Below are 142159 nucleotides of genomic sequence, written 5' to 3' on the forward strand. Positions count from 1 at the left end.
GTTATAGTAACGATATACTCGAGACATGTAAGTAACTTGTCGGAAAAAATAATAATAATAATAATAATTAAAAATAAATAAATAAAACAAGGGAAAGATTAAAAATTGGAGAGATTGGTAGTTAAATATAGATAGGCTACCCCATCCTTCACCGAATCATAAGCTAACTCAACCAACCAATGAAGAGATGGGAAGGGAGGGAGGGAGGGGCTTACGTGTGAAAAGCTAAGCCCCCAAAAGTCAACAAAAAAAGTTAGCATGCAGAATCAGCATGTTCTCCTCCAAAAGCTTTTGGCTTTTATTGCATGCTGTACTTGTCTTGCATTTCTTGTAGTTCTTCACTCCCACTTTACACTCATATTATGCCACTTTTCGTGGGGGGAACTGTGTTATTGTTTGGGAGAAATTCTGGGTTCCGGATGACGGGACCACGTGGCCGTCCAGTTGAAAACATATCCGGTGGAGCCAATCTTGGATGGTTGGGTCGGGTTAGGTTGGGATAAGAGAGCGATACGAGTCTCACCCGTGCTTAGCGAACTTAGATGCGTTTTGGACTGAAACACGAATTTTGAACCGAGTTTGCAGTGCTCAAAGCGTACTCCGCCCCAAGGAAGCCACGAGCGTAATCCGATGATGTCGAAGGCTAAGCAGCACCAAATGGGTGCTATATGCTTGCCGGACATTTTTAAGAACCCCAAGTTATACAATGCATGGTCCAGAACCCCACAATTGAGAGGCATAGCACAAAACAATGAAACAGAAGTTGCTTTGGTGGGCGGGTGTATGTGTGTGCATATATATATATATATATATATATGGGGCATTTTGATATAAGTGCCTTAGTTTTCAACTCTATAGACTAAACATTTGTTGGTTTTTGAGATTTAATTAAAAATTTTTCCTACAAATTTGGAGTTTCATCTATCATAACTATCATTTATTTGTACCAAAATTACAGATTTTACCACTGCCTAAATTCTTCACGTCAGGAAAAAAGTGCAAAGATTTTAAAACAAATTTCCTACAATCTAGCTCCTTTGATTCCCTCTAAAGATAATTATACAAAAAAAAAAAATGATTATCTACAATTTATAAAGGATTAAAAAACCCTGCCGTTTGATATTTTTTTTTCCCTTTCAAAGAAGAAATAAAATACTATTTAAGATATTTGTAGTAATCCATATATAAATTTTTGTAGTAATTCATATAACAAAATAACATCGAGAATAATACAAACGTACCAATAAAAAATATGTATGAAAACAAACCTACTAAAACCGGAAATAAACGTACTAGTAAACAACGTTGAAGAACAAAAGTAAATGTACCAATCTACGATATGTATAATATTAATCGTACCCATATGATACCAAACGGTACAATCTATAATGTATATATACAAAAACAATCGTAACAAAATCATGAAAAAAACCTATCAATCAACGAGAACAAAACTAAATGTACCCTTTAAGGGAAGGGATCCCCATTTTTCAAAAAAAATGGAGACACCCTCTTGACCATTAGATTTGACTTTAATGAAATTATATGGCTGAGATTAAATCACAGGCCACAGAATCTCAACCACAGGATTTCATTAAAGTCAAATCTAATGGTTAAGATGATGTCCCCATTGTTTTTTGAAAAATGGGGATCCCTTCCCTTAAAAGCTTCCTATATATATATATATATATATATATATATATATATATATATATGTATATGTATGTGTATATGTGTATGTATGTATGTATGTATGTATGCATGCCCTTTAAGGGAGTTTTCAAAAAAAATGGGAATACCCCTCTTGACCGTTAGATTTGACTTTAATGAAATTCTATGGTTGAGATTAAATCATAGGCCACATAATCTCAACTACAATATTTCATTAAAGTCAAATCTAATGGTCAAGAGGATGTCCCTATTTTTTTTGAAAAATAGGGATCCCTTCCCTTAAAGGCTTCATGTATGTATGTATGTATGTAAAGCTAGGACTCCATTTCTGTTTGATTTTGGTGGTTGTGATACTGAACAATCATGCATTATGTAGCTTTAATGAAATGGGTCCAAGGATCAAACATTTGGCCTCCGTAAACATCTATGGATAACCAACACCCTATAGATACTACACATTAGTACAAGCACGAGTCCAGCTTTAACTTGACGCAATGTCAGTTGGCCATCTACTTAATTTCTCTCAACGGATCCTCCGCGTGCTGGGCGTACCTCTTCTTTGTGTCATTCTCGTGAGGGAACAGAACAACAAGTAAAGACCCAACTAGCCTGCCCAGGGCTCCAGGGCGAGGTTTATTTCAGAGAGAATGGTAAAGTGAGTCGAAAGGCTTCCGCTTCCATTCTTTGTTGGGGGTTTTCGGGCTTCCATTCTTTGTTGGGGGTTTTCGGGCTCCCATTCTTGGTTGGGGGATTTCGGACTCCTCGAGGATACGTGCTAGTTCATTTTACGTTAGTCAGTAAAGAAAATAAAATTTTAATGAAAAACTCACGGTACTATTCACTTTAACGAAAAATCATATTTTAACATTAAAAAATCAATCCTGATACTATTTACTTTACCCTTTATTTTGTTCTTATCATTAAAACTCAACTCACGGTACTATTCACTTTAACGAAAAATCATATTTTTACATTAAAAAATCAATCCTGATACTATTTACTTTACCCTTTATTTTGTTCTTATCATTAAAACTCAAAATTTTCAAACTCTTTTCATGAGTTTTCCTGCTTGCAGCAAAAGTCCGCACAGAAAAAGAGATGTCATGAAAAGTAAAAGTCAAAACGAATTACCCAACTCTCAAAGTTTCGACTTAATTACAGCATCTTGAAATGCAAAGTGTTCTCATTTAAGCAATCAATTTGTGCCAGCCATTGGACAGAATGGTTCACTTAAGATAGGCATATGCAACATAAAAGGTGCCGTATTAAGAAATCGCACAGGGCAAATTTTAGAACTACTACTCAGTTACCAAAATGTTGTAGCGAAGTGGCCACGTTGAGCAAATATAAGACAAGGAACACGGAATACTTCATCGAAGCAACATCTCCAAATACTAATTATCATCTTGAAAGTTGACCGCAAGATCCCAGTAATGAGCAACGCCAGCATCAGCATAAACCTTCCGGGCAGCAGCTTCAGTCATGCATTCATGAACAGAAAACCTATTGAAGCTCCGTCTTGCAACACTTCCTTGCCATACTAACACGCACTTGTTAGGAGGCTTGTCATCGTCAGCATCATCGTCTTCTTCCTCTTCTTTTACTGCCTCAGCCCAGTTTATGCGCCTAAGCATAACCTTTGCATACCTCTTGATAGACTTGCTTCCACCTTCAACAACCACAACATTAATACCATCTGATATCACACAAGATCCAGTCAGCCGGTTCTCTCGCGCATTAACATCTATCTTGAAGCGGGCCTTTGGATGTGACAGCTCGTTGATCCGGTAAACTGAGACGATGGTCTCCACGTTATTAGGGTCATCAAAAAGCTTCCTTTCTTTCTTCTCACGACGCTCGGCAGGAGTGAGCTTCCGTGCTATATTCCTGTCTACATGAGCTTGTTCACGTTCAGCAGCTGCACTCCGGATCTCCTTTTCAAGCCTGGTTGGATCTTGGGTTGCTTCAGAGCCAAGAACCTTCATCAAATTACTCATTTTAACTTTTGGCTTTGGGGGCTCAAGCAGGCCTTGTCTAATCATCTCCTGCCTATCTTTCTCTCTGGCCAGACGTTTCTGTGTTCGTAGTTTTTTCTGTTCCTTCTTGGTCAGCTTCAGTGGTTGAGGCGGTGGAGGAGCTGGCTCAGTAGGGGGCTCAATAGGTTGAGGATGCTCAATATAGATTGTGATTTTCTCCATCTTTAATTTATCTTCAGCTACTGTACCATCAACAACTTCCTTATAAGTACCAGAGTGCAACAGTGGCACATCCCTGACAAAATTAACAAGCATAGTTAGGGAACAAAAAGAATCATTCAGCTAACCACAGCAAATGAACAGGCAATCTACTTACCACCACTCAATTTCAGGAATTGGATCCTTTGGTTTTTCTTTGGTGATAACTCTCTCCCCTACTTCTATCAAATTTGGATTAATATCTGGCGCTGCCTTTGCCTTTGCAAACTGTTGCTGCTTTGCTCTTTGCTCTTTGGCTTGTGCTTCTCCAAATTTACTCTGTACAGAGGTGGGAACTTTTTTTTACAAAAAGACAGGTACATAACTCAAAAAATGATCAATGAGTTAAAGAGGCATCAATAAATACCTTTAATTTTATAAGCTCAGCATCTCTTGTCCATTTTCCTTCCTCTACAAACGCGAAACCCATCCTCTTTGGCCTCAAAAATTTTTTACTGATGCCCACGTCCGGATCAAAATGAGGATTCTCTTCAGGATCCACATCCAATTCAGGTTTTAGAATCTGGAATGCTTCTTTCTTCTGTTTGTTAATGTTGACCTGAAAAAGTAAGAAACATCAGACTAAATATCTAACAAAAAAAGTCCATATAAAATAAGGCAACTGTGACAGGTAATAGCTACTACACCTTTAGGGTACTGAGGTTGTTTGGTTTCGTCACATTCACTAAGTTTCCATGTTCATCTATTTCCCTTCCAAGAGCATCAAGACGAAGAACAGGGGCCTTAGTAGGCTTCTGCGGGGCAGCAACATCAGTAGCCACCTGTCCTGGAAATGAGTTTATGAGAGGAGAAAAATCAGGGTCCTGACGGAACCCCATCTGAGCAGCAAGTGCTTGTGCACGTTTTACAGCTTCAAAGTTGGGAACGGCTGCTGCAGATATGGGTAGGGCAGACGAGTCAAATGTTGCCACAGAAGCAGCTGTAGTAACAGCTGTTGATGGGGTCGGTGCGTGTAGCAACCCAGCAGTAGTAGCTGGTGGTTTCAGTCCCTCCTTCAATTCCAAGTTCTGGCTAGCATCTTTGCTTAAATTGCCTTCCTTCTTCAACTGTATGATAAGAGTAGTGGTAGTGCGTTTGTCCAAAGAAATATACGTAATTAAGATATAACCCTGAAATTTGTTGCACACAAGCATCATACATTAAAAAAAATTATGTGGATATATTACCTGGTTAAGCTTCTTCAGCTTCTCAGTCAATTCCTTCTGCTTCTGTAAAGTTCTCTTGATTTTTTCAACATCACCAAGAGACAGATTCGCACTTTTCCCAGCAGTTGAAGATGTTCCATCTGTACTAGATTTTCCATGAACCTCATGAGATCTGGTAATACTAACTCCCTTATTTTCATTTGTTGTAGGAATTGAAGATACCTTGGTAGGAAGGGGATGAATGGGAGCGAAAGAGGTCTCAGGCACAATCCTAGATGTCATAGTAGGTTCCATAGCAGCGCCCTGTAAGTGTTAAAATTAAACGAAGTTACTATGCATACCCTGAAAGATCTTGCTCATGGTGGAGAAAAACACAAATATGAAGAATCAAACAAAATGAAGGGATACATTTCACACAGATGGCCTCAGTCCTCAGCTAATGGAGATGACCTACAAAGGATATAAAGCATATAGGAAACTGAGCTATTTTCTAACAGTATTAAAGTAACAGCAGGTAGTTTGACCAACACATTCTGTTTATCTCTTACTCGAAAAATATAGTTTACTTCAACCTAAGTTGTTATAGAGAGCCGTATGGCTTCGAGTACGAGGGAGAAAAACAGACTGTACAGACCTATACTGGCACTATAACATACAATCACATGAAGCAATGGCGTAAGAAGGCACAATCCTTCTACAACATCAATTCCATAACTCAAACTATGATATCGAGCTGGGTTGGAAATTCTAGTTTCAAAAATTGAATCTTCAGATTCTTCATAGCAGTTTCATTAGTGATTAAGAGAATAACCTACACTATAACCTAAATGTGGAATATTTTCACAGGTTTTCGCAATTTCAGCATCAAAGTAACGCAATTATCAAAAGCAACTAAGAGTAAAACAAATAGTAAGCTAACATAAAACTTACATTACCCACCCGACCAATCCCATTTGGGGTGGCGGCCACGCTCTGGAAATTGCCAATATGATCATCCCCAACTTCTTCTTTCTTAACATTAACCTCGCTCGCATTCACATTCAATTCAGTTCTCCGTTCAACAACTTCGCCATTCTCTCTGCCCTCTTCCTCCTTTACTCGGCGGTCACCAAACCTCCTACTCTTTTTCTGACCACCATTCACTTCGTGACCATCTTCCTCGAATCGCTTCCTCTCTTTCCTCTCCCCCTCCGAAACCCTAGACCTCTTCTTATCTTCTAAATCATCACCCTCGCCATCTCGACCCTCACTCCTCTCCCTTTCTTTCCTCTTACGCTTCGATTCTTCTCGCTCCTCTGACCTCTCGCGCTTCGCTTCCCGATGCCTGGACCTCTCTCTGCTCCCTTCCCTCTCGTCCCTTGGCTCGCAGGACCGCTCACGGTGGTCGCGCGAGACATCCCGGCCGTCGTCGCGCGGCTCGCGCGACCGTTCGCGGCGAGATTTGTGGTCGCGGGGCTCGCGAGAGCGCTCGCGCTTGGAATCGCGGTCCGATCGGTGGTGGTGGTGGCGGTAATTGGAGTCCTTTGACGATCGCTTTTCGTCGGCATCACGGCTGCGATGTTTGTCGTAGTCTCTGTCTCGATCTCTGCGGTCGCGTTTGCTCGACTTGTCTTTCTCCATAGCTAGGGTTTCCAAGTTTCTCACTCTTATCTCTCCCTCCAGATCGGGTTCAGGAGGATGAATTGGGCAGAATGCAACGGATACGATTTATATGTTAACAAAAAAACTCGATATTATTAGAATTATATCTTTATACTAAAAAAATTAATTATGTTACTATTTGTTTTACATTTTATTTTGCCATTTTCGTTAAAATTCAAAGTTTTCAAATTTTTTTTCATTATTGTTTTTTTTTGCAATAAAAAAAACTTTATTATAATCCACCTGATAATATACTTTTAATGGTTGGATTATTTGTTCAAATCATTAAAAGAGTAATTTAATTATCAACGATTACACTTAGTACAACAGTTTTAATAGTATTCATCTTTGTATAAGTGAGAAGCGTTTAAGTTTGATTCTCATCAAATGTGAATTTGAATCCAATTATTAGTAACCTATTGTGAGGCTAAGCTCACCCCTCCCTCTCATTGGCGTAGATAATTAAAAAAATGGTAAATTACACTTTATCACCTCAGATTTAGGATCGATTTCAATTCCTTACAACATCTTTAAAACATTTCACTTTCATACCTTAAGTACTATTTTATTTCAATATAATACATCCGTTCCATTTTTCATCCATTGATCCGTTAAGTGCTAATGTGGCAGCCACATTTATGCCACGTGGCTACCAAATGTTTGCCACATGGCAAAAAAAAAAATTTAACTTTAAAAAAAAAAAAAAACCTTAATCTTCTAAATTTAAAAAAAAAAAAAAAAAGGTTAGAAAATCCAGATCCCATCACCCCCCCCCCCCCGGGTCGAAGCATCATCATCTTCCATTCGTCCGCACCCATCCTCCACCACCTCCTCCGCACCCATCCTTCACCTCCTCCGAACACCCATCTTCCCCCATCCCCAACGCAAGCCCAACCTGCAACCCAGAAAGAAAGAAAAAACCCAACACACCCACCCTCGCACGCATCATCTTCCCTCCTCTACACACCCCACTCCTTATTGGGGAAAACAGAATCTGGGTTGCAGGGAAAGGGAGATGGGTTTTTTTTTTTCTTTTGTTTTCTGGGTTACAGGTAGTGGGTGCGGAGGAGGAGGTGAAAGATGGGTGCACGATGGATTTGGGGAAGACGGGAGGGGGAAGAAAGGGGTGGGTTGCAAGGAAGGGGAGTCGGGGGAAGATGAAGATGTGTTTTTTTTTCTTTCTTTTCCTCTCCTCTTCTTCTTCTTCTGGGTTACAGGTTGGGTGGGTAGGGATTGCGGGTTCAGCTTTTGTTTTTTGTTTTTTTATTTTTATTTTTTTTAATTATTTTTTTTATTTAGAAGATTAAGGTTTTTATAAAAAAAAAATTAAATTTTTTTTTGCCACATGGCATAAATGTAGTGGTCACGTCAGCACTTAACAGATCAATAGATGGAAAATGTAACGGAGGTATTATATTGAAAAAAAATAGTACTTGATGTATGAAATTGAAATGTTTTAAAGATATTGTAAGAAATTGAAATCGACCCCAAACCTAAGGCGGTAAAGTGTAATTTACCCATTAAAAAAAGTAAAAAATTATCGATTGTGATATTATGTGATTTTTAGTATATAGTATAAAGTATCATCTTTAGCATTTTTTATTAATTTGATATTGAAAAATAAACTTTTCTTAATTCTTTATTTTTATTACACTTTAAATTGACTTGAAATTGACCAATTTAATTTTAACCAAAAAAAAAAAACATTTAGCACCTCAAAATATTTAATTAGCTCGCAACTCCTAACACTTATTATAGTCTTTGTAAATACTAATTATTTATTATATGAGTAATGCTAAGCAAACCAATTATTTAGATTAAATTTTGTAAAGGGTAATGCTAGGGGGACTAAATTTGTTTAAAAAATTATATAAACTAAATGACATGTAAGTTAGCATTTCTCATTATACTAAACTTACTAACTCTCTTTTTCTCTCCCTGGTGTGAGAGTGTTTGCTCCCTCGTGAGTTCCGCCTCTGTGCGCGTGGTTTCAGGTTTGTGTTCGAATCTTGTGTTTTGTGCTTCTTGGGTTAAGCTCTTGGGGTTTGGTCTGTTGGGTGGTGGGTATTCTGTAACTCTGAGAAGAAGGAGGTTTTGTGTTGGTAGGGACTAGGGTTCGGAAAGGGATTGGGGCTTTTCAAATTAGGTTAGTTTTTTCCTTGTGGGCTGCAGGGGTGTTGCCTTGACCTGTTTGGGAGCTTTTTTCTGTTAATTTGGGGCTGTGGGTCTGTTGCGTCTCGTGGGTTCAGAGATTGTGTTAATTTCTGTGGGGGGTGGGTAACTGTCTTTCTGGAAAATAGATGGGGGTGTGATGTAAGGGCAGGGTACGGCAAGGGGTGGGGTTCTCAAGTTAGGTTGACTTTCTCGCCGAAGGGTGTTGGGGTGAATGCTTTGAAGTGGCTGGGGGTAAAAATTTCAGTCAATTTGAGTTTGCGTGGGCAGGGTTGAGGTGTTGGCAAGGGGTGGGGCTTCTCTATTTTGACTGCTATTCTGTTCAAGGGTTGTTGGGATTGCTGGTGGGGCTTTTGAGGGGGTATTAAATTCGTTTCATTTAGGCTGGGGGTGGGGGTTTGCAGCGGCTGAGAGGAGTTTTGGTGGGTGGGGAGTTATGGGGAAACTGCCAAGGGGGCATCTTGGAAATAAATACAAGGTAGATCGGAACATTGAAGCGAGGCACATAAGGGGTCTTTCCCAACAAGTTTGATGTACCAGAATTAAATTTGGCCGGTTGGATGCATTTATGAGGATTTTAGTGATGAGGTGTATATTTGACCAAATCGAAGAAAAGAATCAGTTGGTAAACTGGGTGGGTTTTATGTACGGTCTAAGGGCGATTTCAGAAAGTCAAGGGTTCTCTACGTATCAAACTGGGCGAGTGTGGCAGCAGTGTTACAAGGAGATGGCGAATAGTGGGGTGGATGAGCTGGTGGTACAACTGAACCAGACACTGGAGTTATCGACTATGGAGCAGGGAGTTAAATTGGTTGGGAAAGTCTTTACGCATAAAACATTGAACAAGTGGGGAGTCAGGAATATCCTCAGAGCGGCTTGGAAAGAGTTGGGTGAGGTGGAAATAAAATGGGTAAGGGAGAATGTCTTTATTATATCGGTCAAAGATGAAAGTGTAGCCTCAAGAATCATTGAGCAGGTTCCCTGGGCAGTGATGAAGAAGGTGTTCTCTGTTGTGAAATGGCCTCCGGAGCTCGCTCTGGAGGAACTGGTGTTGGATGATGTACCTTTTTGGGTTCAAATTCGGGGAATACCACTGGGTTTAGCTTCTCTAGAGAACATTCAGCGTGTAACCAAAGAGGCTGGGAAATTTTTAGCCATGGAGGATCCCGGTTACGCCAGAGGATTTGTGCGAATAAGATTATTAGTGGATACGGAGAAGCCGTTATTCAAGGGATGCTGGATTATGAGGGATTCAAATAAGGAAACCTGGGTGGAATTTCGGTATAAACGGCTCCAAGATTTCTGCTACAAGTGTGGGCGGATAGGACATATCAATACTGAATGCTCAGCGGAGATGTCTGGAGAAGGGGTGGTGGCGTATGGAGAGTGGATTAAGGCGCCGCTGGTAAGGGATGTGGCGATATCTACGAGAGCGGAGCCTGTGGGCAGGGGGAACGCCGGCAGGCCGGTGCGGTGCGCAGACCTGGCATCACGTCTGCTCTGAATCATGGCAGTCTACGGGCTTCGATTATGCAAGGAAAGGAGAGTACTCAAACCATGGAGATTGGGGGAGCATCTAAGAGTCACGGCACAGGTCAAAAGAAATGGCGTAGAAGAATGCGGGTGGAGGGAGAGGAGACGTCGTCATGCTCTGTTATGGAAAGCTTAAAAACAACGGGGGATGGACTGTCGGGCGAGTTCCAGGGGGTCGACGACAATCTGTCCGACTTGGGTGTTGACCCACTATGGGGCAGTAAAAGAAGTGGGGAATCGCAGGATATGGTGTTAATTCAAGCTCCACTGAAGAAACTCAAGGGCCCGGACACGGAGGAGAACTGCCAAGACAGGGTGGCAGAGTTATAGAGGAGATTAAACTTTAAGGAAGGGTGCCTAACTGTGGAACGGGCGGTCTTTAAGGCGGGTGCAAATAAGGAAGACATAAGTGAGAGTCATGGAAGATAGGCAGTAATGGAAGGGGGGTCGGACAGTGCTACAGGAAGGATGGTGACAAGGAAGACGGGTTCGATGGCTCGGGGCGGTGGCGGCTGGCCTTCAACAACCGCAGGCCAGCCATGAGTTATATCTTCTGGAACTGTCGTGGGCTGGGGTCGGACACGACAGTTAGGGCTCTCCATGGGCTCATTCGAAAAAAGAGACCCTCTATGATCTTTTTATCCGAGACTAAGATGAAAGATCATAGAATTATTGGGGTAAGGAGGCGTCTGGGGTATGCTCATGGCTTTGATGTTGCGCCAATTGGAAATTCTGGTGGGTTGAGCTTGTGGTGGGAGGATAATTTGGAGGTTAGTATTATCCTTTCGTCCAAACATATCATTGATGCTGTGATGAGAGTTAAAGGGCAAACGCAATGGTGTCGGTTTACGGGTGTTTACGGGACTTCGTATAGAGCTGAGAAAAGTATGTACTGGGAATGGATGGTTAACCACTTTACCCCCACGGACATTCCTTGGATTTGCGGCGGGGACTTAAACGAATTCATGTGGGATCATGAGAAGTCTGGAGGAGTTGAGGTTTTGTACAACAGGCCTAGGTTTCTAGAAGAGTTTATGTCTTCCTCTCTGTTGATGGACTTGGGCTTCCAAGGGCCGACCTTTACGTGGAGAGGGTTGAGAATAGGGGAATGGGTGGAGGAGCGGTTAGACAGGGTCCTGGCGAATGAGCAGTGGCAGCAACTTTGGCCGAACTCCCTTGTTATGCACGGTACGGCTATTGCTTCGGATCACTGCCCAATTATTCTCAATTCTAATCTTGAAGGGCCGAGAGGAAGGAAGATGTTCAGGTTTGAGGCGTTTTGGGTGGCGGAGGAAGAGTGTAAGAATTTAGTGGAGAATTGCTGGGAATGTCGGCATAATGGCAGGTGTGTGGATAGATGGGTGAGATCTTTAAACGACTGCCGTAATCGTTTAAGTAGGTGGAATCGCACTAAATTTAAGGGGCGGGGCTGCAGGATCCAAGATCTTCTTTCCCAGTTAGATTCTCTCCAACGAGACTGGGGTCCAAACTTTGATGAGATAAGGGAGATATCTAGGCAGATTGATGAGTTAAGACTCCAAGAGGAGAGTTATTGGTGCCAGAGGTCGAGGGTAAAATGGTTGAGAGAGGGGGATGCTAACACTCAGTTTTTTCACTCTTCAACCCTTCAGAGGCGGAGGAGAAATAAGATTGTGAAGCTTAGGGCTGAGAATGGGAACTGGGTGGATCGTCCGTCTTAGGTGCGCCAATTGGTGGATAATCACTTCATTTCAGTCTTTAGCTCGGCCGGGAGTCGTACCTGGGGTTCGCTGCTAGATTGCATTATTCCCTCGGTCTATGTAGAAATGAATGAGGCGCTAACTGCGCCGGTCACGGATGAAGAAATAATGGAGGCTGCTGTGCAAATGGGAGGTCTCAAGGCTCCTGGCCCTGATGGTTTCCAGGGCGTCTTCTATCAGAGTTATTGGGAGATTGTGAGGGCAGATGTTTCGGATCTGGTCAGAGAGTTGTTTCTGGACTCTGCGGGTACAGGTTTGATAAATCAGACTCACATTGTGCTGATTCCCAAAGTCCCTAATTCGGAATTTGTGTCGCAATTCAGGCCTATCAGCTTATGCAACTACCCGTACAAAATTCTGTCAAAGATTCTTGCTAACCGGTTGAAGGTATTTTTACCAAATATCATCTCTCCTACCCAAAATGCGTTTGTGGCGGGTAGACAAATTCAGGATTGCATTGGCATAGCCCATGAGATGTTTCATTATCTGAAGGGAAGGAAAGCAAGGAATCGATACGAAATGGGTATTAAACTTGATATGCAGAAGGCGTATGATCGGGTTGAATGGGACTTTCTGGATGCTGTTATGGAAAAAATGGGGTTCAGTAGCAGATGGAGATCGATAATTAATGGATGTATTTCGTCTGTGAAGTTCAATGTTCTCCTAAATGGGCAGGCAGGGAAGACGTTTGCGCCCACACGGGGTCTCCGTCAGGGGGATCCTCTTTCTCCTTATTTATTTATTTTGGTGGGGGAGGTTCTTTCCAAACTTATTCAGAGTGCGGTGGACAATGGTAGGTTGGAGGGTGTCAAGATGGGCGGCTTTGGACCCATGATTTCTCACTTCTTCTTTGCTGATGATACCCTTTTGTTTTTACGGGCTGATATGAAAAACTGCCGGAATCTGAGGAATTTGCTGGACAATTTTTGTGAGGCATCTGGGCAGAAGGTTAATTTGGTGAAATCCAGTGTTTTCTTTGGGGCAAATGTTCAGAAGGTGAATGTTGATCAGATGGGGAGTGCTCTTGGTATGGCGGTGGTAATCAATCCGGGGACATATTTGGGGGTTCCTGCTATATGGGGTCGTTCGAAACAGCGTGGTCTTGCTTATGTGAAAGGGAGAATAATGGAAAAGCTTCAAGGATGGAAGCAAAGTACTCTATCCCGTGCTGGCAAGGAGGTTTTAATTAAGGCTGTTATTCAAGCTATTCCGGCGTACCCCATGAGCATTTTCAAATTCCCAGCCGCTGTTTGTCAGGAATTGGATGCGCTGGTGGCTGGATTTTGGTGGGGTTGCAAGGAGGGAGCCCACAAGATTCATTGGGTATCAAATGAGGTTTTGGGTTTGCCCAAAGACTTGGGAGGTTTAGGCTTCAGAAATTTTCAAGAATTTAATGATGCTCTGCTTGCTAAACAGTGTTGGCGGTTAATGACTGAACCGGACTCGTTGTGGGCTCAAGTGATTAAGGCTCGTTATTTTCCCCACTGCTCGATCTGAGATGCGAAGAAGGGGGGTCATGCCTCTTGGGCGTGGGGCAGCCTCTTAAGTGGCAGGGACTTAATCAGGGAGGGTTCTCATTGGCAGATTTTGGGTGGTCAGGAGGTGCGGGTGTGGCAGGATAGATGGCTTCCTTCCTTACCCCTTGGTCACCCGGTGCCGGTTGGACAGGTTGCGGTTACTCCAAGTTTACGGGTCAGCGCGCTTATCTGTCCGGAATTGGGGCGGTGAAATCTTAGCTTTCTACAGCTGTTCATTACAGGGGAGGCTATGCAGGCTATTGAGGAGACGCCTCTTGGGGATTTAAGTCGTAATGATAGGCTTATCTGGGATCTGAGTAAGAATGGGTGTTATTCGGTCAAGTCAGGCTACAGATGGTTGCAAAGAAGATCGATGGCTGTGAGGGATAAGCGGCAGCTTTCTGTTCGAGAGGTTCCCAAGGCGTTATGGAAGGGGATTTGGAAGCTGGAGGTGCCCCCCAAGTTGCGACATTTCTTGTTGCTTACTATGCATAATTGTCTTCCTACTCGGGATGCCCTTTTCCGACGGAGGTCCTCTCAGGTCTCTACTTGTCCTATTTGCTGCTGCCATGATGAAACTATTGAGCACATTTTTCTTTCTTGCTCTTAGGTCGCACCAATTTGGTTTGGTGGGGCATTGGGTTATAAAGTGGATCGTCTGTCTCTCCCTGATTGGTTGGAATGGATTCTGGCGGTCTTCTCTCCGAATTTTTGCATCTCTGGTGATTCCAAATGGAGGCGATCTTATATTGTCTTTACTTGTTGGTGTATTTGGAAGGCTCGCTGTGATTTTGTGTTCAACGGGGTGTCCATTAATCCTTCTAAAGTCTTGGCTGCTATCTCTGCGGCTGTGAGCTCGTTTTTTGGTGCAAGGGCTATGGATGGGGCTAGAAGAGGGGGCGTCAGCATGAGGGTTTCCTCGGATGCGCGGTGGTGTGCTCCGGCCTTTCCTTTTGTGAAGATAAATGTGGATGCTAGCTGGTCTAAGGCCTCTAAGAAGGGTTTTGTCGGGATGATTGTGCGGGACATGGAGAGCAAGTTTGTGGCTGCAGCGCAGTATGCTATCAAAGCTCCGTCTGCGGCTGCTGCGGAGGCTTCTACGCTGTTGCATGGGTGCCAATTCGTAGCAGATTTGGGTGTAAGGTATGTCATTCTGGAATCGGACTCCCTTGAAGAGATAAATTGTCTCTCTAGCTCGCTGTCCATGGGTAGTTGGGAGGCTTTCCCCGTGCTGGCTCGGGTTAAGCAGTTAGGGGGAAAGTTCCTTGATTGCCGATGGTCTTGGGTGCCTATAACTGCTAATGGCGTGGCTCACGAGATTGCGTCGTTTGGTTTTACGGAGATGTGTGATGTTGTGTGGGTCGATAGGCCCCCATCTTCGTTGGTCTATGTGTTGAATAATGACGGACTCCCTTGTCCTCATTAAGTTGGGCGTGGTGGTGCTGGGGGTGACGCCTCTTCTAGGTGGAGGGGTCCTTGTGTTTTATCCCTTGTCACTACTTGTTATTGTATTAGTGATTGCCTCTCTGTAGGCCTTTTATGAAATGGGTTCTGGGCGTTCAAAAAAAAAATGACATGTAAGTTAATGAATGGTTAGTACTTAAACGTTGAAAAACGTGTTTAATCTTATTGGTGGCATATCATTTAGTTTGCACATTTTGTCTACAAATTTAGTTTCCCTAACATTATCCTTTTGTAAATCATATAACGTGTTTGTTGACAGTTGGATTATAACTTAAACATTGATTAACGTGTTTGTTTTATATTAGAGAAATGTCACATGATTGAAAATTTTGATTTGAAAATTTAGTTTGACACACCCCAATCGAAGTCAGGGCATGTTGGCCATCACGTGAGAATGACGTAACCATGTGCACAATGCGGAAGCTAAGAATAATAATAAAGGTACGAATAAATAAAAACCAAGTTATACACTAAGTAGATAATAAACAAGTGCAAGCGTAAGTGTGAAAAACAATATTCAGAGCACAAAAGACCTAGTGCAGTACAGAGGAACAAACACTAAATAAACACACCCAGAGGTGGTCCTACACTGGTGATAATCTGTTAAATATGCCGTGAATTCCTCAAGAGCCACCAAAAGAGCTATCCAAACTAAAACCTGGAGGGGCGCAAAACAGAAAGTTTGAGTGAGTAAAAACAAAGCTTTTCAAAATCATTTCATTATCAAAAGTTCTAACCCCTCGCCGTAAAACCTATATAGGTTCCCAGAAAATAGAATATACCCATATATAGAAAACATGCTCAGAAATATGCCATGTCGAATGCCTCTACATCAAATGTAAGTACGCAGGTAATGTCAATCAATGTCATGTAATCTGTCAGCCGGAGTCATCTAACATGACATGTACGGCTGAATTTAGAGCTCAAATCTCTAACTCACTAACTATACATGCACACGAGTCGGAACCACTTAAAGTGGTCTGTACAACAGGACTGGGTGTAAATAAATACGCTCAAGTGCTACGATCACGTGAAGACTGGGCGAATAATCGCGGATCACATACGAGTCGAAACCACCTATAGTGGTCTGTACGACAGGACTATGCACCTAACTTAGATCCAAGATGAGCGTGTGGTGCGGAAGGTGAACATCACGTGAAGGATTGTGCCCTACTCTGGGCGGGAGCACTAACACCGAGGGTACATGCTATGAGCTCACTATGCATCTCAACTCACTACTAAACACAACATAAACCATAACTTACATGTGCGTCCGCAACACCAAACATATATATATATATATATATATATATGCAACTACTAATGCATAATTAAATAGGCAAACGCAAAACATGGCATTTAAAACATATAAACGTTTCATTTCATTTTCTGGGAAAATCACAAGTATATAGGTATATACAGAAAACCAAAAGCCCACTCACTGGTATGTAAAATGGTCGTAACCCCCTTGCCTCGAGTGACTGCGCCCGTCCTCGGGATAGGTCACACCTATATGCGAAACAACTATTAAAACGTTAATTTAATGCACATAACCCAAACTAGGTAATAACTTCTCATACAATGCTCAAATAGAGTGTGTGAATACACCAACGTGATCTACTCAACCTCACGAACATCCCCATATTTTTAAAATAATTTTTCGACGCCGCACGCACCCTCATGCGCCGGCCAAGGCACAACCACACGCACCGCCCACGCTCAAGCACGAGCCTGGCACACTTATGGCAGCAGTTAACGCCCTCAGGAATATTCCGTTAACTCTAACAAGTTCCGTTAAAGTTAACCTAACGCCGTTAGGAATATTTCGTCGTCTTCTCCGGCCAACCTCCGGCACCATCGCCGTCGCCGGAAAGCCGGGAAATTTTCTAAACTTAATTTCTCACTCATTTTTCACCCAAATTTCACGAAATTGGTACCAAAATGAAGCTTACAACTAGAGGAACAAAACCTTACCACTTTCAAGCACTAAAACCAACGGAATCTTGCAGGAAAAACTTCACCAAATCCGGCCAAACTTGCAACTCACGATCCCGACGTCCAAAACCTTCAAACTAACCACCCCGAGCTTCCAAAGGACCTCACCAAGCTTCCTACAACCCTAAAATTCCCAAAAACACATGATTTTACGTGTGCATGAACAGTACCCTGAATTGAACATCTCGAGTTCGACGGGAAAACGTAGGATTCCTTACCTGAAATGGGTATGGTTGAACTCGTATGAAGCTCATGAACACAAAGGTATGATTTTCTTCATTGATCTACAACGTTTTCAAGTGTTTTGGTCTTGTCCGTACACAAGTGTAGAAGAAGAGAGACAAAGAGAGAGAGAGGCTTCGGGATAGAGAGAGTCAACAGGAGAGGGTGATGGAAATGAAGATGGATGTGTGGGTAAGATGAAACCAACCAAGCACCCAAAACAACCACACAAACAACAATTATCCACTAGGGGCAAAACCGTCATTTTACCCCTACGGTGCAAAAAATCTGAGACAGGCTGTCACATAGTCTACATAACATCACCTTTATTATACAATTTTAACATGGAAAAATTAGTATCCGGTCTCTAGTTACTAATGTTCATTGACTGAAACATTATTAGTTATCAGTTACATAATTTTTAAAATAAAGGTTAACAATTGATTTAGGATTTTAATACTCACACAATTATTAAACTCTTAACTAATTTTCAATTCAAAACATCTCTAAAATAAAATAAAAAATAGAATAAGTTTCTACCCATTAGTTTTTATAAAAAGATTTTCAATTTTTTAATCATATATGTACCCATTAGTTTTTATAAAAATAGAATAAATAAACCTTTCTCAGCAGACAAATTCTTCACGTTACAGTTGGAAATGGGTTCACCAAGGATCCTGGCAATACAAATTATAAACAGAGAATACAAAACAATTACTTACCATCAAAGCCAATAGCAAGCAAATAAAATAAAACAATCTTAAAGAACTTACCCATCACAGGTCTTGAACAATGCACAAACATAGAAAGAAAGTTAGGGGCTGCCATTAGATTGGAGAGGAGATGATCATAGAAAGAAAGTTAGGCGCTGCAGAGACTGAAAAACAGTTGAAAGGGGGTTAGGTTTCTCCTTTTCTTTTGACTGAAAAACAGATGCTCTCTCTCTCCTCTCCCAGGCTGCGTCCCCCCACCCCATCTGATTGTGTTAGGTTTGGAGAAATTCAATTCACTTGCTTGCTGCAGCAGCAGCAGGAGAACTGCTATAAAGCATTGACGGGGGGTCGTAGGTTTGGAGAAATTCAATCCACTTAACTACAGAAATACTACAAAGTGTCTTACCATAAGGTTTATTTGTTCAAGCCGGCCAAATTAAAGTTTTTTTTTTTTTTTTTTTTTTTAGTACATTGATATTTTTACACAAGGGAATGGGGAGTTTGGCCAAGTCACATAATGACCAGGATATCGAATTCATCATCCACGATATTTGTACCTAAAGCCTCTCACTTCTAAATGAATAGAAATACCATCATACCATAATATTGAGTGGCGCCAACCAAATTAAAGTTGTCTTGGCAGGAATCACTCCACTCCAAGCTAATCTTCAAAGAAACTTACTTTTCACTAGCACGTATCACCATTGATACATTAATTAATCGTTTTACAGAGTTGGATATTTTCAACGTTAATTATGCATGAATCAGGATTCTCGCCGAATCCTCTTTGTGAAGATCCGGAGAATTCGTATCTCGTGTCTGTTTATCGTACATCGTGCGGTCAAAAATCATACAGTACTTGACAAAAACTGATCGCACAATGTACGATGAACGGACATGATTCACGAATCTCCAAGATTCTCACCAAAAAGATCCGACAAGGATCCTGTTGGATTATGCATGGCTAAGGATTGAGTCATGGCTTTCTCTCGGATGGAGAGGGAGACTAAGAAGGACAGAGATAATGATGGGACAGTGACCATGTATATCTTGCTTAAGAAAAATATCCTGTTAAGCAGCAAAGTTATGCAGGTAAAATTTATTAATCAGATGATTGAGATAACTATCTTCCTCTCCTCTCCTCAACTCAATGTTAAATAAGTTCAGGACAATATTTTTTAAAGAATAGAAAAAATATTACTTATATAGAGTGTTGAGAAGTATAAAAATAATATGCAACTCAATAATAGGTAGTTGAATTGAAACAATATATTTGCAATTCTAAATATTCTAACGTGTGGTTTCTCAGCTTCAAACAATAAGGAAATCATTTTATATTCTCAGATTTTATATTCTCTTACAAAAGGGAAATCATTTTTCTTCTTTAAAATACACAGTAATATATTTACAGTACAAATTAAAAAAATTAAGCTAATTCACATTATGGACCAATCATAAGAAATTAGTATCGAACATTTTATACAAGAGAGTTGAATCTGAGGCCTCTGCAAGCTAAAAACCTTTTTTTAAACAAATCTAATTGAACAAGTTGAAATTAAATAAAACTTCTAACCTCATATCTAATTTAATCTCATCCCGCCTACCCCTTTAACTATCTAGTTCGTAAACCTACGTAAACGGTAAGTTAACAATCCTAAATTGAGTGTTGTGGCGACACAGAATTCAATTATAATATATAATCAGTCGTGAAAGATTAAAGCAACGGGCAGAGGATTTGATAAGTGGCGAACAGCTGGGCCCCAATTGGTGAGGGGCAGCAGCCGCAAAACGATAACTTTTTGGGGGATTGCGAGCCGTTCGATTTCTAGGACGTTGGTGTTCAAGGATCCAGATTAAACCCCTTTTTTTGGCAATCTTTATTAGATTTTGAGATAACTGTTCATGTATATATTTTTTTCTCAAACCCAACGGTAAAAAAAATCCAAAGGCTAAAATTTGAATCCAACAATCAAAATAATAAAATAAATTTTTTAGAACAGATTATATTAATCCCGCAAACTTAATATATCGACATTAAGAAAAGTACATAATTTGGTTGGTATGAGTACTGAAGTTTGGTTGGTTGGTTTATATATTAAAACTTAGTTGGTGTGTATTGAAGTTTGATTAGTCGAGTGGTTAGTCGTTGTGATTTGTACGGTTTTGAAAATTTTTTGGGAATGTAATTTTTTTTTTTCAGGTTAAAACATTCATAAAATCAAATTAATATAACATAACTCAAAGTTACAAAAAAAAAAAAAAACAGATAATGTTAAGGAGACCAAAATTTTAAACTAAATTTTGTAAATCAAATTATTTGGTTGTTGATGATTGGATTGTTACTTAAGTGTTGATTAACATGTTTATTATTTCCTATTGGTAACATATCATTTGGTTTACAAATTTAGTTTGAAAATTTGATCTCCTTAGCACTATCCAAAAAAATTAGAGTTAAAACTATTCCACAATAGTTAATACATTTTAGGTCACGAAATTAAAGGCTTGAGGGTTGAGTGACATTCATTGTTCACGCAAATTATGACTTTTAGTGGAGCTAAATGACATATTTAAGTTCGTGTACATGAGTTGGAATTGGTGTTAGTGAACTAGCATCCATCAGGCTTCTCTGTCACTTAGTGTTTAGTGAGAATCTCTTCGTTTCGTACAGAATACGGAGATATCAAGCACCATAGATCATCAGCACAGCTGGCAGGCAGCAGAAATTAGGAAGATCAATCGAACTGTGAAATGGCAGGATTGTTTGACAAGCAAGCAGATCTGTACTTGGATTCCAGGCCAACTTATCCGACGGAATGGTATTCCAAGCTAGCAGATCTCACCCCTCACCACACTCTCGCTTGGGATGTCGGAACCGGCAACGGCCAAGCCGCTGTCAGCGTTAGTATTACAATTCTCCCCTCACTCACCATTTGTCAATTTGTGGGATTTCTTAGACTTGAATTTTTCCTCACACTAGAGTTGGAATTCCCGTAAATTTGAGTAATTTAGAATATTATTTGATCGTATTTCTGAGTATAGTCAATTGGAAGAGAGAGCCCATGATTCTTTAAAATATTATTCATCATTTTTCTTTCTAATGTGAGATTTATGCTTTTAAAATATGCGATGAATGTTTCTTTCTCTGCATTTAAGTTCAAATCCCTCACCTTTTCCGTAAATTAGAGCATATTAAAATATTGCTTTGTCAAAACAAAAGAAAATTTGGTATTTCACATGTACAATGGTTGCATATATATATATGGTTTGTTTTGTTATACAGGTTGCTGAGCACTATGAACAAGTAATTGGAACCGATGCGAGTGAATCACAGTTGCAGCGTGGAATGCCACATCCTCGTGTTCGATATGCCCACACACCGTTAACCATTACAGACGACGAATTAATACCATTGATCGGGGGCGAAAATTCAGTCGACCTGGTGACTGTGGCTCAAGCTGTGCACTGGTTCGACCTGCCAAAGTTTTACAATCTTGTTTCGCGGCTTCTGAGAAAGCCAGGAGGTGTGTTGGCCGTTTGGTGCTACAATGACATTGAAGTTTGTCCGGAATTTGATCCTATTATGAAGCGATTTCATGACACAACCCTGCCCTTTTGGGACCGTAACATCCAGTACATCTTTGATGGTTACAAGACGCTTCCATTTCCTTTTCAGAGTGTTGGTTTCGGATGCGAGGGGAGTCCATTGCCGCTGGACATTCCAAAGAAGCTGTCGTTCCAAGGGTTTTTGAACATGGTAGGGTCATGGTCTGCAGTCGTTACAGCCAAACACCAAGGCGTGGATTTGTTACCGGAAAAGCTGGTTAAAGAGTTTTCGGGTGCTTGGGGTGGCTCTGAATTGGTCAGGTCGGTCACCTACAAGGCTTTTATGCTTGCCGGAAGAGTTTAAGGTGTAACCTTGTTAGGAGTAAGTACGTATGTGTGGTCATCAGTACTAGACTACTTACATCCTATGATTGTATCGATACTGAATGCATAAGTCTGGAATCTTGTTGCTCTTGAAGTTAAATTGAGTATAAGGTTGAGACTTGCACTATCATTCTTGCATTTCTGCATAAAAAGGACACAACCGATCCTACTAGAAATGAGATGTTAATTCGTTTTCTGCAAAGGAATCATCCATCAGGACATTTTCGTTTGCTTTCTCCGACTCAGGAAAGGAAAAACTCATAACACGAGTGTAGCGTAAAAGCCTTTATTGCTAGAGTTCCAAGCCTTAGAAACAACATCAAACATTTTACAAATAGTGTATATTTATAGACTTGTGAGAACTGACTTGAATCTCACATGGTTCCGTATATTACTCACTCATTCAGGATTTTCACTATCCAAATATTACATGAGAAAAACATAGGAAAAAATAAAACCGAAATTTTTTAGCTTCAGCAGTTTACCTCATGTCCTCTTTCACCATTTGGGCGAAAACCTTGCTCATCGAGAAGCCAGCAAGGTCCCCTGCACTTCCCATGCTAAATTCTGCAACAGATACACTGGTCTCCAGGGGTTTGACATGATCAGCTTGCGAAGATAGCCTGCCGTTACTTCCTTCACTTCCTTCAAGTTGAAGCACAGATTCCAGGTTCCATAGCACATCTCCCACCGTAGGTCGATCAACACCATGTTCCGCCAAGCATTTTGCAATTATTTCTCCGAACTTCCTCAATGACTCCGGCTTTACTTGACCTGCAAGGCAAGGATCTACAATCTCCTCCAACTGCCCTTTATTATGCAACTTCATTGCCCATTCAACCAGATTCACCTTTTCCCTCGGGAGGGAGGGATCAATAACAGGTCTCCCACAAAGGACTTCAAACATCACAACCCCAAATGAGTACACATCCGACTTCTCCGTAAGTTGTTGCCTTGTTAAGTACTGTGGATCAAGATACCCAAAGCTTCCTTTAACCACGGTACTGACATGTGTCTGATCAATCTCAGGGCCGGTTTTTGAAAGCCCGAAATCAGCAACCTTTGCCATAAGATTCTCATCTAGTAGTATATTTGCAGTCTTAACATCACGGTGAATGATCGCCTTTGTAGAGCCAGTATGAAGATAGTGAAGTCCTTTGGCAGCTCCAACACATATTCCAAGCCTTTGCCTCCAACTCAAGCTCGGAAAGTCTGAACCGTAAAGGTAGTCCTTCAGGCTCCCATTTCTCATGTACTCATAAATAATGATCATCTCATTCTGCTCGTCACAGTATCCAATTAATGACACCAGATGACGGTGGCGGAACTGAGACAACATTTCAATTTCTGTCCTGAATTCGGCAAGACCCTGCCTTGATTGAGGAGCTCCTCTCTTGACTGCCACTTTTGTATTGTCCCTTAAAACTCCTTTGTAAACCTTCCCAAAACCACCAACTCCAATAACCAGGTTCTCGCTGAAATTATCTGTGGCCTCCCGAATTGCCACAAAAGGGAAGCGATACCCAATTTTTGAAACAGAAAACATTGCTGTACTGTCGGTGATTTTACTTTCCGTTTCATTCACCACTCCATCTTCTGTATTCGAATGGATGGCGCGCGCTAGTCTTCTTCTTCTTCTGCAAAGCAAGAACAAGACTGCAGCCAACACGATGGCAGAAAATAGTCCAACAGCCAAGCCAGCTATAACAGCAACTTTCATCTTAGAGCTGGCTTTTGAAGAAGAATCCAAGACATCGAGGCTGCTCTTAGGATTACTTATTTTCATGATCTCCAGCCCGTTGAGAAAGACGATAGGATACACAATGTCGGCCCTAGAGGGACCAACACTAACGTTTAGCTTCTCGCTATCAGTTGCCCTAATGACGACATCCATATAATATGGGGCGCCTAAGATATTCGATGTCAGACTTCTAAGATCAAGATTATCAGAAACAGACAACGAATTGATATAAACTTTGAGGATGGAACTTTGAGTATTGTTACTGACTATGTCACAGAAATGAAACCGAACCAGATACTCAAAACCAGGATCAACATCGAAATGCCATGTTAAATTGGCATTAAACAAAGCATCGGTTTTAGTATTATCCAACTTAGTTGCCGTGCCATAGACAGAAGAAGGAGCAACATCTTCTGTTGGCCAGCTCGTGTAATGGACAGCGCTTTCATTTGACACAAATTCTGGAAGACCATTGTGCATCAAGTACAAATCATCAGAAACCCAATGCCTCCGCAAGGTATCATTGAGAGGAGATACTGTTTGATTACCCATGTTCACCCTCACAACTGTCTCTAATGCTTGCCTCCTCAAACTTTGGCGATTTTCCTTTGAACCAATGGTTCTAGCATCCTCAGGAATGATCTTATCCGGTATCGAAACAACTTCCAAGGCATTTACAAAAGCAAATGAGTTGGAGGCAGGAGTAAAAGTGAGAACAAGAGTTTCAGAAGTTACGTTCAAAGAGTATTCCATAACAAAGGAATCGCTCTCCATTCGTAACTCCTTGACAAGGGTGAAAGTTTGAGCAGAGACAGAGAATTTCGCTGTGCTCGAATTGTAGCTCCCATGAACAAAAGGAGAGAAATAGAGGCGAATCCAGTGCCGCCCTTGTTTTGTAATCGGAAATGTGTAAAGGGAGGTTTTGTCAAATATTCGTGCACTTTGGTACAAAACTGAATCAAAGGAGGAAGAGTTGGATTTTGAAATTGCATTGGCTGAAATAGTTTGTGGAGCTGAAAGGAGATTTGATGCAGACTCATCAGATACAAATACACGACCACCAACTGTTACACTGCTCGAAGATCCACAGTTTATCAGATAACTATCTTCAGGATTAAACCCCAATGAAACACAAATCGAAAACAAAATCGAAGTAACCCCTATGAACAATCTGATAGTCCCACCAGCCATCAAAACTAGGATTTAAGTAAAAGAAAAATATGGGATCTTTGGAAACAAAGCTGAGGGTCTTAAAAGCAGAAATTTGGAAAACTGAGATTATAAAACCAAAATTTGCAACTTGCAAGTGGAAAAGTCAGATTACAGAAAGGAAACAGCTTCTCACTAGTGACAGGGGCTCAGATTATAATATGAAATTGATAAAAACTCCTCTCCCATCTCTTTCATGATTTCATCACAACACCAATACAATAAGAACCCAACAAATTAGCCAAAGTGGACCTGAGTTTAGCCACGTTAGCTGGAGCGGTGTGCTCCACCCACCCTTTGTATCCAAGTTCGAATCCCCCCACTGCAGTTTGGATGAACTTAGTGTAATTATCCTATCATTTATCAAAAAACAAAACAAAACAAAATTAGCAATAAAGTAAGCAATAATCAAAAGGGTAAAGCTTTAAACCACCAAATTAAGCAAAAACACCGAAAGGGTAAGCTTGAATCACCTGAAAATATCAAACTTGAAGAAGCAAATCAAGGTTCTTGAATCTGATTAAAACCCAAGTGAGAGAATCAGAAATCAGAAGAGCTCAGTGCTGCCTCACTGCAATGAGCTGCTGAATTATGCTGGTAAAAATAAGTGTGAACACGATAACAACAATGTGGACCAAAACAAAAAACGTGATGCGACCACCATTGACCGGAACAGCCAAACACAGTCGTGTTTTTTTTATCGTTTTTGCTCTACGTGTAGTTTGACAAATTCATGAGATCGGAAGCAAGATCCACGAAATCAGAGTAGGAGAACAAGATGGTGGATAGAGACAAGTCAAGAATGTCTGAACAGAACGTAATTTGATGACAGCTATTATGGGTGGCTCACGTTGTTGGATTACTATATACTGTTGGTCCCATGAGAGAGAGAGAGAGAGAGAGAGAGGGGGGGGGGGGGGGGGGGTGGCGGCCGGGGGAGTTTCGTGAGATGGTTCCTTCTGAGTGGGAATATTGAGTGTCGGGTTTGTTCAAAAGGGAAGATTGATGGGGTCTTGTCGTTGTCAGCTGTTTGTTAATTACGCGTTTTCCACAACCACTTTTGTATCACTGTTTGAGATTGATACAGGATTTTGGTGGGATTCGGACTTGGCGCTGGGCATTGTGAATCTCTGATTGATTGAAGGGCCCAAATGACACTTGGAATGTAAAATATTAGGCTGAAAATCTTGAGTTTGATTCTTCTAAATTTGAACAAGCTCGTACAGTGAGTCGAAATTTTTTTTTATTAATGTAAGTGAGTTTAATTGTTGAGTGTAACATAAAATCTTGTGAGTTTGATTCGTATAGGACAGCTGGTGATTTTTTGTAGTTGGGGAGTCAGATCCTCCCCCCCCCACTCTATGGCTTGATTTTCAATGTTATGTGGTCCTTCTCAACTGTTTAGTGGTGGCTCCACCTTTCCCTGGCGGCCTTGGCTCGTGGGTGTAGCGGACTTGCACTAATTGTAGGTGGTGATGGGTCAATGGATTGGTTTTAATTATTTTAGTTTAGTCCTGGTCTTCTTACAAAATTGCTCTCTAGGGTTCCTAGGTCTTCTTAGGTTTCACTAGGAGAAGCGACTGCTTCGTCTACGGCGATGGCGCCAAGTTACCTTGATTCTGTGTTCGTAGTTTTGCGGGCATAGGTCTCCTACTGATACTATGTGGATGTTGGTCCAACTAATCCAATTTGTTGGAGACATTTTCTGTCAGTGGTTTAAACTGAGTTGCAGCGTGTGGAAATGACTATGGAAGAAATGGTCGAAAGCTTTGCCGCACGGTTGGCGCTCACTGCATGAAATTGTCGAAAGCTTTGTAACCAATCAATTTAGTGGGTTGAAGACCCCCTAGTTGCATATTTTGCCGCATGGTTGACATTTGAGGATAGGTCTTTTATGTTGTGCGGGACACCCTTTTCCCTTCAACCGGAGTGAAATTCCCAGCAAGAGGTTTTATCGAGGCCCAGTATGCACAATATCCTCATTTTGTTTGTATTCTGGATTTGCTTGCAATGAATTATCGTACTTCTCTCAAAGAAAGAAAAAAAAAAAAAAAAATAGTGAACCACAATTTATTAAACTTGCATTACTATAACAACATACATGCAACTAACCAAGGGGCCTTTTTATGTATGTGATAATTAAAATCACCTCTATCTCATTGTTATAGGGTGAAGTTTGTGTTTCACCTCTTATTTTCCATATCGATTTTTTATTTTTCGGATATTTCACGTAAAATATCGACAATTTCATAAATATTTTAAACACTACTTACATGGGACATACTGTAATTCTCAACCATTGATGCATGCAACTTGTTAAATACATGCAATATATATCATTGGTTAGTAATCGTTTACGTGTGCGATTTTCCTCAATAACACTTAATTTGTTTTCTAGTGTTTGTTCTCAAAGAGTTGGCAAAAACCTCAACAAGTCATGCATCTACAGCCCCAAAGGGCAAAAACTTGAACGAAATCCGATTAAGTTTTGGCAAGGTTGTATGATGTTTTGTGATTTATACTTTGAATATTACATAGTAAACAATGGCATGCATTTGTTAAATAGTTTTGCATCGTTAAGTGTTACGTGTTCACAACTAATTCTTGATTCCAAAATCAATATAAAGTTTGGTAAAAGACATGTTGCTCTTATTATAATCCTCTATGTAGATGTGGAAAATAAATATATTGTTCTTTATAAACATTGTTTACTATATATTCTTCGTGTACCATATGAGTTTGTAACAATGTTCTAAGTTGTTAGAATATGTAAACTTTATTATAGAATTCATATAAATTAACGGTTGATATTTGTTTATATAGACATAAACAATTGACATTCGTGTTTAATTTTTATTAAATGAAAAGACTGATGTAAATGTAGAAGACGATTAAAAATAAAGTCCTTTACACGGACATTATTCCAATATTTCAAGTTACGAATAGAAGAAACAAAAAAAATACAGGAAATCAAATTAACGTATGCATAAGAGAGCTTCCCTTGTGTGTCAAATAAGGGAGTGGAAGAGGGAGGAGAACTTTTCGAATCGGCCTCAACTCTTGTGAACAGGTCTGTGGAACACATGAATGAATTCGGATTCTCGCTGGATCCTCTTGTGAAGATCCTGAAGATCCGTAAATCATGTTATTTCATCGTACATCATGCGATCAGAAATTATTTTAAATATTTTTATTTAAAATTAAACACAAACAATACCTGATAAAAACAAACCGCACAATGTACAATTCATAGATTCTCAGGATTCTCACCCAAATGATCTGGAGAGGATCTTGTTGGCACAGGATTCACCTTGTATTTACCGAAATTAGGTGTTACCGTAGACTATTTTTGACAGTTGATATAGATGTCGATGATCCTGGTGTAGTTTGGTCCGTGCAATGTTATTGGTAAAGTAGAGCAAAATGTAAGTCAATTGTTGAGTCGTTTTGGGGAGATCGACGGACATGATGATTGGATTGGCAGGGCTCACTCATTGAATGGAGCCCAGTAGCACCGGATTAGCAGGATTTTTTTGGGGGAGAGGGATTGCTACGGTAGGGACTTGGACGCGGTTTGGTGGGGTTGTTCGGGTGTTCCTTTTCGTTTGCACCTTTCCTCGGTCAATACTTCTGTGTACCAACATAAACTTCCAACTCACTCACACTTTGGGTATGCGAGTGGGCCTGTACAGCGTCATTCGTCCACGAAAGACGCTCAAAACGTATTATTTGCATTCATATCCATTAAAATCGGCTCATGTAGGACACTAATACATAGAGCTTTTTTTGTATTTATCTTGGGTGGACAAGTGACTTGACACGATTTTCTCTCCACAAGAATTTGTCTGATGCTAAAATATATTGTATACACCATCGTAATATAAGCGAATTTTGATTGTTGATCATTATAAATTTCCTATGAATTAATAGTACACACACGAGATTTTGTATCTAATATCTTAGTCAAAATTTAATGAATATATTAGGGTAAGGGCATAAACAACTATTGCATGACCTATATATACTATTTGACCTATCTCTCAACGATTTTTTTTTCTTTTCATAAGATAAATTTTATTATAATCGAATAAAAAGGTTTACATCTTGCGCCAAAATATTAAATAGGAACTCAGGGCCAATACAGTCTCATACAAAGGAACGATCCTCTTTAAACATAAACTTTGTCATCGAGTGAGCAGCACAATTACCCTCTCTAGACACAAAGTCAAACATCACTGACCTCATACTTCGCGCTAGAGTCTCAATGTCACCAAGGATGCATTCAAGGCTGTAGTCATGAGCCAATTCCTTTATCATCATTTGAAAATCACCTTTGCATCAGATTCGATAATCACGTTATCAACTCCATGTTCAATGCAAAACTCCAAAGCTTCACGGATTGCTGAAATGATTATGTGAGGCTCATTTTTATTACATGGTTAAGCTCATATAAATTTTTTGAAACTCATATGAATTTTAATTTTATTGAGTTGTGTAAGATTCTAATAACAATTTGTAATGCATGCAATCCGTCATATCTCTCTTATGTCTATGTTCATTCTATTACAATCTGACACAATGCAACATACGAAAATCAATAATCACTTATTTTGTGTGACAAAGATTCAAAGAACAAAAATGGTTAACTGACATAGGACGTTTGAGCAAATTGTGGATATTAACATGTTGCAGACATTGCTCAGTAGTTTAGCGACCGTTAGAGAGATTAAGAAGTTGAAAATGAATATTGGCTTCGCTAGCCACGAACGATTGAGCAAAGTGTTATTGAAAGCAATTCGACATGTGTCAAATCCAATGGTGAGAGGAAGAAGAGGCTCCAAAATCTCACTAGTAATACAACTTACAACCATTTGAGTCCAAGTAGCTAGCATAGGCAAGATTTGGAATTTGAGGACTAGGTTCACCTTCTTTGGCTTTGTGGTTAGGGTCGGGAATAAGAGGAGAAGGTGTTGAAGATCAACACCAGCCCAATTGGTGTTTGGATTCTAGAAAAGTCTAGCAAATACAAGCAGCAAGCTTGGAAGGTAGAAGCTTCTAGAAGACTTTGTCCAACTGCAAATGAACTAGACCATTCTAGTTCAAATTTGCATGTTAAAGTCGGTGGGCATGCATAATAAGCTAGATAATTCTAGCAAGTTGTAATATTATATGGCTATTAGCCATATGTCGGTGGCATGCATGATTAGTAGCTAGAATGATCTAGCAATGTTTAAAGTCAGCAAACATGCCCTATAAATATGGGTGTGGTGCTAAGTAAGCTTGTAATCAACCAACCAAGTAAGCTTGTAATCAAGCAAGCAAGTGAGAGTGAGAAGAAAGAATAGTCTTGTAAGAGTGTGAGTGCTCTAGAGTTTGTCTCTAGAAAGTGAGTGAGTGTCAGAGCTTCTCAAGAGTGTCTTTGATAGTTTGTGTTGTAATATTTTGTTTGTGTAATACAAGTAATTTGTTTACTTGTATTGTCTTTCCAACACTTGTGTTAGAGTTGAGTACTCTAAGTTTTTCCCCAACAATTGGTATCAGAGCGGTACGATTAGGGACCGTCTCTATTAAAGCTTTTGAGAATCGTGAGAAGTTTAGTACTTTGCAAGATTATTCATTAATCTTGTTCGGCTTATCGAAGCTCTGCCGACACGATGGGAGATCTTCAAGTTGTTGGAGTAATCAGAAGTTGAACAACAAAAATTACAACACGTGGGCGACGTGTATGAAGTCTTACCTACAAGGCCAAGATCTTTAGGATGTCGTCGGCGGTAATGAAGTTACGCAACTAGAAGAAGACACCAGCGACGCTTTGAGGAAGTGGAAGATCAAGGCAGGTAAGGCCATGTTTACCTTAAAAACTACAGTTGAAGATGACATGTTGGAGCACATACGGAAGGCCAAGACACCGAAAGAAGCGTAGGACACCTTTGCCACACTCTTTTCAAAGAGGAACGATATAAGACTGCAGCTTCTCGAGAACGAGCTATTATCAGTGGCCCAAAGGGACATGACAATTGCGCAGTATTTCCACAACGTAAAGTCTATTTGCCATGAAATTTCTGAATTAGATCCTAGTGCTGCCATTGCAGAATCCAAGATAAAAAGAATAATTATCCATGGATTGAGACCTGAATATCGAGGCTTCGTTGCCGTTGTACAGGGATGGCCGACCCAACCATCACTTGTTGAGTTCGAGAATTTGCTTGCCGATCAAGAAGCTTTGGCAAAGCAAATGGGAGGGTTCGCGTTAAGAGGTGAGGAGGAAGAGCTCTACACCAAAAGTAAAGGCAGCTTTAAGCAGCGTGCTGGTGGTGGATCTAAAAGAAATGGTGACAAGGGAAAAGGTCATCAAGGAGGATGGAGTTCTCGGCCAGAGGGAGCTCCGAAGTATCACGGCAACCATGGTCAGTCCCAGAATAATAAAAGATTTGAGGGCAAGTGTTACAATTGTGGAAAGAATGGCCATATGGCGAATGATTGCTGGTTCAAAAGGCCTGTAGAAAGTAACGTCGCCAACTCAGAGAAGAAAATTGAAGATGATTGGGATGTCGTTGCGTCTCTAGCTATGGAGGAAGAATGAGACGCAAAAGCATCTTCTTGCTGGTCCTCAGAAAAGGAGGTGTTGCCTGATTCAAGAGAGATAGAAGATAAGTTACAGCAAAAGATGGGGGAGCAAATTGTTCGAATCTAGTCGAGACCAGATGAGTATGAGGATTCGCTTGATGGTGATGATGTTGAGCAAGCAGTGCCCCAAAACCCTTGGCAAGCTGACATATATCAACAACCAGAAGAAGATAGACTTAGTGAAGTGGAAGTATTAACTCCACAATCACAACTAAGGAGATCAACAAGAATCAGGAAGCAAAATCCTAAATACGCAAACGCAGCTATAGAAAAAGAAACAGTTGAACCTGAGTGCTTCAAAGTTGGGAGAAGAGGTCACTGCAGTAGAGCTAAATCAAGCTTGGAATCTAGTGCCAAAACGAATAGATGTGAAACCCATATCATGCAACTGGGTGTGTAAGACAAAGCTTCGTCGTCAACTCGACATGAAGGAAAGAATGAGCTGGTGTTGAGGGGGAGTGTTGAAGATCAACACCAGCCCAATTGGTGTTTGGATTCTAGAAAAGTCTAGCAAATACAAGCAGCAAGCTTGGAAGGTAGAAGCTTCTAGAAGACTTTGTCCAGCTGCAAATGAACTAGACCATTCTAGTTCAAATTTGCATGTTAAAGTCGGTGGGCATGCATAATAAGCTAGATAATTCTAGCAAGTTGTAATATTATATGGCTATTAGCCATATGTCGGGTGGCATGCATGATTAGTAGCTAGAATGATCTCGCAATGTTTAAAGTTGGCAAACATGCCCTATAAATATGGGTGTGGTGCTAAGTAAGCTTGTAATCAACCAACCAAGTAAGCTTGTAATCAAGCAAGCAAGTGAGAGTGAGAAGAAAGAATAGTCTTGTAAGAGTGTGAGTGCTCTAGAGTTTGTCTCTAGAAAGTGAGTGAGTGTTATAGCTTCTCAAGAGTGTCTTTGATAGTTTGTGTTGTAATATTTTGTTTGTGTAATACAAGTAATTTGTTTACTTGTATTGTCTTTCTAACACTTGTGTTAGAGTTGAGTACTCTAAGTTTTTCCCCAACAGAAGGAAGGGTGAGAGCCATCAATAAATTTCCAGAGAGCATGGCGAACAAGGTAGGAGTTTTTCTGGCGAAGCCGGGGAAGGTAATTGGTTTCAGTGAGTTTGACGAAGTGAGAAGTTTGAGGACCGTGAAGAGAGTGGACGCCATGGAAGAGAAGACGCAGGTAAAACTACGAGTCGTTTTTTTTGAATTTTTGGTTAGACCCGGCGAACTGGTGTGACAATAAGAAAGATATAACAAAACAATACTGTTATTTCTCATAAAAACATGATCGTTCTCTTTAAATCAAACAAGACATAGCACTTTCCTCTAGCTTCATAGATTGTATGTAAATAACTCACTAAATAAAGAACGGTAATCACTCCCAAGTTTTATTTCTCCTCTCTCAGTTTTCATGCCTCCACTGCAACCACCTTTACCTTGATTTCCAATTTTTCATTTCCGGCTTCCGTATCATTTACACCCGTTCAACAGTTCGGATAACCTCGCGGCCAAACTTCGCTTTGCTGCAGGGGAAACACCGTGCTTTCCCACGATCGACTCTAGAACTGCCTCGGAAAGTAGTTTGTTTTCTATCACCGCATTTGCAGCTTCTGGCACGGATGCATCTTTGGAGAAGCAAATCTGTGGTGAAAGAGAAGCAAAGAGGTCAAAACTCCGATGTAAACTACACGGTTAACCATTGAGAAGTAGGATTACTAACCGTGAGTGATCCTTTCGGAGATTGTGTGAAGAGAATAGAGGCGCCCGGTGGGAAGTTTTGATCTTTGAAGACCTCAATGAACTTTTCAATGGCTTTGCCTTCTGCATCAGTGTAAATTCCCACCGACTTCCAAAAGGCAACGCAATTCTCCGAAACTTTCTCAGAGTATTGCTGGCCCGTCAGTGGCAGTATCATTGTCACCTGAATGAACTTCTCAAACGGACCTACAAAGGGATAGCGAAGATCATAATCCGTGCTATAAAACTTTAGTCATATCTACAGTATCATCATATCTGGAAAATAGCACTAAACCTTCAGCGATTCATTTATTCTAAGTGGCATACACAAATTTATGAAATTAGAATGTAATTTATATTGGTATCTGAGAGAACGGCGAGGTATAGGATTGCCTAGGTTTGGCATGACTACCGATTCACCGAATACCGATTATTGTAAAACGGCTCCGCCATAAGATGCAGGGCATGAGTACTATGTATTTTCATGCCTAGTAAAGAGGATTTTCACACTTTCAATAGACTAAAAAAGATATACGGAACTATGTTATCGACATACTAAAAAATCTCTCATAACTATAAGGTCGAACATTAATAAATTTTGCTCCAAAAAAGTCAAAGAATGTTATTTGATTCAAGTCATATTCTCAATCAATCTAGAATCTTCGATAGACCGAAAAAGTTAAGGGTTAAAAGTTAAATTAAACTCTAAATTTTACTTAATCGCATATATTCAAAAGTCAAAAGGTTTTGACTTTGTGTCTTTGTATGACTCTAAAACTAAAGTGGGACCCACGCATCCTTAACGGTCAACGATTTCAAAAAAAAAAAAAAAAAGAATTCAGTTTTCGGGTTCACCAAAGCATGCAATTCAATTTCTTTGCTAATTATAACACGAGAAGGTAACAAACTTTGCAACGGTAACTAGAATTTACTGTCAAATTCGAACAGTAGTCAAACAGCTAAGAAACCCGTTTACCTGTAACGATGTCCCTGAAGAACTCAACGGACTCCGACAACTCCTCGGCGGTCTTACCCTTCCACTTAACGGCTAGCAGAGGCACGGCGTTATCCTCCAAGTACACTCCGATCGCCGTGAACTTCACGAAGGTGCCCTGAATCTCCAGCCCCCTCACCCCTGTGCACGTACGTTAACAAGCAAACACAGCCAAATAAAAACCAAAAGCAACAAACAATGAGAATCACGGATGTATATTTTGCATTGCGCCAGAAGTGCCAAGTTTACAAACCTGCGCCGCCGAGGAACAAAGTGTTGGAGGAGCCCGGAGGGTTGACGGACGGTGGAAACGCAGTGGCCTCGACCTGGAGTCCAGCGAGCGATGGTGGTGGAGCCATTTGATAATTTATATATTGTGCAGAGAGAGAGATGGGGTTAGCTGTCGGGAACGGTGGGTTTAAATAGAGGTGGTAATTGGTCGGTCCACTGAGTAATGGGAGGAGGTTTGATGAGTAAGAAGAGGCAGGTGGGAGTGTTAAAAAACGTGGAGGGTGTTTCACCGGCCCCTCAAGGGAAGGCGGGGGAGTGTCGACGAGCTGGTATTCTGGTACCAACTACCCTTAGGTTGTTTTTCCCGGAAAAAAAAAAAGAGGAGGAAAAAGTCAACAGAAGACAAAATATGACCATAAAATATTTAACAAAGTGGAGAAATAAACCCGTTTACATATGCATCGCAAGTATTTGACTTGAAGGATTCGAATTCTCCGGAGAATGACGTATAATTACAATACTTGTAAAATAAGGAATCCCATTAGGGTTTAATTTAATCAAAAGAAGATAGAAAGATTGATCAAATCCAAAAGAACAACCTAACAGACAGAGTCTTGATCAAGACCCAAAACAAATAAATAAGATGATAAGTACAAGTTTTTCAATAATCCGAACAATACAAGTATTTTAAATTTTCTTTTAAAGGTCATTCGTTAAGAGACTGATACATAATTTTCTAATTAAACTTCTTTATGGATGATTTGGAATTAAGACTCTATAGATTGATAGTTCGAGCTATAACGCTTCACATTTGTTGAAATAAAATATGGCCATTTATACACTACTGGAAAACCTATCTTTAATTAATCCCAGTAGTTAATAGCATATTCTCTTAAAAATGCTATGAAATACTCCTTTATAACATTTAATACTATAATTTTTTTTTTTTGACAAACAAAATTATTTACACTAAAGGATGAAAAATTGGACTAAACCTCAAAATGGGCTAGCAATTAATTCCATAAGAATATAATGTTATTAAAAAGGGAGAATAAATGAAATAAACACGCTACATTAATAAATGAAATTGGTTCAATTTTGTTTAAAACAAACATCATATTTATATAACAAGGAAAAAAAAATAAAGTCGATTGAAAAAAAAACAAAAACTATCATATTTTTATAAGAAGGAAAAAATAAAGTCAATTAAAAACCAAAAGCTCCTCGCGTAGAATTCGATCATCACATATGCGGCTCTCACTCTCTTATCGAGCTATGAAATGGCAGATTCTTCGAGTCTTGATTCCATAATATTCTTTATCGACGATACTATGACCTTGATTCCACATACCACAATCTGCATCTCCAATTGGTTATACATTCCACAATTTGCATCTCCGATTCTTCAAGCTTGATTCCGCAATCGGCATTCCCGATCCTTCGAGCTTGATTTCACAGTCTGCATCTTGATTCTTCGAGCTTGACTTCAAAATCTCCATCTCCTATGAATGCAATTCATGTAGGATCTTAAAACAATCATATGGTTGTGGCTGTGGAGTAGTTCGATTCCTAATTCTCAAGTATGACTGCAAGTTTGACCACTATTTTGCTTGATGTTGCAAATGCAGTGATGGTTTGCTTTGTTCATATGACATTGTCCGTTTCATGATGTCTTAATCAATATGATTGTATGTGATGTGATGAATTTATAGGATAATTAAACTTTCTTCCTTTTAAGGCTGATCTACTTATTAGTACTCCATGTAGGTACTAAATATCATATTTATGACGAATCGTTGATTTAATTAAGTATATTTAAATGATTAAACAATCACCTATTCAAATATTTTTCTGCATGAATAATCTCCAAATGAAGATTAAAAGACTGAATGATTCGATTATAAATTTTTTACAGTGAAGATACATTATTACAAATGGGAGAATTAACGCATCCCCAAATGGAGAATGCAATCATTTAGCTAACACACCCATAAAAAATTTATTTATTACATTAAACAAAACAAACCATGACATGATAACAAACAAGAAACAACTTTTCTGATTTTGAGGGGACATAACATAGCTAGTGAGAGCCATTTTTTCATTTCTCTTCTCTCTGATCAGTTGCCCCAACCTCAACTTGGTTTGTGGCCTTTCCAACCCCCAACAGTTCAGGCTTCTCAGTCAACAAATCCGATAACCTCTCGGCCAAGCTTTGCCTTGCCGCTGGCGAAACACCGTGCTTTCCGATGATCGACTCCAGAATTGCCTCTCCGAGTAGTTTATTCTCCATCACCTTGTTCCCCACTTGTGGGATGGATCCATCTTTCGAGAAGCTAATCTGTAGCAGTACGTACAGTGAAGACTATTATACATGAACCCTTATTGCTAATTAATTAAGGAAATTTTTATTAGCACTCCAAAAATCTCGTTCTACATTCCAAACTTTCTATATTTGGAAAGAAAAATACACTTGTGAAGAGTGTAGAATGAGATTTTTGAAGTGTCAATAACACTTCCCTTAATTAATCAAGATTATATATGCACACTCAGGGATTCTTAGCTTGGTTAGTTAAGAGCATTCGTTTCAGCACTCGAGGTTTCAAATTCGATCTCACACTTCTGTTGTATAATAAAATATATAAAGATAAAAAAAGAATATATATGCGTACGTAAGTTCTAGTTACTGTTAATGAGTCATGTGGTGGTGATTGAACGAAAGAGACAGAGGAGCCAGGAGGAAAGGTTTGATCTTTGAAGACCTCTAGGAACGTTTCAATGGCTTTGGCTTCTTCGCCGCTGTAAAATCCGGCTGATTTCCAAGAGGCAATGCAATTCTCTGCAACTTTCTCTGAGTACTGCCGGCCAGTTAAGTGCTGTATGAACGTCACCTGTGTGAATTTCTCAAATGGACCTACGTAAAAGATGGTGCAGATCACATATTAAATTGCAACTAGATAATATATATTATGCTCAAGGCCAAATACATGGATATTTTAATACCCTTATGTTATCTATTAATTATACTACATTATGGAGTTCCAAATCCAATACCAGAATTTTTTTTTTTCTTCCGAAATTTGGGTCAGATTGCAGATTCTCTGTGGAACTTGGGACTGATCAGACACTTCAAATCAATCTTATTTATATTTAATTTTGATCTCATCTGTTTGCGTTCTCATCCAAAGTATTAAACAAATCATGTCAATAAATGAAATTAAAAAATAAATAAATAAAAGATTTTTCTGACACACATTATTCGAACGCAGCGTCTAGAAAAGAATTCTTGTTTGGACAAAAAACTTTAAGATCATAAAAATTTGAAAATAACGGAGTTTTATTTTTTATAATTTATAAATTTTCTTGTTTGGATTAACATAAAAGAACAATATAAGTTGAATATGGAATTTGTTATTTTTAAACTCTTACTCAAAGAAATTTGGAATTGACACCTATTTACATACAGTTTTTTAGCTAAAATGGTCCCTCAGATTTGCATAACAAATCATTTTGGTCCCCGAGATTGAAAATAAATATAAATTGTCTTTGAGATTGTCCACCATCCATTATTTTGGTCATTCCGTTAAAAACTGTTAAGTGTCCCGGAGCTCTTGGCCAGAAGTTTAGGCAATTTTTAAATCTTCATAACTCAATCGTTTCTTAACCAAATTCGACTCATAATATATCAAAATGAAGATAGGAAAGTATAGAACAAGATTATACCTATTTGGAAGCCCAATGGTTGCCGGAGATGGCCAGAAAATAGCCGGTGATTAGTCCACGGAAAAACTGGAAAACTCGCCGGAAACTGGGTAAATTTTAAATGTTCATAACTTCTTCAATCCTCAACGAAATCGAGTGATTCAAAAACAAAAATCATACTTCTTGACGAGACAAAGAGAATGGTACCTTTTTTTGATGGCTAACTCGCCGTGGTTTAGTCGGAAAATGGCTCGAAAGTGGCTAACTCAACAACCAAGCAGCCACTTTCGAGCCATTTTCCGGCCAAACCACGGTGAGTTAGCTTTTGAAAAAGGTACCATTCTCTTCATCTAGTCAAGAAGTATTATTTTTATTTTTGAATCACTCGATTTCATTGAGTATTGAAGAAGTTATGAATGTTTAAAGTTTATTTAGTTTCTGGCGAGTATTCCAATTTTCCCACTGATCAATCACCTTTCAGGTTATTTTCCGACCATATCCGGCAACCATTGTGCCTCCAAATAGGTATAATCTTGTTCTACACTTTCCTATCTTTATTTTGATATATTATGAGTCGAATTTGGTTAAGAAACGATTGAGTTACAAAGCTTTGAAAATTACCCAAACTTCCGGCCAAAAGCTCCGGAACCTTTAACGAAGTTTTTAACGGAATGACCAAAATAATGGATGGTGGACAATCTCAGGGATCATTTCTATTGATTTTCAATCTCAGGGACCAAAATGATGTGTTATGCAAATCTCAGGGACCATTTTGGATAAAAAGCCTTTACATAATATTTAAACTTGGGAAGTGAATGTCCAAAATTTCAAGTTTTTATTTTTTTTATTTTTTATTTTCCTTCTGCACGCAGAAATTCTAAATTTCTATGTTTATGAATCCAAACAAGAGAATTGATGCATATCAATTTATAAATGTTAACTTTTATTAAAATTCTAAGTTTATTTCTCTTATCCAAACATAGTGTTAGAAAGTAATCCACAATTTTTTTTTAACAACATATATTGGGTATTTCTATTCACATACTTATTTTTACTTCTCACACACTCATCTCAATTTTCGACCGTTAAATCGAATGAATTGAAGAAGATCAATAGTAAAAATTAAAAAGAAGTGTGAGAGATAGAAAGAGTGTCAATAGCATTTTCCTACATATTTATGCCACCGTAGGGTACTGCTAAACCTTTGTTCTAAGCTAGACTAGCTAGTCATATATTTACCTGTGACGACGTCCTTGAAGAACTTGACGGAGTTCGCCAGCTCTTGGGCCGTCTTGCCCTTCCACTTGACAGCAAGGACAGGCACGGCGTTGTCCTCTAAGTACACCCCGATCACTGTGAACTTCACCAACTTGCCCTCGATCGGCAGACCCCTCACCCCTGCGCACGTTAGCACATGCAAAGTACAGTACCTTTAATGTATACTCAAAAGCATGCAAACCCAATAAACTATCATTAGTTCCTTTATCATCAAATTAATCGAACAGTTAATTAAGAACCTGTGCCGCCAAGGAAGAGGATGTTGGCGGAGCCGGGAGGCTTGGTGGTCGACAGAAACGTCGTCGTTTCAACCTGAACTGGGGTGACTGAGGGTAGTGAGGTCATTGAATACTGGTTTTCTTCTTTTGGCAAACCTTAAAATGTTTAATTTCGTTTCGATGGTGAGTGTTTAAACGGTAGGAACGAGGTGTGTGTTTTTATAGAGCCTGAAGGGCGTGATTAACGTGAGTCCGCCCTTTACAGTTTGTACTGCATCGATAACGCTAAGCTTAATTATTAATTAGAATTTAAAACTCCATGACGACCATGAGAGGTGTGTGCAGGTGTACTGGCTCCATAATCCGTGCATGAGTCACAGGTGTTGAGCAGAAGCTACATCTAACGGCCACCTTAAATTATCAAGATGACAGTGTTTCGATATTTCAAATCAAACACAATAAAATCATGTGAACACGTAAAACTATAACTCTTTCTAGCGCACTATTTAATAATGTGAGTTTTACCATTGTTTGTGAGGAACACTTATATTAAAGAACATGTCAGAACACACATATCAGTTTTTTTTTTTGTCAAACAACTAAATTTCATTAAAGATAAAACACACTAATACAAAGTGAGATTAGTTCAAAGATAGTCCACAACACAGTAAAAGTGCAATCCATTACAAAGGTAAAGGAAACAAGTTGAGCCCAAGACAAAGCCTAAACTAAAAACCCTAGATCTGGAAACGAGAAACAGCCGCTTCCACCAAAACAGCCGCACCACCATCGCCAAGTTGCCACTATTGGTAAGAAGAACCAACGAACTAAAAGAAAAAACGAAAAATGGGCGTGGGCAAGCTAAGGCACGCCTCCAACCGAAGTCCATAAATGAAGAGCATAAGGAGCCGAATAGTTGAACCAAGTGGGCAGGAGCTTGCGATTGGGAACAACAATTTGGGAAGGAAAAAGCCTGAAACTCAAATCTGCAACAAGATTGCCAAATATTGAGACAAAACTCAAAGAAATTGTGACAAAGCTTAACGAAAATGAGACAAGCGCAAAGCAAAACAACCAGAAAACAGGGCCCAAAGAAAAAGAAAAGGAAGAAGATGGGGCTTAGGGAAGAAGGAAAAGAGGAAAAAGGAAGGAGGATATGAGGTTGCTACTGACCCCACTCAAGAGGAAGGGCCGGTAGCATAAGGTAGGCTTGATTTGGAGGATCTAGGTTTAGGAAGGGGGAGCAGCACCTCTAGGGTTTTTTTTTTTGGAGAGAAGGGGGAACTAGAACACACATATTAGTTATAAAAAAAAAATTATTAGACCGTAATACTAAATAACAAATAACATTAATATTTGGAAATTATATTTGATATCGGTGTTGTGGTGATTTGGGCGTCCAACGTATGTTGCTAGGTGTCCAAAGCATATGGCAACTTCAATCCTACTTTTGGGCCTTTTTCTGTGTACCACATAGTATAATTCTGTATGTAAGATGTTTGTATCAGCATCCAATCCTACTTTTAGGCCCACGGATATTGCTACCCTTTTCATGCGCATTATTTATCAGCATCCACTGAAAAATAGCCCCATGAAATATATAGTTAGGCAATTTTCAACCGAAGGAGTTACGTTTAGCCTCCGTCTAGATTATAGTCTTGTAAGAAATTATTTTTTTAATGAACAGTACCAGATTATATCTATGTACAATCTTCAACCAAAGGGGGCTATTTTTTTAGTCCCTTCAATAATTTATTATTTTAAGTTTGTTCTTTAATTTTATTGGTTAAATGAATTAAACTACCATATTAAAATAAGGTTTTCAAACATATTTTGAGGGCCACTTGTCGCTAAATGTTGTTTAAGTTTCATGTTATTAAATATTTTAATCTTATTTGCATATTAACAACTTGGACATTAAAATGAGGTAAGATAATATGAAAGGTAAAAATGATGTGAGAAATGGTGTAGAAATGACTTAGGTATTTATAAAAAAAATAATAATATTAAAAAAAAAGCTACATGAAATCAGCTAGCAGCATAGCTAGGCACAACTTTCAAGACTGGTGGCTATGTTTGGCCAGCCTTTGGCCATTTGGCTATATTATGGTCTAGTGGGTCCCAAATTTTTTTGGCCCAGCCCTCCATTGGAGATGGGTTATGTGTCAAAACGGGCTATGTTTTACCTTATAGTCCCTTGGGCGGCTCGCTTGAAGATGACCTTACCTTGCATATGACACTGTATATGTATTGTAGTCTTTTCAAGTGATTTTTTATTTATTTTATGTTTGTTTAAATTGATATAAACAGGCTTTATGTGACATCCCACATCGCCCAGAAGAGTGATCCTTATATGTATATTCTCATCCCTACTTAGCATGAGGCTTTTTGAGAGCTCACTGGCTTCGGGTTCCATGGGAACTCCGAAGTTAAGCGAGTAGCGCATGAGAGCACTCCTAGGATGAGTGACCCATTGGGAAGTTCTCGTGTGAGTTCTCAGAAAAAAAATCGTGAATGCGTGGTCGGGGCTCAAAGCGGATAATATCGTACTACGGTGATGGAGCGGGCCCGGGAAGTAGTCCCCCCGGGCTAGGATGTGACATTTATAAGGGAAGGGATCTCTATTTTTTTTTCTTTCAAAAAATTGAGATTAGTTGTGGAACTTATTCCACATTGAACTCCAACAATCTGGACTGTCTATTTTGTAAGTATTGATTCATAGATAATCTATGCAAAAATTCAATTTCATCAGAAACTATTTGCTCATTTAATTGTCCCGATGAAATTTTAATGTTTATTAGAACATAATGTTCATCAATTTATTTGAACTGCATTAAATGCCTTAAAAACTTTCGATTTAGCTAATATTTGCAAAGATGATCTATAAGATGTTACTTGAAAAATAAACAGTTCAGATGAGTTTAGGTGATTAAAATTCAATGAGGGTGGACCCACAACTAACCCCCATTTTTTAACAAATGAGAATATTTCTTTAAGGGGAAATGATGCTTTCCGGATCCTTTCTATCAAGTCCACTAAGGTATATAATTCGGACCTTTGAAATTTGATTTAATGATTAAAATTATTATAAATTTTAAAGTAGGTTCCTATTTGTAATTGTTGAATCAAATTTTAAAGATCCAAATTGTATGACTTGATAGACATGGTGGAAAGTATCCTTCTCTAAGTAGCTTTCTTACCAAAAAAAAAGAAGGAGAATCATCAGTTAAACTAGAAGTGGACTGGTAGTTTGTCTGGAGCAAGGACACATCAACCCAAAACCCCCCAAAACGACGACGCTTAAGTCCAAAAACGTGGCAAACAAAACGCTGACTTGTTCATCCACTCTTCTTCCTTCCCTCCGTCTCAATTGGCAATGGTTCCCCAAAAAATCCCCAAATCCTTCCCCCATTTCCCCTAAACCCCAAACCCCAAACCTCTCGCCTCCTCGATCCCTCTCCCAAAACATCAAAATCCCAAAAAAATTTAGCTTTTTAGTCAAAATTTCTGAATAATTTCAACAGCTGGAGAGCAAAAACTCGGAGAAAATGTCGTGGCTGAGATCGGCGGTGAGCAAGGCGGTGGAGGTTGGGAACAAGAACAACCTCACCCGCACCGTCAAGAACTACGCCGACTCCGTCGTCCAGCACGCCGGCCAAGCCGTCGCCGAGGGCACCAAACGGTTCCAGGACCGAATGGTAATTTCACATTTTCCGTCAATTTTCTTTGTGCACATTTTCCTCCATTTTTTGACACTCGCATTTGTTTACAGGGAGGTCGGAGCTTTAGGAGTGTGAAGAAGAGTATACAGCGATTGGAGGAAGCGGCTGTATCCTGCAGGGGCCCCGAAAGACTTGAGATACTGAGGAGGTGGGTGCTGCTGCTGAAAGAGGTTGAGAGGCTAAAGCTTTCTCAGGGTTCTGCGGAAAAGAAGGAGAATGCGCCGGAGCAGCCTGCTGTGGCCAATGACCCAAACGAGATTCGAAAAAGAATCTCTCTGGTTCGATTTTATTTTGTTTTTGAACTTTTATTTCATTTCATTCGGTTTTAGTGGTTTCGTTGGAGTATAGTGGAAGCTTATGATTTTCGGTCATGTGATTAGGTTTTGTATTATGATTCTGATATTGGTGGTGAACCGATGAATTTCCGCGAAGTTTTTCTTCAAAGTCAGGCTTTGGAGGGCATAACACTGTCCATGGTATGAATTCGAGAAAGGAATGCTGCAATAATCAATGCCATTTAAGTATTTAGACATTTTTATGAAAGAAGTGTGCTTTTTTGTTTTATTCTTTTAACTAATGATTTCAGAAATAGTTCAGCGAAACTGGTGAGTGGTATGATGGATGAAAGAATGTGGTACATGAAGAGATTGCTTATTTCATTAGTTAAGGGAAGAACTTAATGGAGGCATGGGGGAAAATGGTTTGAGTCGGGATGGTCTTGTTGAACAGGTTGCTGTTTGTTTTTTTCTCAAGCATTACGACATATGCTCTTGGTTTGTGAAGCACATGGAGTTTTCTTCTGTAATCAGAACCTGTAGCTTTTTCTTAATTAAGGAAAAAAGGGGGATTAGGAAACTTATCTTTTTCATCAAATGCCTAAAACCTCTAAAACTGGAATTATCCTAAATGATCTTATATTTTTTTTGAAATTGCTGATTCTGGAAGTTAACTGATGGTGAACTCTTTTCTATGTCTCAGATTCTTGAAGCTCCAAACGATGAAGAGGTTGCCCTGCTCATGGAGATGTTTAGGTGAGAACCAGGACTGTCCACTAGTGTGTAATGCAGTTCATGGTTTGTTAAGTGCCAGTTTTATTTATCCAGGTTAGCAAAAATAAGGCCTGAATATATGAAACTGCAGGCTCTGTCTAACTGGAGGAACAGAAGTTCATCATGCAGTAGTGAGCAGTATACAGGACCTGGCAACAGCTTTTTCAAGCTACAAAGATGAAGTATTGGTAAAGATATAAAACTAAGAGTGCACTTCAAGATTATATCAACAAATATGAATTGTGGAAAAGCTTGATATATGCATATTATCTGTAAAGTTTATATAGATATAACTCACGCAAGTCTTGTACTTCTTTCTGCTTAAGTGAAGCATACTGGCTCATATTCTCATGCATTCAGGTAAAACGGGAGGAATTGCTCCAATTTGCACAAGGTGCAATTACGGGGTTAAAGATAAATGCTGATGTCGTAAGGTGTGCACAAGATAACAGAACTCTCTCTCTCTCTCTCTCTCTCTCTTCACTTGATATAGCAATTTCATGAGTAACTTCTTATGTTTGCATAACCCTAGTTTTATTTACCACACGCATTCACACCCAAAACATGATTGTGAACGAATTATCACCTTGTAAGTTGATGATTGATCATTAGCAGATCTGATCTTAATACATATTAATCTCTTTTGGCTTTTTCTTTTTTGAGAATAGGCAGTGGGATTTTGTTCTTGTATGGATATGGACTAGTCCTGCCACTCAATAGATGTATGGTTATGCAAATAAATTTGTTTATTTTTATTTTTTAGAAACTTTTACAGATTTGTTGTCTGGGATGGTGACCTTGGGCATTTAATTATCATACTGTTTGGATAGAGCGTAAAAGGATGAGACTAGACCTCAATGGGCTAAAGTGGTGAGATGCGGCTGATAAACATTTTCTTACCTGTGTTTTTATATATGTGTCCTGCTACAGAATAGATGAAGAAGCCTCTAGTCTAAAGAGGAAGCTTGATGCAACAAAACCACCTCTGAAGCCCTCAAATGAAGGTCATGACAAACCATCAGAAGAAACAAAATTGGAAACAATAGAGGTGAGCACAATTGCCATTATTGATTTTTGTGGTTCTAGTGTGTCATTACTTTTATGTAATTAATCATAAGTTACAAAGACATGTCAAATATTATCAAGTGGAAGACTAGTGGCTTAATGATGCATTTTTAGTCATGGGCGACCCAATAGATAGCTGCTACCATGTGTGCAATTTAAACTTCTGACATTCTGAATATAATAATAATTATAATATTATTTATATGGGAGGCTTCCATGTAAAAGGTGTCCATTGAAGCTGTAACAAATAAAAATTCAAAGTTTACAACATACAGTAAAAGAAGCCATTTAAGAATTCTGTGTCTAGGAAAAAAGACAACTGGCTGCTTATTGGGGATTGAGTAAAATATCATGCAGAAGGTGCAAATGAACTGTTACAATGTCTACGGGGTGCATTCTGTACGTGCCTAAGTTCTGCTTTTGTTCCTTCTTTATAAGGTCCAATTTGATGGATTTCTGAAAGCTTTTTATTGACCAGTTTTGAGTGAAAATTAAGAAAATAATGGATATGACCGTCCTATGTTTCTTGTAGGCATTAAAAGAAGCACTTACACAAATTCGAGCATGTTCCAGAGTAGAAGGGATTTTACTGAAGAAGAAATTGTTGAACAATGGAGATTCTCCAGAGATCCATGCTCAAAAAGTATGTCTTTTGTCGTCCTGCTTCATCATTTATTGGTTACATATCTGAAAGCATGGTTTCAAACTTGTTGGCAGCATCTTGCCTTTATTTCTATAGTTTATGAATTTAGTGCAGCTCGATCCTTTGATTGTTACTTTTGCACCAAGAAATTGCCAATTTTCTTTCAAGGTTATAAACTCCTATTACCAACATTATTTTGGTTGTACACTCAGGTTGATAAACTGAAGGTACTATCAGAATCTCTTGCTAGCTCCTCTTCAAAAGCTGAAAATCGTATTTCAGATCACAGGTATAACAACACTTTAGGAACCATTTGTGCTCATGTTGCTCTTCTATAGTGTTGAATCATGTTGTTACAATTGCTATTTTTTCTTATAATACATGTGTGTTCATTATATACTCCCTGTTGTCTTGGTTTCAAGTCAAATGTTAAGCTATTGACTAATAAACATTAACTCAAAAGTCAAAACTTTATATGACTTGGCTTGATGTATTGTATCCATATAGAGATTAGTGAACCTTGAGTTTGTAACTGTAATTCGGCGAAGAATTATTGATTTGATTAACAGTAATGGCAAGTCTGTGCTTCTTTTATTATTGTATTAGATGCACGGAATAGGGAAAACAAAATCACTTTCTTTGTTCTTTCTAAATGACAGACTTCAAAAAGAGGAGGCAATAAAGGTTCGTGTAGCCAGAGCAAGTGAAGTGACTGAAAGAGAGAAGGTAACGTCCTTCAACCGTACTTAATAACAACATGAAGTTTGTACTAAATCTAGACACATTTATGTAGAGAGGTTTTTATTGGGCAATTGCACTGTTACCTATCAAGTTTAAAACGTGTGGATATTTTATTTTTAGCATCTTTATTCTTGTGGGAAGTATTATTTGAACTCCAAAAGAAGCTTCGTGCAATCCATATGTGAGTGCATGGTGGAGTCTCAAAAGCTAATTTTGAAGTTCATAAACCATTCCCTTCGTTTTTTTCTCCCAAGGGTAAAACCTTCATTTTTGGTTTATGCTAAGGCCTGTTTATAGATGTGGTAGAGATGAAATGCTTCTGTACAAGCACACCACAGGTTTTGGAGAGGGAATTTGAGTTTGTCTTGTGACCATTTTCAGGAAATAACAGCTGAGATTTCAGAGATTGAAAAAGAAAGGGATGATCTTGAGGCAAAACTGAAAAAGGTGTTTCTGCTTTGATTTTTCCCCTTATCTATTAAATCAATTTGCTCTCCATTGATTGCGAATTTCTAAACACAAACCTTCTGTAGGTTAATATCTCCTTGGCTGCAGCTAATGCTCGCCTTCGCAATACCAGGGAAGAGAGAGAACAATTTGAGGAAGCTAACAATAAGATTGTTTCTCACTGCGAAACAAAGGTTTTGATTATTTTCGAAGTTGTTCTGCCCACAATGGGAATGGGCCAGGGTTCTTTTTTACTATGCTGCTCACCTTCTGGAATATTTCAGGTTCAGTGTGTTACACCTTTTGGCCGTTTGCATCATTCAAATCTTTGTTTTGTTCACAGGAAGATGAGCTCTCAAAATCTATTGCATCATGTAAGGTAGAGGCTGATATTCTAAAGACATGGGTTAATTTTCTCGAAGATACTTGGGTTCTCCAGCGCTCATTTGCAGATATGAAGGAGAAGCAGGTCAAGTATGTTATTCAACTCCATGCATTTGGATTCTTTTCTCTCTTCAAATCTATGCATGGTTATTTAAATAACTCTTGTTTTTCTGCATTTTCAAGCGATGAATTGGAGAAACATGAGGACTATTTTTTGAACTTGGCCATTGACCATCTCTCTGCTTACAAGGTATTGACTCTGTCTCTGTCTCTGTCTCTCTCTCTCTCTCTCTCTCTCTCTCATATTTATATATATGATATCTCCTTCAATGTTCTTGACGCGCGCCTTTTATCTTCTGCAGAAGGAGTTGGGGCCTTCTATCAGCCATATTGGGACATTTGTAGAGAACCTAAAGAAATTGAGTGAGGGGTATTGTTTCTTAAACTGTGATGGTTGCACCTTCATTGTGTTTGAGCTGTTTTTAATGTAAATTGACCTGATGAGACAGATCAAAGATGGCATCTAGTGCAGAGAATGAGGATTCCAAAGTATTAAATCCAATAAATAATCTTGAGAAGGAATATTTGGACCACGAAACCAAGGTAAAAATATGTTGTTATATTATCGTATCAGGAATTATGTCAGTCTTATTTGTCTATATCATCTATCATCCCAAATTCCTCTTGCCAGTAGTCTTTTATAGTAACACGTTTGGAATGCTTCAAAGATGCGTCTAAGGTTTATCGGTTCCATAATTTACCTAATTCTATGTGTTGTGCAAAATTTATCTACTAAAAAACACAACATTGATATTGTCCTTTTGTTTCAGATTATTACCACCTTCAGTGTAGTAGATAACATCAAAGAGCAGTTTTATGGCCAAAGAGCCGAAGTTTCAAGGTATGAACTTGTGGGGGTGTATGAACTTGTTTTGTTTTCCTTTGTACACTTATGTTTGGAGATATTCACCAAAGCCCCTGAATAAGATGTACTTGGCTTGCGTATTCCAGGAAAAATGACCCGAGGGTTAAGGAGCTGTTTATTGATATTGAAAAATTAAGAGAGCAATTCGATGCTATTGAGAGACCAAACCTACAACTGGAGAATCCAGCCCCAAAAGCAGAAACTTCATCTAGTGAAATGCTGCAGAGTGATCCATCTCACGTCCCAACAGAAAGCACAGGAGCACAGAAAGCAGGGACAAATAAGCAGTCTGGGTCAGGTGCAGTCAGGGCAGAGCAAACGCTTGACACAGAAGCGGAACTAGCTAAGCTGGAATCTGAGTTTGGCAAGGTTGGTCAAGACTACTCAGCAGAGGAGATTAATGACTGGGAATTCGATGAACTTGAAAGGGAATTCCGTTCTGGTGATTCATCAGCCAAATAGCCCAATGCTTATGCTGGCTAGGCGATCGTCACCTGTGTATTATAAGCATGATATAAGACTGTACCTGACCTCCGAAAACTTGCACATACTTCAATTTGTAACTTCATTGTAACAAGTGACGCATTATCAATTTGTTAATTCTTCCTTAAATTCTCGAACCATTATGTTGTATTCTGGAATTACAAATGAATGAATGGTGTAATTTGGATGTAGCCGGTGACCACAACGCTCTTTTCGACAATTTAGCTTCTCCACACCGTGTCTCGTAGAACCGTTCGATACCAATGAGAATGTGGCTACAATTGTCCTTCTTTTCCTGGAGTGGCGGATGCTGGATGTCTACCGGATGTTTATGCCGGCCTTTCAGACCCACAAATGGAGGAATCCAGAGAAGAATGTGGGGCTTTCAAGCTCTTTTGTTTATGTGGACTTGAAAAGGTTTCCGGTTATAGAAGTATAATTTTTGTTTTATGTTTCAAGAGCACCATAATTACGCAGGGCCTCCTATGTTTTTAGCACAAAGGGAACAGAAGCTAGTGGCCTGGACATTAAACATTTCTCCACCCAAAAGTCCTTTCTACAAAAGCAGCTTCTAAAACGACTTCCCAAAGAAGTTAGTTTCAAGCTATTGTTTCATTTCTTTCTTTTGTGTGATGCCCGGCAAAGGGTGCCCCAATTAATCAATCCATAGAGGCTCTACATGTCAATCCTTGAACCAATCAGATAGCTCAAGCATCCTGGATTTTAGGGTTGTGGGTCATTTTTTTAATATAATTTGGTTACGATATTTGTCATTGCATATAATGTTAGAGTTGTGCTAGGAATAGTCATCACGGGAGCAGTGATTATCAACCATTGATGCGTTATGGAATTGATCTAATCAACAACTAACAATTACTCATACGCGTGAGTGATTATTAGTAACATTTTCATAAAGCTAAATGTAATACGTATTGGTTGTTTGATCCTCATTATATAGGAGAAATTCTTGTGTCCAGACGTCTGTATAAGGCACCAGACACAAATGAGTGAGACCTACAAAGGTGGGTAAAACCAAAATACAAAAGAGTGAGATATTTTATGTGTGGTTGGACAACCTCGTGATCTGGACGTCTGCAACTAAGAAATTCTCCTTATTCGGGGATGCAAGAGTTAAAAGCACGAGAAGGTATTGACATGGTAAAGTTTGATGGAGGAGATGATATTGTGGAGTAGGGTTTGGGGCAAGTCATGTCCAAGTGGGGTGTTTTGTGACTACTCAAGCCCTTAAAATCTAAGCTGGGATTCTATTTAAATGTACAGTTTGGAGCCTGGACCCAAGCTAAAGAAAACACATTTATGAATGCTTGCTGTAAGAGGACAATAGTGCCTACTACTTAGTGCCGTTTGTCTCAAGAAAATCAGAGAGAGAACAAAACAATCCAACTTTGATGCCAACATATGGATATTTTAGAAAGTGGGAGAGGCCACAGATATAAACCTTGTGTGATATGGCATACTGACGTCAGCATGCGACCCCTTTCACAGAAAGATAGACCTTCACATGTAAATTCGATTTAGGGTTACTTTTAGTGTGAGGCGCCGCATACTAATGCATATATGCAAAATTTCTCCACTACAAGTCTACAATATGCGTACTATTATCAATACCTAAACCCTGAATTCTAAACTCGAAACTTAGTACGTGCGTTATAATTTGAGTGAATTCAGATATGCAACATAATCATAATCAGCTGACCAAAACATATGATCAACTTTAGTAGCTAGTGAGTGGTGAGGTAGTATGAGGAACGGAATAGGCTATCAGAAGAGCCATGGCCAACCATTTGGTTTGGGTTTTGAAAAAGGAGGGAATCCCATTACTGTTTTTTAGTGGTTAAAATTTGAGAAGAAGAAAATAAAACACAGAAAAAGATGGAACGCAAAGATGGGGAGTGTGTTGGGAGGGAGAAGACAAACGGAAGGCATTCCTTCCGGAAATATCCCTTTCCCACCACCAACTGTCGTCTGTCGGCTTCTGTCTTGGCCATGTTTGAGGTTGACAATTTTCTCATTTTCTAGAAACTAAAAAGAAACTCTTGTTTCAGAAATTTGATAATTTTTCGAGAATAATATTGTTTGGCTCTTTTATACGTGAAATATTATCTAATACGAGGAAAACTTATGTGTGAGTGTTCGACCACATCATCCATATTATATTTGTTATAAAAGTATAAGACTCATTGTATTATGATCCAGATCAACGTCACGTTGGAATAAACTGGTAAGAACTAGTCAAACATCCCCACCAAAGGGTCCCTTATTTATACTACGTATTAAGAAAATCGTCTTAGTCGACCAATGAATGTAAAATTAGTATTGTGTCTTAGTACTATAAATCAATTTAAATATAACTTTAATAACTAAGGAGTGATGTAGCGATTTTGATTTATCATTCGTCACTGCACACTCAACTTTTTACTCCTCGTCTCTCTACTCTTATACATAACTCATATATATAACATGTGCCGTCAATTCTAGTACGATACACATATGCAAAGATAACTCGTTAAAATTGCAAAAGGATAAATGTCAAGCTTTAATTTGTGTGCGAAATGAAATATGACGCATAAGCATCAAAGATATGTGTGCATGCACGTAAAAATATGAAATAAAAGTGAAGAACAAACCCAGGAATCCAGTAAAAGTAGCAGATGATCAGTTGAAGAATATAAAGTGATTATTTAGTTCTAATTACTACTCTATTGGATTACAAGAGCTTTTTCAACCTTTAGCTCCAAGCATTACTCCACTGATTAGAAAAGCTTTTCAAGTTTTGTTTTCATAGAGAGAGAGAGAGAGAGAGAGAGAGAGAGAGAGAGAGAGAGAGAGAGAGGGAGAGAGAGCACTGATTAGAAAAGCTTTTCAAGTTTTGTTTTCGTAGAGAGAGAGAGTTATTTAAACTCTTCGACTGCAGAAAAAAGCCAGGTTTTGAGACGTGGGGTTGGTCTCGAATTTGAATTTTACCACAAAGATGGTGAGTTTGAGAAGTACTTAAAGAAATACTTATTTTCTTGTGCATGCGCCTAATTTTTGGGTTATTAAACTCACTAATTGAATAGGTGGCATTGGTTTGCTTGACTGCTAGTCTACTGCAGTCGCCCATGTCGATTATTTTATATGCTTTCAAACAAAGATTTACATTAAACATAGATGTCAATCTAGTAGTATCTCAAACCAATCATGTAACGTTGTGTAAAATTTTAAAAATGTGACATCGTATTTTTGGTTCGAAATATTATTGGGACGTCCCAAGGGATATATTCCTCATGCCTTCGAGTTTCGATCGAAAGTAGCATTTTTAATTTACATATTCTACATCAAAATATTCAACTGTTAGGGGAGGGCACTATAACGTCTTTTTTTTTAAGTTCAATTTTTTAAATGTTTCTGATTAACATTATCAGTTCTTGACTAGACTATTTAAGTATTTGTTATGGTAACTTTCAACGATTCAAGCATTGTTTAAGTTTGAGATGTTGAAATCTAAACAAGTAAAAATTCAAACAATTTTGTGTCTAACAAAGACCAAGTCACTGAACAATAGCCGGCCTAGGCCAAGTTGATGATTGTAATTAAGGGTTAAAGTAAATCATCAATAAATATTAATCCTTTAATCATGGTTCTTGCTTAATTAAGCATTTTTAGATATTATGGACCACAATATTCGTCTTTTTTCACAACTTAGGAACCTTAAGGTTGATTGGAAAATGCATATGGCCCCAAATTAAAGTTTTAAACTTAATGATGCTAACTACAACACTTTTCAAAGAGTCTTGTATACAGGCAGATCGTTGAAATACATTATGAAGTGGTCTCCACAAAACGTGTCAAACATTGTGTAAAAAAATCAGTGTAACAAATCCGTCCCCACACACACACACACACATACATATTCCTTTTTTCCAATATATAAACAATGAGAGAAACATAAACAAAGAAATAGACAACCACAGATTTATAAATGATAGAGAAAAAGAGAACATTTAGAAATGAGCCAACAGAAAAAGGTCCACATCTAATTTTATATTTGGAATTTGGCAGCACTAAAAAAATATTCGAAAAACAGTTTATTTTTTACTATAAGTTAGCACCATCGACAATCTCTAAAGGTTGCATAACAACTTTCAAAAACTTCACAAAGCTCGTCTTCAAGCACCACAGAAGCCATGGCTGTAGACCACCTATCCTGTGACCATGCAGACGACGACTACATCGACATGGATGTCGGTTCATACTCTGCCTTCCTCAACCATTCCATGAGCTCTCCTCCACACCCCAGAGAGTTTGAGTTTCAAATGTCATCCACTTCTTTGGAGAGAGAACCCCCAACAACTTCTCCAGCTGATGAGCTCTTTTACAAAGGGAAGCTCCTTCCCCTCCACCTCCCCCCGCGCTTACAAATGGTCGAGAAACTACTGCAGAACTCCTATTCTAGTTTTGATCACCAAAAAGATATGTTTGAAGAATTCTATAGCACTCCATTGGCCACCACTGCCCCAACTCCAACCACAACCAGCACCCCATTTGAGTCCTGCAATATTTCGCCTTCGGAGTCTTGCCAGGTTAGTAGGGAGCTGAACCCCGAGGAGTATATTTTGGAGTACTCAACTGAAGCAAGCGGCTTCATAAATGAAAACCCGAAAAAGTCTTGGACCAAAAAGTTCAGGCAGTCATTGCTTGGTTCAAAGCTGAAGTCTTCCCGGGCTTACCTCAAGTCTCTGTTTGGCAAATACAGTTGTTCCAATGAGTCCAGTGCAGCTGCTGCCAGGAATGCAGATGGAGGAATGGCTTTCAAATCTGAGGATTTAAGTAAATATATGAAGACATCCAAGAGCCCATTTGGACAAACTCAGAGGGAGAAATACCAAATGTCTGCTTCTGGTGCGAGGAGCTTCAGCAAAGACAAGATCATTGAGGATGGTGCTGCTCTCCACAGGAGATCATTCTCACTGGCCATCAAACGGAATCCAACAAAGATCTCGACATCCTCTTCATCATCTTCGGGGTCTTCATCTTCGTCTTCATCATCTTCAAATCATTCAAGTGGGACTCAGGAGCTGCAGTTTCTGAAGAGATGCAACAGTGCAAGTTCAGAAATTGAGAGTTCAATTCAGGGGGCAATTGCACATTGCAAGCAGTCGCAGCAACGTTTCCGTTCAAGAAAGACAGTAAGTGAAGTTGGGTTCTACACCTTGTCAGCTTCCAGGATAGCAGCTTGCGAGAATCAAGAAAGACCGGAGCTTTGCAGGGGCTGAAGGGGATCTCAGTGAGTGAGAGGGAGGGATGGCAAAGTACAAACTTTTGACTTGTGTTAGTGATGTGCTCTTTCTTTCCTTCTTTCACAAATTTGATAAATGGATATGCTTTGATTCAGTGCAAGGCTGTCAGAAACTCTGTCATGGCCAGATATCCTAAGGAAGTTTTGATTAAGTTAAATTGAGCACAAACAAATAAGGATTAACCAACACAAATTTCGAACCTTCAAATCAGCAAGCATTCAACAATTTTGATTTACTGATGTCTTTTAAATCACCTGATACTTTCTAGTAAACATTTTCTTAGACAGGACGTCATGTTTTTCCCTATTCCTGACAACTGTTTCACTTCCAGCAAATTCCGTAGCTCTAGACTTCAACTAGCTAAGTTTTGAATCTACGATAGCTATCTTTTAAGATGTCATAAACCAGTGAATTGGGAAAGAAAAGTTCGGGATAGTATCCGCGTCAACAGTCTTCATCAACCCTGATTTTATTCAAGGAGTCACCCAATGGACTATGAATCAATGAACATAAATAAATAAATAAATCTTCTCATCATCATATATGGATAGCTAATTTTATTCAACACCCATCAATTCAATGAGCCGACACCATTCCCCGATGAATATTTAAGTGCAAAGTACCTTCGATTAGGCAAAGATCAACATCATTATGTCCCAGCCAATCATCAAACCCCGAATTTCGAAAAGCCCACCTCTCTGCCCCTCAAGAGTAGCCAGAAGACACCAGCCTCCATTGTATGTATTAACAGAAGAAAATGATTCTTGGATCAACAATGAAAACATATTCACTCATTCTTACTGCATCAAACAAGGTAATCCTAAGGCACAGTATAGGTGAAACAAATTACTAAGTTGACAAAAGGAAGTAAACGTGCAACAATTTAATACAAGAGGAAATCTTCAAGTGCAAGTAAAAGAAAACAGCCTTTACTTTGGCTTTTGTTCCTTCCCCTTTTCTTTTCCCAGATACTCCCTAGTGGGAAATATAAACCTTAAATTAAGTGAGCATGTCAGCTAAAGATTTGATAGGATTAGAGCAAAAAAGAGCAATTAAAAGGTCTAATTGATGTTGTTGAGCACTATGGGTTAGCAGATACACATCTAACCACAAACCTTTTTCCCCACCCAAATTTTAATGTTAACTGGGAAAAAGAAGGAAATGGTAGGGCTTGCAGACCAGCTGGATTGCTAGTTAGATCAGCACAAAAGCCACAAAGTTAGCATAAAAACTGAGGTATAGCATCCACAACCATTTTTGCCCAACAGAGATCAGTATGTAACAACATTTGTTCTACCTCATTCTCGACTATCTTCCTCTTTAGGTAGAAGTTTTGATTTTCCGTTTGGTATCCACGGACACGGGCTTATATCATATTCAGAATTCAATGTCAATAGCATAAACTAAACTCTATCCTTGGTCGCGTAAGATTACATTTGTTCTTGGCTAAAATAGTTTAAGGGTCAACTGAGGCGGAAAATTATGGGTTATTTAGTTTGTTATTTTTTCGGCTTAATCTAAGAACGGGCTTTTGGAAGTTTTAGGATTTATCACTAGGCTATCCCTATAACCTGGAAAATTTGGATGTAGCTTAAGCTCATCGTAGAAGCCAATATTGGACATTTTCTCCTTTCGATCCTTGCATATCTTTTCTTGTGATAGCATAACAATTATACCATAAACATATGATATCCGCAAACAAGCAGATAAGACAGTTGCTACTCTTCATCTAACTACACAAACATCGTAATAAATCCAAAACTCTGTATAATCAACAGAAAATTTCCACTACGAAACAAAGGTAAACTAAGCCCGCCATGTATGACCATTACAGCTGACTATAATCTGTACTTAAAGGCAATGATTTTGTCAATGCATCACAAACAAACATCTTTATCATTCTTTCTGGTATGCACATCCTACTGAAAACCAAAACATAACACACAAACCCGATGAGGAAGAATTTACATGTACTGCAGAGCTGTAACTTGTTCGAAAATCAAGTGCCTTAGTGCCTTGATTCATCGGCATCCATCTTTATGGGCAGCTGCGTTCATCCAGATGGATCTTGCCATTTCCTGAACATGAACAAATTCAATCATCCACATGAACACAAATATTCGTCCACACAATCAAAACACGTACACACGCGTACACAAACATGTACTAGACAAATATCAATATACGACTATACGTTATGTATGGAAGAATTAAGTCGACACATTCGCCACTTACCGGTAATTATGCAGGACACGAGTCACTTGACTGCAGCTTGATAACAATCTGCCACAAAATATATTCCAACTACCAAGCTATATCTCTCCCACAAAACATCAAAAGCTTACTCCTATATGCGTCTCTACAACTAAAAAGTTCAGAACTTCGCTTTCAGTAACATGTTGAAATCAATTGCAGTCCATACAAATAATGCATCAAATTAATCACCTTATTTCGCTTTCAGTAACATGTTGAAATCAATTGCAATATAATCACCTTACTTCGCTTTCAGAATTAACCATAGAAATAAAAAAAAACTAACCAAAAGTTCAAAAAAACTTCTCTTTTAATGAAAATTCATTTTTAAAGGTATAATGAATAGTACCAGGAAAAAGTATAAATATGATTTTTCCTTAAAAATGAACAGTACCGGGAGTGTTTTATTAAACTTTCCAAATAATAATGCATCAAATTAATCACCTTAGTTCTCTCATTGCTTCCAATGCCCAACAAAGCCGACTAGAATCCTCCCAGCCAAATTCAATGCCTGAAAATTCTCACATTGCAATCAAACTCAAAACTTCCTAATCGCAAAACACAATTCAAAAACGCAGAAAACAAAAACAGGGTTACCTGCCGACAGTTTCTGAAACGCATAATCCGAGCTGAGCTCCCTCTCCAACTCCAAAGCTGGTCCTGTTTTCAAAAACCCAGAATTTATCAGTGCGTTTTCGTTTTTAAGTTCAAATTAAACGGTTTTTCACCTTGGAAGCGTAGGATTTGGCTTCGGACAGAGCACTGAGGAGAGAAGCAGCTGCATTAGTAATAAAACCAGTGAGTGATTAGGAGATTAAGAATTAAGATTTGAATTAATGCGTTTTAAGCAAAATATTAGGGTTTTTTGGGTTTTGCTTGATGTTTGAACCTTTTGCGTCGCCATGGAGGAGTTCCAGACGAGGTTCGAGCTCGAGAACCAGGCGGTCGACCATGGTTTGGAGATGGGAAATTCGGGATATTTCGGGGGCAATTTGGTCAATTGAAGAAATGCTAGCGCAGTCATAGGCTATGACTCATAGCCGAACTCCTTCTGGTCACAGCCTCGCCGTGCTTCGCGTGGATTCGAACCATTTCCGGCTGAGTTTGGAGGGAAGGAGCGATCAACCTTGAAACGACGCCGTAAAGCTGGCCTCTTTCTTCCGTTTACTGCACTGTTAACTTGAGGTAAAAAATCTGTATTTCCGTTTGACTGTTAATTTTTTCTCTCTTTATTTAGTTGAGAGATTGGTTGTTATAGGATAATTACAAACTCGTTACTCATTTGACTAAAATAGGAGAAAAATTATCATAATAGTACGGAACATAACGCATAAAATGTTTCAAATGTCTCGACTGTTCTATATTTATCACTTAAAATTCATCCAATCGACAAACTTCAATTCAATTTCCTCCTCCAATTACAAAATTCGAATTGTCAATCGTGTTGTTTAACATGACAGATATACAAAAAATTTAAGATATTTAACGTGTTATGCTTCATAGCAATCGTGTCAGTTTTTCTGAATTTTCCTGTTTCAGCAAAAGAAATTTAGAATTATACCTGTCACAGGTGTTCCTTCGTAGTTTTTTTAATACATGCATCAATATTGTTGAAAGTGCATAACATGTTCCGTTGGCAATAATAATAACGACACATCACGAATGACGTATCAACAATAAAAACGGGCTACGTAACAAAAACTAGTACTTGCCACTCGTGAAAAGTAAAAAAAAACATAAAAGTTACTCGTCTAGACAAATATACATACAAGACAAACGCAGTTTTTCCAAGTAAAAACCAAGCAGAGTATAAACTGAGGGCAGATAAATATATTGCTGTTATTCAACTCCAGGATCTTTCCTGGAGGTCACGGATATACCTAAACACCTCTGCACCAACTCAACATCCATTTTCGTAGTGTTTTTAGTCTCTACAATTCCTCTACGATGGTGCAAATTCTGTGCAAATTCAGATCAAAGGGCATAAATTCGGTCGATTTCCGAATCGGAATAGTCAGAGGGCATCCATGAGTTGGAACCGCTCCTCCTCGTGTGCTTCTCCCTCTTCCTCATGGACCGTGTCCGCTTTGACTTCACCACGTAGTATGTCATGGTGCCGAGAACAGCCGCCATTATCATTCCCCCAACCACTGTTACAAGAATGGCGGCCCATCTGTGGTGCCGGCCAACAACTATGTAAGAGGAGGCTATGAATGCCACCGAAGTGCAGACTGAAGCCAGCCACATCAACTTGTTGATTATCACCACCACCCGTTTCTCTGCCTTTGTCTCGCCTCTGACCAAGGTAATTTGAACTACCACAACAGCCAAAGACGTAAAGAGGGCAATGGCGTTGAAAATGAAGAAGATTTTGAAAGGAAGGCCCTTCACTACCACGGCAGTCCCGTCATCAAGATCACCGCCGGGCACAGTAAAGATAGCGGCAAAGGCAACTGTTGCGAATAGAACAGCGACCACAGTGACTGAGTTAGTGGCGTTGTTGATTCCTTCCCTGTGGAGCTTTCTAAGTTCTTTGGAAATATTGTGAACGTTTTTATTGGTTTTCTTTGTTTGTTCAAGCTGGATATGGACATCGTTCTTGATCTGAGTCACAGTCTTTCTCAGTTCATCCCTTGGTTGGTTCAGTTCATTAGCCTTGACAGCACCATAGCGATAAAGGCAACCCCTTATTTCCGAGGCTTCTTCGGAAAGTGGAAGTGCATCAGCAATGTCAAGAGCCGTTTTTGTGTCTCTGTTCAGTGCATTAACATTGCTGTCTGGGAGGAGTAACAACTCATTCACTATCTGCAAAGAAAGATACAATAATCAGTAATATAAATCTATAGCGGAGATATACAATCATGAAATAAAGAATCATGGCTACACTAGTTCAGCTCGAGCCAAAGATAAAACTAGTGCAGCAAAATGCAACAAAGGTCCCTAGAAACTGATGGGGGGTTTTTAGCCAACTTGATTTTTTTTTGTTCACACCACACTAGAAAATAAGAACTCATAGTTCATTGCAACTATTTTTTACTGTGCAAATTAACTTAGATCAGAAAAGGAAATTGCTAAAGAAGAATAGTTCGTATCATAGCAACCATGTGCACGGATCAGATGTCCGGAGCAAGGATTTCTAAAATGGCAAAAGAATAAATCTATAACATTACATACTGGGAGGATAAATAAATTTTCATTACCTAGTGCATACTAAAAGAAAATTACTCAAGGCATTGACTCACGATATTTGAGGGACTAAATCCGCCGTTACTATATCAAAAGAATTTGAATTCACAGCCATATATCAAACATCAGTAAAGACAAAGGTAAAGTGAGAACCCAGACATACCTCTGCTCGCTTTTTCCTGGTGGCAATATGTAATGCTGTGTTCCCAAATTTGTCTGGAAGCATTACAATTGCGGGGTCTGCCCCTAGAAGCAATTTCACCACCTCACAGTTTGTCCCCTTTACAGCCATATGCAATGCAGTTTGCCCTTTCTTGTCAGTTCTTCGTGCCAATTGTGGATCCTTTGTAAGCAATGCCCTTACAATCTCCGCATGCCCCTGTCTTGCAGCTAGATGCAATGCATTCTTCCCATTTGATCTAGAAATTTCCAACAAGGTAGAATCCTTCGACAGCAGTTCATCAACTACCGCTACGTGCCCTTTATGAGCTGCGGATATAAGTGGGGTTGAATTTGCCGGGCCAATTGTTTTGCTTAGCCCAGGATCATGATCTAGGAGTACCTGGACAATGGCTGCAAGAAAAGTAGAGTATGAATGTAATGTCCAATGGCACAGAAGCATTCAAAACGAGTAAGCTGTAACTTTCATTTTACTCAGATAACAATCGGAAATCATTATTTCAGGATTGCCAAGGGACCAGGAAACAAGTGACTAGTAGAGGCATCAGCCGTTTTAGGAAATCCTCTGCATTAAATTCCTTGATCAACAGAAAAAAAGTATGGCAGTAAATGCAAGTCCTGATTAAGCAGAAAGCTTCAAAATACGACTAATTATTCATGATTTGTTTCACAACATGAGGCAATTCCTCTCACATAACTATCCATTTAATATTACCAGTGCAGCTTAACTAATACCATCAAAATCCCGAATGCTTCACTCTCTAAGAATCAATATCTCAAAAAACAGACAGCCTTCTGGTTAACGAGAAAATACTGAAAGCAGACAACACTTTTATGCAGCACATAATTGGACACACAATCAACCAAAATGAATCAGTCTCTCAAATCATAAATCAAGAAGATCGAATACATTTTATTTCTTAGTTCGCATTATTAACAATTGAAAGAACAAGAGAAATGACATAGCCAGATCCCAACATCTCAAAGATGCAAACTTTTATCCTAAAATCCTCTTTCCATCTTATACCAAACCACCCAAATTCACAAACCACACAACTAAAATTAAAATTAGACTAAGAGATTCAAAATCCAAATTAGCACAAATTAGCACAAATGCTGAAGATCATTACCATGGTGTCCTTGACTTGCAGCAGCATGCAAGGGGTCGAACCCGGACCTGTTCTTCTTCGTAACGGTCTCCTTATTCGAATACTTCAACAGCTCCTTAACCACATCAAGGTGCCCTTTATCCGCCGCCGTGAACAAAGCCGTCTCTCCCAGCTCATTCACCTCATTCACCACCGCCGCGCGGACCTCAGCCACCTCCGTATCAAACTCCGCACCGCTTACGGTCCCCACCATCTGCGAATCGATATCGCCGAGAATCTTCTTTACGGCGGCTAGATCCGCGCGCTGAGCCGCCAAGTGAAGCTCCGTGTCGTTGTGCCGCCCCGTCACCTGCTTCACGTACTTCTTCTTCCCCGCCTGGTCAATCCTCTTTCCTGAGTTGGAAAGCACCAAAGCCGGCGCCGACGCCGTGGAAGACGGAGACGGCGAGGGCGAGTTGGAAAGCACCAAAGCCGGCGCTGATGCCGTGGAAGACGGAGACGACGACGGCGATGGCTTCGCCAGAGGGTTTTGGCTCGGCTGTGCAGTCATCAGACCCTTCTCTAAATCCGTATCACCTCCTACAAGTTCGATCATAATCACAAATAATAGACAAATGATCAGAAAAAATCAGAAACAAAACCTGTTTGGTTCAGAGGAAAGTGAAGGAGGCAACTTTCCGGGAAAATAAAAGATGGGTTTAATCAGAAATGATGAGATCAATTAAGCATGCGACGAAGGTAAGAAACAACTGACAAGTTGTTGATTGATGATGTTATTCTACTGGAGTATATTAATTTCTTTGTTTATTCAATTATTTTCAGAGCTGGTAGCTACAGAGAATCTTGTTTTCTTTTTCTGAGGTATATTTTCCCGGAATATAATCAAATCAGAGGAATTCAAAAGTAAAAATTTTAGAGAGAGAAAGTGTACCTTGCTCAATTGGGGACGCCATGAGAGAGAAAGAGAGAGTCTGAAAGTGGAGGTTGCTGGGTTGCAGAGGAGGAAAATTGGGGGAGTGAAAAGACGGAAAGGGGAAAGGATAGGAAGACTAAAAGATGAGGAGGACTGGGAAGGAAGGAGGGAGGAAATGGGAGTCGCGATTAGTGGTGGCTGTTTTGGAATTTTGCTTCCCGTAGTTTGCTACTCTCTCTCTCTCTCACTTTCCATGTCATCGCCCGAACAAACGAAATTCACCAACTTTCACTCTGACTTGCATTTGCCGCGAAAAATTACTTCTCTTTTTCTTTTAATCTTTGGACACCCTCTTCTTTTTTTTTTTTCTTTTTTTTAGGAGAGAAAGGTAATTTCATAACAACATTTTTTTTTAAGAGAGAAAAGTAATTTCATAACAGCACAAGATAATTACAAGAAAAGAGGCCCATCAACAATATGCATAGTCAAAATATGGCCCACCAAAGGAAACAAAAAGAAAGCCCAAAAATAGACTTTTGAGCCCAACATAGAAAAAACATTGGAAGAACCTAGCAGCTTTTAACCAACACCGCCTTCGGACAGTTGCTTTCTAGCCATTTGAAACCAGAGTCTCCTGCAATCAATAGAAATCAAAACGTGCAGAGCCCCAAAAAAGGCTGAAAGGAAGACTCCAAACTCCTTCAACTAGCACCACATTGTTTACCACCGCACATTGAAAGAAACCAGTCAGGGAAGGAGGTAGTGTAAACACCTGAGCTGAAGCTCTACACACTTTCCTGAAGAACCGTGAAAAATCGCGTTTTAACTACAAGAAATCACAATGAAGAAAAGCGGGTAACAAACAAGATTGCAAGATCGATGTAGGATGGAATCAATTGCTAAGGAAAGATAGTGGATTAGAGGTGGAAGGAAGTGGATAATGGAAGTAGGGGCTAAGCACAGTAAAAGCAGATGCAGAAGAGGTTGGAGGAAAGGGACGATTGAACCAAAAGACAGGGGAAAAAAAAGCTGCAAGAGAAGAAAAGAAAAAGGAAAAAGAAAAAGAAAGAGAAGAGCATTGCCACCAACCCTAGCCATAGCTAGGGCCGGCAACAAGGAAGAGAAAGACAAGAAGGGAGGGCACTCACACAATGGTGGGAAGACTCTCACAACGAGAGAAACACTCTCACCAAACAGAGAGAAAATGAAAAAAAACGTAGAAATGGTCTCTCTCAACTTTAACGTAATTGGAACAATGAGTTTTCAACTAAAAATTCATGATTATTGGTCCCTTAACTCATCAAAACGTGTATCTATGATCATTTTTATCAACCCCATCAGAATTCCATCAAAATGAGTCACGTTGAAAGGATTATTGCAACAATTGGGTTAAAGTTGAGGGATCTTTGATTCTATTGGGTTAAAATTGAGGGACCATTTCTCTATTTGGGTTAAAGTTGAAGGACCATTGCTACAATTTTTCTCATTTGTTTTTTCATATTTGCCTCTTGATTCAGCCTTACATACATGTCACATGACTTATTTTGATGGACGTTCTAATAGAGTTGAGGAAAAAGACCATAGTTGCACGTTTTGATGAGTTAAGGGACCAATGATTACAGATTTTTAGTCTAGGGACCATTATTTCAATTGGGTTAAAATTGAGGGACAATTGTCTTTCACTTTTTACTTACTTGCAAAATTATAGTCGGCTACATGTACAAAAATAACTTAATTAATGCTCGTATCAAACAACGATCGTCTGCGAGCATAATGACTTCTTACATACAAAGAATAAAGCTTTTTTTTTTTTTTTTAATTTTTTTTTTACAAGATTGAATTTTCTTTTGGTTTAAATTTTAAAGAAACACTAGTCGCTTGGTATCTTCGATTAAAGAGAGGTTTTATCATGACACATGGTTAGGATAACGAACTCTTTATGCACAAAAATTCAAATCTACTTTCTCGTGGATAAGAATAGTAAATAATATTGTATTGTTACAAACAAAAAGAATGTTAATATTTAAATTTTATCTATGTAGTATGAGTAAAGTTGTACAATAATTCATGTAATTCAAGTTGTCATGATGTAACTACTTGTAACATCCCACATCGTCCAGGGGAGTGATCCTTATATGTATATTTCCATCTTTATCTAGCACGAGGCCTTCTGGGAGCTCACTGGCTTCGGGTTTTGTAGGAACTTCGAAGTTAAGCGAGAAGGGGGCTAGAGCAATCCCATGATGGGTGACCCACTGGGAAGTTGCTCGTGAGTTCCCAAAAACAAAATCGTGAGGAAATGGTAAGCCCAAAACGGACAATATCGTGCTACGGTGGTGGAGCGAGCCCGGGAAGTGATCCGCCCTGGGCCGGGATGTGACACTACTAGCCTTCATGCACGTGCGTGAGCGCATGCAAAAGACATTTTTTTAAATCATGGCATGCTACACGTGACTTAACACTTTTTAAATGTATTTATATGCTTAAATTAAAAAAAGGAAAGGCAAATATTTGAAGGAAATGAATAATCTTAGATCATACTAGAAGAAATCTCTCATAAACCAATTAAAACAGCTGAATCCACATAATAAAATCGACTTCTATTGAATATATATTAAAAATAAAGAAAATAATATTTAATAAACAACTGATTGAATCACATTATTCTAGCTCATTGTGAGGCTAAGCCCACCCTCTCCTCCTTAATATAGATAATATCGTTTGTTCAAAAAAAAAAAAATCATTTGACAACTAATTTAATCACATTATTATCCGCTTGCGAAAAACCTTTTTTATAACCAGCATTACACGCCTCTTAAGATGTTTTGAACGTGTTTAAAAATAGAGAAAATAATATTTAATGAACAACTAATTGAATCACATTTTTTATAGTCTATTGTGAGGTACTAATTATTAAAAAAAAAAAATTGTACAAAAAAAAATTAATTATTAAAAAAACTATTAAAATGATGAAAATACCCTTGCCACATTTGATGCATTATTTTGAATTGCTTTTGAAGTTTTTTGTTTGAGAGGAATTTTTGTCTAATTTTTTTGGTGAAGCTTGTGACACCAAAAAACACTGTTCATTGAACCTTGGCTTTATATAGAGAGATAGTAGCTTATTAGTTACCAATTCAAAGATACTGTGTCAATGATTGACTTAATTCAATACTTTTTACATAGAACAAGCATGTGAGGCACATTTGAAAGTCTAAATCTTTTCTTCCCCAAAAGAAAAAGTCTAAATCTTTTTTCATATAAGTCGCTCATGTGCGGTTTTGTCTCGAAAAGTTAACAAATTATTGTGTACGAATTGCAACAAATAGTAAAGTGTGATGATAAATCATGAACACCGAAATATTAAGATAAAAAATCCTAGTTTGTAATTTTATTTTTGTACTAAGTAGTTTGAAAAATCAACAGCTAGATTCATATAAAAATTTAATGAACTTTACAACAGTTAAATCTTATATAAAACTCAAAGTAATGTTACGCTTACTATATATTTGTATCATCTATGTAATAGAAGTAGGATCCACAACACATTATGATCTCATATCTATTAGAGGGATAATATAAATATATAATAAGAGTAGCATTTTTGAAGCTCATATCACTAATTAAGATGTAGCACTATAACTGGACCAAAAATTCTACTTTTACTACATATTTGCATCATCATTTCAATTATCTCTAATAGAGATGGGAGCTACATGTGTTAGTAAACTCTACCTTATAAAGATAGTAAAAATGATGATACAAATATATTGTAAGTGTAACATTACTCTAACTGGACCTATGGTTTGACCTGAAGCTAATAATGGGTTATGAATGGCAAGGGCTATAGATGCTTAACGCACTTGCAGAGTGGCGAATGTGTATGAGTCCATGACTTAAGAGGATAAGTGAATTTATTTCACACAAAGCAAAAAGTTAAAATATTTACCACTTAATACTACGGTTTAGTAGTATTCCTCTTCATTTGTAAGTGAGATGTCTTAGGTTCGATTTTCGTCAAAGATAAATTTGAATCTCATTATTGTTAGCCTATTACGAGGCGAAATCTATTTTCTTTTAATGTAGATAATATCGTTTATTAAAAAAAAAATAGAATATTTGGATACTCATATTTGAAGTGACTAAGGAAGCTTCACAGGCATTAGTAATAGTTGAGTTTGATTAATCAGTTTTGGCTTTTGCTAGACATTTTTCCATGGAATTTTTGGGTTTGTGGGTCTTTCATTTCCACACTTGTCTATTGCTTGTACGAGAGGCTCCTTTCTCGAACTTTTATGCATACTTTAATTTTTCTGCAATAGTTCAAATTATATGTCCTGACGAAAAATGAGCAGTCATGATTAAAACGAGGATTTTTATTTTTTTATTTTTTTATTAATCTAATAAATAAAAAGCCAAACTACTAGATTATTGAAGATAAACACCATCCGCTTGTGAAAGCTCTTCAAGAGGTCATTTTACAATGTACTGGTACATCATTATGGTAGTATTATGTGTCAATGAAATTTTTGTCCATGTGTCCTTATTTTATTGGCATATGATACTATGTGGCGGTCTTGTGCTATGTAAGTTGTTCTTCAACAATGATATTTTAAGAAAATTTTATTATGTTTAAGTATATCTTATGTACTAGAAGTTTTGACAATATAACTTATACATAGAAAGCTTAATAAAAAGTTTGATGACTAAAAATTTCGATGTATAAAGAATCCAAAAGTATACTAGAATTAGAAATCTTGACTGCTTAGGTGCGCTGCATTTTAACACCGTTCGATCAACCATGGACGCTTGAGATTAGATTGAGAGAGAAAAAATTTCACGTAGAAACGGGTTAAATGATACCATGACTTTTAGGTTTAAAAAAAATCAAAGGGAAATATAGTGTTGCAATTTGATGCATTTCTACTTCCATATGGATTTTTGTCAAATGTGGTGCGTGACAAGCAAAAATTCTCGACATTTTACTCCACTAGGATGAGAGTGTTGAGCTTTTTGAGATAAACAAGAAGCTGCACAAACGTATGTAGTTTTGTTGGTAATAGTGTATGTTGATAGAATAATTGTTTTTAAGTACTCTAGTCGCAATAGATGACTAGAGTACATTATAAAAAGGGCTAGTGAATTTTGGTGGTGCCAATTTGCGACATAACATGCTGTTTCAGAGGGTTATTTATATTAAATTCAAGAGTTTTGGCATTATTTGAGCAATTTTCCCAAAACCAAAATTAGGGTGTAAGTCACAAAGTCTTAAGTGTCTTTAAAATCCTAAAAGAACACAAACCAAAAGAATATTCATTTAGAAATGATGATGTTGAAGATTTCTTCACATCTTTATTAGAGGATTGGTTGATCGAGCTTCCTAAACCTCAGAGACCGGATGAGCTTCCTAAACTTCAGAGACCGGATGAGGGGGCTCAAGTAAGTGAGAGCATTCATCCCGCTGTGTGCAAGTCAAGTGCTGTGGAAACAGCTAAAGTAACGGAGTTGCATCACTCTCGTGCAAAATAAGAATTTACATCTCAATCAATTAGATAAACAACAGAAAATTCCACAATTTGTTAACTGAAATTTTAGGGTCACCCACAAAGGTGCAACCCTTCAAAAATAAGCGTATGCCACTTGTGGCGACAAGCACACGGTATTCTTTAGTAAAAGGCGAAAGAATAGTTCGCTTTGTATTCGACGCATGGCTCCGTGGGTTTGACATCCGGATGCTGCTATCTTTTATACCCCTGGGCTAGCTGTTTCTTTTCCACTAGGCGGTGTGGGACTTACCAAAACCCATACCAGCGTTTCAGCCCCTACTCTTTGATGCCCAATGGCACCAAACCATCTTCCATGAGCAGATGACTTGTGCGATGACATACTTTAGATTTCTACTCTTTTGAACAATTTCCTACATCTTTCAAGCAACTAAAGCTCCATGAGTAAATTTCCAATTCCACCATGAAGAACCCATATTCCCAACCGAAACTCTTAATGGTTGAAGAAACCAATTTCAAGATTTTTTTACTGTATTCTGGAGTTTTGAATCCTTAAATCCTTAGTTAAAGATACAACTACAAAATCTAAACGGTTAAAAACTATCGAATATATGATACTCCAGAGTACTGTAGAATTTTCGACCATTTCCAATTCTCGACCATGACCATAACTCTTAGTTTGGTAGTTACCTTTGTCAATGTCTTGCCTTATATGAAATTAGCCTTTGGCTTCTTATGAGAACAGTGTCATTCCCCGATGTTCACAAACTATGTGTTCTACTAGTAGGTGTCATCAATTTTAGATCTCAGTTCTCCAAAGCTTGTTAATCATATAGTGGCTCTTTGCTTTTACGTTTTTTTTTTGTTTTTAATCCATAACATGTTTGTACAAAAAATTTATGACACATGAAGTCGCATTAATATATATATATATATATATTTTTTTTTGGAGAGAAAAGTAATTTCATACCAACACAAGATAATTACAAGAGAAGAGGCGCAACAACAATATGCATAGTCAAAATATGGCCCACCAAAGGAAACAAAAAGAAAAGCCCAAAAACAGACTTTTGAGCCCAACACAGAAAAAACATTGGAAGAACCTAGCAGCTTGTAACCAGTGCCACCTCCGGACCGTTGCTTTCTAGCCATTTGAAACCAGAGTCTCCTGCAATCAATAGAAATCAAAACATGCAGAGCCCCAAAAAAGGCTGAAAGGAAGACTCCGAACTCCTTCGATGAGCACCACATCATTTACCACCGCACATTGAAAGAAACCAATCAGGGAAGGAGGTAGTGTAAACACCTGAGTTGAAGCTCTACACACTTTCCCGAAGAACCATGAAAAATCGCTTTTTAACTACAAGAAATCGCAATGAAGAAAAGCGGGTAACAAACAAGATTGCGAGATCGATGTAGGATGGAATCGATTGCTAAGGAAAGGGAGTGGATTAGAGGTGGAAGAAAGTGGATAATGGAAGTAGGGGCTAAGCACAATAAAAGCATATGCAGAATAGGTTGGAGGAAAGGGACGATTAAACCAAAAGACAAGGGAAAAAGAAGCTGCAAGAGAAGAAAAGAAAAAGGAAAAAGAAAAAGAAAGAGAAAAGGATTGCCACCAACCCTAGCCATAGCTAGGGCCTGCAACAAGGAGGAGAAAAACAAGAAGGGAGGATTTTCACAATGAGAGACGTTCTAATAGAGTTGAGGAACGTGTATTTATGATCATTTTCGTCAATCCCTTAACTCATCAAAACGTGTATTTATGATCATTTTCGTCAATCCCATCAAAATTTCATCAAAATGAGTCATGTTGGAAGGATTATTGCAACAATTGGGTTAAAGTTGAGGGATCTTTGATCTTATTGGGTTAAAATTGAAGGATCATTTCTCTATTTGGGTTAAAGTTGAGGGACCATTGCTACAATTTTTTTCATTTGGTTTTTCATATTTGCCTCTTGATTCAGCCTTACATGCATGACACATGATTTATTTTGATAGACGTTCTAATAGAGTTGAGGAAAAAGACCATAGTTGCGCGTTTTAACGAGTTAAGGGACCAATGGTTACAGATTTTTAGTCTAGGAACCATTATTTCAATTGGGTTAAAATTGAGGGACAATTGCTACAATTTTTTTTCACTTTTTACTTGCAAAATTATAGTCAACTACATGTACAAAAATAACTTAATTAATACTAGTATCAAACAACGATCGTCTGCGAGAACAATGACTTCTTACATACAAAGAATCAAGTTTTTTTATTTTATTTTTTAAAGATTGAATTTTCTTTTGGTTTAAATTTTAAAGAAACACTAGTCACTTGGTATCTCCGATTAAAGAGAGGTTTTATCATGACACTTGGTTAGGATAACGAACTCTTTATGCACAAAAATTCAAATCTGCTTTCTCGTGAATAAGAATAGTAAATAATATTGCATTGTTACAAACAAAAAGAATGTTAATATTTAAATTTTAGGGTAAAAGACTGTTTACTACTCTCATGTTTCGTGGTTTTCAACATTTAGTGCATCAAGTTTTTTTCGTCCCAGAGTCATACCTAAAGTGTAAATTTTGGGACAATCTTAATACATCCGTTAGTCAAACTGTTAAGTCTCTCGTTAACTGTGACGTGACGCCCATGTGAACAATGAATGGACACCACGTGTCATCCACGTGGAAATTAAAAATAAATTATTTATAAAATAAAAAATATATATATAATAAAATAAAATAAAATAAAAAATAAATAAATTAAAAAACCTTCATCTACCCCAAATCCCACCCAATCCCACCCGTGCCCACCCTCCCATCACCTACCTCTTCGTCTTCCCCGCACCTTCTCCCTCCCTTCCCTATTCTGCAACCCCACTCCTTCCCTCCCTTCTTTCTTCTACACCTGCACCACCACCCTCCCTTCTCTACTCTGCAACCCATACCCACCCTCCCTCCACACCCAACCCTTCTCCCCCCGTGCCCTCAACCCAGAACAAGAACCTAGAAGAAGAAGAAGGAAAAAAAAAAACCCAGTTCGTCATTTCTAGATTAATGGAGATCTACCACAGAATCAGTCCAAAAATAATCTCAAACTCAAACTCCCCATCTCAAAGTATTTTCGAAATTCACCCACACTGAAAATCCCAAAATATATGGAGTTCATGGTTTGGGTTTGCGTTCGCGGTAGCAGGGCGGGGGAGGGGACGAATTGGGTTTGGGCTGTTTTTTTTTTTTTTTCTTCTTCTTCCTTCATTCTTCTTCTTCTTTTGTAGATTCGGTTTTTCTCTTTTTTTTTTCTTCTTTTTCTCCTGGGTTGGGGACCGCCGGCGGAGGGGAAGGCTTCTTCCTCCTTCTTTTTCTTCTTCTGGGTTGCAGATTCGGTTTTTCTTCTTCTTCTTCGGTTTTTTTTTTCTTCCTCCTTCTTCGGTTTTTCCTTTTTTTTTTTTTTTTTTTTTTTTTTTTTTTTTTTTGGGTTCTTCTCCTCCTCCTCCTCCTTCTTCTTCTTCTTCTTCTTCTTCTTAGGGTTTTTTTTTTTAATTTTTAATTTTTTATGTTCTTCCTTCTTCTTTGGTTTTTTTTTATTTTTATTCTTCCTCCGTCTTCTTCTTCATCTTCAGTGGGTTGGGGGCGGGGAGAGAAGGGAAGGGTTTTTTTATTTTTATTTTTTTTTAATTTAATTAATTATTTTAATATTTTTAATGACACGTGGTGCCCAGTCATTGTCCACATGGGAGCCATGTCATCACTTAACGGGAGAATTAACAGTTTGACTAATGGATGTATAAGACTGTCCCAAAATTAATACTTTAGGTATGACTCTGGGACGAAAAAAACTTGATGTACTAAATGTTGAAAACCACGAAATATGAGGGTAGTAAACAGTCATTTACCCTAAATTTTATCTATGTAGTTTGAGTAAAGTTGTACAATAATTCATGTAATTCAAGTTGTCATGATGTAACTACTAGCCTTCTTGCACGCATGTGAGCGCATGCAGAAGATATTTTTTTGAATCATGGCATGCTACACGTGACTTACACTTTTTAAATGTATTTATATGCTTAAATTGACAAAAAGAAAGACAAATATTTGAAGGAAATGAATAATCTTAGATCATACTAGAAGAAACCCCTCATAAACCAATTAAAGCAGTTGAATCCACATAATAAAATCGACCTCTATTGAATTTATATTAAGAATAAAGAAAATAATATTTAATAAACAACTGATTGAATCACATTATTCTAGCTCATTGTGAGGCTAAACTCACCTCCTTCCCCTTAGTGTAGATAATATCGTTTGTTCAAAAGAAAAAAAAACAATCATTTAACAACTAATTTAATCACATTATTATCAGAATGTGAAAAACTTTTTTTATAACCGGCATTACACACCTCTTAAGATGTTTTGAACGTGTTTAAAAATAGAGAAAATAATATTTAATGAACAACTGATTGATTCACATTATTTCTAGTCTATTGTGAGGTACTAATTATTAAAAAAAATTGTACAAAAAAATTAATTATTAAAAAAACACTATTAAAATGATGAAAATACCTCTGTCACATTTGATGCATTATTTTGGATTGCTTTTGAAGTTTTTTGTTTGAAAGGTGTTTTTGTCTAATTTTTTTGATGAAGTTTGTGACACCAAAAAACACTGTTTATTGGACCTTGGCTTTATATAGAAAGATAGTAGCTTATTAGTTACCAATTCAAAGATACTGTCAATGATTGACTTAATTCAATACTTTTTACATAGAACGAGCATGTGAGGCACATTTGAAATTCTAAATCTTTTCTTCCCCAAAAGAAAAAGTCTAAATCTTTTTTCATATAAGTCGCTCATGTGCGGTTTTGTCTCGAAAAGTTAACAAACTATTGTGTACGAATTGCAACAAATAGTAAAGTGTGATGATAAATCATGAACACCGAAATATTAAGATGAAAAATCCTAGTTTGTAATTTTATTTTGGTACTAAGTAATCTGAAAAATCAACAGCTAGATTCATATAAAAATTTAATGAATCTTTACAACAATTAAATCTTATATAAAACTCAAAAGTCACTACGCTTACTGTATATTTGTATTATCTATGTAATAGAAGTATGATTCACCAACACATTACGATCTCATATCTATTAGAGGGATGATATAAATATATAATAAGAGTAGCATTTTTGAATCTCATATCATTGATTAAGATGTAGCACTATAACCGGACCAAAAATTCTACTTTTACTACAAATTTGCACCATCATTTCAATTATCTCTAATAGAGATGGGAGCCACATGTGTTAGTGAGCTCTACCTTATAATGATAATAAAAATGATGATACAAATATATTGTAAGTGCAACATTACTCTAACTGGACCTATGGTTTGATCTGAAGCTAATAATGGGTTATGAATGGCAAAGGGCTTTAGATGCTTAACGCACTTGCAGAGTGGCAAATGTGTATGGGTCCATGACTTAAGAGGATATGTGAATTTATTTCACACAAAGCAAAAAGTTAAAATATTTACCACTTAATACTACGGTTTAGTAGTATTCTTTTTCACTTGCAAGTAAGAGGTCTTAGGTTCGATTTTCGTGAAAGATAAATTTGAACCACATTATTACTAGTCCATTATGAAGCGAAGTTCATTCTCCTTTAACATAGATAATATCATTTATTAAAAACAAATTAGAATATTTGGATGTTAATATTTGAAGTGACTAAGGAAGCTTCACAGGCATTAGTAATAGTTGAGTTTGATTAATAGTTTGGACAAGGATTGTCCGCCCTTCCACATCCGGTGCCCTTCCGTGCCCTCCTGTTTGTGTGGTTACGGTTAAACCACGTCAACATTTTATATTACTATTCATTTTTGTCTTATTATCTCTATAAAAAAAATAATATAAAATGTTGACGTGGCTTAACCGTGACCACACAAAACAGGAGGGCACGGGAGGTCACCGAAAGTAGGAGGGCAGACAATCATTGTCCAATCAATTTTTTGGCTTTTGCTAGACATTTTTTCATGGAATTTTTGGTTTGTGGGTCTTTCATTTCCACACTTGTCTATTGCTTGTACGAGAGGCTCCTTTCTCGAACTTATATGCATACTTTAATTTTTCTACAATAGTTCAAATTATATGTTCTTACAAAAAATGAGCAGTCATGATTAAAATGAGGAAATATTATTTTCTTTTTTTTATTAATACAATAAATAAAAAGCCAAACTACTAGATTATTGAAGATAAACCCTATCCGCTTGTGAAAGCTCTTCAAGAGGTAATTTTACAATGTACTGGTACACCACTATGGTAGTGTTATGTGTCAATGAAATTTGTGTCCATGTGTTCTTATTTCATTGGCCCATGACACTATGTGGCGGTCCTGTGCTATGCAAGTTGTTCTTCAACGATGATATTTTATGAAAATTTTATTATGTTTAAGTATATCTTATGTACTGGAAGTTTTGACAATATAACTTATTCATAGAAAGATTAATAAAAAGTTTGACGACTAAAAATCTCAATGTATAAAGAATCCAAAAGTATACTAGAATTAGAAATCTTGACTACTTAGGTGCGCTGCGTTTTAACACCGTTCGATCAACCATGGACGCTTGAGATTAGATTGAGAAAGAAAAAATTTCACATAGAAACGGGTTAAATGATACTATGACTTTTAGGTTTAAAAAAAAATCAAAGGGAAATATAGTGTTGCAATTGGACGCATTTCAACTTCCATATGGATTTTTGTCAAATGTGGTGCTAGACAAGCAAAAATTCTCGACATTTTACTCTACTAGGATGAGAGTGTTGAGCTTTTTGAGATAAACAAGAAGCTGCACAAACATATGTAGTTTTGTTGGTAATAGTGTATGTCGATAGAAGAATTGTTTTTGAGTACTCTAGTCGCAATAGATGACTAGAGTACATTATAAAAAGGGCTAGTGAATTTTGGTGGTGCCAATTTGCGACATAACATGATGTTTCAGATGATTATTTATATTAAATTCAAGAGTTTTGGCATTATTTGAGCAATTTTCCCAAAACCAAAATTAGGGTGTAAGTCACAAAGTCTTAAGTGTCTTTAAAACCTAAAAGAACACAAACCAAAAGAATATTCATTTAGAAATGATGATGTTGAAGATTTCTTCAAATCTTTATTAGAGGAAGGGTTGATCGAGCTTCCTAAACCTCAGAGACCGGATGAGGTGGGACGAGTATGGGGCTCAAGTAAGTGAGAGCATTCATCCCGCTGAGTGTAAGTCAAGTGTCGTGGAGACAGCTAAAGTAACGGAGTTTCATCACTCTCGTGCAAAATAAGAATTTACATATCAATCAATTAGATAAAACAATAGAAAATTCCACAATTTGTTAACTGAAATTTTAGGGTCACCCACAAAGGTGCAACCCTTCAAAAATAAGCGTATGCCACTTGTGACGACGAGCACACGGTATTCTTTAGTAAAAGGCGAAAGAATAGTTCGCTTTGTGCTCGACGAATGGCTCCGTGGTTTTGACATCCGGATGCTGCTGTCTTTTATACCCCCGGGCTAGCTGTTTCTTTTCCACTAGGCGGTGTGGGACTTACCAAAACCCATACCAGCGTTTCAGGCCCCACTCTTTGATGCCCAATGGCACCAAACCATCTTCCACGAGCAGATGACTTGTGCGATGACATTCTTTAGATTTCGACTCTTTTGAACAATTTCCAACATCTTTCAAGCAACTAAAGCTCCATGAGTAAATTTCCAATTCCACCATGAAGAACCCATATTCCCCACCGAAACTCTTAATGGTTGAAGAAACCAATTTCAAGATTTTTTACTGTATTCTGGAGTTTTGAATCTTTAAGTCCTTAGTTAAAAATACAACTACAAAATCTAAATGGTTAAAAACTATCGAATATACAATACTCCAAAGTACTGTAGAATTTTCGACCATTTCCAATTCCCGACCAGGACCATAACTCTTAGTTTGGTAGTTACCTTTGTCAATGTCTTACCTTATATGAAATTAGCCTTTGGCTTCTTATGAGAACAGTGTCATTCCCCGATGTTCACAAACTGTGTGTTCTACTAGTAGGTGTCATCAATTTCAGATCTCAGTTCTCCTTGTTAATCATATAGTGGCTCATTGCTTTTACGTTTTTTTTTGTTTTTAATCCATAACATGTTTGTGCAAAAATTTTACAACACATGAAGTCGCATTAAATTTTTTCTTTTTATACAAGCGATAGTGTGGAAAGTTGCATCATATGCTTGGGTTATTTCTTCTTACAATTTCTCTCAATTTTATGTGTCTTACAATATCTCTCATCGGAATTTAGTTTTTTACTTTTCTTAGCTTTTCGGGACTATAATTTATTTTTTTCAATCTACGAAAGTAAAAAAATTTCCTCAACTTATATGATTTATTCTTCAACTTACGTAATTTATGTGACTGATTCTTTCTAGGGATATCATCTGAGCCAATCAAAGTCAACGGGATTAAAATTTTTTTTATTTATTAACAAACGATATTATCCACACTAAGGGATGAGAGAGTGGGCTAAGCCTCACAATGAGCTAGCAATAATGTGGTTCAAATTCGTTTTTGGCGAGAATCGAACCTAAAATCTCTCACTTGAAGAGGAATACCACTAAACCATAGTACGTGGCAATCAACAAATTTTAACCTTAGCCACACATGGCACTACGCATTTTAGGGCATCTCTACTGAGAGACGCAAAATCCTTTACAATGAAAATTGTACATTTAAGGTTAGCCAGTTAGTTCTATATATAAAATCTCATCTTGACCGGAAAATATAAACAAAATTGCAGTTTTGCATTTATTTTTAATCTTTGGATGTGAGCCCCTCCAAACAAAAAGATAAAATTAAATGGATCCCGAGTTTACATCTCCATGCCAGTTGGTGTACTTATACGTCTTAGGAAAATGTAAAAAGTTTCTTTACATTTCAGATTTGCTTCTCTCTATTAAAAATACTCATACATTATTATTTAGGAGTATCGAATAAAAAGAATCTATACTACAATTTTAAAGGCACCAAAAAGAGAGAGAGCATCGTCGCTGGATCCTATTTGTGAGAATACTGTGGATCTCCTACATCGTACAGTTAGTTTTTGTCAGATAATATTTATATTTAATTTTAAATAAAAATGTTTACAATGATTTCTGACCGCATAATATACGATAAATTAATGTAATTTGAGAATCTCCAAAATCCTTACAAAGAGAATCCAACGAAGATCCTCACTTCCCAAAAAAGTAGTACTCTCATGCCACTTTTTAGTGCAACAAGACAAACATTTATCGGTCAATGGATGATGCAATTTATTTATTTATTTTTTATTTTTAGACCCATGCCAGACTACACATTAGGCCGAAAGAGCTCCGGTGGTAAAAATTATGACACATTGGGCCAAAAGTAATGACATATTGGGCCAAAATACGGCCGAAAGAGCTTCGCTGGTTAAAATTATGACACATTGGGCCAAAATTATGACATATTGGGCAAAATACAGCCGCATGTGAATATAATGACAAATTGGGCCTAAAGAGCGTTGCCGCTTAAAATTATGACACTCGTTGACTTTGCAGCGGCAAAGAAAAGATGATGCAATGGCAGCCTTGATTGACTTTTAAAGTCACAAAAATAATGATTTCAAACTAAAATTGTAAGGGACCTCCACAGAAGTACACCCCTTCAAAAATAAACGTATGCCACTTAAAATGATAAGTACACGATATTCTTTAGTAAAAAGCGAAAAAATAGTTCGTTTTGTGCTCAACGCATGGCTCTGTGAGTTTGGAAGAGGGACGCTGCGTTGGTTGTATACTAGCTACACTGGCTAGAGCTGCTGTTGCTGTCGGTGTGGGACGCCGAGCGTTACCGCACTTTTTTATGACTAATAGGTTCAGTCCAATCCAGCAGTCAACATACAAAAACTTGGACCTCCATTTGATATTGTTGTAGACTTATGAGAATCATACTGTACTTCCAGGTTCAGCTCCTACTTTAGTACCAAACAAAGCCTCAGCCGATTTTCAGATATACTCTCTATTTTACCCCTTTATATTGAGAGACAATTTCCAACTTTTCCGATTCGGTGTCGACAAATTTGCATGTGGCACAATATCTCAATTTGATAGTGTTGAGTTTCAATTCATATCTCTCAGGTTCAAAATTCTCGTTTCCAATTAATTACTATTATAATTTGAAACTCTTCCCTTCACCTTAATAATAATAAAATTAATAATAAAATTAATAATAAAAAAAAAACTTATATGCAATACTTAATTTTATTTAAGTTTTCATTTTTTTTTTTTTTGTCAAAAGTACGACATAGCTCCATGATTAAAATTGCAAGTCCCGAGCCAAGTTTTCATGAAGAAGACATATCCCATGCATTGTTCAATCCCTTAATTTGTTAAAAAAAATGATAAGAAAAATACCTTGTTCAATGAAAAAAAGACGACTAGTCCACACAATATTCGAGTGGAGAAAGCTTCCACACGACAACTTGTATATGAGACATTTTTCAGTGCCGGAACAGGGTTCGGTAATTATTATTAGTGGTTGGCCAAACTGCTACCTAACTATACATCTTAATGAGGCCTACTATATTATACTCCAGCTCTCTTAAACATCTATTTATAAGAGAAAGATATCGTTAAAGCTGCATACATGCAACTGATCATTTGACACTTCCCAATTCTAAACTCTCTCTCTCTCTCTCTCTCTCTCATGGGGATCTTGATGGCAACGTGTTTGCTGGCTCTTTTCTATGGTTTCTCCTGCCTCTGCAAGTTACTTCTCAGAAGGAGAGACCAGGCATGCTATCTGCTGGCCTACGAGTGCCATATGCCACCAGACGACATGAAGCTCAGCGCTGATTCATGCGTGAAAATCGTATCGCGGAACAGGAATCTGGGACTGGAAGAATTCAGGTTTCTCTTGAAAACTATTACCCATTCGGGCATTGGCGAGGAAACTTACTGCGCAAGAAACATCATCCAAGGCCGAGAAGAAACTGCAACCCGAGAAGATGAACTTGCGGAGATGGATGGCATCATCTTTGACGCACTGGATAAGCTTTTCGCTCGGGCTACCTCAATTTCTCCGTCGCAAATCGACATTCTTGTCGTCAATGTGTCGATGTTCTCCCCTGCACCCTCCCTATCTTCACGTATAGTGAATCGTTACAAGATGAGGGACGACATCAAGAGCTTCAACCTCTCGGGAATGGGCTGCAGTGCGAGCCTCATTGCCATTGACGTTGTACAAAACTTGTTCAAGTCACACAAGAATGCGAATGCCATCGTTGTAAGCACGGAATCGTTGGCTCCTCATTGGTATTGCGGGGTAGAAAAATCCATGATGCTCACAAACTGTCTCTTCCGCTCGGGAGGGTGCGCGATGCTGCTCACGAACAACCGAAGCCTAAAGCACCAAGCCAAGCTGAAATTAAATCATTTGGTACGAATGCACACCGGCTCGAACGACGAAGCATATAACTGTTGCATACAGGTAGAAGATGAGAGTGGCAATCGAGGTTTCCGCCTTACCAAATACCTAGTAAAAGCAGCAACTCAGGGTTTTACAAAGAACCTCCAAGTTCTAGCACCAAAAATACTTCCACTAAGAGAAATACTTAGGTATCTGGTGGCCTCTAGGTTTAACAATATTAGAACTAGTATTATAAGCCAAAAGCCAAAAGCAGATGGGGGACTACGGTTGAATCTCAAGACAGGAATAGAGCACTTCTGTATTCACCCTGGTGGAAGAGCAATCATAGATGGGATTGGGAAGAGCTTAGGGCTAAGTGATTATGATGTTGAGCCGTCAAGAATGGCACTTCACCGGTTCGGAAACACATCGGGGGCCGGATTTTGGTACGCTTTGGGATACATGGAGGCAAAGAAGAGGCTTAAGAAGGGGAACAGGATTCTGATGAGTGGATTTGGAGCTGGTTTTAAGTGCAACAATATTGTGTGGGAAGTGATGAAGGACTTGGATGATGTCAATGTGTGGAAAGACTGCATAGATAGTTACCCTAGGGATCTAAACCAAGTCAGTCCGTTCATGGAGAAGTATGGCTGGATACATGATGATGATCTAGGCTTTGTTAGGTTTGACATGTCCCTATTAGTTATTGAGTAATGCTACACTTACAACATTTTTCATATTACATTTGTATCATTTCTCTAATAGAAGTAGGACCCACCAACTCATATGGGTCTCATCTCTTTTAGAAAAATGGTAAAATATTTGGTATGAAAAATGCGGTAAGAATAACATTTTGTTAGTTGTTTGATTTTTCAGCACTTAATAAGTTTGCGTTTTTCTTTTACCTTGTGGAGAAGTGTGGTTGTTTGAAGTTTGTATGAAGTATTTCAAGCCCTGTAGTCTGGATGTATCTCATAAATAAACCCTGATCGATCAGGTGTTCCAGGGCTTTTTTTTTTTTTTTTTTTAAATAAAAATAAGAGTTCATTAATTTTCTAGATGTGAGGCCATGATCTATATCAGTATTTCCTTTGCTAGCAAACTCTCTTTTTGATATATTTGTATTCCCTTTGCTAGTACTACATTTACCACAAGTAGTACATTACTCTCATAGTTAGAGAAAACCGCCACTGGAAACACCACTTCATGTCCGCCTTGCATGTGTTAAGCATGCCGCCAGCGTTCATTGACGTGGCGGTATACACCCAGCTCCACAGCAAAGCAAGCCATTGACTACCGGTTTCTTTCCTCCAGAATATCACTTGTAATAAAAATAAGAAAACACTACATATTCCAACCTCAGCAGCAGCACACCTCGTTTTCCTCCACTTTAACAAGTGATATTTGGCTTGTATGACCTATGGAGATTACTCTAAATTTTCAAGGACAAGACAACTGTTTAGTTCCAGGGCATAAAGGGTAACAGCTAAGGAAAATACAAGCTGAACTTTTACAATTTAAATGCTGAGATTTAGATGCACCCACGGAGATGCGTCCTTCAAAAATAGACGTATACCACTTAAAGTGACGAGCACACGGTATTCTTTAGTAAAAGGCGAAAGAATAATTACACTTTGTGCTCAATGCATGGTTCCGTACTTTAGTCTTCCGCAGCCTACAATATTTTATATGAGCGAAGGTAGATAATTCTTTGCCCCTGTGGCGGGTGTGGGACAAATAGTTTGGCTTCCACTCCTTTGCTAACTCCCAATTTTTTTGCTCAAATCCCTCAGGACCTTCGGTCTATTTTTAGCTATTCCCACCAAAACTCTTTGGCCATTGAAAGATCAGCTGCAGTCCAAAACTCTGAGCTTGCAAGTTCCTTTGTCATTTCTTATATGAAATCATGCCTTGATTGCGAACCTAAGTGGAAATTAGTTGACAAGAATTGTGTTGAAGACTTATAGCCCATTTGAAAATGCTTCCTTGTAAAGCACTTATGGTATGAAATATTTAATAGAAATGCAAGTGGTTTTTTTATCACAAAAACACTTTCAAATTTTTTGTCAAAAATGGTCTGAAACGTTTTTAGTGATTTAAAAACATTTTAGTTATTTTAAAATTACTTCCAAACAAGTTATCAATATGTGTGAAATATGACACTACATATGTTATCCAAAATTTGAATTTTTCAATTGATTGGATTCCAAAGGAAGGAGATTTCCTAGAGCTAGTATATGTGTTCGTTCTTTTTTCCAACATATATATGTTCGTTTCAAACTGGTATTTGATTTTGTTTGTACCATACTTGACCAATCCCGAAACTACTGAACACCGATCAACAGTATACCGTCAATGACCCACAAGAGTTTCCCTCCAACTAGGAGGCCAATCACTACTCGACACATGTCGATATCAGAGGCCAATCACAGCGCAATATGTATCGATATTAGAGGTCAATCACAATACGACACGTGTCAATGTCAAAACAAAAATAGAAACTCTTTTCTATAAAAGGGGATCATTTTCCCACAATAATCCCTAATGTCATTTGTACTAAACTATTCACTAGAACTCACTAAAGGAGAGCTTGAACCTATGTATTTGTGTAAACACTTCACAATTAATACGAACTCCTCTACTTCGTGGACGTAGCCAATCTGGGTGAACCACGTACATCTTGTGTTTGCTTTCCTGTCTTTATATCTTTACATACTTATCCACAGTAGTGACCAGAGCAATCTGGCGAAGGTTACAAACTTGACACTTTCTGTTGTACCAAAGTCTTCGCTGATTTTGTGCATCAACATTTGGCGCCGTCTGTGGGAAACACACTTATTCCTACTCTCTTTAGCTTTGTCAAGTTGGTTTCTACCATTCGTACACTCTCTTTTGACCAGGCATTCCTTTCCAACATGGGGAGCGAAGGAAGCCACAACACACAGAACGACACCCCCTCGCGCTTAGTGTAAGGCAGCGAAAGAAGAAACGAAAGAAATTTGCTCTTCAAGCTAAAGTCGAAGAGATGGAGGCTCAGAACAACAGGATATCAATGAAGAATGAGGTCCTCCAGGAATAGTATGAGAAGCTCTTCGAGATGCTTCATGAGGCTAAACATACTCAAACGCACGAACTCATCGCCCCTGTGGAAGTCAACCATCAACAAGGTGCCCTCCAACACGGAGGGTCACCGATCTTCAACATGATTGTTTTTAATGAGGAGCAAGCTAATCATCAATGTGTTGATCAACGTGAAACTTCTCTCAACCCAGTTGCTTCGACCCGAAGCAAGAGAAGTGGAGGAAGGCATTTCCTTGCAGAGGGAACGGAAGGATCGAAAGTCGTTTATCGTGACTGTCGAGACTTCCTGAGATAACGTCGAGAGAATTCCATCCACATAAGCTTAAAGATCAATGACCCAAGGGTTTCTGAAACACTTGGTCCCCTCCCACGACCCAGGCCAGCTATCAATCTAGGGAATGAGCGACAGGTCCCAGAAGAACATGAAGGTACATGGGACTCGGAAGTATTCAGACAGACTCGCTCTAGAAGTCAATACGGCGAGTCCAAGGAAAAATCACATGCTCTTGATCAAACTTTCATACTTTTAAGTGGCAATGGAGACTTACAAAAGAAAACTCTAATAGTACAAGACTCCACTCAGGACCTCATTGTCCTTCAGCTTTTCGAGGAAGTAAACAAGTTGAAGGATGAACGTCAAGCTGAGAAACCTGATTGGAACCAACTAAGGCCTGGTTCTCTTACAAGGAGGATCTTCAACACCTTCTTCAAGTGAAGACAAAACAGAAACTCGGCTTACAACTCTACACTGGAAGGGAGAATCTGATTGAACACCTTAATCTCTTTGAGTCCACTATGGTATACCAGATGCATACTAATGAAGAGCGATGTCTCATCTTCCTCTTTACCCTTTCTGGTGGAGCTCTAAACTGGTATTGTTGTCTTTCACCTGAGACGATAGACTTATTTGAAGAATTGAGGAAACTGTTTGTCTCTCAACATATCAACCTCAGGGCAAGATGAAAGATTTTCATCCTCACCAGTCTTATTTTAGTAAGAAGAGTAAGGGGCACTATCGTGATAACCAAGGGTATCGCCATGATAATGCCCGCCCTCAGGCAGTCAACGCAGTGGGCCAAACACGTGTTAAGACAGGCCCTACCCCGAGGTATGAGATGTACACACCTTTGAACGCCACATGCGCGGCCATTTACCCCAGTATAGCTCACTTGATACCAAAGCCAAAACTGAGGCAGCATGATTTCAAGTCCATGAAGAACACGAGTGTGTTTTGCTGCTACCACGAATATAACGGCCATAATGGCAAAAAGTGTATCACCCTCCATGATCATATTAAAGCTTTAGCACGTGAAGGAAAAATTGATCAATTCCTCATTCACCTTCAAAACCAACGCCAAGTGAATGTGATATATTTCATAAGCGGCGGCACACCCGTATCTGAATCTTCCAACAGGGCCATGAAAAACAGTGAATGAACTTTGAGGCCTGGCCACTAAGTGTTTCACGTAGGAGACATCAGGGGAAGCAAGTATTAAAAGCCTAACTGGGACCTAATATGTTTCTACCCTGAGGAAGAAAGAGGTATCACCCACCCTCACAACGACCCACTGATCGTGGAGGCTCACATAACCAACTTTGATGTACGATGAATCCTGGTAGACACGGGGGCTTCGGTCACTATCATGTTTGCTGAAGCTTTCAGGGCACTTAATATAGCTGAACACTTGCTCGATCACTTAGTTTCTCCTCTGATAAGCTATTCCGATGATGTCGTGCAACCTTTAGGAAGCGTGCATTTACCCTTCACCATCGGTACAAGCGCTTACATAGCCACTATCACCACTAACTTCCTGGTGGTTGACTGCCTAACGACATACAATGTCATCTTTGGGCGCACGGACATCAATGGTCTCGAGGCCATGGTATCCACACATATGTTGTTGATGAAATTTTCAACCCTCTATGGTAACGGTTACATCAAAGGAGATCAACTTAGTGCACGATCATGTTACAACACTTTAGTCAAGCAACAACACTTGCTTGTGCCCAAAGAAACACTTATTATACATGACCAAGTTATAAAGACCAGCTTGAACAAAGCCAACTTGGATCTTCACGGTGGTAACAGTCAACCCGACGATCCTCGAGATGATTCTTTCACCCAGCAAGCACAACATGCTGAAGAGTTGAAGAAAGTCTCTATCTCAAAAGATTATCCAGACCGCATAGTGAAGATTGGCACCACTTTGTCACCACCCCTTTGGTTGACATTGATTTTTTTTTTTTTTTTTGCAAAAGAACACTGAAATCTTCGCCTGGTCATACGAAGACATGCCAAACATTTCTCCTGATATCATTTATCATCATTTGAGTATTGATCCCAAGACCAAGCCGGTGAGACAGAAACAAAGATCTTATGATGCTGAACGATACGAGGCAATAAAGGCAGAAATTGAAAAACTCAAAAGTATAGGCTTCGTCCGTGAAGTCAATTATCCAATGTGGGTAGCAAATGTGGTCCTTGTTAAGAAAAATCCGACCAAAGAAAGTCTCTTACTTCAAAAGATCTTGTGGAGAATATGTGTTAACTACACCGACTTAAGTAAGGGATGCCCGAAGGATAACTTTCCCCTTCCTCTCATTGATAGACTTATAGACTCTACATCAGGGTGTGAATTCTTGAGCTTCATGGATGCTTACTCAGGGTACAACCAAATCCTCATGAACCTTTCGGACTAAGAACACACGGCCTTTACTACTGACAGATGACTATATTGCTATAAAGTCATGCTATTCGACCTAAAGAATGCAGGGGTGACTTATCAGAGATTAGTCAACTCGATGTTCGCTGAACATATTGGGAAGAGCGTGGAAGTTTATGTTGATGATATGTTAGTCAAAAGCAAACACGCTGACCAACACATCACCAACCTGTCTGAAACCTTCTCTATCCTAAAGAAGTATCAAATGAGGTTAAAGCCCAACAAATACACCTTCGGCGTGGGCTCTGGAAAATTCTTGGGCTTCATGATTAGCCAACGAGGCATTGAAGCTAACCCCGAGAAGATCAAAGCAATCATTGACATGAAAGAACCGGTAACTTCAAAAGACATCCCGAGCCTTACTGGCAAGGTGGCAGCCTTAACCAGGTTCATCTCTAAGGCCACAGACAAATGCACTCCTTTTTTTAGAGCACTTGAGGGAAGTAAGAAGTACATTACGTGGACTGATGAATGTGCCGAAACATTTAAGAACCTCAAAGAGTACATGAGTAAAGCCCTTCTACCCTCCAAACCTGAAGTTGGTGACACCTTAATTGTCTATCTGTCTGTCTCGGCTTTAGCAGTTAGTTCCGTCCTCATTCGAAGGAATGGTAGTATCGAACGACCTGTCTACTACGCTAGCAATGCTCTATAAGATGCGGATACACGATACTCCAACATTGAGAAATTAGCTATAGCATTAGTCATGTCCGCTCGGAAACTTCGCCCCTACTTCCAAGCAGACTCCATCATCGTGCTTACCAATCACCCCATTTGACAAATACTTCAGAGTCCTAACACTTCGGGGCGAATGATCAAATGGGCGATAGTACTGGGCGAGTTTGACATTTCCTACCACCAAAAACCAGCTGAGAAGGGCCAAACAGTTGCAGATTTCATTGCCGAATTCACTTATCCTATTGACATTTCTCCTGCACCTGAGGCAGTGACTTTGTTACCCCTGAAAGCTTGGAAGGTAGAACCAACACTCTCAGTATGGACTCCGGCTCATCCAACCAACAGGGTTGTGGAGCAAGATTAGTCCTGACTACCCCCGACAAAGTGGTAATGGAGTATGCTCTTCACTTCAAATTCAAGGCGTCAAACAATGAGGCCGAGTATGAGACCCTTTTAACAGGCTTACGTTTGGCTAAACACCTTGGAGTTAAACAAATTGATATCTTCAGTGACTCCCAATTGGTGGTTAACCATGTTACGAACAACTTTGACGTTAAGGATAACTCCATTGCAGCGTATCTTACGTAAATGCAGCTTTTGCTCAAGCACTTCCACTACCAGATCACCTAAGTCCCTTGAGAGGTAAACGGTCATGCTGATGCTTTGGCTCGCCTCGCCTCAATAATGGAAGACAAGATTGGGAGAAAAATTCATGTCGAATTGTTGGCAGCACCAAACACTATGGTCGCAGAAGTGTGCAACTTGCAACAGGGGGATAATTGGATCACCCCGATTTATAAATTCCTTGTTCATAGCACCTTCCCAAATGATAAAGTCCAAGCTAAGTAGATTCGATACAAGTTTACTCGCTACCTGATCATTAATGACCAACTTTACAAGTGAGGTTTTAACCTACCATACTTACGGTGCCTCACACATGCGGAAGCGAAAATTGTCCGTCGGGAAATACATGAAGGAGTCTGCGGAGATCATGTTGGATCTCGATCCCTAGCACACAAGGCTTTTAGCCAAGGGTATTACTAACCAACACTCTACCAAGATGCCATCAGAATATCCCGCTCATGTGATAAGTGTCAACGCTACGCAAATATTCATCATTCCCTCCCGAGCCTCTTACTCCTATAATCAGCCCTTGGCCCTTCGCCCAATGGGGACTTGATTTGATCGGCCCAATGCCTGCAGGGAAGGGCAAGGTCCGTTATGCAATCATTGCAGTTGACTACTTCACAAAGTGGGTCGAAGTAGAACCCTTGGTAACCATTACCACGGTAAAAATAGAAGATTTCGTATAGAAAAACATCATTTGCAAATTCAGCATTCCCAATACGATAGTCACTGACAATGGGCGACAGTTCGACAATAAGAAGTTCAAGATGTTCTGCTCTAAGTTTAACATCAACTTATGTTTTGCCTCCCCAGCTCATCCCCAATTTAATGGACAAGTCGAGGCCATCAACAAAATAATCAAGCGCACTTTGAAAACCAGCTTGGATAAGGCTAAAGGCTGTTGGCCAGAATTTGTACCCCAAGTTTTTTGGTCATACTGTACTTTATATCGGACTTTAATAGGAGAAACTCCATTCTCACTTGCCTTTGGTACATAGGCCGTTGTCCCAGTTGAGCTTAAACAAGCAACGTTCCGAGTCCAGAACTACATAAAAAGTGAAAATGACAAACAACTCACCATCAACTTGGATCTAGTCGAGGAACATAGAAACCAGGCTCACTTGAGGAATGTCGCCTACAAGCAGCGCATCTATAACTTCTATGACTCAAGGGTTAAACCCCGCTCTTTCAAAGTGGGGGACTGGGTATTGAAGAAAATACTACTCTACAACAGAGTCCCGAGTGAAAGCATGCTCAGCCCAAATTGGATGGACCGTTTGAAGTTATTGGCATCAGTCACCCTAGCTCTACAAGCTCAGAAGCTCTGATAGCAAGACCATTGGCCATCCATGGAACGCTGATCACTTGAAGTATTATTACAAGTAGACTTAAATTGTACAAGTGTTGAGCTACAGCCATTCGGCATCCTATGTAATAAAGGCCATTTGACATCAATTCAATAAAGAGGTGATTTAGACAACTTGGTCCTAACTCCCTTACATCCGTATCACTGAAACGCTCAGGTTTGAAGCTTCAATACGAATGCTTCCAACATGAAATAAAGTCTAAGTATATGTCAACAAGACTATACAAATAAACGAACAGCTCCATGGGGTATTCGTTCAATCATACCCAAGTAATGAATTATATCCAAATGAGGGATTTATTCAAACATAGCCAAACATTCATCAATGATAGTACAAATACTTGGCAATTAACATCAAAGTGCACAATACAAAGTCATAAACATACATAAACAAGCAACCTTCAGGCTTACAACATGGCACGTGCCACACAAACAACAAACTAGTACATTCAGAATACATGCAGAAAAATAAGGCACTATGAGTCATCCTCATCTAAGGCCGAACCCCTGACAATATCACTCTGCGTTTCAACCGCATCGTCATCGCCACCATTCTCGGTATCTCAAGAACCATCCTCACTTTCCCGAGATTGCTCACCGACACTAGCTTCATTATCAGAGTCATCTTCACTATTAGCATCAAATGTGAGGACGAAGGTTTCACCTCTTTGTCGGTACTCATCCATCTCATCATGGTACTTTCGGATAACACTTCTATTATCGTAACGTTCAAGGATGGCCATCCATTTCCCTTTCTCAAAATTAGCCGCCCAGATGCAGTGAGGTCTAAAGGCATCATGAAAGGCCTGGGAACCTAATAACTCATGCACAGTAACGTTCTTCTCAGATGGGATACTCCTCTTCAACCCAGAAATCTCAACCAAGGCACTATCCAACTCCCCTTTAACCTTGGAAACTTCGAGGATATTTTTCTCCAAATGTTTCTCAGTCGCATCCAATTATTTCTTGAGCCTCACGTTCTCACCATTCTGCCTCTTCAAACTCTCAAAGTTTTGATCCTTGAGGCGGATGGCCTCAGCCAAAGCTTTGCTTGTTTTTCTGGCGTCATTCATAAGCTGTTTATTATCTTTAAACTTTGCCTTATACCGTTCGACCTCTCGTAGTCTGTCATCGCACTCGGTCATGACCTACATGACAAGATGATCGTCACTACCAGGAAAAAGAGGGGAGAAAGTAAAGAAATGACAGAGTAACACTTACATAAGAAGATAGCCTCATCATCCGGTCACGATCTGATTTGTTCTCATCTAGCGGCTCGCCAAGCTCGTCAACAGTGGATTGGCATCCTGCTAGACTTATTGACATACCTAAAACTATTTTCCTGCATGGCAACTTTCAAATCCTTCCAATGGATGTTACCAACCTTTTCCTTATACTTCCTCTTACGGCTGGAGCTAAGGTCACCTTCTTGGTCAGTTAACTCCATGGTTAGAGGAAAGATGGGATTGATGGTAGGAAGATGAGGCAACAGTCGTCTTTCCTCCCCTGCAACTATGGCAGCAGCACACTTGATGGCCTCAACTTCAACCTTCTTTGAGGCAGTAATCTTGAGGACCTCATCTTGCGACTTAGGTCTAGAGGCTGGCCTTACTCGGTGCTTACGAGTTTTCTTGTGAAACAAAATGTCGTTTACGGGAACTAACATGGGTGTTTTCCTTTTCTTGGTGCTAGTCCCCCATTTCTTGCTCATTTTCTCCACTGAACAAGAAAAATCAAAGTAAGGAATGCAACTTTGTAAAAGAAAGAAGGGCCGAAATGAAAGATACAACTTACTTGCTCGTCTCTGGCACTCCGACACTAGGGGTTGGAAACTGTACTTTTGAAACAAAGATCGTAGCTTGCCCAAATCTCTATCCTCCTTAGGCACCTTTAACACCTTCTCTACATCAGCCAACTCCCGTCTAGAAAATTTATTGGTGCTTCGCGTCACTGCATGAAGGAAAATGTTAGACACAAGAAGAAATCACAACAAATAGCAAACAATGCGAACAATGGATACATTACAACCTACAGTCTGGAAATGAGTAGGAACACGTCGCTCAGGCGTGACACCCCTAACATGCTCCCAATTATTATAAAGAAAGCACCAACGATTTTTCCAAGTGCAGTATGCCTTTTTCTTACCAAAGACAATACGCTCTCTTTCACTCCGACATGCACACTCGGCATACCCAGTGCATGCTTTCACCAGGCGTATCTTATAGCAGTAGCGCCACTGATGGAAGGAAGGTTCACTTAACCCACATTCTATCCAAATAATATAAAACCCGATCAAGGTATCCCAAAAATCAGGATTGAGTTGCCCAGGCACATATCCAATGAAAGATAGCATTCATTGCAACCACGGGTGCAAAGACAGCTTCACCCTTAAGGTTAATAATATTTGGGTATAGAACATAACATGACCCTTGGGCGGTTCAGAGGGCAATTCTTCATGATGTACCAAACGCATTCTTACACTACGAGTGATACTACATGACTGCCTTAGAGCCTCAAGCTACTTTTCGCTATCTAACAAGTTTTTCTCTAAATGCTCCTATACGAACTCAGAGCAAAATATGGGAATGGCGTCAAAAAACAACTCCCTCACCCACTGACATGAAGGAGGAAGAACCAATATTGGCTAAGGTTTGACGATAGTGAAAATCATCCAACGTTTCTTTTGTACAAGACTCCAACAAAGGCCCTGAAGACTTCAACATTGCAAGCTCAAACCTAGAGCTAGAGCTAGGGGAGCCCTTATCACTAGGACTTCCAGACTTTGACATTTACAACAAATAGAAACAAACTCTATCACTACATGAAAGATCAAAACATAAGGAAGTTCCTAGGGCATGAAGAAAAGCTTAACCAGTTCATCATGTTCTCAACCAAATACATGAACACTCAAACAATTCAACAAGAATGAAAGCATGCGATCTAGTGGAGAAGACTACCAACCTGAAGATGGTGCAAAGAAATGTTGGAATCCCTCTCAATTAGAGAACACTCTGTCTTAAAAAATTACTACAAAATAAGCAAATGAAGGCAAGGTAAAGAGTTGAAACTTATCCTTCTTATATAAGTTCAACAGGACCAAAGAATTTCAAAATCCAATTTCAAATCATGAGAAATCCCCAAATGGAAAGTCTTCAAACTTCCACACAAGCTAGGGAGTTTCAAATTTCAAATTTTCAGTTCCCCCCATCCAAAAAAAAAAAAAAAAAAAATCCAAAAGGGAGGGGGAACACAGCAACTTCATCAATGGAAGACAACTACAATTCTCAAAAGCTTCACACACTCTTGATCAAGATAGTGTGAAGCAAAACCAACTTATGGTACCAACAAAAACTTCAACAAATGGAGGACAACCACAAATCTCAAAAGCCTCACACACTCTTAATCAAGATAGTGTGAAGCAAAACCAATTTATGGTGCTAACAAAAGCTTCAACAAGTGAAGGGCAACTACAAATGTCAAAAGCCTCACATACTCTTGATCAAGATAGTGTGAAGCAAAACCAATTTATGGTGACCAACACAAAGCTTCACCTACAAAGCTTAAACCATAAAGCTTCACCAACAAAACTTCAACCACAAAACTTCACCCACAAAGCTTCGACCACAAAGCTTCACCTACAAAGCTTCAACCATAAAGCTTTACCTACAAAGCTTCAACCTTCAACCACAAAACTTCAACTACAAAGCTTCAACCACAAAGCTTCACCTACAAAACTTCAACCACAAAGCTTCACCTACAAAGCTTCACCAAATGGAGAGCAACTACAAATGTCAAAATCTTTACACACTTTTGATCAAGATAATGTGAAACAAAATCAAGTTCATGTGTCCTAAAAATAGCTTCAACTATTTAAGCTATATACCCAAACACAAAACCTTGCCGCAAAAAAAAAAAAAAAAAAAATAAATAAATAAATAAATAAATCACAAAACTCAAGGTTTTTAGCAATCTGTGCCACAACAAAAAGTACAAACAAATTTAAATATCAATTTTCTTTTCCTTCCACTCCATCCACAAAGTCCCTATCACAAATGGACGTACAATTACACACACACACACACACACATACATGTTTTCAAACATGTTATAAGAGCAAGCCTAGCGTTGCTGGTTGTTCGGGGGGCAGGCGAGAGAAAAGGGACCCGAGGCCCTGTGGACCGGCTCCAGCATTGGAGAGCCCGAGTGGAGGTGGAGGCCCGAGCTCTGGGCTCGTGGAGAATTGCCAGCCCGAGAGCCCGAGTGGATGTGATGCTAGCGCTGACGTCAGCCTGGCGTCAGGCCATTTTTAATTTTTTTTCTGTCAGGCACGTGGGGGCGCGTCGCCGACACAAAATCAGAACAAAAAAAAAGGTGCTTTTTCAATTACCGTTGGGAAGCCACGTGGCTTCCCACGGTCCGTTCGATCTCAACGGTAAAAAAAAAGTCTTATTTAATATCCACCGTTCGATCTGAGATCAACGGTGAATATTAATATGCTTTATAAATAAAAAAATAAAAGAAAAAATAGTTTTAAAATTAAGAAAAGTTACCGTTGTGACACGTGGCACAATCTGGAGTGTTGGAATTCAAATTTTTTTATATCCAACGGCAGAGATTAATTAGTTGAATAAAAATTAAAAAAAAATTGTAAAAAATTAAAAAAAAATCCGAAATTTTTTTAAAATTTTTTTTTTTTACTTTTCTATAAATACCTTCTCATTATCATCTACCTTACACAACAATTTCATATTTTCTCAACTACTTTTAATCACATTCCTTTCTTTGTCTCAAAGTTTCAATCCACTTTTTTTTCAACAAAATGACCACTGATGCAGGTACAAATTGGTCGCTTCTTGAAGATGTTGCGTTGTGCACTAGCTGGGTTGAAGTTACTCATAGTTCGCTTACGGGTAATGAGATGCAGTTGCAAGAAACGTGGAGTCTTATTCATACTAATTATCTTGAGAAAATTGGTAGGAAAAGAACCAAAGAATCGATGTCCAGTCGTTGGAAATTACTTAGCCAATCGTTTAGTACGTGGAGAGACGCCTTGGCACAAGCTAGTAGTAATATTCGAAGTGAGGAAAATTACTCGGATCAGGTAACAATATATTATTTATTTGATACCCAAATTTACATTATAATTATTTGTTTGTATTATTTATTTGTTACATTGTATTATTTATTTGTTACGTACTTACATTATAATTATTTGTTTGTATTATTTATTTGTTACCTACTTACATTATAATTATTTGTTTGTATTATTTATTTGTTACCTACTTACATTATAATTATTTGTTTGTATTATTTATTTGTTACCTACTTACATTATAATTATGTTGTTTATATTATTTATTTGTTACTTATTTTCATTATAATTATTTCTTCACCCGCATTGTGTAGGAACTTCAAGCACAAGCTTGGTATGCTACCAAAACCAAAAGCAAAAATAAATCATTCAACCGGTGGGAATGTTGGAATATTGTCAAAGATTGTCCTAAATTTAGAGTTGTGCCAGTCGGTCCAGAAGTGCACATGAACAACACCCATCTACACTCTACACCCCATCATGTCTCGCACGTTCATCCTTGAGGAAGAAGAAGACATTGTAAGAAAGAAGCAGAAACTATGAATAATGATACAGATTTTTGCGAAGAAGGAAGCAGAAACTATGAATAATGATAGAGATCTTGAGAAAATTGGTGTGAGATTTGTGAGGATGGATGGTGGATTATATGGAGGATTTAGAAAGGATTAGATTGTACATAATGCCACGTGGCATGCCGTCATTCCTTAAAAATCTGAAGGAAATCTATCCTCAAAGATTGTAAACAGATTATGACACGTGACGCGACGTGATTGGTTAATAATCTTATCAGAAATCCATCACCAATAATTGTATTTTCGAATAATGACACGTGGCATAATGAGTTATGACAAGTGGCGCAACGACAACGATTAAAAATCTTATCCGAAATTACAAATAAAATGATTTTGTATTATTTAATAATACTTCGGATAATGACACGTGGCGCAACGAGAACGATTTAAAATCTTATCCGATATTACAATTAAAATTATTTTGTATTATTTTATAAATAAAAAAAATACTAATATTTTATTGCCTATTGCTAGGGCTATTGAAGTGTAACGGTGCAGATGCAAATGCTATTGCCAGGGATATTACTGTTCATTAAGAGCAGTTACTGTTCATAAGGTGGATTGAATAGTGCATAGCCTAGAGGGAGGGCTCCAACGCTAGAGTTGCTCTAATAGTTTAAACAAGTCAAAGCTCCAAGTTTAAATAGTGAACAAAAGCACAAGAAATCCACCAGTAGTGAAGGTGCTACAAAAACTTGAATCCATCCCAGACTTTTGAACCTCAACAGCAACAAGGATCCTCGAAGCTTGCAGATCACAAATGACACCTAAGTCAGCCACACATGAAGGCCTTCTGCAACTCACACCTCTGTGACATGCAAAAGCTTCATCAACAGGCCAATAGACAATCCTATTGCCTGGAAAAACTCATGAAGAAGATAAGTTATTATTTTATTATTAAGTCTTTATTATTCCCCTTTGAAATTGTCAGCCATGCCTAAAAGAAAGGATTTGGATAATTTCCTGAATTAATGGAGAGGATCCTCCTGACCAATCATCGTGGACCGTTGGATTTTTATCCAACGACTACAAACAGAGGGTCCCTTTAAAGTTATAATGATTGTAGCCGTTGGATAAAAATCCAACGGCCCACAATAATTGGTCCGGAGGATCCTTTCCATTAGCTCAGGAGAGGATCCAAATCCTGAAAGAAATTCATCATTATGTTTTATCAATATCATTGTCTATTAATATTTTGTATTATTATTTAATGTTTATTACAAGACCACTTGTCTGACACGCGACTTAGTCTTGCTAGCTTTAATCATCCATGAGCACTATATTCATTATTTAAATATTTTATTATAATTATTTTCATACATGACTACTGATCACATTCGCCTGAAATCCTCTTCATTCTTTACACCCACTACACCATTTATATTGATTAATGATTTTATCACATGATTATGCCACAACACGTGATGTCTTCTAATCAAACCATTTATTTTCATTATTTGAATGTTAGGGCACGATACACAATACAGGGTTATGCAGTATATATATGTGTAGTTTATTCATGTATATATATGTGTGTATTATCCCTACATTCATCATGTTAAGATTATTATGCTAAGAATCCTTTCCAAATCCATAACTCGGATTTCACTAATTTTAGTCGCATCACACATGTTTAATTAGGCATTTATTTGTGCAACCTTAACGTGCTGCCTAGTGTCGTGTGATTGCCTTTAACTATGCCACATGTGACTTACCACATAACTGAACAAATTATTTATTTGTAGATTGATGAGCCATGTGCTTATTTTGACAATTAGGCTACTCACAAGACACCTCCTTTGTCAACTCCTAGCCCAAAGACTTGGGGGACTCCTACCATATACTACTACACCTCAGTACTCGAAAGTTTCGCGACTACTCAGTGACTTGGATTTTTCAAGTCCCCAACTGAGAAGTTTTCTTCATTCGGGAAATTAAGGGAGCACTATTTCAACCTACAGGATCCACCCACGAAGTTTCAACATGCAAACTTCAACAAAAGAAAAAATTTAAAGAACTTAGTGAAGGATGCCTTGGTATATTTAACACAACACGTCGAATGAAGTAAATCTTATTTATTGATATATTCGATAAATTACAAATATGTGCATACATATGAATCAAAACAAACAAACAGGAAGAGACCTTCACAAAGGTTGCTCATGATAAGTCTCACTCGGCAAAGCCCCAGAGATAGGAGGCACCAGAGGGTGATCACTTGGAGCCTCAGTACTGGGCAGAACCCCAGAAAGATGAGGCACCGGAGGTTGATCATTTAGAGCTTCAGTACATGGTACAGCCCTAGAGGACGAAGGCAATAAATGTCTTTTGAACAAACTCACAAACCTCTGATGATCAATTAAAATCTGACCCTGGAATTCTTGTAATTGGTCAAGCTTTCTCTTCATACTTGTAGCATAGCTATATGCGAGCCTGTGCAACTGTTTATTCTTGTGCTTGAGCCCTCTGATATCATGTTTGAGACTTATAACTTTAGCCTCCAATGATTCAACTTGGCGGGTTCGAGCAAATAGGCGTTGAGCTATATTAGACACTGAACCCGCACACTGAACACTGAAAGCCAGAGAATCCTTAACAGCCAACTCATCGGACCGGCTGGAAAGTAGTCTGTTATCTTTAGGAGTGAAAAGATTCTTAGCTACCACCGTAGCGGTCATGTCATTCTTCATCGTAGAATCCTCAACAGTAAAAGGACTAGTAAGGGATAAGAAGGATGAGAGCCATATGTTGTCTTGAGAAGACATAGTCATCTCTTCACCAACATTCAAGTCAAAACGACAGTCGGATGGGCCAGACATTTTCAGAAATCATGAAGGAAAAATAGGTCCAATAAATCCCAGAAGTACGAAAATAAGGGAGGAATTCCTACAAGCATTAACTCTCTGAACGTACTTTTTGAACACAATTGGTGCCCTTATAAAAGAAAGGGCAACATGGCCGTTTGTTCAAAAATCGAAGAGGCACCACTCTCCGAATTTTGAGAAGCAGATTTTCCTGAGTAAAATTTATTAAATCTTCACACGCGACATCAGTTCCTCGGATACCAAGGATAACTTTGCCAAAGAACCCTGACAAAGTTAAGACACGTAAATTTTGAAGGTCCAACTACCCTACTATTACCCACAAAGGTAAAGGAACATCATCACTGCTTGATAACTGGAAAATCCGTATGTGTGTCAACCCTTATGCTTCGTGGCAAAGTAGACTTGCAAAAATGCCCAACCTTTCCTCACATCCGAGAAAGCACTCCCCACAAGATTGCTTGCTAAAAAATCGAAGAGGCACTGCTCTCCGAATCTCGAGAACCAGATCCCCAACAAGATTGCTTGCTCAAGAATCAAAAAGGCATCCCTTCCCCCCCCCCCCCGGCGGATAATACTTCCACAAACGAGTCACGCCAGAGTAAGAGTATCTCATATCATCAGGGTCAAAAGCAAGAGTATCCCATATCATGTTTTTCCCCTGTCTTTTCCTTTGCCTTTGCTTTTACATGCAAGACAAGGAGAAAGGAAACAATCAGTCGGAACCTGAAATCAAACTTTCAATCCGGAACTGATTGCCCGGAACCTTTGCATGGCTGCTTGCCTAGCATTGCTCTCGAGTACTCATCTTCAATTGTTGTCAAGGTCACGAATTCCTTTGGCAAATACCTTAGAATAGTTGGTATGATATTGGCTCTTTACATTGAAGTCACCAAGCATGGATGAGTCGCTGAGAAGTAGAGCTTTGAAGGACCATTTAAATGCAAATGTTATGCACCACTTCTGCTATACAAAAGATTGAAGCAGAAGGTTCAACGATGAGCTGGAACATATCACTACAGCACGATGCCCTTCCTGTAAAACCGCACAATCCAGACGGAGGAGTCTAAGTCAAATCCAAGCTCAGCATCATTGCTTTAATTGAAGAGATCGAGAAGCTTCAACAACCTTTTGCTAGCACCGTCGCCAAAGAACAAAGCCTCGTCGTAACACATCCATTACTTTGTCAACAGCAGAAGTATCCATATTATCAGGATCAAATATACTCCAGATTTGACGGACTTGTTTTAACCCTCAAATTCTGGAGTCTGCTCGCTACTTTAGAGGAAACTGGAAAACCTTCCAGCCCAGTTCAAGAATAAGCTTGTGGAAAGTCAACAAGTACAACAAAGCACGTGCTGATTCATCCGTTACTTCTTCGAAAACAAGAGTATCTCATATCATCTCTTCTCCCTATCATTTTCTTTGTCCCTGTTACTGAATGAAAGACAATGAGAAGGAGAACAATAAGCTAGAACCCGAGATCAAACTTCCAATCTAAGGCTGATTGCTTGGAACTCTAATTACTTACCTTGTCTGTAACCTCTTTCGGTAGATCTCCTCGCTCAGAGACTTGGTAAACCCGTACTATAGGGTTCATATCGCACTTGACCAAGCCTAAAACTACAAGTAAGCTTCAAATGAAAATGATACATTACCTTATGCATCAACAACAGCTAAAGATACCATTCCTGGATGGAGGAAAAATACTTCTAGAGAAGAGGCTACATCTACTTATGGGGCAAAGGCAAATGAAAATGATGTCACCCTTCAGTACTTAGAAGTTTCGTGATTACTCAATGGCTTGGATCTTGTAAGTCCCCAACCGAGAAGTTTCCCTCACTCGGGAACTTAGGGGAGCACTGTTTGTACCATACTTGACCAATCTCGAAATTACTGAGCACCGGTCAACAGTATAACGTCAAGGACCCACAAGAGTTTCCCTCCAACCAGGAGGCCAATCACAACGCGACACGTGTCGATATCAGAGGCCAATCACAGCGCAACACGTGTCGATATCAGAGGCCAATCATAGTACGACACATGTCAATGTCATAACAGAACTAGAAACTCTCTTCTATAAAAGGGGATCATTCTCCCACAATAATCCCTAATGTCATTTGTATTAAACTATGCACTAGAACTCACTAAATGAGAACTTGAACCTATGTATTTGTGTAAACCCTTCACAATTAATAAGAACTCCTCTACTATGTAGACGTAGTCAATCTAGGTGAACCACGTACATCTTGTGTTTGCTTCCCTATCTCTATATCTTTACATACTTATCCACATTAATGACCGGAGCAATCTGGCGAAGGTCACAAACTTGACACTTTCTGTTGTACCAAAGTCCTCGCTGGTTTTGTGCATCAACAGATTTGATAATCGATGTCTAGTTAGATTTCTAACGTATAAGTAAAAATGACTATAAGGGAGATCAGTTTCATGGGAATTGTCCTGCTGAAGAAGATGCAATATACCTAAGCTATGGCTCATCTTCATCATTGGTCATTATTTGCTGCAAGAAACATGAACCCTGAAGTTAAAAATCACAGCAAAATAGTCACTAGTAGCTTATGATGCACATCAAAATTTAGGCTCAAGGCCGTATGGTTGTGGGACGAAACAGGCCCACTATGAGATTACATATCTTCCAAGAATTATGGACCTAAGAGCAAATTTACTATAAAATCGTCTCAAAAGCTAGTTGGTTTGACCATTCAATATTAACAAGTATGCATGTCCTCCATTAGTGGCGAAGCCATGTGAGGGCGAAGAGTGGCGGCCGTCACTCCCCTCGCCGGGAAACACCACTGGAGAGCTAGGTTAGCCACTCCCCTTGCGCCTCGCCGGAAAACCCTGGTTCATCTTCTCCTCTGTTTTTGCTGGGCAATCTGTTTTGCTACGCGCAGCAGCAGCAGATTGCTGTTAATTTTTATTTTTTTTTTAAATCCAGGCCAAAACGACGTCGTTTTGAGTCTGGTAAAAAAAATTAAATATTTGAAAACAAAACGGCGCCGTTTTGTATATTTGAATTAAAAAAAAAATTATAAAGCCCCCCGCCCCGGTTCCCCTTTACTTCCTATCCCTCCCGTCCCGTGCCGTTCACCAATCAAGACAGAGGGAGAGAGAGAGAGCAAAGCTGCTCCCCAAAATCCCCAGTAGCCAAGCCAACTAGTATAATCCCTAACCCTAATTAATTATTTAATACAAAATTCGTTTAATTGGTATAGAATCATATGGTAATGCACTAATATGGTTATTGGTTATTGATTATTGATGTGAATCATATGTTTCTATGATTATTGATATGAAATTATGAAATTATTTTTTAGGGTGAAAATTAAAATTTGAATTCTTGAATCTTATTGATTAGTTGAATTGATTAGTTGTATTCATATGAATATGATTAGTTGAATTGAATTTTTATTTATTGAATAATTTGTATGTTTATTGGTATTGATTAATTGAATTGTTGGTTGGTTGGATTAGTTATTATGCATACTATAGTATAGTCTACTTTAGGATTAAGAGTCTAAGAATTTTTATTTCTTTCCATTTTACAGTTACGTGATGGAACGATACTATAAGAAACAATGCTTAAATCCACCTTCAAACATTTTGGGTAGTCATTCTCCTTTAAATATTCCGAGTAGTCCTCCTCCTCCTCCTCCTTCAAATATTCCAAGAAGTCCTCCTTCAAATATTCCAAGTAGGTCATAACAAAGTGAGGCCACTGAGTTTAATGAAATATTGGCTAATCTTCCTGCAGACCCTGCACATAGACATTGAATGCTTGATTATCCACCTAATTATAGTGAAGCAATTCATAGACACTATCTTCAAATTGATCCTTGTCAACCTAGAGACCACATCATGCCAAGAAAGGTTAGCGACAATCGATGTTTACATTGTGAAATATGTATTTTCTTTTATTGATAATGAGCCTATTATGCGACGATTTCATGACATGAAACCTGACCGGCAACAATTGTAATTTGTTTGTATTGATTAATTATGGAAGACAGTACTATATAAAACGATTTAGTTGTTGCCATTTTTCTTTAACCTTGCATTATTTTAAGTTCGCCCCTTCCTCCGAAAAATCCTGGATTCGCCACTGTCCTCCATAATATTTATATTATTGACATAAAAATTACATAATTGTCAACGTCCTTTTGATATGTTTGTCAATACAAATTTACATGGCAAACAAATAGCAACGTAACGTTATTTTATATTGTGGTATGACCAAGGTATTTCCTTTTAGTAGAGAAATGATAAGCGGATGAAAACAAAACATCGTTTAGCTATTTCCATTTCCTTTTTCGTATTTAGCAAAAAGCGGCATGGTTCACTTGATTATAAGAACAATTTGTTTTTCGTAGAAATCAAGAATCAAGGATTTCATTGTCACCAATTACAGAACGTGGACTAGAATATTAGAAGAGCATTTAGTTTATAAAACAAATAAGGATGCACATATATTGGTTTTTTTTTATTTATTAGTATTCTAAGCTAACTTAGTACTTGGAAATAAGCTTGAAGAAAAGACATAGAATACTTGAAGCTAATGAAAGTCTTGGCACAAAATCAAGCACAGTGGCATCCTAGGATTTATACAGCCGATCTCACTTAGTGAGATAAGATTTTATTGTTGTTGTAGTATCCTAAGCTACATGAGAGTTTCAACATTAATGGCAGTGCTAGTAAGTTGAGGAATATCCTATCCGTCAAGGCAATTTCCCTGTTGAGTTTTAATAACCAAATTTTCGTACAAGTGTTCATATATTTCTTTTACCTCAATCCAACCTAATAAAACCATCAAATTCATCATACCATTTTCGGATGGGAAATGTTATTGACACTCCAAAAATCTCATTCGCAACTCCTCACAAGTGTATTTTTCTTTCTAAATATAAAAAATTTAAAATGTAGAATGAGAAATTTGAAATGCTAATAACAATTCTCTTTTCGGATATCTTATAACAAATGTAAACAAATTAAATATTACTACTTGAATTGATAGAGGCACCCACAAAAATGTGCCCCTACAAAAATAGAATTATGCCACTTATAGCAAAGAGCATACATTATTCTTTAGTAAAAAGCGAAAGAATAATTCACTTTGTGCTCAATGCATAGCTCCGTACTTAAATTAGTCACATGCTGCCTTGATTTATACTGGCGCCACTAGATAGCTGGCTCCTCTGGTTGATGTGGGACTTATGCAGCAATTATGCCCACCTCAAAGTCCAAAACTCAGAGATTGTGTCAATACATTCATAAAAAAATGTATGAGAAAAGTCGTCATTTCACTAAATATAATATTATTTTAACAATTTTAACTGTGTATACAACGAGTTTCATATATGTGCAGGTTTTAAGTCGTGTAATGTGACGTGTCTGAAATTATCACCCCAAATTAACATTAAATCAATTCTCATTTTGAACCCAAGAATTTAAAATTTTCTTGCAAAACGTACACAGAGTCTAATGAGTGATCTCCAATCAAACCCGAGAGAACAAACGACCTAGCTCCATGATTAAAATTGTAAGTCCCGAGCCAAGTTTTCATGAATAAGACATTTCCCATGCATTGTTCAATCCCTTAATTTGTTAAAAAAAATGATAAGAAAAATACCTTATTCAATGAAAAAAAGACTAGTCCACACAATATTTGAGTGGAGAAATCTAACACACGGCAACTTGTATATAAGAGATTTTTCAGTGCTGGAACATGGTTCGGTATATTAAGTATTATAACACAAGTGGTTGGATACTTGAAAAAAATAAAAAATAAATAAACACTTATATTATAATATTTAATTTTCTGAGTCGTGTTCTAGCACACTGAAAAATTTCTCCAAGCATATAAGGTGCAAAATGTGAAGGCCTTCTTATCCTAATAATTATTATTAGTGGTTGGCCTAACTACTACCTAACTATACATCTTAATGAGGCCTACTACATTATACTCTAGCTCTTTCTTAAACATCTATTTATAAGAGAAATAGATCGTTGAAAGCTGCATACATCCAACTGATCATTTGACACTTTCCAATTCTAAACTCTCTCTCTCTCTCTCTCTCTCTCTCTCTCTCTCTCTCTCTCTCTCTCTCTCTCTCTCTCACACACACACACACATGGGGATCCTGATGGCAACGTGTTTGCTGGCTCTTTTCTATGGTTTCTCCTGCCTCTGTAAGTTACTTCTCAGAAGGAGAGACCAGGCATGCTATTTGCTGGCCTACGAGTGCCACATGCCACCAGACGACATGAAGCTCAGCACTGATTCATGCGTTAAAATCGTCCTGCGGAACAGGAATTTGGCACTGGAAGAATTCAGGTTTCTCTTGAAAACTATTACCCATTCGGGCATTGGCGAGGAAACTTACTGCGCAAGAAACATCATCCAAGGCCGAGAAGAAACTGCAACCCTAGAAGATGAACTTGTGGAGATGGATGGCATCATCTTTGACGCGCTGGACAAGCTTTTCGCTCGGGCTACCTCAATTTCTCCGTCGCAAATCGACATTCTTGTCGTCAATGTGTCGATGTTCTCCCCTGCACCCTCCCTATCGTCACGTATAGTGAATCGTTACAAGATGAGGGACGACATCAAGAGCTTCAACCTCTCGGGAATGGGCTGCAGTGCAACCCTCATTGCCATTGACGTTGTACAAAACTTGTTCAAGTCTCACAAGAATGCGAATGCCATCGTTGTAAGCACGGAATCGTTGGCTCCTCATTGGTATTGCGGCGTAGAAAAATCCATGATGCTCACAAACTGTCTCTTCCGCTCGGGAGGGTGCGCGATGCTGCTCACGAACAACCGAAGCCTAAAGCACCAAGCCAAGCTGAAATTAAACCATTTGGTACGAATCCACACCGGCTCGAATGACGAAGCATATAACTGTTGCATACAGGTAGAAGATGAGAGTGGAAATCGAGGTTTCCGCCTTACCAAATACCTAGTAAAAGCAGCAACTCAGAGTTTTACAAAGAACCTCCAAGTTCTAGCACCAAAAATGCTTCCACTAAGAGAAATACTTAGGTATCTGGTGGCCTCTAGGCTTAACAATATTAGAACTAGTATTACAAGCCAAAAGCCAAAAGCAGCTGGGGGACTAGGGTTGAATCTCAAGACAGGAATAGAGCACTTCTGTGTTCACCCTGGTGGAAGAGCAATCATAGATGGGATTGGGAAGAGCTTAGGGCTAAGTGATTATGACGTTGAGCCGTCAAGAATGGCGCTTCACCGGTTCGGAAACACATCGGCGGCCGGATTTTGGTACGCTTTGGGATACATGGAGGCAAAGAAGAGGCTTAAGAAGGGGAACAGGATTCTGATGAGTGGATTTGGAGCTGGTTTTAAGTGCAACAATATTGTGTGGGAAGTGATGAAGGACTTGGATGATGTCAATGTGTGGAAAGACTGCATAGATAGTTACCCTAGGGATCTAAACCAAGTCAATCCGTTCATGGAGAAGTATGGCTGGATCAATGATGATTATCTAGGCTTTGTTAGGTTTGACATGTCCCGATTCGCTATTGAGTAATGCTACACTTATAACATTTTTCATATTCCATTTGTATCATTTCTCTAATAGAAGTAGGACCCACCAACTTATGTGGGTCTCATATCTTTTAGAAAAATGGTAAAATATTTGGTATGAAAAATGCGGTAAGAATAGCATTTTTATTAGTTGTTTGATTTTTCAGCACTTAATAAGTTTGCGTTTTTCTTTTACCTTGTGGAGAAGTGTGGTTGTTTGAAGTTTGTATGAAGTTTTTCAAGCCCTGTAGTCTGGATGTATCTCATAAATAAACCCTGATCGATCAGGTGTTCTAGGTTTTTTTTTTAATAAAAATAAGAGTTCATTAATTTTCTAGATGTGAGGCCATGATCTATATCAGTATTTCCTTTGATAGCAAACTCTCTTTTTGATATATTTGTATTCCCTTTGCTAGTACTACATTTACCACAAGTAGTACATTACTCTCATAGTTAGAGAAAACCGCCACTGGAAACACCACTTCATGTCCGACTTGCATGTGTTAAGCATGCCGCCAGCGTTCATTGACGTGGCGGTATACACCCAGCTCCACAGCAAAGCAAGCCATTGACTACCGGTTTCTTTCCTCCAGAATATCACTTGTAATAAAAATAAGAAAACACTACATATTCCAACCTCAGCAGCAGCACACCTCGTATTTCCTTCACTTTAACAAGTGATATTTGGCTTGTATGACCTGTGGAGATTACCCTAAATTTTCAAGGACAAGACAACTGTTTAGTTCCCGGGCCTAAAGGGTAACAGCTAGAGAAAATACAAGCTGAACTTTTACAATTTAAATACTGAGATTTAGGTGCACCAACAGTGGTGCTCCCTTAAAAAATAAGCGTATACCACTTAAAGCGACAAGCACACGGTATTCTTTAGTAAAAGGCGAAAGAATAGTTCGCTATGTGCTCAACGCATGGTTACGTATGTTAATCTTCCGCAGCCTACAATATTTTATATGAGCGAAGGTAGATAGTTCTTTCCCCCTGTGGCGGGTGTGGGACAAATAGTTCGGCTTCCACTTCTTTGCTAACTCCCAATTTTTTTGCTCAAATCCCACAGAACCTTTGGTCTATTTTTAGCTATTCCCACCAAAATTCTTTGCCCATTGAAAGACCAGCTCCAGTCCAAAACTCTGAGCTTGCAAGTTCCTTTGTCAATTCTTATATGAAACCAGGCCTTGATTGCGAACCTAAGTGGAAATTAGTTGACAAGAATTGTGTTGGAGACTTATAGCCCATTTGAAAATGCTTCCTCATAAAGCACTTATGGTATGAAATATTTAATAGAAATGCAAGTTTTTTTTTTTTTTTTTATCACAAAAACACTTTCAAATTTTTTTGTCAAATATGGTCTGAAACGTTTATAGTGATTTAAAAACATTTTAATTATTTTAAAAGCACTTCCAAACAAGTTATCAATATGTGAGAAATATGACACTACATATGTTATCCAAAACTTGAAATTTTCAATTGATTGGATTCCAAAGGAAGGAGATTTCCTAGAGCTAGTACATGTGTTCGTTCTTTTTTCCAACATATGTTCGTTTCAAATTGGTATTAGATTTGATAATCGATGTCTAGTTACATTTCCAACCTATGAGTAAAAATGATTATAAAGGAGATCAGTTTCATGGGAATTGTCCTGCTGAAGAAGATGCAGTATACCTAAGCTATGACTCAATTTCATCATTGGTCATTATTTGCTCCAAGAAACATGAAACCTGAAGTTAAAAATCACAGCAAAACAGTCACTAGTAGCTTATGATGCACATCAAATTTTGGGCTCAAGGCCGTATGGTCGTGGGACGAAAAAGGCCCACTATGAGCTTACATACCTTCCAAGAATTATGGACCTAAGAGCAAATTTAATATAAAATCATCTCAAAAGCTGGTTGGTTTGACCATTCAGTATTAACAAGTATACATGTCCTCCATAATATTGATATTATTGACACGAAAATTACATAATTGTCAACGTCGTTTTGATATGTTTGTCAATACAAATTTACATGGCAAACAAATAGCAATGTAACGTCATTTTATATTATGGTCTGACCAAGATATTTTCTTTTAGTAGAAAACAAAACATCGTTTAGCTATTTCCATTTCCTTTTTCGTATTTAGCAAAAAGCGGCATGGTTCACTTGATTATAACAACAAATTGTTTTTCAAAGAAATTAGGAATCAAGGATTTCATTGTCACCAATTACAGAACGTGGACTAGAATATTAGAAGAGCATTTACTTTATAAAACAAATAAGGATGCACATATATTGGTTTTTTTTTATTAGTATTCTAAGCTACACTTAGGATTTGGAAATAAGCTTTAAGAAAACATATAGAATACTTGAAGTTAATGAAAGTCTTGGCATAAAATGAAGCACAGTTGCGTTCTAGATTTTATGCCGCCGATCTCACTTAGTGAGATAACATTTTATTGTTGTTGTAGTATCCTAAGCTACATGAGAGTTTCAACATTAATGGTAGTGCTAGTAAGTTGAGGAATATCCTATCTGTCCAGGCAATTTCCCTATTGAGTTTTAATAACCAAATTTTCGTACAAGCATTCATATATTTCTTTTACCTCAATTCAACCTAATAATACCATCAAATTCATCATGCCATTTTCGGATGAGAATTGTTATTGACACTCCAAAAATCTCATTCTTAACTCCTCACAAGTGTTTTTTTTCTTTCTAAATATAAAAAATTCTTAACTCCAAAAATCTCATTCTTAACTCCTCACAAGTAGAATGAGAAATTTGAAATGCCAATAACAATTCCCTTTTCGGATATATTATAACAAATTAAATCTTGCTACTTGAATTGATAGAGGCACCCACAAAAGTGCGCCCCTACAAAAATAGAATTATGTTACTTATAGCAACGAGCACACAGCATTCTTTAGTAAAAAGCGAAAGAATAATTCACTTTGTGCTCAACGCATAGCTCCGTACTTAAATTAGTCAAATGTTGCCTTGATTAATACTGGCGCCACTAGATAGCTGGCTCCTCTGATTGATGTGGGACTTATGCAGCAATTATGCCCCCCGCAATGTCCAAAACTCTTAGATTGTGTCAATATATTCATTAAAAAAATGTATGAGAAAAGTCATCATTTTACAAAATATAATATTATGTTAACAATTTTAACTGTGCATACAACGAGTTTCATATATGTGCAGGTTTTAAGTCGTGTAATGTGGCGTATCCGAAATTGTCACCCCAAACTAACATGAAATCAATTCTCATTTTGCACCCAAGAATTTTAAAATTTCTTGCAAAACGTACATAGTGTCTAATGAGTGATCTCCAACCAAACCCGAGAGAACGAACGGTATAGCTCCACGATTAAAATTGTAAGTCCCGAGCCAAGTTTTCATGAAGAGGACATTTCCCATGCATTGTTCAATCCCTTAATTTGTTAAAAAAATAATAAGAAAAATACCTTATTCAATGAAAAAAAAGACTAGTCCACACAATATTTGAGTGGAGAAAGCTAACACACTGACAACTTGTATATAAGAGATTTTTCAGTGCCGGAACGTGGTTCGGTATATTAAGTGTTATAATACAAGTGGTTGGATATTTGAAGAAAAAAAAAATTAAACACTTCTATTATAATATTTAGTGTCCCGAGTCATGTTCTAGCACGCTGAAAAAGTTCTCTAGGCATAAAAGGTGCTAAATGTCAATGCCTTCTTATCCTACTAATTATTATTAGTGGTTGGCCTAACTACTACCTAACTATACAGCTCAATGAGGCCTACTACATTATACTCCAGCAAACCAACCTCAGCAGCAGCACACCTCGTATTTCCCTCACTTTAACAAGTGATATTTGGCTTGTATGACCTGTGAAGATTACCCTAAATTTTCAAGGACAAGACAACTGTTTAGTTCCAGGGCATAAAGGGTAACAGCTAAAGAAAATACAAGCTGAACTTTTACAATTTAAATACTGAGATTTAGGTCCACCGACAGTGGTGCTCTCTTAAAAAATAGACGTATATCACTTAAAGCGATGAGCACACGGTATTCTTTAGTAAAAGGGGAAAGAATAGTTTGCTTTGTGCTCAACGCATGGTTCCGTAAGTTAATCCTCCGCAGCCTACAATATTTTATATGAGCGAAGGTAGATAGTTCTTTGCCCCTGTGGCGGGTGTGGGACAAATAGTTCGGCTTCCACTTCTTTGCTAACTCCCAATTTTTTTGCTCAAATCCCACAGAACCTTTGGTCTATTTTTAGCTATTCCCACCAAAATTCTTTGCCCATTGAAAGATCAGCTCCAGTCCAAAACTCTGAGCTTGCAAGTTCCTTTGTCAATTCTTATATGAAACCAGGCCTTGATTGCGAACCTAAGTGGAAATTAGTTGACAAGAATTGTGTTGAAGACTTATAGCCCATTTGAAAATGCTTCCTCATAAAGCACTTATGGTATGAAATATTTAATAGAAATGCAAGTGCTTTTTTTTATCACAAAAACACTTTCAAATTATTTTGTCAAATATGGTCTGAAATGTTTTTAGTAATTTAAAAACATTTTAGTTATTTTAAAAGCACTTCCAAATAAGTTATCAATATATGTGAACTATGACACTACATATGTTATCCAAAAATTGAATTTTTCAATTGATTGGATTCCAAGGGAAGGAGATTTCCTAGAGCTAGTATATGTGTTCGTTTTTTTTTTTTTTCCAGCATATATATGTTCGTTTCAAACTGATATTTGATTTGATGATCGATGTCTAATTAGATTTCCAACCTATGAGTAAAAATGACTATAAAGGAGATCAGTTTCATGGGAACTGTCCTGCTGAAGAAGATGCAATATACCTAAGCTATGACTCATCTTCATCATCGGTCATTATTTGCTGCAAGAAACATGAACCCTGAAGTTAAAAATCATAGCAAAACAGTCACTAGTAGCTTATGATGCACATCAAATTTTGGGCTCAAGGCCGTATGGTCGTGGGACGAAAAAGGCCCACTATGAGCTTACATGCCTTCCAAGAATTATGGACCTAAGAGCAAATTTACTATAAAATCATCTCAAAAGCTAGTTGGTTTCACCATTCAGTATTAACAAGTATACATGTCCTTCATAATATTTATATTATTGACACGAAAATTACATAATTGTCAACGTCGTTTTGATATGTTTGTCAATACAAATTTACATTTTATATTGTGGTCGGACCAAAGTATTTCCTTTTAGTAGAGAAATGATAAGCGGATGAAAACAAAACATCGTTTAGCTATTTCCATTTCCTTTTTCGTATTTAGCAAAAAGCGGCATGTTCACTTGATTATAACAACAATTTGTTTTCAAAGAAATTAAGAATCAAGGATTTCATTGTCACCAATTATAGAACGTGGACTAGAATATTAGAAGAGCATTTAGTTTATAAAACAAATAAAGATACACATATATTGGTTTTTTTTTTTTATATTAGTATTCTAAGCTACACTTGGTACTTGGAAATAAACTTTAAGAAAAGACATAGAATACTTGAAGCTAATGGAAGTCTTGGCAAAAAATCAAGTACAGTGACGTCCTAGGATTTATATAGCCGATCTCACTTATTGAGATAAGATTTTATTGTTGTTGTAGTATCCTAAGCTACATGAGAGTTTCAACATTAATGGCAGTGCTAGTAAGTTGAGGAATATCCTATCCGTCAAGGCAATTTCCCTATTGAGTTTTGATAACCAAATTTTTGTACAAGCGTTCGTATATTTCTTTTACCTCAATCCAACCTAATAATACCATCAAATTCATCATACCATTTTCGGATGGGCAATGTTATTGGCACTCCAAAAATCTCATTCATAACTCCTCACAAGTGTATTTTTCTTTCTAAATATAAAAAATTTGAAGTGTAGAATGAGAAATTTGAAGTGCCAATAACAATTCCCTTTTGGATATCTTATAACAAATGTAAACAAATTAAATCTTGCTACTTGAATTGATAGAGGCACCCACAAAAGTGCGCCCCTACAAAAATAGAATTATGTCACTTATAGCAATGAGCACACGGTATTCTTTAGTAAAAAGCGAAATAGAAGTATGGGAAAAAGTCGTTATTTTACTAAATATAATATTATTTTAACAATTTTAACTATGTATACAACAAGTTTCGTATATGTGTAGGTTTTAAGTCGTGTAATGTGGCATGTCCGAAATTGTCATCCCAAACTAACATGAAATCAGTTCTCATTTTGAACCCAAGAATTTTAAAATTTCTTGCAAAACGTACATAGAGTCTAATGAGTGATCTCCAATCAAACCCGAGAGAACAAACGACATAGCTCCACGGTTAAAATTGTCAGTCCCGAGCCAAGTTTTCGTGAAGAAGACATTGCCCATGCATTGTTCAATCCCTTAATTTGTTAAAAAAAATGATAAGAAAAAATACCTTATTCAATGAAAAAAAAGACTAGTCCACACAATATTTGAGTGGAGAAAGCTAACACACGACAACTTGTATATAAGAGATTTTTCAGTGCCGGAACATGGTTCGGTATATTAAGTGTTATAATATAAGTGGTTGGATACTTGAAAAAAAAAATTAAACACTTATATTATAACATTTAGTGTCCCAAATCGTGTTTTGGCACATTAAAAAATTTCTCCAAGCATATAAGGTGCTAAATGTCAAAGCCTTCTTACCCTACTAATTATTATTAGTGGTTGGCGTAACTACTACCGAACCATACACTTTAATGAGGCCTACTACATTACACTCTAGCTCTTTATTAAACATCTATTTATAAGAGAAATAGATTGTTGAAACTGCATACATCCAACTGATCATTTGACACTTCCCAATTCTAAACTCTCTCTCTCTCTCTCTCTCTCTCTCTCTCTCACACACACACACACATGGGGATCCTAATGGCAACGTGTTTGCTGGCTCTTTTCTATGGTTTCTCCTGCCTCTGTAAGTTACTTCTCAGAAAGAGAGATCAGGCATGCTATCTGCTGGCCTACGAGTGCCACATGCCACCAGACGACATGAAGCTCAGCGCTGATTCATGCTTGAAAATAGTCTCGCGGAACAGGAATCTGGGACTGGAAGAAATCAGGTTTCTCTTGAAAACTATTACCCATTCGGGCATTGGCGAGGAAACTTACTGCGCAAGAAACATCATCCAAGGCCGAGAAGAAACTGCAACCCTAGAAGATGAACTTGCGGAGATGGATGGCATCATCTTTGACGCGCTGGACAAGCTTTTCGCCCTGCCTACCTCTATTTCTCCGTCGCAAATCGACATTCTTGTCATCAATGTGTCGATGTTCTCCCCTGCACCCTCCCTATCGTCACGTATAGTGAGTCGTTACAAGATGAGGGACGACATCAAGAGCTTCAACCTCTCGGGAATGGGCTGCAGTGCAACCCTCATTGCCATTGACGTTGTACAAAACTTGTTCAAGTCTCACAAGAATGCGAATGCCATCGTTGTAAGCACGGAATCGTTGTCTCCTCATTGGTATTGCGGCGTAGAAAAATCCATGATGCTCACAAACTGTCTCTTCCGCTCGGGAGGGTGCGCGATGCTGCTCACGAACAACCGAAGCCTAAAGCACCAAGCCAAGCTGAAATTAAACCATTTGGTACGAATGCACACCGGCTCGAATGACGAAGCATATAACTGTTGCATACAGTTAGAAGATGAGAGTGGAAATCGAGGTTTCCGCCTTACCAAATACCTTGTAAAAGCAGCAACTCAGAGTTTTACAAAGAACCTCCAAGTTCTAGCACCAAAAATGCTTCCACTAAGAGAAATACTTAGGTATCTGGTGGCCTCTAGGCTTAACAATATTAGAACTAGTATTACAAGCCAAAATCCAAAAGCAGCTGGGGGACTAGGGTTGAATCTCAAGACAGGAATAGAGCACTTCTGTGTTCACCCTGGTGGAAGAGCAATCATAGATGGGATTGGGAAGAGCTTAGGGCTAAGTGATTATGACGTTGAGCCGTCAAGAATGGCGCTTCACCGGTTCGGAAACACATCGGCGGCCGGATTTTGGTACGCTTTGGGATACATGGAGGCAAAGAAGAGGCTTAAGAAGGGGAACAGGATTCTGATGAGTGGATTTGGAGCTGGTTTTAAGTGCAACAATATTGTGTGGGAAGTGATGAAGGACTTGGATGATGTCAATGTGTGGAAAGACTGCATAGATAGTTACCCTAGGGATCTAAACCAAGTCAATCCGTTCATGGAGAAGTATGGCTGGATCAATGATGATTATCTAGGCTTTGTTAGGTTTGACATGTCCCAATTCGCTATTGAGTAATGCTACACTTATAACATTTTTCATATTATATTTGTATCATTTCTCTAATCGAAGTAGGACCCACCAACTCATGTGGATCTCATATCTTTTAGAAAAATGGTAAAATATTTGGTATGAAAAATGCAGTAAGAGTAGCATTTCTGTTAGTTGTTTGATTTTTCAGCACTTAATAAGTTTGCGTTTTTCTTTTACCTTGTGGAGAAGTGTGGTTGTTTGAAGTTTGTATGAAGTTTTTCAAGCCCTGTAGTCTGGATGTATCTCATAAATAAACCCTGATCGATCAGGTGTTCTAGGTTTTTTTTTATAATAAAAATAAGAGTTCATTAATTTTCTAGATGTGAGGCCATGATCTATATCAGTATTTCCTTTGATAGCAAACTCTCTTTTTGATATATTTGTATTCCCTTTGCTAGTACTACATTTACCACAAGTAGTACATTACTCTCATAGTTAGAGAAAACCGCCACTGGAAACACCACTTCATGTCCGACTTGCATGTGTTAAGCATGCCGCCAGCGTTCATTGACGTGGCGGTATACACCCAGCTCCACAGCAAAGCAAGCCATTGACTACCGGTTTCTTTCCTCCAGAATATCACTTGTAATAAAAATAAGAAAACACTACATATTCCAACCTCAGCAGCAGCACACCTCGTATTTCCTTCACTTTAACAAGTGATATTTGGCTTGTATGACCTGTGGAGATTACCCTAAATTTTCAAGGACAAGATAACTGTTTAGTTCCAGGCATAAAGGGTAACAGCTAAAGAAAATACAAACTGAACTTTTACAATTTAAACACTGAGATTTAGGTGCACCGATAGAGGTGCGCCTTTCAAAAATAGGCGTATATCACTTAAAGCGACGAGCACACAGTGTTCTTTAGTAAATGTGAAAGAATAACATGTCATCGCACAAAGTTTTTAGAGACGAAGATTAGTCATCCCATGTATGTATCCTGACGACTACTACTCGTATCCTAGCATTTTGTGTGACGAAGATCTTCGTTCCTAAAAATTTGGTGCGACGAAGGAACCGTCGCGCCTTCTTCTTTGCGACCAATGTGTTTATTCGTCACACAAAGTCTTTCTTCATGATCTTTGCGCAACGGATTTTGCGCAACAAAGTTTTTGTCGCTTTGACGTTTGTGCGACGGGAATAAGCTTTGCACGACCAATTTGTGTTCGTCACGCTAAATGTTAAACGTAGTAGTGTCTTATGTTCAAGATATTGGTGAAGCCACAGAGGATTCAAGCGACGTTGCAGTCAATTATTTTCATCATGTGCTCTGGTAATTTTCATTGGCTCTTTGTTTTCCCATTCCTTTTTCTTCTTTCTAACCTTAACCACAAGCCCCGTTACAACCTTAATAAAGACCTTTGATTCAAGTAGTCATATGATATTGACAGCGAGTAGGTGGACAAGCAAGCATACTGTAGCATGTTTTTATGAGATCACTTGAGCGAGACATATTAACGCATAAATATTGTGTGCATGAGTGTAAATCCTGTGAGAGACTCACTTGTTTTTATATTGCGATTTAAAGACGCTTAGGATCACATTGTTATGGCTATTTCATACACTATACTCCAAGGATATTTGAGAAGTTATTACTAATACTAGAATATTGTGGATTCACTTGCTTTATGCTTATTAAGGTTCTTGATTATTATGTACACTTGAATAAAATGCTTTGAGGGTTCTGAAGGGGGAAACTGGTTTTTCCATGTGACTTTTTGTTTTTGGTTTGGTGCCAGAGTATTTTTTTAGTCGCTTGAATTTCTAGAGACCAGCAATAAGCTAGTTTTGGGGGTGGGGCGGGGCTGTGATAATTGCTCAAAAGTGCATGTCTAATGCGCTTTGATTATACCCATTACATGTTTTTCTCTAATAATTTATCAAATTTGTGTTTATCATGTATAACTGGTCAAATAGGTTTTATATCTAATTTGTTTTAATTTGACTTAGATTATATTAATTTTAATGTGCAAGACTATGAGATTGATGCAAGGCAATTAAAGGATGAGGCACAAGACAATAAATTGGTGATTAACTCTATGTCGGTTACAAAAAGGAAATGAAGAATAGAGAAGGCAAAGAAGAAGAAAAAGAAACGGCCAGCCATTACCATTTCATGATGGCATTAAGGCTTATCATTGATCATCATTATTCAAGAGGGATATGGAGGTTGGCGGCAGCAGCTCAATATAACCACTCCCATTTTTGTTTTTGATCAGTTTTTGCTCTTTCATAATCTCTAGAGTTTCTTATTTTTCTATTTTATTATATGGAGGACTAAACTCCCTAGCTAAGACTAGTTGGAAAACCTTCAACTATTATGTGATCTTATTAGTTTGATTTGAATTGTGTTATCAACGATAAACTCTTGTTATTGGTTTGTTCAACTTAATAGCTATTTTTTCTCTATTTGTCGATTGGTGAATGTTCGTTACTATTCATAGGTTCAAACATGTTTTTCCTATAATTCGGTTTCAGCATTCATACTTTTGTGAATTGAGATAAATTAGTAGATATCTAGTAATTTCGATGGAAGTATTTCTTGATAGTTTGTGCCAGAGGTAAAGTTATGCTTGGAATTCTATAAGAAATTCAAATGAGTTATTGGGAATAACCATAGTTAGAGTTTGTATATTTTTGTGTGTGTTTTATATATTGCCATATCTTCCGATCGGGTACACTGTATGTTGCATCTTGATTGAGTTACAAAAAGAATCAAATTAATGAAATTACATATGTATGTTGAAGGTGGAACTCTTACGTCTTAGTGCTCTTATATTATTGGATTTTCTTTTAAAAAATTACATTTTATTCAATATTGTTCTTTGTTTTAGTTTCGACAAATTCTGCATTCTTTTTCAATGCTCTCTGAGGAATACAACTCGGTCTTTGAGTTTAAACTGCTACGCGACACCTGGACTTGGGTTTAGCAAGCAGGGAACTCAATTGCATTGAGCACATGCAACAAGCCTTTTAAACCCATAAGTGACCTTGATGGGACGAGTGAAGTCTCGTGAGGGTTTCCAGAGATGTTACCCATAAACATCATGTGATAGTTATGATCATCAACTGCCAGTGATTGTAAAGACATCCACTTCTCCAGTGTCATCAGGTTTTGAGCTGACTGCGCAAAGGGCTGCGTCCAAACCATATTGTTCAAGCTTTTGTGGCCTTAAATAGAGATTGTTTTGCGCATGGCGTATTCGGAAGGTGTTTGGTTTGACAATATCAGGCTTCTCAGGCGTGAACAGTGTGCAATTTTCATTATCCTTGTCGTCGTTTGGTGTGTGAGCGGTGGCCACGATCAACCACCTTCTTCCTTCTGCTCTACTTTCAAATAACAGTTGGCTTCAGAGTGCTTGTGGAACCACTCTATTTGATTCACGCATTCAGAGTAATTTTGTGAAACCTCCTTTGTGAAAATTAGGCTAGAATCCTCTCGGGTGAATTCGAGAATCCCGTCTTGATTTCTGATTTCTCCACCATGTAAGCGCAAGTACCGGTTGTTGTTAGATTTCCACTTAAAAGGGCTTGATAGTGTTGTTGCCATGTTAAATTGGATGATCACTCTCACTCGTCTCTTCTTTTTTATCTTTCTTCCCGCTTGTCTCTTTTCTCTTATCATGTGATTTACTTGCTTCATAGCTTCGAAATTGCTACCCTATTTATAATCAAGGATAAGCCCACATCATCTTTCTCTATTCACATTATGTGTTCAGACTATATAATTTCAACAAAAAAAAAAAAAAAGTTTCGTATATAATTAAGGTGTTTTTATTCTTTTACCTTTCTATTTCTTTCAATATTTCACTAGTTCTAAGTGTTTAAATAATATAGAAGAGTCCTACTCCTAGTTTTGTTATCTCATATGTTGTTTAGGAATGAGACTTGTAAATGTTGTCACAATCGATTGGATTAATGCCTTGTATATATTATGTCGGATTAATTCGAAGAGAATTTGAGTTTTAACATGTACCCAAATCCATCGTATCAAAGAGAATTACATAAAATTGCTTACATTTTTTTAAAGACTTCAAGTAATGATACTTTTGGATTCATGTTTTCCTTGCGTAGTTGTATGATGGAGATTATTTATTTAATTTATATAATATGAGGTATATATGTATTTGCGATATTTAAACGACTGAGTTGTTTAATTAGCTGAAGTCATTAGACTGACACCAGATGGCTGATCTCATTGCAGGGCTTCAACTGATGTGGGGACAATGCCAGGTAACCGAAAGAAACAATGTTGAAAATGAACAAATAACAGTTCAGATAAAAAAAACATTACTACAAAATAATTTTTTAATTAATATAGAAGTGTGAAAAAAATAAAAAGAAAATATAGAACGGCTTGTAATGATAAACTCTACAACTTTTGTAAAGAGATTTACTCCAAAATTTGCCACTATAATTCCATAAAACGTAGATTTAAATTTAACCTTTGATTGTCATTTACATTTACGCTCTATTCTTCTCATTGAATTTTGTTGTTTCAAATTTTTTTTTTTTTTAAATCATAATCTTTTAGCGGATGCATAAAGATGAACATTCGGATCGTTGATATCATGTTCAAATTTTTACGGTTAGTGAATATATTTCTCGGAACATGATATCAACGATCCGAATCGTTCGTTTTTCTTTAGCTGCTAAAATATCATGTTTTTGAAAAGAAAAAAAAATCCGATAAGAAGAATAGAGCATAAACAACAATCGAGAAGTTAAATATAAATCTAGGGTTTATAGATTATGGTGGCGGATTTCGGAACTGAGTCATTTACAAAAGTTGTAAAGCTTGTTGCTATGAGTGATTACATTTTTTTTTTTTCATTTTCTACAGTTGTACATTAATTATTATGAAATTTTATTAATTTTACGCTCAAAAAAAAAAAAAACGTTTGGAAGGTTTTAAAAGTCTAAACAACAATGTAACCATTGTCTGCGTGGATGATGCAATACCAAGCGTTTATATATTCTTTCACATTTTTCAACTTGTACATTAATTACTTTTTATTTATTTTGAATTACCCCTAAAAGCACTATTCATGAGGGTTTGTAGGGTTCTAAAAGTTTGAACAACAATGTACCCATCACCAAAGCATAGAAGATGTGATCAGGAGTGTTTGCATATTTTTTCACACTTGTAAATGAATTATTATGAATTTTTTATGTGCTTTGGTATTTGTAAATTGCTTTGTATTTTTAATGTGCTTTGAAATTTTTTAATCTCACTTATGAGAGATTAAGTACTATGGCCATTCACTACCAGAAGATTGGGGTTACCCTATGAAATCTTGCCCGACGAAAAACAATCTAACGGCTAAGACGTCTTTACCCGACTAAAGAATACGTTCACAGGCGACTTTAGTCGGCATTTTAGGGTTAACTCAAAATCTTTATGAGACATAATACTGCCGTAGGGTAAGTGATCACATTTGTTGGGCAAAAATTGGGCGCCAAAAAAAACATTTTGTGGAGCCTAAAATAATCCCAAAAATTCTAGAGGCGACACACGAACTTTTATTCAAGAAAGACAAGATTGACCTTAATAAATGGGTAGGCTTCTCAGATACTCCCACGTGCAGCTCACACCCCTAAAGGTCTCAACAGCTGAATACAACTGCCCACAGCTCACCTGCCTTTGGCGAGGAATTAAAGATAAGAATTAATTACCTAAATCCTATCTTTAATACATTCCCAATTGAAGATTGACTCCAATCAAGTAAGCAATCCCAATTTAAATAAATTAGGGATAATTACACCATTATCTCAAGATATTATTTCCTATTTAATATCTTGAGAATATTTAGATATTTTTCCATAAAACACTTGGCCAATAGGACGCCGCCACGTGTAGGGTAAAACCCTAACATAGTGGTCGGCCCTATCCCTATAAGTACCCCATATTCTACAAAATTGAGAGAGCTTTAGCTACCCCTAAAAAGCCCTAAACACTTTACTCTCTCAGATAAACTAACTTAGGCATTGGAGATCCATTGGCCTAACCCCCTCCCCCATCCTCATGGGCAAGTGAGGCTTAGTTCTTTGATCAAAGATGTTGATTGTTTTGCGAGTGCATTTTCGTCAAGACTGAAGACGACGGAGATTTGCATCGACACATTTGGCACGCAATTCAGTGAGTCTTAAGGGGCAAATAGACTGTTCGTCAGGTAATTTTAAATTACCCAACGGAATGTTCTGTCAACTAAAAATTACCAAGTGGTCTAGTAAAGTACAATGCTGACTTATAAAAAAAAAACGAGTAGAAAACAACGTTAGCTAACGACATTGTGTAAGTTACAAAATTTGTATTAGGTTTTATACGATGACCATCCTTTCATCGAGCAAAAAGTCTTCATCGGTCAAACAACGGTCAACTCACTTTTAGCCTCTAGAGGTTTGTCGCAAATTCATCGGACAACTTATACCAGACGTTGTTCGTCGCGTGAAAGATTTTGCGACGAGTACTGTTTTTGTGGAACAAATCTTTTTTGTCTCCTAAGTTTAATAGTGTTTGTAGTAACTAGTAAGGTTTTTTTAGTAGTTTAAAATTATCAAAATAACTTTTTTCTTAATGGGTTGAAACAGGTAACCCGCGTGTTGTTAAGAACCCGTTAATTAATGGGTTCTTGACGACGGGTGACTCGATATTGACCTGATTGATTATCATGTTGACTCGAAACCTGTTATTTTTGTGTCGTTTTCGTATCGTACTAACAAGTCGTGTAAGAAATTGTCAGCTCTTAAGCCCACACAATTTTTCTCTATTCACATTATGTGTTCACACTATTTGTTTCGTATATAAGGTTTTTGTATTTTAAATTACATAAAATTACCTTAACTATTGGATCAGTCATAGTTTCATACCCCATCTTTAAAAAATTTCAATGTCATACCTCATCTACGAATTTATTACAATTTCATACCCTCTGTCACTTTGTCTATTAATTCTTCTGTTAAATAGTGACTTGGCTTGAGACGGGCCCACTCTCTATTAAAAAATTAATAAAATATTAAAAACTAAAAAATATAAAATTATTTAATTTTTTTTATGGGGACCCACCCCTTATCCCCCTCACCCTTCTTCTTCCCCGCTCCCGTCTTCCCCCAACCGAAAACCAGAACCACCCCAACCCCAAACGTAGATCTTCCCCCCACCCTCCCCGGCCACTCATCCCACTCCCCCACTCTCCTCTTCTCACCCCTTTCTCTTCCTTTAGCCAAATACAGGGAATCAAAAAACTAGGGCCACAAATTTGGCCAAAATTCAACAAAAGCCACTACAACCCTCTAGAACCCACGGGTTCCCTCCAACCTCCCCTCAATCCATCACCTTTTCAATATTTTTATTCACTTCGTTCTTTCCGTCAAGTTTCAAACTCTTTCTCTTTCTCTTCCTATGATTTATCTCTCTGAAAAACCCAAACCAAAATCTAGAAAAACCCAATCGAACCCACTCTCCTTCGACCCCAGAACCCAAGCACCGTTGCCTCCCGTCCCCTGAGCCAAAACCCACGAACCCTTTCTCTTCCTCTTCCTCTACGAATTTGAAATTTAGGGTTAGAGTTTGGATGGAATTGGGGTATTTTGTTTGAAATTGGTTACATGGATTAATTTGGTGAGGGTGATGGGTGTGTAGGAGGAGGGCGAGGGGGAGGAGCGCCATGGGAAGGAGGTGGAGATGGAGGAAGAAAGGGCAGGGGGTTCTGATTTTGGTGTTGAAGGAAGGTTGGGGGGGGGGGCACGGGTGGATGGGGAAGAAAGGGTGAGGGGGATAAGGGGGTGGGTCCCCCATGCAAAAAAATATAAAAAAAATTAAATATTTTTAGTTTTTTAGTTTTTAATATTTTATTAACTTTTTAATAGAGAGTGGGCCCATCTCAAGCCACGTCATTATTTAATGGAAGAATTAACAGACAAACTGATAAAATGTATGAAATTGTAACAAGTTTGTAGATGAGGTATTCCATTGAAATTTTTTAAAGATAGGGTATGAAACTGTAAATGATCCAATAGTTGAGGTAGTTTTATGTAATTTACCCTTTAATTTAATATTTCACTTTTAATTAATATAGAAGAGTCCTACTCCTAGTGTTGTTATCTCATATGTTGTTTAGGATTGAGACTTGTATTGGTTGTCTATATCGATTGGATTAAAGCCTTGTATTACATCTGATTAATTCAAAGAGAAATTGAGTTTTCACATGTACCAAAATCCATTGTTTCAAAGAGAAATATTACATAAAATTGCTTTATTTCTTATTTAAGGTTTTTGAGCCAAAATGGTCCATGAGATTTACATAACATATAACTTTGGTCCCTGATATTGAAAATCAATATAAATGGTCCTTGAGATTATGCACCATCCATTATTTTGGTTCTTCCATTAAAAAAACTCCGTTAAGTGGTCCCGGAGCTCATACCGGAAACTGAGATTTTTTGCCAGAAGTTTGGGCAATTTTCAAAGCTTCGTAACTCAATTGTTTCTTAACCAAATTCAACCCATAATATATCAAAATGAAGATAGGAAAGTGTATAGAAATATTATACCTATTTAGAAGCCCAATGGTTGTCGAAGATAGCCGAAAAATAGCCTGAAAGGTGACTGGTCTGCGGGAAAACTGGAAAACTCATCGGAAATTAGGTAAAGTTTAAACATTCATAACTTCTTCAATACTCAACGAAATCGAGTGATTCAAAAATAAAATCATACTCCTTGATGAGACGAAGATGCTACTTTCGAGCCGTTTTTCGGCCAAACCACGGTGTTTTATCCATCGAGAATGGTACCATTCTCTTTGTCTCGTCGAGAATTATGATTTTTGTTTTTGAATCACTCGATTTCGTTGAGTATTGAAGTTATGAACGTTTAAAGTTTACCCATTTTTCAGCAAGTTTTCCAGTTTTCCCACGGACCAGTCACTTTTTAGACTATTTTCCGGCCATCTCCGAAAACCATTGGGCTTCCAAATAATCTTGTTCAACACTTTCCTATCTTCATTTTGATATATTATGGGTTAAATTTGGTTAAGAAACGATTGAGTTACGAAACTTTGAAAATTGCCCAAACTTTTGGCCAAAAATCTCAGTTTCTGGTATGAGCTCCGAAACCACTTAACGGAGTTTTTAACGGAATGACCAAAATAATGGATGGTGGACAATTTCAGAGAGCATTTCTATTGATTTTCAATTTCAGGGACCAAAGTTATGTGTTATGCAAATCTCAGAGACCATTTTAGCTAAAAAGCCCTTATTTAAAGCTTTCAAGTATAGGACACTACGGATTCATGTTTTAGTTGGGTACGTAGTTGCATAATTCAGATTACTAATTTATATTTTATGAGGTATATATGTATTTGCGATGTTTTCAACAGCTGACTCGTTTGGATGTGCTTTTAAAATGGCTTAAATCACATTTAGAGAAAATGTTTTTGGGTTCCAAAAGCACTTTAAGTGTTTTCTGCAAGAAGGAACATTTTCACTAAGAATTGGTTCCAAAAAAATTTTCACCAAAAACGCTTTTAGTTATTTTAAAAGCACATCCAAACAAGTTGTTCAATTAGCTGAAGTCATTGGACTGACGCCAAATTTGATTGAATATTTGATCTCACTGCAGGGCTTTAACTAATGTGGGGACAATTCTAGGTAACCGAAAGGACTGACGCCAAATTTGATTGAATATTTGATCTCACTGCAGGGCTTTAACTAATGTAGGGACAATTCTAGATAACCGAAAGAAACAATGAGGAAAATTAACTCTTTTGATTTTCGTAAATGTGGAAGTCAAGGATTGATTGTGCCATATGTGCATGTGGACACATTCAAGAGCTCAATCAATCACTTGTTGGTTGTGAGAATCCTTCCACAACAACAATATGTGAAACCAGTACTTATCAGCACGGCTTTGATTACAAGTTGGTATACCATTACTTAACTGCTATTAAAATTGCATTCCTGTTTATGCATTTCGTATATATAGCCCTCCTCTAGTGGCGCTTCGGATACTGTTGTTGCCATCCATGTCTTTCGGATCATCCCAAAAATTTACTCGCTCTTGTCTGTTCTTTTACAGTTTATTTCATTAAAGTTCAACCATTCACAAAAGATGAATTAGCAAGTTAATGATCACATTTTCTGTTTGGATTGTTTCACCATTAGGCCTATTTTTATTTTTGCACCTTTCTCACAAATTGACTTTGTTTTAAGATTATTCTACTTACTCTTCATACGAGCGCTAGGATACTAATTAACTGTAATATACTGAAAACAAAACACTTCCACCGTCCGAGGGTCTCAAGTGTCAGATTGCAAGAACAGCTTGAGGTGTGTTGCTTTGCTATCGTGTATCTAAACTCGAACTTAGTGGCCAAATAATATTCTTTCACTTTGTGAGGATGTGAAAGGCAAAGTCCCACATCGAAACCTTGCAATGACTTTTAAGGATGGCAACTTCCTATTTCTAATTGGTCTTGGGATAAAGCCTCCACATTAATCATACGGCCCATCTTCTAATAATTGTCGGTACTTTTTAAAATAATTTGCAAAGAAATTACAGATACGGATTGAAGCTCAAGTGAAGTTGCTAAATGCTAATATATTAACATGTTAGCAAAACGAAAAAATAACTGGCTTTAATTATTTGTATACTTTTATTTAACTTATTTTTTTTCTTTGACAAAATGCATCGTTTATTATTCAGAGTTTTATTTATTTACATCCCATATCCTAAGTTCACTCACTTCTCTATCTATATTTCATCTAAACAAATGCAAGTTTGGTACACATAAAGAAGGAGCAGGTGTTGTAGCTATCAAATGACATTTGGCTTGTTAAGCTGGTATGATATGCATTACTGATTTATGGTCTCTTTGAAAGAATAATTTAACTACAATTTGTGGACTTCCCCCTCTTATCTCTTCCTTCTCCAAGCTCAGGTTATGGAAGAAGGAGAAGAACCCAGGAGTACTCTCTAACATAATTGACGTTTTGCGTGGGCACTCTATTATTGCCTCCTATTCTTGAGGAGATGAACTTCACTTGATGAAGACTGATCAAACTGCTTCAAGTTGACAAAGCTTCTCAGTTGTGACAGTACTCTAATCATTCTCAAGAAATGGTTAACTAACATTAATTTGTATGTATCAACTAATGTGCATTATCCTTGACTAATTGGATGTCATCGTTCTTACAGCTAGCCAATGCTAGGAATTTTTTTCCCTTTTTGATTTTCGTACATGTAGAATGCATCTGCATGGATTGATGACGCAATATGTATGCAAAGACACACATTCAAGCACTCAAACATCCATTTGTTGGTTGTGAAAGTATTTCTTCAAACGGCTGAAAGGATCATGAAAAGTTCAATTTTAGTGGTTATAAAAAATTATCACAGCTGAGCCATGATTTTGAACATTATAAATCCTCTCCCATTTTGGCCTCCCTTACACAGAAACTTTACTTGAAGGGGTGTGCTATCCACAAATTCCTTTTACTTTGCACACACCCTTTTAATTTTTGACTGTCGGATTGAATGAATTGAAGAATATCAAATGACAGAAATTAATAAGTAGTGTGTGAGAAGTAAAATGTGGTGTGTGGATATCACACCCCTACTTGAAATTCTTGAAATTGGCTTACAAAGTTTTTCACCAAGTTGGTTATTAATGAGTACTCAACCCACCCCTTAGACCTTCCACAATGGTTTAAGTGAGTTTGATACCTATATATAAGAATCAAACACCGTGAATTTTATTCGTATTACACTATTATCATAGTTGTTTAAGTTCGATATAGGTTAGTTTTATCTGTAATTAAATGTGGGATCTCTCTATTTTTTTCTTTTTCCCTATTATATGATTGGTCACGTCTTTTCTCTATCTCGTCATTTATTGTATTAGTATTACACTCATGAGTTGAACTCAAAAATAAGAAACACTCTCATTGCATTCAAAATTTTCAGCCCACTATAGAAGTTTGATTCCTATACTATGGGTATAACTCTCAATTCTCCAACCCACTGTGGAAGACCTTACAATCTTTGACACAAGCAGTTTGCGTTTTAAAAACAAAATACTGTAAATGTGGTTAACACACATCCAATACAGTAAAACTGAAAGACTTTAAAACAAAAAAAAATAAGAAAAGCTTGTGACCAAAACAAACGTCACTTTTGCGGGGAACTCAATTGCATTAAATGCATGCAATAAGCCTTTTAAACTCATAAGTGAATCCGACAAAATGAGTAAAGTCTCGTGAGGGTTTCAGAGACATTACCTACAAAAATCATAACTTATGATCCTCGATGCCCAATGGATGTAAGGAGATCCGCTAATCTACGATTGTCAGGGACTGAGCTGATTGTACAGAGGACTGCGTCCAAACCATCTAAAAAGTATCGCCTTTAAATTGTAGGTCCTTTGCACATGGCGCATTCAGTATACCACTTGTGTGGAAAATGAACAATGAAGATTGATTCTAAGAAATGAAACAGTGAAGATTGTTTAAAAAGTGAGACTTCTTGGTAGGATGAAATAGCGAAAACAAATCCTATGCAATGCAAGTAGAATAGCTTCTCTTTGTCTTTAATTAATCTTTCTCTCCTTACACAAAATAACAAATAAAATATTTTTTAGGTGTATATGTATTTGCGATGGTTTCAACAACTAAGTTGATTAATTAGCTGAAGTCATTGGACTGACGTCAGGTTTGATTGAAGGGGTGTGATATCCACACATCCTTTTTTATTTCTCACACACCCTTCTAATTTTTGGCCGTCGAATTGGATGAATTGAAGAAGATCAACCGACAGAAATTAACAAAGGGTGTGTGAGAAGTAAAAAGGGGTGTGTGGATAGCACATCCCTTGATTGAATAGATGATCTCATTGAAGGACTTTGACTAATGTGGGGACAATGGCAGGTAATCGAAAGAAACAATGTGGAAAACGAACTCTTTTGATTTTTGTACACGTGGAATTCATGGATTAATAGTGTCGTATATACACAAAGACACATTCAAGCGCTCAATTAGTCACTTATTGGTTGTGAAAATCTTTTCACTACTAGGTAAAATAGATAATGAAATGTTTAGTTTTAGTGTATTAAGCATTGATCCCACACTAGAGTAAAGAGTTTTGAACATTCCCCTCCCATTTTGACCCCCATTCTAAAGAAAAGAAACAAAATAGAGATTTGCTGAAACGATCAAATTTTCCAAAAATTCACTTGAAAATTATTTGAATTCATGGAATTGGCTTAGTGAGTTTTGAACATAGTCAAGAGTTCGAGCATTCCCCTCCTTCGTGCCAAGAGTTTGAATAATCCCCTCTCGCCTTTGCCTTTTAGAGAAAATTAAGAAAGAAATGTAGAATTGTAAAAGTATTATCCACATCTCTAGTGGATAGATGCAAATATGAGACGTAAAAGCACATTCTCGTTTTGCATCTCCAGGAGATGTGAATTAATATGGATTCTAATCGAATGGAGGAGATGTAAGATTTCAATCTTCTCTTCTCACTCATTCAGAATAGAGTAAAAAGTTTTTAGTTCTTTCTTGGTTTCTTAATTGGTTAATTTAGTACATAAGGCTACTAAAATATGAAATTAAAGTCATATGTGCGTCATTAAAAACAAGAACTAATTCCCAAGAAACACAACTTATATTGAACACACTACTACACAAAGGACATAACCACATAGCTGATACGATATGTGTTTATTGGTTTAACGCACATGCAATACAGTAAACTAAAATACTTAGAAACAAAAAAATTAAGAAAAACCAGTGATGAAACTAATGTCGCTTTCACACGGAACTCCATTGCATTGAGCGCATGCAACAAGCCTTTTAAACCTATATGTGATCTTGATGGGACAAGTGAAGTCTCGATAGGCTTTCTAGAGACGTTACCCACAAACATTATTAGTTATGATCATCAACTCCCAGTGATTGTAAAGAGATCCACAAGAGGGTTCGACCGTGAGTTGATTGCGCAGAGGACTGCTTCCAAACCTGCAACATCGCATGGCCTTAAATAGCTTTGGGTGTACGCATGGCTTATTCGGAAGGTACTTTGTCCGACCTTCTCTGGCTTGAACAATGTGCAATATTCATCATTCATGTTTTCGTTTGGTGTGTGAGCGGTGGCCACGATCCACCACACTCCTTCCTTCAGCGCCCCTGTCAAGTATAAGTTGGTTTCAGAGAGCTTGATATTCACGTATCCAGAGTCTTTATTCTCCGATGTGAAAATTAGGCCAGAAACCTCTCGCGGTGAATTCGAGAATCCCCTCTCGCTTTTTGATATTTTCATCTTGTAACAGCACGTACCGGTTGTTGTTGTTAGATTTCCACGCAAAATGGTCTGGTTGTACTCCTTCCATGTTGCAAACTAAAAAAGGGGTTGCAAATTAAAAATGGGTAGAAACTAAAAATAAAAATATATGACAAAAAATTTAGCCATAAATATAAGAGAAATTTTATTTAAACCCACATAACCTTTCTTTACACCCAACTTACTCTCTACACCCATATTATTTTTAATTAAACTCTCAATATCTCTTTAAACCTAAATTTACTACCTAAATTGCCCTCACAAACCCAATCAATATGTAAAATTATCTTTATACCCATTCAAAAAATAAAAAATCAAACACAAAGCATACATTCTCTCCTCTGAAGTTCTTACCTTCCAACATATCCGTTGTATTTTCCTTCAATCTTCCGTCTCTTTGTAAGAACACACCACTCTTAGCATCAAACACAAATTTATCAGAATTTAAAGCTGTCAAACTGTCCATGTGGACAATAACAAGCAGAAACAATCTTGGGGACTAGGTTTTGAATCGTTTGAAGCCAAAACCGAATTTGGACTAATTAGATATATAAGAGAAACAACACGCCATTATCAATCCAATTTATATGAGTCCTTTGGAATGGCGGATTAATCGTGCCAAAATTTCAAACAACAGCCAGGCAAGTTTTGGAAGTGAGAAGAATAACAGACAAAAATAGGAAGCCAGTACTGTCCAAATCACAATATATAAAAGGTTCAGATATTGAAGAGCAACACAACTGACCAAATCACAATATATAAAAGGTTTGGAAACTAAATCTATCACATTCCCACTCTCAACATAATCCCCAGCTTTGTTCAAAAGGATGAAGACATAACTGAAAAATATTATTACAACTCCAAAGAAAGCATATATACTGTGCTAGCTGAGAGAGACACGAAGAGGGGGACGGCCACCCCGACCGGGGGGCCGGGGGGGGGGGGGTGGTTTGGGTTCGTAAGATCATCCAGTCTTCCACTTTTATTTGTCCAGACTCTAGTGAGTTTATACAGTCAAATCTTACAAATGGAGTTAATGTAGAATTAATTGAAAAACAAAACTTGCACAAATCATCGAAAATAGCTTATTTATCTGAAAGCATCCTAGGATTTTAGACAAAATAGAGCGTAGGAGAAATATTATGTGATAGTAATATAGGGTGTGGGTTTATTGATAAATTTTAGTCTTATTGTTAATTTTAACTTGTACTTTATGGTAATTATGCAATAAGGTAAAAAAGAAACTTCACATTTAAAATTTAAGTTGGATGTAAAAAGAGGTTAGGTGGGTTCAAATAAAATTTCCCTAAATATAAATATACCAAATATAATGCTTCTAACCCTAAATGAATATATTTAGAAATAAAAAATATATTTTTATTGAAATAATTAGTGATGTTCATTAAAATCTAAGGACCTTGATCAAAAATTGAAAAGGAATAAGATTTTAATCAATGGAGTAGGAAAAATAGGGATGGGAACCTAATTTTTCCAAAATTAAATGAGATCTCAAACTTGCATAATTCTAATTGGAAATACGAAATACAACTCATATTTACATCTTCCAAAAACGTATATTGTGATGTAAATAAGATTTTCGCATCTCAAATTAGAATTAATCTCTCCATTGTTGATGCTCATACATCTCCCAATAGAGAAGTTGTTTGAAAATTATTGGAAGTTCTTGAAATTGGCTTAGGAAGATTTCATCAAGTTAGTTATTAATGAGTTATGACCCCTTAGTTTGATTTGAAAAGAAAAAAATTTGGACAACGTAGTTTATAGAAAATTGAAAACTAGGAACACATTTCCGGAAGTTTTATATTTTTATATTCACAAAATTTTCTGAAGCCTGTCATATTGTTTAGTTTAAGATGCATGAAAATAGATTGCACTGTAATACTAATCCTCCACCGAATAGAACCCTAAGTTGATGCAAGGTACCAATATTCCCTTCTCACTTACTTAGAATAGAGTAGCAAGTTTCTAGGTCATTCTTGGTTTCTTAATTAGTTTAATTAGTACTTAAAGCTACTGAAAAGTGGAATTAAAGTGATACGTACATCATTAAAAGCAAGAATTCTGAAGAAACACAACTTTTATTGAGCACACTAGCTACTACATAAAGGACATAACCACAGAGTTGATACGAATTGTGTTTATTGGTTTAACACACACGCAATACAGTGAAATTGAAATACTTAGAAACTAAAAATAAGAAAAACTAGTGATGAAAACTAATGCCATTTTCGCAGGGAACTCGATTGCATTGAGCACATGCAACAAGCCTTTTAAACCCATAGGTGACCTTGATGGGATGAGTGAAGTCTCGTGAGGGTTTCCAGAGACATTACCCAGTGGCTGTAGAAGGATCTTTTTTTTTTAAGGTCCAACTTTGCGTTGTCTTCTTCGAGGTTAGGGTTTGCCCTGTCATGTTCGGGTCAGGGTTTGCCTTATCTTGTTTAGGGTTAGGGTTTGCCTTGTCTTCTTCAGGGCCAGGGTTTGCCTTGTCTTCTTGGGTCAGGATTTGCCTTGTCTTCGGAGAGGGTTGCCTTTGAACCATCGACAACCCATTTGTTGTCGATGTTGATGTTCTTGTTGTTCTTGTTATTGTGCCGCATTGATGCTGCTATTGTTGTTGTTGCTGCTGCTACCGCCATTATTGTTGTTGTTGGGTGTCAACTTAGATTGGTTTGGTAGTGCTGCCATGTTAAATGGTATGATCACTGTCACTTCTCTCTCCTTCTTTTTTTCTCTCTTCCCTCTTCTCTCTTTCTCGTGTGTTTTATTTGCTCCATAGCTTCGAAACTGCTATCCTATTTATAATCAAGGATAAGTGCACACCATTTTTCTCTATTCACATTATGTGTTCACACTAATGGTTTCGTATATAAGGTGTTTTTATTTTTTATTTAACATTGCACTAGTTCTAAGTGTTTAATTATTATAGAAGAGTCCCTATCCTAGTGTTGTTATCTCATAGGTTGTTTAGGATTGAGACTTGTAATGGTTGTCTACATCGATTGGATTAAAGCCTTGTTTATATTTACGTGGATTAATTCAAAGAGAATTTGAGTTTTCACATGTACCCAAATCCATCGTATCAAAGAGAATTACATAAAATTGTTTTACTTTTTTTTTTTTTTTAATTATAAAAAAGATTTCAAGTACAGGATACTATGGATTCTTGTTTTCCTTGGGTAGTTGTATGATTCAGATTACTAATTTTAACATTATGAGGTATATGTATTTGCAATGTTTTCACAACTGAGTTGTTTAATTAGCTGAAGTCATTGGAGTGATGGCAGATAGCTTATCTCATTCCAGGGCTTTAACTAATGTGGGGACAATGCCAGGTAACCGAAAGAAGTAGATGGAAAATGAACTCTTTTGATTTTTGTACACGTGGAAGTCATGGATTGACCATGCTGTATGTACACGAAGATACATTCAAACGCTAAATTAGTCACTTGTTGGTTGTGAGAATTTTTCCACAACAAGGGCATGTGAAACCAGTACTTATCAGCGCTGCTTTAATTGCAGCTTGGTTTACCAGTACTTAATTGCTATTAAAATTGCATTCCTGTTTATGCATTTCGTGTATATAGCCCTCCTTTAGCGGTGCTTTGGATACTGTTGTTGCCATCCATGTCTTTCAGATCACCCTGAAACTTTACTTGCTATTGTCCTTTGTTCTTTTACATTTTATTTGATTAAAGTTCAACCTTTCACAAAAGATGCACAAGCTAGTTTTTTTTCTTTTAAAAGAGGGACATATGGTGGCAAGCTACAGTTATCCACCCATTCCGAGAGTCGGAAAGACTCACAGAGGCATTTCAACCTCCTCCTGACCGCAAGTTTGGCTTCCACGCCAACAGCGAGTTTCGAACTCAAGACCTCCAGTTTTTTGTTTGAAGGAAGCCTTGAAATCCGCTCTTTACCATTGAGCCACTAGATTGTGGTTAAATGCATAAGCTAGTTAATGATCACACATTCTTAGTCTGGATTGTTTCACCATTAGGCCTATTTTTATTTTTGCACCTTTCTCACAAAATGACTTTGTTTTATGAATATTCTACCTTACTCTTCATACGAGCACCTGTATACTAATTAACGGTAATATACAGCTGAAAACCAAAAACTTCCATTGCCCGAGGCTCTCAAGTACCAGATTGAAGTACAAAACAGATTTGCAAGAGCAGCTTGAGGTGCATGTAGCTATCAAATGACATCTGGCTTGTTAAGCAGCTGGTATGATACGGAGTACGGAGTACTGGTTTATGGTCTCTGCTGAGGAAAGTAAAGCCTATTAAGGCTTATTTAACATGATATGATATTGATCTGATATCAATCACCTAGACTGATCCTTTCATATAGACGTGTGAAATAAGGAACAACTTGTATATGCATATTTGTAGGATCTTAATTGATCATTGTACATGTATGAAGACCTCTGTATTGAATTATTAGAGATCAATGAATTCATGCACAATTATTGAATTCTTTACATGGTACTAGAGCAACTGGACCTCTGATAACCAAAACCTTTTTGCCGTTCCAACACAACAATAAACCCTACCAACTGCATCTCTTCTCGGCGACATCCATGGCGCTCGAAGATTCCGTCGTAACCAAATCCTCGGCCAAGCCTGAGATGAACAAGTATGACGATCCCAATGATCCCCTCTACCTTCACCACTCCGATCAGCTTGGAGCTATCTTGGTTACTCAACAACTAAATGAAGAAAACTATTCTACCTAGAGTCGTGCCATGTCCATGGCTCTTAGTGCTAAAAATAAAGGTTTCGTTGACGGGACCATCAAAAGGCCGAAAGGCACTTCCGCCGCAGAACTTCAACGGTGGACTCGCTGTAACAATCTTGTCAAATCATGGCTTCTTAACTCGACTTCCCAAGATATTAGGGCGAGTTTGATCTACAACGACATTGCTCATGAGATTTGGAATGATTTGAAGGAATGCTTTTCACATGTGAACATCGTACATCTCTTTCATATCGAACAAGAGATTCATGGTTGCATTTGCTGTGATTTGCTAGAGAATCTGGTTATGGATGAACAATCGAAGAACAAAAAATGAGAAGGATAACAATGGAAGAATTTTCAGAAGGGTTCCCACTCTCTGCAAAATCTAGCAGAGCATATTCATTTCATCACACTATACAATTCTCACGCACTCTGTACTTTACATAACCGTTAGAATCCAAAGTGGATTCTCTCTCTTCACAAAACAATCTCAGCCTTACATCTAGCTAGTTGCTAGGATTATTACACCTGACATTAGAGTTGCACAGTTGGTACTTTAAACTAAAGTGAATACATAAATTGATACACAACTTACTTCCTAATCAGCTATAGGCTTACAATTCAACAACATTCAGGGCAATATGAATATTGGTGCTTACTATACCAAGTTGAAAGGTCTCAGGGATGAGCGCGATGCATTGTGCTCTATTCCAAACTGTACATGTATGACTGTGAAGGAAGTGTTGCAGTTTCAGCAAAGCCAAAAGACCATGAAATTCCTCATGGGTCTTAATAATGTCTACAAAGCAAGGGAATCCAATCCAAAATGTACATGTGCAACTCATTGGAATGAAATCAAATCCAATAACAATAATAAATGGCTTATTACCTATAAGTAAGGAGATTTGGTAAAACCATTTACCAACTTAGGAAACCTCTGCCCATACGATCTGTAATTGATATAATTTAAATGGAACTAATATGGAATGCACAGTAAACGACTTAAACCAACAAACGAAGTCAGAGACTATGTACCTCTTTTCATGTTTCATACCGGATTTAGTAAATTTCTTTAATAAGCGCTGCGCACTCGCAATTGGATAAACTTAATTTGGAGGCTAAAAGTCATCTGAAAAGTAGTTTCAAATGACAACTAATTACTCAAACACATAACAGATTGAGAAGCCCCCTTACAAAATACACCATACACACATGCATGAATCAGGGTCGCTTCATTTGACATTGGGCCATGAAAACGAATGAAAGGGAGAGGTGGACGTGCTTTACCCTTATTGGTCTTGGGATTTGCGGAGTCCTTCGTGAAGGTGGAGGCGTCGATGATGGGTGCAGAGCCGATCTGAGCAAGGCACCAAATGGAGACTGGAAACAGAATCTCTAAATAAACCAAAACCTGATTTGCTCGTGACTATTTTTTTAGGAAAAAAGAAAAAAAGAAAACATGATTTGAGAGGAAGAGAGCGGAATGAAGACGGACAGAAGCAGAGATTTGTGAGGGACAAAACCAAAAGGTAAAGTGAAGAAGACGGGATCGATTGACATAAAAAATTGTGAGAGTAAAGTGTAAAAAACTACCTCATTGCTGTCACGACATTTTCATACCTCATCTTTTAAAATTGACAATGTCATACTTTATCTTACGAATTTGTGCCAATGTTAGCTTAGCGCGAATTTCTCAGTTAACTGCTAACGTGGTTTGATTCAGAACCCATTTTTTATTAAAAAATTATTAAAAATTAAAAAAAATCATTTAATATTTTTTAAATATTAAAATAATAAAGAAAAGTAAAAAAAACAAAAATACAAAAAAAAAAAATACAAAAAACAAAAAAACAAAAAGCAAAACCAAACCTTCCGTCCCTTTCCTCCCTTTCTCCCCCCCCAACCCGAGCCCCTACGTGCAACCCAGAAAAAAAAATAAAAAAAAATCCCAATTCGTCTTCCCCTCGCATCCACCCTCTGCACCCACCCAACCTCGCACCCACCCCTCGCGGAATCGGCTTGACGAACAGGATCTAGGTTTTTTCTTCTTCTTCTTCTTCTTCTTCTTCTTACTCCTCCTTCTTTTTGTTTCTAGGTTGCAGGGGGTTGGATTTGTTTTGGGGGGAGGGGGGACGAATTGGGTTGGGGTTTGTTTTTTCTTCTTCTTCTTCGGGGGGTTGGGGGTTGATGGGTTTTCAATTTTATTTTTTTTATTTTTGGTTGAAGAGTAAGTAGGGAAGAAGATGAAGATGAGGAGAGAGAGAGAAGGGCGGAGGTAGAAGGGACGAAAGATTTTTATTTTTGTTTTTGTTTTGTTTTTTAACTTTTCTTTATTATTTTAATATTTAAAAATATTAAATGATTTTTTTTTAGTTTTTTTTTAAATTTTTTAAATTTTTTAATAGAAAGTGGGATATGGAATAAACCACGTCATCATTTAACTGACAAATTAACGGCAGGCTAACGGAAGGTATAACATTGACACAAATTCGTAAGATGAGATATGACACTGTCAATTTAAAAAGATGAGGTATGAAAGTGTCATGACACCAATAATTGAGGTAGTTTTTTGTACTTTACCCAAATTGTAAAGTTTCGAAAAGCAGAAAAATCCCTCAATCCGTTAATCCTGCAATCAACTCTCTCTCCCCCACTCATCCATTTCCCTCCCTCTCTCGCTCTCTCTCTTTCAAACGCCCATCCCCCAAACCCTCCCCGAATGGGAGCCAGATTGTCTACCTCCTGTTCGCCCTTCCCATCCTCTCTCATTTGTGTGGTCACGGTTAAGTCGCGTCAATATTTTATATTCCTATTACCTTTTATCTTATTATCACTATAAAAAAATTAATATAAAATGTTGACGTGATTTAATCGTGACTGCACAAAACAGAAAGGGATGGGAAAGATACCCAAACAGGAGGAGGGCAGACAATCTGCCGCCCCCGAATAACACATCAACCACCCAACCCGTCCCAAACCCATAGGACAAAATTGCCCTTACTAACTTACCATCTTGACCGTCAGATTTTAATCCTTGATGGGGCAGCCTCGTCATTTTCACTCCCTAAGGGCTGGGCTTATATCAAGAAATGAACTAAGCCCACCACACAAAATGTGACCGGCCCAAAACCCAACCCGGCCTTAATTTGACCGTAGTGCTGTAAACAAAGCAAAATCAAGGGTCAAACCTGTAACTGTAGCTAAGCTACAGTCAATTCACTCTCAATTGTAAAATAGATAATGGGAAATGTTGTAGCCCAACCCAATGACCAAAACTCTTAGATTGTGTCAATACATTCATAAAAAAATAAAAAGAGAGAAAAGTCATCATTTTACTAAATATAATATTACTTTAACAATTTTAATCGTGTACACAACAAGTTTTATATTCATACAGGCTTCAAGTCGTGTAACGTGTCGTATTCGAAATCGTCATCTCAAAACTAATATGAAATCAGTTCTCATTTTGAACCCAAGAAGATACAATTAGTTTTCTTTGAAAAGTGGACTTTTACAAATGATTTTAAACATTGTTTCTAGTTCTAAAGCTTCCTGGGTGAGACATTTGCTTGGAAGATGTTCAATTTGCATTTGGCAACCAGAGTTTGATATTTTCTCTGCCATGCTTATATTGAAGATGCGGTGGAAGTAGTTTTTAAGTGTTTGTTTGGTCAAAAGTTCAACTGTTAAAATGGAAGTTTAAACGCCTAATTTTATCACTATTTTCTAACAATTTGGTTGATGAAGATAAAAGCAGACATTACTGCAACACACAGTTCTGCTACAGGCTATGCTGCCTTGGCATTTATGGTTTTGTGGCTCTCTTATGTGGAAGCAGATTGCCAGACCTCTCCTGTTTGGATGTTTTTTTCATTTTTTTTTCTATTTTATGTAATTACAATTAAGTTATATCAATATTTTATATTAAATTTTTTTTTATAAAAATACTGAAATAAAAAGTAATAAGAATATAAAATATTAACATAACTTAACTGTGATCACATAAATAAAAATAAATGAAAAGAACACCCAAACAGAATGGCAGACAATCTCTCCCCCCTCTTATTTTCCAATTTATTACTTTGATTGCAAGGAAAGGACCAACTTTTGACTTAGACGACGCATGGCAGAACACCATAGGCAGGAGAAATTTATTATGTTTCTGAAATGTGTCAGTTCTATTATTACGTTGAAAATGAATTTCTAGCTTACAAGAAAATAGACTTTGTAGTTGGAATATTTTCTAATCATTGGTTTTATGATGAAATTTTAATTTACTTCATGGTATCAGATTAGGTTGTCTTATGTGTGAAGCTCAACGGTCATACGTGCTCAACGTCATCCAATTTGTGTTGTTCACATGTTAAGCTTAAAAATTCGTCACAGGTAAGGGAGTTTGTTGAGAATAAATCACACATTAATACGAAAAATGATTTCACACATTCTTATAAGTAATTAAACTACTCTCAATATTACTAATTAATTTTATAATAAAACCTTAATTATCTTGGATCAATGGTTATGCAGAAAAAGTGCTGCAAGATATTTGTAAATTTAAATTGCAAGTTCTTGACCACTTCCTCAATTTTCTCTTTTAGGTAATGGCAATGTAACATGTTTCACATAAAAATCAGCCAATTTCCATTTCTAAACGAGGTGCATAGATATTGAATGTGAACCTCAGAAGCTACTCTTTCAAGGCTACACAGATCTGTAACACAAAAGAGACATTGAGAAGGTATGGAAATGTGCCCCTAAAAAAAGATATAGTAAATGTAATTTCACCTCAAAAGTTACCTTTTTTCTTGCCATTGTTTTGGTATAAACACACTTACATGTAAAAGTTTAAGAACCATATTCAGTTTAAGGGTTTCAGCACTTATACCTCATTGTTTATTCGATTGTGATTAACGAATTTTTACCATACACAATTTGCTATGTTTTTGCAAAAAATAATCTTTAAATGTTTAACGGTGTTAAAAATCATTAACAATTCTGTTTGCGACGTGTGTACAATAAAAATTCAGATAAATTTTCCCATGCTTTTCAGGCTTTTACTTTAGAGACTTGTAGCAGACTGGCAGTTCAATTTCAGAATTTATTAGGCAAGTCAAAATCACCCAAGATCTGAATACGATTCATAGAATTAAACATGGAGGTCAGAATATAGCTTGACCATTCATTAGATGAATCTTACCCGAATCACTTTGTACTATTATGTTGAAGCTTCAATATAGATAGCACAAGTTTTCAAACACAATGATTGTACTATTATGTTGAAGAAATTATACAAACCCTCCAAGCAGCTCACAAACATTAACCAAAATCACACACCATGCAGCATACAAATAAAGAAAATGACGAAAATTAACTGGGAAAAAGCAAGTTTAAGCGAAAATTTGGGAGAAATCGAGCCTAACAAAGCTTAGATATTCGTCGTTGAGCCAACTATACTTCTCCATGTATGGATTGCCCAGAGTATTCTTAGGAGGGTAACTTTCTATGCAGTCTTTCCAAACATTGGCATCATCCAAGTCCTTCAATACTTCCCACACAGTGTTGTTGCACTTAAAACCTGCTCCAAATCCACTCATCAGAATTTTGTTGCCCTTCTTAAGCCTCTTCTTTGCCTCCATGTATCCCAAAGCGTACCAAAATCCGGCTGTTGACGTGTTGCCAAACCGGTGAAGCGTCATTCTAGACGGCTCAAGATCATAATCACTTAGACCTAAGCTCTTCCCAATCCCATCTATGATTGCTCTTCCACCAGGGTGAATGCAGAAATGCTCTATTCCTGCCTTGAGATTTAACCCCATACCAACTGCTTCTAGCTTTTGGCTTTTAGTACCAGTTCTATTCCGAACCCTAGAGGCCACCAGGTAGAGAAATAATTCTCTCAGTGGAAGCACTTTTGGGACTAGGTCTTGGAGGTTCATCGTTAAAGCCATAGCTGCTGCTTTCGTGAGGTGTTTGGTGAGGCGAAACCCTTGGTATCCACTCTCATCTTCTAGCTGTATGCAGCATTCATACGCTTCAGTGTTCGAGCCAATATGGGTACGTACCAAATGCTGTAACTTCAACTTGGCTTGGTGCTGTAGGGTTCTGTTGTTTGTGAACAGCAACGAACACCCTCCCGAGCGGAACAGACAGTTCGTAAGCATCATGGATTTTTCTTTGCCGCAATACCAGTTTGGAGCTAAGGATTCTGTGCTGACAACGACCGCATTTGCGTTCTTATACGACTTGAACAAGTTCTGCACAACATCAATGGCAACAAGGCTTGCGCTGCAGCCCATTCCCGAGAGGTTGAAGCTTTTGATGTCCTCCCTCATCTTGTACCGGTTTATTATGCGCGACGTTAGTGAGGGTGCGGGGGAGAACATCGACACATTGACAACAAGGATGTCGATTTGTGAAGGAGGAATTGCAGCATTCCTTGCGAAAAGCTTGTCAAGTGTGTCGAAAATGATGCCATCCATTTCATTAAGCTCGTCTGCCCCGGTTGGATTTTCTTCTCGGCCTTCAATTATGTTTCTTGGGCAGGAAGTTTCTTCTCCAATGCCGGAATTGACAATGGTTTTCAAGAGAAACCTTAACTCCTCCAACCCCAGATTCTTGTTCCGCAAGACGATCTTCGCGCAGGAATCGCTGTTGATCTTCATGTCTTCTTTCGCCTTGTAGCACTCGTAAGCCAGCAGGAAACAGCACTGGTCTCTCCTTCGGAAAACCAACTTCAAGAAGGAGAAGAAACCGAAAAGAACGAGTAGAGACATTGTCATGAGGATCTCCATGGCCCTAGGGTTTTGAACTGTGAATTGTGAATTGTTCAATGAATGCAGAACTTGAACAATATTTCTCTTAATATACACGTAACTTTGCAGCCATCCCTTTAGTATAGATTGATGGTGATGAAATACTGAAACTCTTGAACATTAATGTTAAGAATTTACTTTTTACCTACAAATGTAGATAGTCAGTAGGCTGCATGAACGGTCCAAGTTTCCCAGAATAGTCAACTTTTTTTAGAGGGAGTTATGATACTTTATATATATCTACACTTGGCCATCTATGGTACTACGTCTTCAATTATATTGCTTTGTAAGTTTCTAGAACATTATTCTGATTTTTTGTTTTTGAAGTATTTGTTATGATTGGTGTTTTTGTGGCTCGATACAAGCCATGGAAGTGGATGAATTCAATTCCCCACCTTAATTAGAAAGGTAGAACAAATTATTTATGAAATAAAGAGTAAGTTGTGTTGTTCAACACTGTAAAATGTATCGGGACCTTTTGATGAGATAAGACTTCATAATTAAAATTGCGCCTTAGCAATCTGTGTTGGAACCTAAATGGTGCTGGAACAGATTGTTGAAGAATAGAAACTTATCGGAAATCACAGATTTAGTCCGCTTAAACGTGCACAACAGTTTGTTGGCTTATGTGTGATCAATACAAAATTCTTTGATTAAAACCACAAGTCATGTGCAGTATATGCACACATCATCTCGTCGGTTGTTAATTAGGCGCACGCCTAATTGTTCAAAAGCAAAGCAATCTGTGTTTTTGAACCCATTAATGAAGATATATATATATCGGTTGGAAATTTGCGCATAATGTTCAGTGCTCAAGTAATGCATACATAATTTATGCAAACTACCCACAAGCAAAGGAGGTTAATTAATTACTATCTGGCTTTTACTAATTATACATGGATTAGTTCCGAAAAAAGTTGAGGTTCTACCATAAATGCAAGGTCTCGTATAGCTACTTTGATATTATAAAGAAAGTTGAGATTCCACCATAAAATCAATTGGCAATATGGAAAGTAATGAAACTCCTTATACGCAAATATAATGTCTCTCCTTCATTAATGTGAGATTCATTCTCATCCATATATATGTATTTAAAAATGCATCTGAAATTCTAGGTGATCGTAATCTGTTTATAATTGGTACCTGGTTTTGTAACTTGGCAGCTGACAAAGTCCTTTTTCATTGGTGGGGGGCCAACTCCCCAGAAGTCGTCAAAGAGTCCTTTAATCATACCCAGGCATAAAAACAGAAACTGAGGTCATCTTCAACCAAGGGCCAGATTTGTTTTAGTTATCTGGTCTTCCAAGAAATTAATATTTTAATGAACAGTACAAGACCATATTTGTTTCTATCTCCAACTGAGGGCCAAAAGGCCATAGGGCTCATTTAAGCAATGTCACAAAAAACTGTCTCCAACCAAGAGCTAAAGGGCCATAAGGCCAAACATAATTTATTATTTAAATTTAATGTTGTTTCATGTTACTTAATTTAATTTAATATTGTATAATGACTTAGGAAGTTATAGGAAACAAATAAAATTTAAAAATAAATAAATAAACAATTAAAAAAAAATAAATAATGGCTAGTTGATGTCAGCTAGCCATTATATTCAAAATTTTCTAGCTATTTGTGTCGGTTATAACCGACACCATTTCCTTTATTTTTGTCGGTTATAACCGATAGCAAAACCGACACTACTTCAAAAATTTCCAGTCAACCCGGGGCTGGCTGCATGTGGCTAGCCCTTTCGCCTTTTGGCCCTTTCAGATTCTATGGGGCCCACGAGCCCTCTGGCCTATCCCTCGGTTGAAGACGATTTTTGGGTTATTTTCGGCCCTCTGGACCCTTCAATTGGAGATGGCCGTAATACAGTAAAAACTGTACAATATAATGGGGAAAGATAAATGGAGCTAGTTAGAAATTAACTGCAGATAATATGGGATTTGGAATTGGAGTTGTTCACACTCAAATCTTGAGGCCGCATTTTCCCAAAATATATAAAATGTTAAGTTTCCAGTCTTCTGTCATGACTCACGATCTCATAAAAATAAAATTAAAAAAAAAAAAAAAACAATGAATTGGATAGACGACATTAAGTTTCATGAGGTACTTAGGCCATCTCCAAGATATTAATATTTTATTGAACAGTACATGGTCGTATTTGACTCCATCTCAAACCAATGGCCAAAGGGCCATAGGGCTCGTTTTAGCTCTGTCACAAAAAACCGTCTCCAACCGAGAGCCAAATGGCCAAACATAATTTATTATTTAAATTTAAAAACTACAACAACTTAAATTCAAAAACTACAACTTATATTTAAAAACTGCTTAAATTTAAAAATGACAAATTAAATTTAAAAACTACAAATTAAATTTAAAAACTACAAATAAAATTTAAAAACAGCATTAACTTGAATTTAAAAACTACAACAATATGATAGTGGAGGATGAAGGAGATGGGTATATTGATGGAGAGTCCGATGACGACCAAGAAGATCCAAATAGGTCAAGAAAGACTCGTGCAAAAATATATGATGGACCTAATTTGCCTTTCAATCCAAGAACTGGTAGTATCTCTATAAATGAGTACATGAGGTGCTATAGAATGATACGTTTTCGTGCCACAAACAAGTACGTACAATAGGATCTTGTTGCACATCTTTGAGCCAAAAGAAGCATGGAGTAGGCGTTTAAGTTTTATGTTGTTAAATGTTTTTAAAAATGTTGTTTAAGTTTCATGTTGTTAAATGTTTTTTTTATGTTGTATAATTTGTATGTTGGTTAATGTTATTTAATTTTGTTTCATATTGTTTAATGTTGTTTCATGTTACTTAATTTAATTAATTTTGTATAATGGCTTAGAAAGTTATAGGAAAAAAATATAATTTAAAAAAAATATGAAACAAATTTTGTATAATAGACGTTATAGGAAAAAAATTAATTTAAAAAAAATATATGAAACAAATTTTGTGAAATAGAAGTTATAGGAGAAAAATAGAATTTAAAATAAAATAAAACAAATTTTGTGAAATAGAAGTTATAGGAAAAATTGGAATTTAAAAAAAAATATGAAACAAATTTTGTAAAATAAAAGTTATAGGAAAAAAAAAATAGAATTAAAAAAAATATGAAAAATAGAAGTTATAGGAAAAATTTTGTAAAAAAAAAAAAAATTCAAATGCAACGACTAGCTGACGTCAGCTAGCCGTTGCATTTGAATTTTTTTTCTTAAGCATTCCTATCGGTTATAACCGACAGGAATACGTTTATATTATTTAATATAAATGTATTCCTGTTAGTTATAACCTACAGGAAAGATGATTTTTCTGGCCAGCCCCTGGCTGGCTGGTTGGCTGCATGCAGCCAACCTTTTAACCCTCCAGCCCTCTCCGATTCCGTGGGGCCCTCTCAGATTCCACAACCCTCTGGCCTAGCCCTTGGTTGGAGACGATTTTAGGATTATTTTCGGCCCTCTGGACCCTTCGGTTGGAGATGGCCTTACAGGCCAACATGTGTAGGGTTTTATACTAAAAGCCAACATTGTAGGGTTTTACATGAAATGTCCCGATGCAGTTAGTGAAAATCCCAATATGAATGACAATCAGTTGTATACCGAGATTACTCGGAAGGTTAGGTGACTCGGCTTACAAGTCATTGGACTCTCAAGGATACTTGGTGCCCTAATAAAGCAAAAATTATGGAGTCTTAATTATATGCAATCAATAAGGATCCTTATCAAGTAAACACAAAGATTTAGAATCATGATGGGACTCTAATTAATTGATTTAATAGAGTTTGGGTTGATATCCTTTCCAATAATAGGTCATATTGGATAGAAACCCTAGCTATAAAACTTAAAACATAGCAGTCCCCGCTTCCATACCAGTCGATTCTCACCAATACTACAACCCTATTTCGTTAGTAGAGATTATCAAGGGTACTGGAAGTAGAAGTCTACTTTAGTTTACATTCAGAATGGCCATGCCAACAGGTAAGGCTCTTTAACTGCATGATGCTTGTCGAGATATGTTTGATGTGTAGTCGTTTTAATTGAAACCTTCATATCATGTTGATCGATTCTGTGGCATTCTTACAGTTAGTAGTAAAATCATTCATTATATATTATATTTTAGTTTGCTCGGATTTGGTGTGAAACTTTCCATCATTTTTCTCTCTGTCTTAATGAAATTTAGGTTAGGAGACTTTATCTCTTCCAATCTGCGTTAATGGGTTAACCTACTTTCAGTTGGGCTTATGAAATAGAAGAGATAGAGGGCAAGTTGTGTTATTTATTGAGTGCATTTTT

At 37.9% G+C, this 142159-nt stretch overlaps 12 protein-coding genes, 3 long non-coding RNA genes, 7 other non-coding genes and 6 pseudogenes across 29 annotated transcripts; 9 read left to right on the top strand and 19 right to left on the bottom strand.

The window, feature by feature from the left end:
* Positions 1-2798: 2798 nt before the first annotated feature.
* LOC137734991 (protein RDM16) lies at positions 2799-6790 on the bottom strand. 2 transcript variants are annotated; one of them, XM_068474340.2, is made up of 6 exons: positions 6002-6790; positions 5093-5374; positions 4553-4972; positions 4273-4464; positions 4024-4184; positions 2799-3942 (listed from the first exon to the last, which is right to left on the bottom strand). In XM_068474340.2, the coding sequence occupies exons 1-6, from the start codon at positions 6689-6691 to the stop codon at positions 3066-3068; spliced, it is 2622 nt and encodes an 873-aa protein (XP_068330441.1). In that variant the 5' UTR covers positions 6692-6790; the 3' UTR covers positions 2799-3065. The 2 variants fall into 2 exon arrangements, with proteins under 2 accessions (XP_068330441.1, XP_068330442.1); XM_068474341.2 differs by having other exon boundaries at positions 6011-6769.
* Positions 6791-9611: 2821 nt separating this feature from the next.
* LOC137734417 (uncharacterized) lies at positions 9612-10388 on the top strand. The gene has a single exon (XM_068473691.1). The coding sequence runs from the start codon at positions 9612-9614 to the stop codon at positions 10386-10388; it is 777 nt and encodes a 258-aa protein (XP_068329792.1).
* A 682-nt stretch (positions 10389-11070) lies between these two features.
* LOC137734419 (uncharacterized) lies at positions 11071-12117 on the top strand. Its single transcript, XM_068473692.1, has one exon. It carries the CDS (start codon positions 11071-11073, stop codon positions 12115-12117), a length of 1047 nt encoding a protein of 348 aa, XP_068329793.1.
* A 3450-nt stretch (positions 12118-15567) lies between these two features.
* On the bottom strand, positions 15568-17883 carry LOC148695919 (uncharacterized). The gene is made up of 4 exons (XR_015964062.1): positions 17351-17883; positions 17112-17256; positions 16580-16646; positions 15568-15795 (listed from the first exon to the last, which is right to left on the bottom strand). It is a non-coding gene; the product is annotated as an uncharacterized LOC148695919 (long non-coding RNA).
* Positions 17884-20647: 2764 nt separating this feature from the next.
* On the top strand, positions 20648-22124 carry LOC137733883 (S-adenosyl-L-methionine-dependent methyltransferases superfamily protein). Its single transcript, XM_068473087.2, has 2 exons — positions 20648-20965; positions 21348-22124. Exons 1-2 carry the CDS (start codon positions 20816-20818, stop codon positions 21972-21974), a joined length of 777 nt encoding a protein of 258 aa, XP_068329188.1. The 5' UTR covers positions 20648-20815; the 3' UTR covers positions 21975-22124.
* Positions 22125-22266: 142 nt separating this feature from the next.
* On the bottom strand, positions 22267-25910 carry LOC137733882 (receptor-like protein kinase HERK 1 pseudogene; annotated as a pseudogene). Its single transcript, XR_015964061.1, has 2 exons — positions 25418-25910; positions 22267-25297 (listed from the first exon to the last, which is right to left on the bottom strand). The product of XR_015964061.1 is annotated as a receptor-like protein kinase HERK 1 pseudogene (transcript).
* Positions 25911-32826: 6916 nt separating this feature from the next.
* Positions 32827-36157, bottom strand: LOC137735275 (chalcone--flavanone isomerase). Its single transcript, XM_088696620.1, has 4 exons — positions 34560-36157; positions 34289-34447; positions 33296-33519; positions 32827-33216 (listed from the first exon to the last, which is right to left on the bottom strand). Exons 1-4 carry the CDS (start codon positions 34663-34665, stop codon positions 33046-33048), a joined length of 660 nt encoding a protein of 219 aa, XP_088552746.1. The 5' UTR covers positions 34666-36157; the 3' UTR covers positions 32827-33045.
* Positions 36158-36516: 359 nt separating this feature from the next.
* On the bottom strand, positions 36517-39862 carry LOC137734420 (chalcone--flavanone isomerase-like). Its single transcript, XM_068473693.2, has 4 exons — positions 39757-39862; positions 39479-39637; positions 37225-37451; positions 36517-36878 (listed from the first exon to the last, which is right to left on the bottom strand). Exons 1-4 carry the CDS (start codon positions 39860-39862, stop codon positions 36639-36641), a joined length of 732 nt encoding a protein of 243 aa, XP_068329794.1. The 3' UTR covers positions 36517-36638.
* Positions 39863-42991: 3129 nt separating this feature from the next.
* Positions 42992-49385, top strand: LOC137735104 (uncharacterized). Its single transcript, XM_068474480.2, has 18 exons — positions 42992-43433; positions 43508-43735; positions 43838-43933; positions 44436-44488; positions 44598-44694; positions 44867-44940; positions 45437-45554; positions 46104-46214; positions 46427-46503; positions 46874-46940; positions 47337-47402; positions 47489-47596; positions 47746-47876; positions 47970-48036; positions 48149-48216; positions 48296-48389; positions 48617-48687; positions 48798-49385. The coding sequence occupies exons 1-18, from the start codon at positions 43284-43286 to the stop codon at positions 49171-49173; spliced, it is 2052 nt and encodes a 683-aa protein (XP_068330581.1). The 5' UTR covers positions 42992-43283; the 3' UTR covers positions 49174-49385.
* Positions 49386-53328: 3943 nt separating this feature from the next.
* Positions 53329-54588, top strand: LOC137735463 (putative membrane-associated kinase regulator 4 pseudogene; annotated as a pseudogene). The gene has a single exon (XR_015964063.1). The product of XR_015964063.1 is annotated as a putative membrane-associated kinase regulator 4 pseudogene (transcript).
* LOC148695920 (uncharacterized) lies at positions 54489-57951 on the bottom strand. Of its 4 annotated transcripts, XR_015964065.1 has the most exons (8): positions 57637-57951; positions 57476-57525; positions 57345-57407; positions 57192-57258; positions 56730-56859; positions 56463-56572; positions 55118-55294; positions 54489-54626 (listed from the first exon to the last, which is right to left on the bottom strand). It is a non-coding gene; the product is annotated as an uncharacterized LOC148695920 (long non-coding RNA). The 4 variants fall into 4 exon arrangements; XR_015964066.1 differs by lacking the exon at positions 56730-56859; XR_015964064.1 differs by lacking the exons at positions 54489-54626; positions 55118-55294; positions 56463-56572 and having other exon boundaries at positions 56726-56859; positions 57637-57921.
* A 488-nt stretch (positions 57952-58439) lies between these two features.
* LOC137734076 (ankyrin repeat-containing protein ITN1) lies at positions 58440-62471 on the bottom strand. The gene is made up of 4 exons (XM_068473345.2): positions 62154-62471; positions 61244-61801; positions 60097-60506; positions 58440-59552 (listed from the first exon to the last, which is right to left on the bottom strand). Exons 1-4 carry the CDS (start codon positions 62173-62175, stop codon positions 58722-58724), a joined length of 1821 nt encoding a protein of 606 aa, XP_068329446.1. The 5' UTR covers positions 62176-62471; the 3' UTR covers positions 58440-58721.
* A 5259-nt stretch (positions 62472-67730) lies between these two features.
* On the bottom strand, positions 67731-67848 carry LOC137735783 (U5 spliceosomal RNA). The gene has a single exon (XR_011068692.2). It is a non-coding gene; the product is annotated as a U5 spliceosomal RNA (small nuclear RNA).
* A 7176-nt stretch (positions 67849-75024) lies between these two features.
* LOC137735782 (U5 spliceosomal RNA) lies at positions 75025-75142 on the bottom strand. The gene has a single exon (XR_011068691.2). It is a non-coding gene; the product is annotated as a U5 spliceosomal RNA (small nuclear RNA).
* Positions 75143-77331: 2189 nt separating this feature from the next.
* Positions 77332-77439, bottom strand: LOC137735787 (U5 spliceosomal RNA; annotated as a pseudogene).
* A 907-nt stretch (positions 77440-78346) lies between these two features.
* On the top strand, positions 78347-80139 carry LOC137733167 (3-ketoacyl-CoA synthase 19 pseudogene; annotated as a pseudogene).
* A 484-nt stretch (positions 80140-80623) lies between these two features.
* LOC137735785 (U5 spliceosomal RNA) lies at positions 80624-80741 on the bottom strand. Its single transcript, XR_011068694.1, has one exon. It is a non-coding gene; the product is annotated as a U5 spliceosomal RNA (small nuclear RNA).
* Positions 80742-83812: 3071 nt separating this feature from the next.
* Positions 83813-84869, top strand: LOC137734421 (uncharacterized). The gene is made up of 2 exons (XM_068473695.1): positions 83813-84325; positions 84429-84869. The coding sequence occupies exons 1-2, from the start codon at positions 83813-83815 to the stop codon at positions 84867-84869; spliced, it is 954 nt and encodes a 317-aa protein (XP_068329796.1).
* Positions 84870-88733: 3864 nt separating this feature from the next.
* LOC148695921 (uncharacterized) lies at positions 88734-89277 on the bottom strand (annotated as a pseudogene).
* A 6097-nt stretch (positions 89278-95374) lies between these two features.
* On the bottom strand, positions 95375-96046 carry LOC148695922 (uncharacterized). The gene has a single exon (XM_088697432.1). It carries the CDS (start codon positions 96044-96046, stop codon positions 95375-95377), a length of 672 nt encoding a protein of 223 aa, XP_088553558.1.
* A 5035-nt stretch (positions 96047-101081) lies between these two features.
* LOC137735788 (U5 spliceosomal RNA) lies at positions 101082-101199 on the bottom strand. Its single transcript, XR_011068696.1, has one exon. It is a non-coding gene; the product is annotated as a U5 spliceosomal RNA (small nuclear RNA).
* Positions 101200-102128: 929 nt separating this feature from the next.
* LOC137735453 (3-ketoacyl-CoA synthase 19 pseudogene) lies at positions 102129-103947 on the top strand (annotated as a pseudogene). The gene has a single exon (XR_015964068.1). The product of XR_015964068.1 is annotated as a 3-ketoacyl-CoA synthase 19 pseudogene (transcript).
* Positions 103948-104424: 477 nt separating this feature from the next.
* On the bottom strand, positions 104425-104543 carry LOC137735780 (U5 spliceosomal RNA). The gene has a single exon (XR_011068689.2). It is a non-coding gene; the product is annotated as a U5 spliceosomal RNA (small nuclear RNA).
* A 1912-nt stretch (positions 104544-106455) lies between these two features.
* Positions 106456-106573, bottom strand: LOC137735786 (U5 spliceosomal RNA). Its single transcript, XR_011068695.1, has one exon. It is a non-coding gene; the product is annotated as a U5 spliceosomal RNA (small nuclear RNA).
* Positions 106574-107592: 1019 nt separating this feature from the next.
* Positions 107593-107711, bottom strand: LOC137735784 (U5 spliceosomal RNA). Its single transcript, XR_011068693.2, has one exon. It is a non-coding gene; the product is annotated as a U5 spliceosomal RNA (small nuclear RNA).
* A 2703-nt stretch (positions 107712-110414) lies between these two features.
* On the top strand, positions 110415-112259 carry LOC137735228 (3-ketoacyl-CoA synthase 19). The gene has a single exon (XM_068474636.2). It carries the CDS (start codon positions 110510-110512, stop codon positions 111923-111925), a length of 1416 nt encoding a protein of 471 aa, XP_068330737.1. The 5' UTR covers positions 110415-110509; the 3' UTR covers positions 111926-112259.
* An 18405-nt stretch (positions 112260-130664) lies between these two features.
* Positions 130665-132750, bottom strand: LOC148695923 (uncharacterized). Its single transcript, XR_015964069.1, has 2 exons — positions 132077-132750; positions 130665-131339 (listed from the first exon to the last, which is right to left on the bottom strand). It is a non-coding gene; the product is annotated as an uncharacterized LOC148695923 (long non-coding RNA).
* Positions 132751-136288: 3538 nt separating this feature from the next.
* On the bottom strand, positions 136289-138052 carry LOC137735723 (3-ketoacyl-CoA synthase 19). Its single transcript, XM_068475165.2, has one exon. It carries the CDS (start codon positions 137830-137832, stop codon positions 136429-136431), a length of 1404 nt encoding a protein of 467 aa, XP_068331266.1. The 5' UTR covers positions 137833-138052; the 3' UTR covers positions 136289-136428.
* Positions 138053-142159: the final 4107 nt, after the last annotated feature.

Source organism: Pyrus communis, chromosome 7, assembly GCF_041283825.1.
Source record: "Pyrus communis isolate YQ-2024b chromosome 7, ASM4128382v1, whole genome shotgun sequence".
Lineage (NCBI taxonomy): Eukaryota > Viridiplantae > Streptophyta > Magnoliopsida > Rosales > Rosaceae > Pyrus > Pyrus communis.

Bases quoted from the DNA above. Each gene is read 5' to 3' on its own strand.
- LOC137735104 (XM_068474480.2), top strand. From the start codon at position 43,284: ATGTCGTGGCTGAGATCGGCGGTGAGCAAGGCGGTGGAGGTTGGGAAC. The intron at 43,736-43,837 runs GTTCGATTTTAT...TCATGTGATTAG, and splicing joins TTCGAAAAAGAATCTCTCTG to GTTTTGTATTATGATTCTGA. The intron at 48,217-48,295 runs GTATTGTTTCTT...CTGATGAGACAG, and splicing joins CTAAAGAAATTGAGTGAGGG to ATCAAAGATGGCATCTAGTG.
- LOC148695922 (XM_088697432.1), bottom strand. From the start codon at position 96,046: ATGTCTGGCCCATCCGACTGTCGTTTTGACTTGAATGTTGGTGAAGAG.
- LOC137734420 (XM_068473693.2), bottom strand. From the start codon at position 39,862: ATGACCTCACTACCCTCAGTCACCCCAGTTCAGGTTGAAACGACGACG. The intron at 39,638-39,756 runs GTTCTTAATTAA...TAACGTGCGCAG, and splicing joins CCTCTTCCTTGGCGGCACAG to GGGTGAGGGGTCTGCCGATC. The intron at 36,879-37,224 runs GTAACTAGAACT...GTACTGCTACAG, and splicing joins CACCACATGACTCATTAACA to ATTAGCTTCTCGAAAGATGG.
- LOC137734419 (XM_068473692.1), top strand. From the start codon at position 11,071: ATGAAAGATCATAGAATTATTGGGGTAAGGAGGCGTCTGGGGTATGCT.
- LOC137734417 (XM_068473691.1), top strand. From the start codon at position 9,612: ATGGCGAATAGTGGGGTGGATGAGCTGGTGGTACAACTGAACCAGACA.
- LOC137735275 (XM_088696620.1), bottom strand. From the start codon at position 34,665: ATGGCTCCACCACCATCGCTCGCTGGACTCCAGGTCGAGGCCACTGCG. The intron at 34,448-34,559 runs GTTTGTAAACTT...GTACGTGCACAG, and splicing joins TTTGTTCCTCGGCGGCGCAG to GGGTGAGGGGGCTGGAGATT. The intron at 33,520-34,288 runs GTAAACGGGTTT...ATCCCTTTGTAG, and splicing joins CTTCAGGGACATCGTTACAG to GTCCGTTTGAGAAGTTCATT.
- LOC137735723 (XM_068475165.2), bottom strand. From the start codon at position 137,832: ATGGAGATCCTCATGACAATGTCTCTACTCGTTCTTTTCGGTTTCTTC.
- LOC137734991 (XM_068474340.2), bottom strand. From the start codon at position 6,691: ATGGAGAAAGACAAGTCGAGCAAACGCGACCGCAGAGATCGAGACAGA. The intron at 5,375-6,001 runs GTAAGTTTTATG...TAACACTTACAG, and splicing joins GGATTGGTCGGGTGGGTAAT to GGCGCTGCTATGGAACCTAC. The intron at 4,185-4,272 runs GTATTTATTGAT...ACCTCTGTACAG, and splicing joins CTGAGCTTATAAAATTAAAG to AGTAAATTTGGAGAAGCACA.
- LOC137734421 (XM_068473695.1), top strand. From the start codon at position 83,813: ATGTTTGCTGAAGCTTTCAGGGCACTTAATATAGCTGAACACTTGCTC. The intron at 84,326-84,428 runs GTCTCTATCTCA...TTTTTGCAAAAG, and splicing joins ATGCTGAAGAGTTGAAGAAA to AACACTGAAATCTTCGCCTG.
- LOC137735228 (XM_068474636.2), top strand. From the start codon at position 110,510: ATGGGGATCCTAATGGCAACGTGTTTGCTGGCTCTTTTCTATGGTTTC.
- LOC137734076 (XM_068473345.2), bottom strand. From the start codon at position 62,175: ATGGCGTCCCCAATTGAGCAAG. The intron at 60,507-61,243 runs GTAATGATCTTC...CTTTTCTTGCAG, and splicing joins TGCAAGTCAAGGACACCATG to CCATTGTCCAGGTACTCCTA. The intron at 59,553-60,096 runs GTATGTCTGGGT...CTTTCTTTGCAG, and splicing joins CCAGGAAAAAGCGAGCAGAG to ATAGTGAATGAGTTGTTACT.
- LOC137733883 (XM_068473087.2), top strand. From the start codon at position 20,816: ATGGCAGGATTGTTTGACAAGCAAGCAGATCTGTACTTGGATTCCAGG. The intron at 20,966-21,347 runs GTTAGTATTACA...TTTGTTATACAG, and splicing joins ACGGCCAAGCCGCTGTCAGC to GTTGCTGAGCACTATGAACA.